The 144179-nt window shown below is 46.0% G+C and overlaps 1 protein-coding gene and 2 pseudogenes across 1 annotated transcript; 2 read left to right on the plus strand and 1 right to left on the minus strand.

The window, feature by feature from the left end:
- The first annotated feature begins 36280 nt into the window (after window positions 1-36280).
- HTRA1 (HtrA serine peptidase 1) lies at window positions 36281-101909 on the plus strand. Its single transcript, XM_063961861.1, has 10 exons — window positions 36281-36506; window positions 36936-37389; window positions 39921-40020; window positions 50894-51101; window positions 74079-74273; window positions 82566-82598; window positions 85691-85805; window positions 87694-87751; window positions 94830-94925; window positions 100742-101909. Exons 2-10 carry the CDS (start codon window positions 36978-36980, stop codon window positions 100908-100910), a joined length of 1386 nt encoding a protein of 461 aa, XP_063817931.1. The 5' UTR covers window positions 36281-36506; window positions 36936-36977; the 3' UTR covers window positions 100911-101909.
- Window positions 101910-104177: 2268 nt separating this feature from the next.
- On the minus strand, window positions 104178-104296 carry LOC134896051 (5S ribosomal RNA; annotated as a pseudogene).
- A 1125-nt stretch (window positions 104297-105421) lies between these two features.
- Window positions 105422-105540, plus strand: LOC134896052 (5S ribosomal RNA; annotated as a pseudogene).
- The last annotated feature ends 38639 nt before the right edge of the window (window positions 105541-144179 follow it).

The following is a 144179-nucleotide window of genomic DNA, read 5'->3' on the forward strand; positions in this document are numbered from 1 at the left end:
ATCTATATTTGTTTTTCCTTTTTTGGAAGAAAAAAAAAGCTAGTTCCAACTGCGTGGAGTCACAGGGCTTTGTTAAAATGGCACTATGGTAAAGTGCACCAAACAGTACAAACAATAGATCTATCTATCTATCTATCTTTTTTTTAATACTTGCAGCTCGGTTCAAACTGCATGGAGTCACAGGCTTATAGATGCACATGAACAAAGCGCACCAAACAGTACAAACAATTGCAGCTCAGTTCAAACTGTGTGGCTCACAGAGCTTATAGATGCATGTGAACAAAGTGTACTAGGTTAAAGTGCACCAAACAGTTCAAACAATATATATATATATATATATATATATATATTTTTTTTTTATTATTTTTCTGTTTTTATTTTTACTTGATCGGTTCAAAATGTGTGGATCACAGGGCTTATTAGATGCACATGAACAAAGCACACCAAACAGTACACACAATAGAAATATATATATTTTTATTTTTCTATATTTTAACTTGCAGCTCGGTTCAAACATGGCTTACAGATGCACGTGAACAAAGCACACTAGTGTAAAGCTCACCTAACATTTTGATTTGTTTAACACTTTTTTGTTTACAACATAATTTCATATGTGTTCTTTCATAGTTGTGATGTGTTCAGTATTAATCTACAATGTAGAAAATAATTAAAATAAATAAAAACCATTGAATGAGAAGGTGTGTCCAAACTTTTGACTGGTACTGTATATACTGGTGCTGGTGATAATGGAGGGCTCTGGATACGTGGTGGATGATGTCAGCCAGGGGAGGTAAGCACTCTCTCAGCAGGCCCTCCCCCAGCCCAGAGCCAGATTCCACAGCTGGGTTTCTTGTTTCTGGGCTGTCCCTCCCCCACATGCTTCTCTTGTAAGAGCCTCTGAGCCACATTTCAAATGGAAACAGGTGTACTGCAGGGCTCTGGGAATGCTGGGTTCTGTCTTCTTGTATACCTTTCCCCAATGTGGCCAGGTTGTACATGCACTAGTCCTACCTACCACTGCAGTGGGAGCAGTAGACTTCAGTGTCCATTGCAATTATCTTGCATTGTATGTGACTTGTGCTAACTGTCAGTTATATCTATCCCTATAAATTTTATTTACAAAAAGCCCTGAGTACAGGTGTTTAGGGCTGTGGTACTTCACAATTACTTTGTGTTTTGTGAAGGTGATCACATTTGCAATAGCTAAAACTATACATTGTGTGTACTTAAGCTTCTAGTTATCCAGTTACAATGTCTTCCAAAGGCAAAGGTAACACAGTGGATAATGCACCTGCACTGATTTCATGTAAGGCCTGTTCAGCAGCATTTTCTCCCCAGGACCTTGTGCAGGAAGATTTGTGTGTTAAATGCTATGTGCCAAACCCACAACAGCTGCTTCAACTAGCCCCTGTGCAGGAACCACCTTGGGTGGCTTCTTTTGCACAGGTTTTAATGAACATAGTGGACTGCTTGGCGCCTCCTGCCTTGCCGCCTAATATGGGGGTTGCAGGCCCTGGGTTATCCTCCGTGGATAAACCTATTTACATACTCAGACTACATTGCGGCTGCCTCTTAGCAAGTTGTTGCAGGCAGACCGTCCTCAGACGAGTACGGCGCATAAGTGCTCTGTGCTAGCCTCACAGTCTACACAGCGGTCATACTCTGTGGAGTCCTCAGAGGAAGAGTGGGACACCACTCTCCCTGGGTCTCCCTCAGGTGAGCAGGATCATAATTTCTCGGTGGATGTGACAGCCCTTGTAAGTCCGTTTTGCTTTTTGAGGAGAAAGAACCAGGGCCTGCACCTAAAACTTCTTTGTTGAACTCATGCAGGAAGCTTGGAATGCTCATAGTAAGAAGTTCCCGGTGCCTAAGAGACTGGCATCTCGTTACCCTTTACCACATTATCTATATCGTCGGCTTCCTCCCTTAAGGATGTGACCGATAGGAAGATTGAGGCAGGTCTTAAGTCTATTATTTCGCTTATAGGGGATATCACTAGACCAGAGTTACTGTAGCTTCAGCCTGGGTGGCTAAAGCTGTGGAGCATCGGGCTGATGCATTAGAGGACAGTCTGAAGTTGGATGGTTCCAGAGACTAGCTGTCTCTTATTGCTAACAGGCAAACTGCCCAATATTTAGAAGAGTCTGTTGGCTTCCAGAGACTCGGCTACTTCAGTGGTAGCTCGCAGTGTGCTCTGGCTACGCTCCTGGAAGGCGGATTCAGAGTCTAAAAGGGCATTGGAAGCTCTGCCTTTTACTGGAAACATTGTTTGGTGAAGAATTGGATAAGATTGTGGCTACAAAAAGTAACTATAGAGTGGAGTAACTTGCGCCCTTCTAGCTGCAGCTCAGTGCCTGCTCACAAGAGCGCCAAATCTTGATCAGCATACACAAACAAAACAACAGAGAGCGGTCCTCAAGTGCTGCTAGATTTTCCCAAACAAGTCCCAATGGCGGCGACCTGCACTGTTGGTATATATGGAAGGAGATTAAGGGGACACAATTTATCCAGTAGCAAATATCAATCGTGGCTACTGTAGAAAGGAACCTTCAGACATTTAATGTATATTAAATTTTCTTTTTATATATATTGTGACAAGAACACTGGGATAGTGTTTGAGGGCAGGTATATTTGTCCCAGGTTCTTGTCTTACATGTTTTAGAAAATGTTAACTTCTAGGAAAAATGCTTTTTGTTTTGTCTGAACCTTTTCAGTTTGCTGTAAAAGCTGGGAAAAGGCTCTGAGAGAGAGATAAGGCGAGTTCTAGACATTGGGCCCAGTTCGGGTCTTTGGCCTCACAGAGGGCTAATCAGGGTTTCAGCTGTGTAAGTGTGTTATAGTGCTTCTAACCTGATTAGTATGGGCAGACTGCCTGGGAAGGCTGCAGGATCTGTGTGTGAGAGACACGCTTTCTGATGCAAGTAAGCTATACAGTATGTACTGAAGAACTCTGTGTTTTGTTTAGTGACAGTTAGGAACATCTTATGTTTAGTTAGTGCCGGACAGGCAAGGTATTTTTATTTTGGGGTTTGTTTTATTTTCTGTTTCAATAAAACTGGCCGGGGTCAGTTGTACCAGAAACTGGACTTGTGTTGTTCCTCAGCTGCTGCGGGCTGCCATATTCCCCAGGAAAAGGCACCTTGCACCCCTACAGTGTTACAACTTGGTGGAGAATGCGAGCAGGCCGTTCTGCGCATAAGTGAAAGCAGCAGCTTTGTGAGGCCTGCAGAAAACGGTGGTTTATGCAGATACAGCCCAGTGTGAAGTTACTGAGACTCACCCCTGAGGGTTTGATATATGTCCTGGGTGAAAGCAGCTGCAAAGCCGCCTGAAAAATCTGTTGACATGGAGGATCTGCTTAAAGCCTTGCTGCAAGCTACAGCGGCTCAGCAGGAGGCCAACCGACAGCAGCAGGTGGCAATGGAGGAAAATTGGAGACTACAGCAGGTGGCAATGGAGGAAAATAAGAGACAACAGCAGGCAGTTGTTGATGAACTTTACAGGCAACAGCGTCAGGATAGAGAGGCCTTAACAGAAGTGGTGCAGAGACTTGCAGCTCGGGTTGGAGATGTGGCCGTCAGTGCTCCAACCAGCTCTAGTTCTATACGAGCCAGTCACTTCCTGCAGAAAATGACAGAGGCTGATGATGTGGAGGCCTATCTGACCACGTTTGAAAGGACTGCCGAGCGTGAGAACTGGCCGAAAGCACAGTGGGCCAGTCTGCTGGCACCTTTCCTGTCAGGTGAGCCCCAAAAAGCTTACTTTGATTTAAGCCCTGCTGAGGCTCGGGACTATGATAAACTAAAGACTGAGATCCTGACCCGCCTGGGAGTCACGCTGTCAGTACGAGCACAACGGGTGCACCGTTGGCTGTACGCCATGGAGAAGCCTCCGCGCTCCCAGATGCACGACCTTATTCAGCTAACAAAAAAATGGCTGCAGCCAGAGACATTAACTGGTCCCCAGATGGTGGAAAGAGTCGTCATGGACCGCTACTTGAGATCTTTGCCCATGGTCCTGCGCAAGTGGGTGAGCCATGGAAACCCGGGTACTGCTGACCAATTAGTGGACATGGTAGAGAGGTATTTGGCAGCAGAGGAACTACTGATGACCACCCAGCAACCCATAGGTCCTCGACAGCGCCCTTCAGTAAAGACTGGTAAGACTGTTCCGTGGGAAAACGTTGCTGGGCGGTTAAGAGAACGCAAGGCTGGAGAGACTGTAAACACTGGCCCTGGAAACAGGCCAATGGGGCTAGAACGGTCTATGCTGCCCAAATGGGTTGATAATCGTGTGGTTAAATGTTTTAGGTGTGGTATGCCAGGTCATGTTATTGCCAATTGCCCAGTCACGCAAGAACCCATGCAATGTGATGCTGCCTTTGAATGTCGCAGAATGTCTTTCTTTGCTAGGTTAGCCTGTACTGTGGTACCTTCACCTGAGCTGGAAAAACAAATGTGTGATGTGTTCTTAGAAGGTAACCGGGTAGAGGCCTTGCTAGATTCAGGAAGTTTAGTTACCCTCGTGAAAGCTGGGTTAGTGAACCCCTTAAAGGTCCAGCAAATACCTATTGGGGTAACTTGCATACACGGGGATACCCAATATTATGCCACTGCTGAGGTGAATATAGAAACTTGTTGTGGGTCAGCAAGGGTTAAAGTGGGACTGGTCCCTACCTTGGTGCATGAGGCCATAATAGGGAGGGATTTTCCTCATTTTTGGAAACTGTGGGAATCACGGTTATCAACAGATGTGAGAAGTAAAAAACCAGTTGATAATACCGGTGATTTTATGGATGTACGTGGGTCTTCGGAACTTTCTGTCCCTTTGCCTTTTGCTAGTTTGGCTGGGGAAGTGACAGATGGGGAGTCCAGTGAGGACCCTCTTGCCGGGAACAGAGACATAGTAGTTAGAACTGAAAGCGTGCCTGACCTGGAGGTAAAGAAGGATCTGTTTGCGTCTGAACAGTTAAAGGATCCTACCTTAATAAAGGCTAGAGAGAATGTTAAGATTGTTAATGGGGAACCTGTGGTACCAGGTGACAGGGTTACGTATCCCCACATGGCCATCTGTAATGAGCTCTTGTACCACATTGTCAAAAGGGGTGAGGATGTGGTGGAACAGCTGGTAGTTCCCCAGCCTTATCGGAGAACGGTACTAGATTTAGCTCATAGTCACGTTACCGCAGGACATTTAGGGGCAGAAAAAACCACTGAAAGAGTTTTACAAAGGTTCTTTTGGCCAGGGGTTTATAAAGAAGTGTCTGAATATTGTTCTTCCTGTCCTGAATGCCAGTATCATGCCCCTAGACCCCATTTCAGGAGCCCACTAGTTCCCATGCCTATTATAGAGGTCCCGTTTGACAGAATAGCCATGGATCTCGTGGGGCCCTTGTTAAAGTCTGCTCGGGGCCATCAGTATATCCTGGTAATTATGGACTATGCCACTCGATATCCTGAGGCTGTCCCTTTACGCACTATCACAACCAAGGCGATAGCTAGGGAGCTGGTGCAGGTATTTAGTAGAGTGGGAATACCAAAAGAAATTTTGACTGACCAAGGTACTCCATTTATGTCAAGGATCATGAAAGAATTGTGCAAGTTATTTAAGGTCACTCACCTCAGGACGTCCATCTACCATCCCCAAACTGACGGGTTGGTGGAAAGGTTTAATAAAACATTAAAAAGTATGTTAAAAAAGGTTGTTGAGAGAGATGGGAAAAACTGGGATTGTTTGTTGCCCTACTTGTTAATGGCCATCAGAGAAGTCCCTCAGTCCTCTACGGGGTTTTCTCCATTTGATTTGTTGTATGGTAGACACCCCAGAGGGCTGTTGGATATTGCCAAAGAGACGTGGGAAGGACAGCCCACTCCTTATAGAAGCGTTATTGAGCATGTAACACAAATGCAGGATAGGATTGCAGCCGTGGTACCTGTTGTCAGAGAGCACATGGAACAGGCCCAAAGTGCTCAACAGAGGGTCTATAACCGGAGTGCCAAGATACGGGAATTTGCTCCTGGAGATAGAGTTCTTGTTTTGGTACCCACTGTGGAAAGCAAATTCCTAGCTAAATGGCAGGGTCCATTTGAGATTTGGGAAAAAGTGAATGAGGTTAATTACAAAGTATACCAGCCGGGAAAGAGAAAACCCGAACAGATCTACCATGTTAACTTAATCAAACCCTGGAAAGATAGGTTGTCTCTGTCAGCGGAGCCTTGCCCTTCGGTGTCTTCACCCCGGTTGCTTCCCGCAGTGAAGGTGTCAGAGACATTATCAGCTGATCAGAACAATCAGGTTAAAGAATTTCTCATCCAAAATAGGGAGGTATTTTCAGAGCTGCCTGGCCGAACGACCATAATAAAACATGACATTGTCACAGAACCAGGGGTCAGGGTTCATTTAAAGCCATATAGGATTCCTGAAGCTCAGCGAGAAGCTATTTCTAAGGAAGTTAAAACCATGTTAGAACTTGGAGTCATAGAGGAGTCTAACAGTGAGTGGTCCAGTCCCATAGTGCTCATCCCGAAGCCCGACGGTAGCATACGCTTCTGTAATGACTTTCGTAAGTTAAATGAGGTGTCCAAGTTTGACGCATACCCCATGCCCCGTGTGCATGAGCTTGTAGAAAGGCTGGGAACAGCCAGGTTTCTCACCACATTGGACCTGACCAAAGGTTACTGGCAAATACCTTTATCTGATAGCGCCAAAGAAAAAACAGCCTTTTCGGTTCCGGAGGGGCTGTACCAGTATAAGATGTTACCCTTTGGGTTGCATGGGGCTCCAGCAACCTTTCAACGGGCGATGGATAAAATTTTGAGGCCCCATAGAAAATATGCAGCTGCCTATTTGGATGATGTGGTAATTCACAGTACAGACTGGGGGTCCCATTTGGTTAAAGTACAAGCAGTACTGGACTCAATCAGAGAGGCAGGGTTAACTGCTAACCCAAAGAAGTGCTGCCTCGCAATGGAGGAGGTCAAATACTTGGGCTTCACCATAGGCAGAGGTCTGATTAGGCCCCAATTGAATAAAGTTGATGCTATTCAAAACTGGCCTCGTCCAGTGAATAAAAAACAGGTAAGGGCTTTTTTGGGAATTACTGGGTACTATAGACGGTTTATTCCTAATTTTGCGACCACAGCGGTGCCGTTGTCAGACCTTACCAAAGGGAAGCAGTCAAATGTGGTGAAATGGAACCCTGATGCAGAAAAGGCGTTCCAAGCATTAAAAGTGGCTTTGTGTTCACAACCGGTGTTGATAACACCAGATTTTTCAAAAGAATTTGTGGTACAGACAGATGCCTCAGAGGTAGGGATAGGTGCTGTGCTGTCCCAAACCAGAGATGGGGACGAACACCCTATCATTTATTTGAGTAGGAAACTCAATGAGCATGAAAAAAGGTATGCCATTGTGGAAAAGGAGGCTTTGGCCATTAAGTGGGCACTAGATACCTTGAGATATTACCTCTTGGGTAGACAATTCAGACTAGTGACAGACCATGCCCCTTTAAAATGGATGTATGTAAATAGAGGCAAGAATGCTCGTGTAACTAGATGGTTTCTAGCGTTGCAGGACTTTAAGTTTACTGTCGAACATAGACCGGGAACACAATTGGCCAACGCAGATGCATTGTCTCGCATCTTCTGTTTGGGGGCTACAAGTGTTCCGGCCCCTAGGTCGAAACAGGGGAGGGGGATATGTGACAAGAACACTGGGATAGTGTTTGAGGGCAGGTATATTTGTCCCAGGTTCTTGTCTTACATGTTTTAGAAAATGTTAACTTCTAGGAAAAATGCTTTTTGTTTTGTCTGAACCTTTTCAGTTTGCTGTAAAAGCTGGGAAAAGGCTCTGAGAGAGAGATAAGGCGAGTTCTAGACATTGGGCCCAGTTCGGGTCTTTGGCCTCACAGAGGGCTAATCAGGGTTTCAGCTGTGTAAGAGTGATATAGTGCTTCTAACCTGATTAGTATGGGCAGACTGCCTGGGAAGGCTGCAGGATCTGTGTGTGAGAGACACGCTTTCTGATGCAAGTAAGCTATACAGTATGTACTGAAGAACTCTGTGTTTTGTTTAGTGACAGTTAGGAACATCTTATGTTTAGTTAGTGCCGGACAGGCAAGGTATTTTTATTTTGGGGTTTGTTTTATTTTCTGTTTCAATAAAACTGGCCGGGGTCAGTTGTACCAGAAACTGGACTTGTGTTGTTCCTCAGCTGCTGCGGGCTGCCATATTCCCCAGGAAAAGGCACCTTGCACCCCTACAGTGTTACAACTTATATATATATTATTATCATTTTTTTTATTTGGTGCACATTAAACCAAGTAGGCATATTTGCAGTTATATTATGTGTGATACAGTTGCCAGGTTTTAATTTTTAAGACTGTAATAGTGTAGGACCTGCATGAAGGTGGGGTACCTTGGCGATCGGTTTGCAGGCTTCCGTACATTGGCCAATTCACTAACCCCCATAATTTATTTATTGATGTTGTGAGGATAAGTGAGCTTGCTATGGTGACTGCTGAATTTTCTGTTTGTGTGTGTGTGTGTGTGTGTATATATATATATAGCTTGCAAGTCTGTTTTTTTTTCCATCAGAATCTACCCCAAAGGCTGGGACATATTTATTTCGGAATTTTTGGCTTCAAGGCAAAGCGAAAGGGTGGGCTTTTTCATGGCAGGTTGTCTTCAGCAAGGCGACTAAGTCGTGGACTAAGCAAGCCCAGGTGGCTAGACGCTCGACCCCCATGTAGGGGGATAAGCCCTCCACCTGATGAGGTGGGCCCCCTCCTGGGGGCCAACTTTTGCGATTTGCAGCCTCATGGCGCCAGTCAACTACAGACACCTAGGTGCGAGAAGTGGTCTCTCACAGGTATGCGCTCTCAATCTGAAATCTCACAAGTTTTTGCTGGTGCCCAGATTCCGTATGAAAACACTGATGTCTATTGCTCTGGCGTCAGAGCCAGGGGACTTTATGGTATCCCTGGATATTCTGAATGCCTACTTACATGTCCCTTTAGCACCTGCTCATCAGAGATTTCTCTGCTTGCTATTCTGCAACAGCATTACCACTTTCAAGCACTACTCTTTGGGCTGGCTATGGCTCCACGGGTATTTACCATGTTGATGGCGGTTATGGCAGCTCAGCTGCATTGTCAAGGGATCAGGGTGCTCCCATATTTGGACGACTTGTTGCTCTTGGCACAATCTCAGGAGGTATTACACCACCATCTTTGAATAACCATGGTCTTTCTACAAACTCACGGGTGGCTGATCAATTGGGAAAAGTCCTCCCTTGTCTCTTCACAAAGGATGTTGCATCTAGGGGCTCTCCTGGATTCGCAGGAACAGAGGCTCATCCTGCCAGAGGACAATGTTGCCAGACTGCAGTCAAGGGTCCACAACTTACTGCACAATCCTCGGTGTCAATACATTTGGCAATGCACGTTCTGGGGTCCATGGTCTCCACCTTCGATATGGTAGAGTATACCCAGTTTTATTCCAGGCCCCTACAACATCTTATCCTTTTAAGGTAGAATGGGCAGTATAATCAGATCAGGGCCCAGACGATAGTACTGTCGCTGGAGGAGCCTGACTCTCACCTGGTAGCTACAGACGTCAAAATTGGACAAAGGATGGACATTTTGGATTCTGGATTGGGTGATCCTCACCACGGATGCCAGTCGCCGTGGATGGGGCACAGTAACCGGTCCACATGTCTTTCAAGGTCGGTGGACTCCAGCCGACAGTTGCTTGCCAATAAATGTCCTTGAACTTCAGGTGGTCTACAGAGCTCTCGTTCAGGCTCAATATCTCCTTCAGGACAGGCCTGTCCAGATTCAGGAATATAAACCAGGTAGCTTGATAACAGAAACAATTAATTAAAAAATGTATTACACATTAAAAAACACTTATACAATACACAATAAAAATAACGATAATAACAATAGTCAGATGCGACCTTAAATTTTGGAAATAATAGAACCGAAATACAACTATCATATGTAAAAGTGAGAGTCCTTGGAGTTAAAAATAAAAAAATAAAAAATCTGTTCAGATTTGACAACGCCACCGCAGTTGCCTATCTAAACCATCAAGGGGGCTCTCACAGCCATCTAACCTATGGAAGAAGTGGAGTGTACGCTCTAGTGGGCCGAGGCTCACCTTATAGCAATTTTAGCGGGATTTCTGCCAGGAATCCTTAACTGAGAAGCCGACTTTCTCAGTCGGCAGGACGTCCACGTCGGCGAATGGGCTCTGCACCCCGAAGTGTTCCAGAACATGGTAAACAGGTGGGGTCTGCCGGATGTAGACCTGATGGCCTCTCGTCATAATCACAAGGTCCCAATCTACAGATCCAGGACTGGGTTAGACCTTGGTCTTCAGCTAGCATCCCTGAAATTAAAGTTTCTGCGCTATCAGTGTGGTTTCAATGAAAGATCGCTCCACTACTAGATGTTTGTACCTTTTTTCAAGGAATATTCCATATCCAGCCTTCCTTTGTTTGTCCAGTGGCCTCTGGAATTTATCACTGGTCCTGTAAGCTCTTAAGACTTCCCTATTTGAGCCTTTAGAGTCAGTGGACCTTAAGTGGCATGTCTGCAAAGGTGTTATTGCCTGGCTTTTATTTATGCGACATCTTATTGATCTTATTTATGCGACATTTTATTGATGCGACATCGCGGGGCATCGCACCGGCCGTTTAGGTGCGATGAGTGGCAGCAGCCTCCGTCCACTCCCGGCAGGTGCCCATCGCAGTGCGTTATATAGCATGTATTCTTAAAAACACATGCGATCACACTGCGATTCGATAAATATTAAGTGCAGCACATAATATCTTGAGACGCGAGATTCGACCGGCGTGCCCGCGCATCGCATCTAAAGGTACCTAAAATGTGCATACAATCCTTCGATTTATCTCACAGATGCAGTCGAAATCGAAGGTTAGCACCGATTATCTCACAAGTGTATGGGCACCATAAGAGTGGTCTCTAAACACTGTTTATTTATCTGGATGGACTACTTAAGGAGTGATTATATACATTTACATGTTTTATAACCTATTGCGCTTAAATCTTGATTTCATTTTCTTCTGTAATTATACTTCATACAAGTATATACAAAAAAGTACAAACAATAAGAGAACATTGTGATCTAAAAGGCGTAAACATGAGAGTGCCAAATAATGCCGCCCACTCTCTCACACAGACCATGTAGTAACATTTGTGATAAACAAAATTTTATATATAAAAGATAGTAAGGCAATTTATTAAAAGCAATAAATTGTTTGATAATGTGTGAAAAAAATGAACAGAAAAGTATATATCTTCTCTTGCAAAATGAATAAAAAAGTAAAATGAAAAACAAACTAAACCATGTCCTTAGAGACACTTTCCAGAAAGACTTATGCTATTTCTGGCTGGGACAGGCGACTTCCAAAGATCCCAAACTTACGGAAAGTTCATTTATCCTCCCACTTACTCCTCGGCCTCTCTGCTGACAAAGAGGTAAATTTGCTATGGAACAGTTTTGCCGTCTATTGCAATCCGACATTGACGTATTGGTGTGTAAAAATCCTATATTTACGTACCATGGGATTTTAGCATCAATAGAAGTCCAACTGCAATGTTTTTTTTTGTCTAAAAGCCTTTTGTTTTACCCCATTTTCGATGGAATACATCATCAATTAGGTGTATTACAATGGAAACCAACATGAACTGACAAACACTTCCTATCGTTTTTCTATTGGTTTAGCCTAGCACATATATTTTTAACATCACAACCTCCTTAAAAACACTCCCAAAACTGCACTAACACATTGAGAGTGTATTGAGGTGGCTGGTGGTTATAGGACAGAGTTTGGAGTACTTTCTTCTATTACTGTAATTATTAAATTATTACTGTAAATTGTCTTGATTTTTATCTGTTTTCTTGTCTATTTTAAAAACTTGTCCTATTTAATAATAATAATAATAATAATAATAATAAATAATAATATAGTACTTTTGTCCTAATAAGCCTCAAAGTGCTTTCCAATTGTTTTTACAGCTCAAAATACAAAACAAGCTTAACAGTAGATATTCGTGAAATATTGAGTAAATAAGTAAGTCTTTAGTCTATTTTTGAAGGATTCTAGAGTGGAGGCTTCTCGCACTGCACGGGGAATACAGTTCCATAGAGTCGGAGCGACAAAGTTGAAAGCTCGACCCCCAGATGAATTCAGGGAGATTCTAGGTACTGTTAGTAGTCCTTCATTTACAGATCGTAGTGATCGAGTGGGACAGTAAGGAATCAGAAGCTGCTTCAACTACCTTGGGCCCTGGTCATGTAGGGCTTTGAAAGTGTGTAAGCCAATCTTGAAAACAATTCACCATTTTACAGGCAGCCAGTGAAGGGAGTAGAGGATGGGTGTTATGTGGCTTGAATGGGGCTGGTTGGTTAATAGCCTGACAGTTTGTACCATCTACAAGCGGTGCAATTCTTTTGCTGGGAGACCAAGGTAGAGTGCATTGCAGTAGTCTAGGCGTCATGATACAAATGCATGGATGACTTTAGGCAGGTCTTCTGAGGGAATTAGTGCTTGATTCTGGCTATGATCCTCAGATGAAAGAATTTGAGGATTTGAGCGTGGCTGACACCTGATATTTAAGTGTCAAGCCACCATCCAGGACAAAACCAAGATACCACACATGTTCAGTGTTTTGTAGTTCTGAATGCCCAAGCCTAAGTCCTGTCAGTTGGCTATTCTGCAGTCTGTCCTGTGACCTATCATCAGGAATTCTGCTTTACCAGTGTTCAGTCTCAGCCAACTGTCACTCATCCACATTTTTATAACATTAGTCCTCATTTCTAGCTGGTCATTGGGCCTAATTCAGACCTGATCGCTGTTGTGCGAAATTGCACAGTGGCCATTTATTGAATGACTGCACATGTGTATGCACAAGCCCAAACAGTGACAGAATGGTGTGCAAATTTTCATTGCTAGGCGTACGCAAGGTGATTGACAGGAAGCGGACATTTGTGGGTGGTAATTGGCCATTTTCTGGGAGTGTCAGGAAAAATGCAGGTGTTACCAAGCGGTTTCAGGGTGGGTGTGTGACGTTGGCTTCGGACCTGATCAGCCTGTTTCTTTCGTACTGTAGGAATAAGTCCTGGGCTACGCACACACTGCACAGACTAGAAAAATCATTCAACGGTGAGTGAGTTACGAACGGATTTGCAGATGTCCGCTGTCTGGCGTAGTTTTCGCACGGCGCACGCATGCATTCGCACACTTGCACAGGGTGAGTTTTCACTCTCTATGGGCAGCGGCTATATCTGATTGCAGACCTCAGGAGCGATCAGGTCTGAATTAGGCCCTTTGATTGGGTTGGGTATGTGTTACGCTCACCACAGTTTCTATTCCCCCTCTATGGGTGTCGTGGACACCCACGAGTGGGAATAGTCCCCTTTAGTTGGCAGGCTGACTGTCGAGATTATCAGTGTTCGGGATGCAGGGGGAGGTAACTACATCTCCTTTGTTTCTGTCTGTGGTGTGCTTGTGTAAAGTGTAGTGTTAGTGTAAGTTTTAGTTTTCTTTGTTAGTCTTGTGCGTCTTATTTGTTTTGTGTTAGTGTGTGTGTGTGTGTGTGTGTGTGTGGGGGGGGGACAACCAGAGATAGGGGAGGAGAATGAGAGACAATGCAAGATCAAAGCAGGGCAGAAGATCAGGTTTAGCTTTGATGAGATTGTGGCCCTGGTCAATGCCATGATGTGCTATATGGCAGACAGGCAGCGAGAACAACAGTGTGGAGGAAAAAGCAAATATGGCTAACAGTGGTGTAGGTAGATAATGCCGTAGGGAAGACCAGTAGTTGGTTCCCTGTACAAATAGCCTACTTGGACTATGAGGTCCCAAAAGTCTCAATGTGCATGACTCCGATGCCCTTCCATGGTCTGCTGAGTGAAAATAATGTTACCCATGCTCACTTTGTAATTATTTGTATACATGTGTAACATATACATGTGTTGAAGTAATTCTCTGCACACACACAAGGTAAAAGGTGCATGTCCCCCATCTGAATATTCACAGTATTACAACAGAATAAAGCCAAGGCCAAGCCAACCATTATTGAGGATGATGAGCTACTAGGTCTTTTTATGGCCATTTATTTGGGTGAAAAATCAAGACTAAAGTTCATTATTTTAACTGACTGTACAAGTTTTTGGTCAGCTGTGAACTTTGCTACGAATGACTAATTACCCGTGCATTATCCCAAAATGTCTAAAACACGCTATGACCATGATACCATGACAAAGATCTGCCATCTTTTTAAAAGTGTTGGTAGGGATGGTTTGCATTGGTAAGCTGTCTGCCATATGATTGGGGCATATGAAGGGATGGAACATTTCCTTGGTAAAAGTATATCATCTTTACGGCTCCATATGTTCTCTCATTTTGCCCTGGTTCCTTTTGGTAAGAGTCCACCTTTTTATTTTATATTCTGGAATTCATGTAAGTTTTTAATTTGTCTATTTGGGGATGCGGTCAAGATGCTGCCGGCCGGAATCCCGGCGGTCGAAATACCGACGCCGGAATCCCAAACGCCACAATCCCGACATATTCTCCCTCCGTGGATGTCCACGACACCCATAGAGGGAGAATAAAATAGTGTGCCGAGCGTAGCGAGGCACCGTGCCCACAGTGTGGCGAGCGAAGCGAGCCCGCAAGGGGCTGCGTTCCGCTCGCCACCCCTGTCGGGATTGTGTGGTCGGGATTCCGACCGGCGGCATTTAGTACTGATCCCTCCACTTGCATATGTGTAATTAAAAAAAAGGGTTGTACACTATCAAGTTCATTTTCATATATTTTGGGTAGTCCAGGGATAAGATTTGAGAAAAGTAGAGATACTGATTCCCTTCCAATATTACCCCAGAATTGTCTACACTGTGAGCATATACTTGACCACAGAAAATGTCTTTTAAAAGCAACTTTCCTGTGGACAATACAACTGAGAGGACTTTAGGCAGTGCGGAAATATGTCTCACAAGGAACATGGGTGGTCATTCCGAGTTGATCGCTAGCTGCTTTTCATTCGCAGCGCATTGATCAGGCAAAGAAACGGCACTTCTGCGCATACGTATGGGGCGCAATGCGCACGCGCGACGTACTTTCACAAAAGCCGATGCAGTTTCACACAAGGTCTAGCGACGGTTTTCAATCACACTGCTGGCCGCAGAGTGATTGACAGGTAGTGGGTGTTTCTGGGAGGTAACTGGCCGTTTTCGGGGAGTGTGTGAAAAAACGCAGGCGTGCCTGGGGAAATGCAGGCGTGGCTGGCCGAACGCAGGGCGTGTTCATGACGTCAAAACAGGAACTAAACAGTCACTTTGCGATAACCCAAGTGATCGCAAGCTAGGAGTAGGTCTCGAGCTGCTCAGAAACTGCACAATCTTTTTTTGTAGCAGCGCTGCGAACCTTTCGTTCGCATTTCTGCTAAGCTAAGATACACTTCCAGAGGGTGACGGCTTAGCGTTTGCACGGCTGCTAAAAGCAGCTTGCGAGCGAACAACTCGGAATGAGGTCCATGGTGTAGCATTGTCTACCACCACTTTTTTTTTAAATTGTTTATTTGATGTTTTAGTGATGCATCTGTGATATTCGTCTTTTATACTAGTTCATATTTACCTCTCGTTTCCCAACTGATCAAGTAAGTGTATTTCAGAACACCTGCAACAGCAGCAGATCCTGCTGAAGGTCCTGGTGATAGTGATGAGGAAGACATATTAGATTTATACTTCTTAGATATCTCACCACAAAGTCTTGAACCACCATGTCTTCAAACACAAGCAACCACTGCCACACCTGCTGCAGATCATGTGGCTCAATTGATGAGTGCTGTATCTGCATTTGAGGAAAGCCAGATAGAGCTGATGGGAACTCAAATATGCCAAATAGGACACCTGTCTAGGCAAATTAGGAGGAGAAACTATACATGGTCATGAATGTGAACATTAGTAGGTTGTGTTCATGCGCTAAAAATCAAAATATGACTCTCAGCAGAATGCATGATTCTAACCTTAGGTAGTAACCTAAGTAAGTATATCTTAGCATGCAAGAGTCCCTAAATAATGCATTTAGGGATGTAAACAGTACTAATATGCTGTCATTAGGGGCTATATCGATAAACAAGCAGAACTCCACAAACTGGTTCTGCTCCTTCATCATCACCCAGAAATGGAATCTGCACTAGAGCTTGGGTAGGGTGTGGTAAGAGTTGCTGTCGGCCGGGTCCCCGGCGGACAGCATCCCGGCGCTGGGATCCTGACCATTGGCTTGCCGACAGCGGGGCAATTTGCAAATGAGACCCTACGCGCGCCACGCTATCTATTCTCCCTCCAGGGGGGTCATGGACCCCCAAGAGGGAGAAAAGGTGTCGGTATGCCGGTTGTTGGGAACCGGCACCGGTATACTGTGCGCCGGGATCCCAACAACCGGTATACTGAATACCACCCCTTGGGTATGCATGGAGAAGCCCTAAAGGACCTCTTCCAAAATAACATTCTAAAAGGAGAAAACAAATGATGCATTAAACATTTCTTATTGGCACAAACATTGATAGTTTTGAATATTGTAAATTATAAACTTGTTATTTTTCTTATGTTTGAATAATGCTTGCATTCTATTTTTGATAATAGTATGTTGTACACCGTACAGAACTACATTTCATAAAGGTTTGAAAATTCATCTGCTTCTTTACACATATATAAATGGTTTATTTGTGCATGTGATTACAAAATCATCTGTTTATATTTATATTTAGCAGATGGAAAGGGAAATTATGGAAATTATTGTCCAATCACTTGAATTACACTGTAAAAGACAGTTACTACTGTTACTGTATGTATAAAGGGAGGTATGATTACTAACACATAAGGGAGGTACACACGGAGAGATCCGTGCTTAAATTCTAAGCAATCTGATTTTATGTATGCCCCATAGCGATGCGCGTAAAAAGCCCATTTAAAAAAGCACTGTAGGCGGCACTAGTGTGAGTGCCTCAGTCACAGGGACATGCTTTCAGCCGATATGAAAGCCCGTCCCTGTCACTGAGGCAGATATGATTGGGCACCAGAATCGTAGCTCTCCCGGGGGTCCAACCCACCTTCACTGGGAGTGCCTCCCCGAGAGAGGCCCTTCCAGGTAAGGTGTCACACTTAGGGGGGCTCCGCAAACCGACACCCCCTTCCGCAGTACTCGGTCCCCCAACTGTGTCAGACACTGTCTCCTGTGACAGTGCGCACAGCCCAGTGTGTTACCCTACCTTCCCTCCACCATCCTCGGCTCATGAACTAAGCTCACCGCTCCTCCACAAGTCAGTGTCCCTTCCGCTTTAGTGAAGGGTTACCTCTTCTGTCTTTGTACATATTACTTTTTATATGATCAGTTTCCTTGTGGTGGTTACAGTGTAAAAGTGAATATTTCTATTTCCCTAGTGAAGGGTTAAAACATGCTATATGAACTCTTATGTGTTTGCATGGATGCGTGCTGCCCTGTGCTAGGTGCCTTTGTCTCTCATACAGATACCAGGCTTGTGTGGGTCTGGCATCCAAGGTCAGTTCTATACCAGATGAAACCTGCTTTTTCTACTTCTGTGTGTTACTAAAAGATCTTGTGTTAAGTTCCGTTTGATGCAACGTATATAACATCTGCCTAGCAACTGCTATATCCAATTATGTTATGTCAAGTATTAACCACCCCTACGTACCCCACTAGGGCACCACCCCTAAGCCAATGAGCCCTTTTACACTTATCAGTTACACCCTTATGTGTTCTCTTTTTATACCAATGTTAAAACATTCAATAAAGCAGAGTGATTCTTAACTACATGGTGTCGTGTATTATCTGTAACGTTAAGGATTGCTCTCACTGACGTCAGTAGGCCATCACATCGAGGGGTAAAACAAGAGGCTGAATTCCTTTCAAAGTGGGGGCTCGTCCGGGATTCAGTTGATCGCCCCCGGACCGGTAAGATAGAGAATTTATTGTCTGTCTTTGCCGTAAGGGATTGCGTTCAAACACTGAATTTGAACTCACTCCGTGTTCCGGGAACACGTGACAAGGTAATATTTAAGTCCGGGACTTAATATTACGTAGTTTTATGTAAAGGCATAAAACAGGTATCAGGGATACCATAGAATCTTTAATGTCTGGGACTTAAAGATACGTCTGAGAAAGGACCAGGAGTCCAAGCGCAATTCTCCAAAGACGTTAGTATCTGGGATACTTAAAAAAAAAAAAAAAGAAAAAAAATAGACCTGGGGTCTATACGTAACGTAGAGAGTACCCCGATTTGATCGCCAATATATTCTTGTATGTTTGTAGTGAGATAAGTTCTTATATTTGGTTCAGACGGCTGGTAAGTTTTCGTCTGCCAGATATCTTTACTCACACTTTTCTTGCTTCCTGTTTAAAACGCTGTATTTTTCTGACATCTTGTACGAATGGTAAGCGTACCCGTCAAAAGATTTCATGTTCTCATTATACAGATAATATTGTGATATTGTCAATGACTAATTAACTGGTGTTAGCTAATGCATGCATAGAATGTTTTTGTAAATTGCATTTTTTTGTTGTGAAATTGCATAGAAAGTCTTTTTGTTGTGAAATTGCATAGAAGGTTTTTTTTTGTGTAAACTGCATTTTTGTTGTGATATTGCATAGACAGTTGTTGTAAGTTGTTGTGGAAATTGCGTAGAAAGCTGGTGTAGATTGTATTCTTTACTATGGGAGGGGGTCAGAGTAAGACAGTCATTTATCCTTCACCTTTACCAGGGGAGACATGTAAGGAGTATGTTGCTCGTAACTCCACCACAGATTATTATTTAGTTAACCCTTGGGTGGATAACTTAGCAGGGTGGACAGAGAAAGTTGGCAGCCCCAGCCCATTCCCCCGTGATGGTATTAATTATCCATTTTATATGGACATGGTCAAAGGTCTTTGTCTGGAAGACAAGGAAGCCTGGCCGTGGTATGATCATGACCCACAATGGGACATGACATATATGCGTGCTGGAGGAGAGCAATGGCTCACGATAGCACCTCATTGGTATGACAAGAATATCAAGCAGAAACAGCGTAGAATAAAAACTGTAACTTCCAGACTACATAAAGCTGAGGAATTTAGAAGCAACAAGTTTCTAAAAAACTCTTCTCCCCCGCCCTACACTCCCCTATATCCCTCCTTAAAAGACACAGATCTTTTAGCTGCAGTTGCTTTGTCACGAATGCCGATGCAAGGGGGAGGGGGAGGAGGAGGAGGGGAAGGAGGCTCAGGAGGCTCTGCAGGAGGAACAGTCCCCCCTGACAGTACCCTCCACACAGGCATAACCACCCCCGCCCCTAGTGCCCCTGACGCAGCTATTGTGGGTGGCGACTCTGACATTCCTATTGAAGGTGGTGGCCGCTCGGGCCATGATCAAATATATGTAACCCAGCTTGAAACTACAGTCCAGACTCCTAGCAAACAAATCACCTCCCGCCGTAACGCTGACTCAACTGTTGTCATTAACCACCCTCTTACCCCCTCCATAACGCGATCCGGCACTGGTTTCCTTGAAAACAGTGCTGGTGCCAGCGGTGTCGCTACACACCTGCCCTTCATGACAGTAGGGGATCAATTGTTAAAGAAACCCATTGAAATAGAGGATTTAGACAGAATTGTTAAGAACTGTCCCAAACCCACTGTTGCACCTGACGGCTGCATAGCTTACTTGAAAAAGGCTTGCACAGGACGCAGCTATACTCAAGAAGATATGAAGCTGATCATAGATGGGGTTATAGACCATTACAACGGGTGGGATTGGAAAATGATTCCCTCTATCAACACTCCTGCAGTCCTAAACAATGCCACTAATTACCCCCTCAATACCGAGGAAGGTGTAAAGCAAATGTGGAAGGAAATTGGAGAACACATGAAAGAAATCTTTAAGACCCGTGCCTCCCTTCCCATTGCTGTAGCATGCAAGCAAAAACCTACTGAAACTGTCACTGAGTTTTGGAAGAGGTTTAAAAAGTGTTGGTCTGAAGATGCAGGTCTCACTCTTGTAGATACAGACCATTTACTAATTTCTACCTTTGTAAATAACTTGTTGCCATCTGTTATGGTCCCTGTTAAGCAAGGTGTTTCTTCCTGGACCTCTGATAATATTAAGGAATTTGAAAAGCACTTATATGAAAAGGAAGCTGCAGGATGCTTTGATGTTAAAAAACCCTTGCAGAATGCCCCAACTCATAATTACCAAAATCAGAGAAACCGGGGAGATAGACGCCAGCAGCACTTTACTGGCCCACCCCGCAATCCAGCCCGATATCAAAACCCACAAGCCCGATATCAAAACCCACAAGCCAGGCCACCCCACCCCCCTGACTCTGCCAGCAGGAAACAAACCTCCTGCTTCAACTGTGGAAGGGACGATCACTGGGCAAGGGATTGCCCTTGTCCCTCACAAAACCAGCGACAGCCCCAAGCTCCGGCTCCCTCCCGGGATCATCCCCGACAGTCACACAACAACCCCTTTCAGGATCATGTCCGATTCCGAGTTGACTGGCAGGATCCCTCCCACTGACGGGGCCCGGAGGAGGGTATCCCAGCCTTTGCCCAACTCACCAGACACTGGAAGGACCCACCGCTACTAACCTTGATTATAGGAAAGAGAGCAATCCCTTTCCTGGTGGATAGCGGGGCAACTACTAGTGTTTTGTGTGTCGACCTGTACGACGGTCACTTGGAAAAGACTGCTCCTTCAATGGGAATCAATGGGATACCCACAGATGCTTACCTGACAGATGCCCTTAGTGTCAGAACCACGGGAGGCACATATATGGGTAAACACAATTTCACTGTAATACCTGAATGTCCAATTAATCTTCTGGGAAGGGATCTTCTTAGCAAACTCGAAATCTCCATTCTCCCTTCACCCACTAGCAGCGGCCTGGAGGTCGAGTCCCCACACCTACCGGTGTGGGAAGCAACAGACATTACACCTGATTTTGACAAAGTAAACCCTGCTCTATGGTCGGAGGGTCCCTATGACACTGGCCTCATTCCTTGCACACCATATAGAGCAACCCTGAAACCTGACACACAACCTGTCTATCAAAAGCAATACCCCTTGTCACAAGAGAAGATTGAAGGTCTTAGACCAATGATACAACAGTTTCTCCAACAAGGCATTCTCAGACACGTAATTTCACCTTACTGCACACCAGTCAACCCAGTTGCTAAGTCAGATGGCAGTGTAAGGTTTGTACAAGACCTTAGGGCAATTAACCAACTCATTGTGCCTATAGCACCCATTGTACCTGACATTAACTCACTCATTTCAGCTATCCCTGCAGATGCTGCATTTTTTTCTGTGATTGATTTAAAAAATGCATTTTTTAGCATTCCAGTGGATGCACAGACACAGTTACTTTTTGCATTTTCTTTTGAGGGCAAGCAACTCACCTGGTGTCGTTTACCCCAGGGCTACATTGACGCACCTGTTGTGTATAGCATTGTACTCCAGGCCACATTGGGGCCCTGGCAACCTCACCATGGTTCAGTCCTGCTACAGTATGCAGATGATCTGCTGCTCTGTAGTCAAACTGAGGAGGCCTGCCGGGAGGATGGTATATCACTGTTAAACTGGCTCTGTGAATGTGGACACAAGGTGTCCAAAACAAAAATGCAATGGTGTAAGAAGCATGTGGATTACTTAGGTTTTGTGCTCACTCAGGGGGAAAGGAAAGTCAGTCCACAGCGCATTCAGTCTGTATTGGGCCTGGTCACCCCAACTACCCAGAGAGAACTGCTGTCTTTTCTGGGTATGGTAAATTACTGCAGACAGTGGATATCTGATTGTTCCTATTATGATAACATTTTGAGACAAGCCACACTGAAAGACAAACCTAATATTGTACAATGGTCACAAGAAATGTTAACTGCATATGAAAGCTTAAAGTGTATGTTAATGAAAAGTCCGGCACTTGGCCTCCCCAACTATGTACTACCTTTTCATTTGTTTGCAAGGGACAATTGTAAAACCATGGCGGGGGTGCTCACACAGTTTCATGGAGGAAAGTTGCGCCCAGTGGCATTTTTTTCCAAAGTAATGCCTGTCTCAGTGCAAGGTATGCCTGCTTGCCTCAGGGCACTTGCAGCCTGTGCAATGGTAACTGAAATGGCCACCACACTCACCCTAGGCCACACAACAATACTTCACACCACTCATGATGTTCTAACCATTTTAAAAGGGTTACACACACAACACATGTCAGCTCAGCGCCTTAGTGGATATGAGGTTCTCCTTTTGAACAACCCCTCACTCACCATTAAGTATGCCACCAACTCTTCAGGTCCTGCACCCATTCTCAACGCTCTACTGGGGCTCAAAGGTCCTGAAGACCACCCTCCTGAACCCCATGACTGCTCAGCTTCCATTGAGTCAGAAACATCCCCCAGACTGGACATGTCCCCTGTCCCTGTCCCCGACGCGGATGTCATTTTTGTAGATGGTTCCTGTAGCAGACCCAATGACACCACGTACCAAGCGGGTTATGCTATTGTCACTCTCCCTGACATTATTCTGGAAGCACAGCCCATTCCTTACCAGTCAGCACAGGCTGCAGAGCTCATTGCTCTCACAAGGGCTTGTCACCTTTACCAGAATAAACCAGTCACCATCTACACTGACTCCAAATACGCGCACGGCGTCGTGCATGACCATGGGGTCATTTGGCGACGCCGTGGTTTCCTTGGAGCTGATGGAAAAGGCATATCACATGCCCAACTCATCTCTGACCTTCTGCATGCCATAACCCTGCCCTCTGACATTGCAATCCTCCATTGCAGGGCACACACGGGGGGGAAGGATGCAGTCTCCCTTGGAAATGCTCTTGCTGACTCTGCTGCCAAACATGCGGCCTCACAGCCCATCACTCAGGCCCACATGTCCATCATGACCCCCCCAGCTCTCGACAACCATTACCTGATCACCCAGTTACAGGCCTCAGCCTCCAATGCCGACCTAGCTGACTGGATTTACCCAGTTTTGCAGAAGAATCCTAAAACAGGATTAATCTGCAAAGAGGGGAAACCTTGTATACCCCAGTCCAGTGCACCCTTGTTTATTGCCCACTACCATGGCATAGGACACCACAGTAAGGCAACAACTACCTTACTCTTACGTAATGATTTCTATGTCACGGATGCCAAGTCATTAGTAGATCAGTATGTCAGTAGATGCATCACTTGCCTGCGAAACAACCCCAACAACCCTGACAAGGCAAAACATCAGCATCTTGAATACCCCACCACACCCTTTACACACCTGCAAATTGACTTCACCCATATCCCAGGTACTGGTAAACAGGAGTATGCCCTGGTCATTGTAGACATGTTCTCTCGATGGCCAGAGGTATTCCCCACTAAATCTGAGGATGCAAAGACAGTTGCTAGGATCCTAACTCAGGAAATCATCCCCAGATGGGGGTGCCCATTGCAAATCAATAGTGATAAAGGCTCCGCCTTTACAGCAAAAATTACACAGGCCTTGGTAAAGGCCCTGCAGGTGGAATGGAAGTTCCACATCCCGTATCACCCGCAGAGTTCAGGGGTCGTAGAACGCATGAATAGGACCCTCAAAGACAAGCTTAGGAAGGCCACAGGAGGCACCTTCCACAAATGGAAGCAAGTCCTTCCCATTATCTTGGCAGAAATTAGAATGACACCACAAAAGACTTTGGGTTACTCCCCCTTTGAAATATTAATGGGTAGGCCCTTCCCTACACCTTGGGCTAAGAAACCATTAGTAATACAGGAGGGAGATCTAGAACTTATCAGAGAAGAGTATGTCAGGTCCCTGATAATAAAACTGAATGAAATTGAACATGAGGTTGTTTGTAAAAACCCTTTGAATCCACAGGAACCTACACACCCCTTTAAAGTCGGAGACAGAGTCGTGGTGAAGGTGCTCCCCAGGAACAAGAGCCCAGGAGACTTTACCTACGGTCCAGAGACAGAGGTCGTAGCAGTAACCAGAACAGCAGTCCTGACAGAGGAAAGCCCCACCTGGATCCATGCATCCCGAGTGAAAAAGGTTCCTAGACCAGACCTAGAGAGGGAAGCAAGTGATTCCCCCAACCTCTTGAAACCTCATATAACCACCTTCAAGGATATGATGGCCGTTAACAATCCCACCTTTAAAGACACCCTAGCTATTGAAACTGGTTTCTCTGACATCAATTTCTGGTTGGAATGGATGAAGTATAGTGCTAACAAACACAATAAAAGCAACTGTTATGTCTGTGGCAAATCTAGGCCCCACCTCGGTACAGTGCCCCTTAATATACCCCTAGAACAGGAAAATTGTTTTTTCAGCCTTTTTAATGACACCAAAACAAATGATAGTCAGTGCGAAATGTGGAAAAGGGAATATCCCATATTGTCAAAAAATCCCAACCCAGGAAGCACCATAACCATATATCCTGGAAACTATACCTGTTATACATCTAACACCACCACAGGGAGAAATCTAAAAACCTTCCCACCAGGGTATTGTGCAAATAAAAGAACAACTGTTTTAGTCAACCAAACTAGATCATTAGGCGACATTTATTACATATGTGGGGATATGAAACTTAGAATTAAATTAGACACACCATGGTATGGTGAGTGTGCCCTGGCCAAAGTCATAATGCCACTCCTAATGATCACCGATGACCCCACTCCTCCCTCTAATACTCCTGCTAATCGAAAGAAAAGAGCACTCCCAGGAGGTAGCTTTGACCCCCACGTATACATTGATGCTATAGGGGTCCCAAGAGGTGTTCCAAATGAGTTCAAAGCTAGAGATGAAGTGGCTGCGGGTTTTGAATCATTGTTTCCTATAGTAACTGTAAATAAAAACGTAGCCTGGATTAATTATATATATTATAATCAACAAAGATTTGTTAATGATACCAAAGATGCTCTTAAAGGTATAGCTGAACAGCTAGAAGCCACTTCCCAAATGACATTTCAAAATAGAATGGCCCTTGACATGATTCTAGCAGAAAAAGGCGGTACATGTGTTTACATTAGTAAGGTGGAAGGCTGTTGTACATATATTCCTGACAACACTGGTCCCAATGGTAAGGTTACTTTAGCCATAAACAAGTTAGAAACCTTATCCATAGAACTTAAGAAAAATTCAGGTATTGATAACCCATGGAGCCAATATTTTGGGTGGTTTGAAAATTGGAAACAGGCTCTTGTGCAAATAAGCATATTTATACTCATAACTTTAATTCTTTTAGGCATTATAGTTTATTGTGTAATTCCCTGTGGAAAGAAACTTACCTCCAAAGGCATTGATAAGGCCCTGATGTATTATGATATAACTACCAGTCCTGTCACCTCCTCTGATAGTGAGGGACCCGACGATTATGTCCAATATCTCAAGAACTGGAGAAACAAGAAAGGAGCCTCACTCCAGAATCATGTCATATAATAATCATGATTCTAAGAGGGGATTGAAGGGTTACCTCTTCTGTCTTTGTACATATTACTTTTTATATGATCAGTTTCCTTGTGGTGGTTACAGTGTAAAAGTGAATATTTCTATTTCCCTAGTGAAGGGTTAAAACATGCTATATGAACTCTTATGTGTTTGCATGGATGCGTGCTGCCCTGTGCTAGGTGCCTTTGTCTCTCATACAGATACCAGGCTTGTGTGGGTCTGGCATCCAAGGTCAGTTCTATACCAGATGAAACCTGCTTTTTCTACTTCTGTGTGTTACTAAAAGATCTTGTGTTAAGTTCCGTTTGATGCAACGTATATAACATCTGCCTAGCAACTGCTATATCCAATTATGTTATGTCAAGTATTAACCACCCCTACGTACCCCACTAGGGCACCACCCCTAAGCCAATGAGCCCTTTTACACTTATCAGTTACACCCTTATGTGTTCTCTTTTTATACCAATGTTAAAACATTCAATAAAGCAGAGTGATTCTTAACTACATGGTGTCGTGTATTATCTGTAACGTTAAGGATTGCTCTCACTGACGTCAGTAGGCCATCACATCGAGGGGTAAAACAAGAGGCTGAATTCCTTTCATTTAGTCAGCAGCGCAGCCAGAGAGGTGGCCGGTGTGTGTACGCTGTGTGTATATCCCACCATCTCCCGCTGTCTGTGCTGAGTGCTGCTGTGTACTGACCATTGCTGTCCTGCTCTCTGTGTTTCAGAGAGCAGGGCAGCCGATGGTCAGTATACAGCAGCACTCAATGCGAGATATGCATACTGTTCCGGGGTATAAGGGGAGGGGGGCAATTATTGCATGTGTGCCGGGTAAAAGGGGAGGGGGGCAATTACTATGTGTGTTCTGGTGTATAAGGGGAGGGGGGCAATTACTGCATGTGTGGCGGGATATAAGCGGAGGGGGGCAGATTACTGCGTGTTGCCGGGGTATAAGGAAAGGGGGGGGGGTGATTACTGCGTGTGTGTCGGTATATAAGGGGGGGGGGGCAATTACTGTGTGTGTGTGTGCCGGGGTATAAGGGGGGGGGGGGGTGATTACTGTATGTGTGTCAGGGTATAAGGGGAGGGGCAATTACTGCGTGTGTTCCAGGGTATAAGGGGAGGGGGGCAATTACTGCATGTGTGGCGGGATATAAGAGGAGTGGGGCAGATTACTGCGTGTTGCCAGGATATAAGGAACTGGGCCGGTGATTACTGCGTGTGTGTCAGGGTATAAGGGGAGGGGGGCAATTACTGCGTGTGTGCCGGGGTATAAGGGGGGGGGGGTGATTACTGTGTGTGTGCCAGAGTATAAGGGGGGGGGGGGTGATTAGGGCATGCTTGCCGGGGTATAAGCAGAGGGGGCGATTACCGCTGCTGTCTCGATCAACCAGCCTGCAGCTCTAATCCCGTTTCTATGCCTCCAGGCAAACCCTCCGCTGCTCTCCTTAACCCCGGGCACCACTGCTGCCCAGACCCTGGCTGACGCTGCTCCCCAGACTTTGCGGGCATTGGTGGTGGCATCGGACTGGGAATTAGCGGCGGGGGCAGAAGCTGGTGGCGACTTTAGCAGGCGTGGGTGGCACTACAGTAGTGGGCACTGGCAGTGGCCACAGCGGGCATTTCTCAGCAGCCAATGACCTTACTGCACGCCACTGATGCAGAGTCTACTACTCTGTGAGTTGGGTATGAAATGCCAGCGGTCCCGCAGCATCCCGACAGTGAGAATCCTGACACTGGACGAGTGTTAGTATTTTAGCCCTCTCCACTACCCTTCCGTGGGTGTTGGCTTGGCTAATTCCCCTAGTGCCTAACCCTAACCTCCTCTTGATACTCACCTCCGGGATGTCGGCTGCTGGTGTTCCGGCGCCAGTCTCCAGAAGAGTGTTGGGATTCCGGCACCTATCACATGACCGCCAGCATCCCCTCTTAGTGATAGTGATACTACCCTCTGTAGCATGAGCTTAGCTGTGATCTGGCCAGCACACTGACGGCCTAATTCATATTTATACGCCAGTGCAATTGCAATATCCTAGGCTATGGAGCTGTTAATGTTAGCAAGTGAAGCTGCCCAGAAGTGAGAAGAGACGCCCACTGGAGCCGTTGCAAACTCACTCGCAGCTGTGTACACATTTGCAGCCTATACACAAACACGAGGAACATCAAGCTTATGGGTAGGCCTATGGCTACGCAGACTGGTCGCAGAAGTAGCGATGCAGGCACCATGTTTTTGCATGTACGAGCTTGCAGCTGATGGCAGATACACGCCCTGAAAACGGGCATTACATGCCTACGTTTCTCCGACCACTCCCCAATAACACTTCCAAACGGTCACGTCTTGTCAATCAGTTCCCTGTGAAATCCTCATTGTGTGTGAGATCGTAGCTGCAGCTTGACACATGTGCATTGAGATTGCAGAACATGTGCATGAACATCGGCCATCTCATACGAACATGAATTAGGCCCTAGGCCCTAAGGGGGACATGTACTAAGCAGTGATAAAAGTGGAGAAGTGTGCCAGTGGGGAAGTTGCGCATGGCAACCAATCAACTGCTCTGTATACTTTTATAGTATGCAAGTTAGAAATGTTATGTCACTGCTGATTGGTTGCCATGGGCACTTTTATCACTGCATAGTACATGTCCCCCAAGTTCTCAGTTGTACTGCATATTCCGTCACATCTTTTGTTCTTGCTAGTGCTGCTCTGCAAGCAATGCTTTTTGCAACTGTAATGAATGTCGTTTTGTGTTCTATCCTAACGTGCTGCATAATGATTGGTGTGATCTACGCATCCTGTACTGTGTACTTGTAGTAGCTATGTGCTCTGTAATGACTGCGCTGTCTATTTGTCATTGGTGGCAGACTGGCATTGGGTTCAGGGTTACTATTCTGTATCAGATTTATGGCTGATCGCAGGAAAATGATTAGACAGCTGTGTGTTGTACTTGGCGCACTACTGTTTTGTGCTCTCTGTATTAATCATGCAATGTCTGTGTGCTGTGCTTAGCGCTTGGTAAAGGGCAAGACAGCAAATCCTGTTATATACTAGAGATGAGCGCCTGAAATTTTTCGGGTTTTGGTTTTGGGTTCGGTTCCGCGGCCGTGTTTTGGGTTCGAACGCGTTTTGGCAAAACCTCACCGAATTTTTTTTGTCGGATTCGGGTGTGTTTTGGATTCGGGTGTTTTTTTCCAAAAACACTAAAAAACAGCTTAAATCATAGAATTTGGGGGTCATTTTGATCCCAAAGTATTATTAACCTCAAAAACCATAATTTACACTCATTTACAGTCTATTCTGAATACCTCACACCTCACAATATTATTTTTAGTCCTAAAATTTGCACCGAGGTCGCTGTGTGAGTAAGATAAGCGACCCTAGTGGCCGACACAAACACCGGGCCCATCTAGGAGTGGCACTGCAGTGTCACGCAGGATGTCCCTTCCAAAAAACCCTCCCCAAACAGCACATGACGCAAAGAAAAAAAGAGGCGCAATGAGGTAGCTGTGTGAGTAAGATTAGCGACCCTAGTGGCCGACACAAACACCGGGCCCATCTAGGAGTGGCACTGCAGTGTCACGCAGGATGGCCCTTCCAAAAAACCCTCCCCAAACAGCACATGACGCAAAGAAAAAAAGAGGCGCAATGAGGTAGCTGTGTGAGTAAGATTAGCGACCCTAGTGGCCGACACAAACACCGGGCCCATCTAGGAGTGGCACTGCAGTGTTACGCAGGATGTCCCTTCCAAAAAACCCTCCCCAAACAGCACATGACGCAAAGAAAAAAAGAGGCGCAATGAGGTAGCTGACTGTGTGAGTAAGATTAGCGACCCTAGTGGCCGACACAAACACCGGGCCCATCTAGGAGTGGCACTGCAGTGTCACGCAGGATGTCCCTTCCAAAAAACCCTCCCCAAACAGCACATGACGCAAAGAAAAAAAGAGGCGCAATGAGGTAGCTGTGTGAGTAAGATTAGCGACCCTAGTGGCCGACACAAACACCGGGCCCATCTAGGAGTGTCACTGCAGTGTCACGCAGGATGTCCCTTCCAAAAAACCCTCCCCAAACAGCACATGACGCAAAGAAAAAAAGAGGCGCAATGAGGTAGCTGACTGTGTGAGTAAGATTAGCGACCCTAGTGGCCGACACAAACACCGGGCCCATCTAGGAGTGGCACTGCAGTGTCACGCAGGATGTCCCTTCCAAAAAACCCTCCCCAAACAGCACATGACGCAAAGAAAAAAAGAGGCGCAATGAGGTAGCTGTGTGAGTAAGATTAGCGACCCTAGTGGCCGACACAAACACCGGGCCCATCTAGGAGTGGCACTGCAGTGTCACGCAGGATGTCCCTTCCAAAAAACCCTCCCCAAACAGCACATGACGCAAAGAAAAAAAGAGGCGCAATGAGGTAGCTGACTGTGTGAGTAAGATTAGCGACCCTAGTGGCCGACACAAACACCGGGCCCATCTAGGAGTGGCCCTGCAGTGTCACGCAGGATGTCCCTTCCAAAAAACCCTCCCCAAACAGCACATGACGCAAAGAAAAAAAGAGGCGCAATGAGGTAGCTGACTGTGTGAGTAAGATTAGCGACCCTAGTGGCCGACACAAACACCGGGCCCATCTAGGAGTGGCACTGCAGTGTCACGCAGGATGTCCCTTCCAAAAAACCCTCCCCAATCAGCACATGATGCAAAGAAAAAGAAAAGAAAAAAGAGGTGCAAGATGGAATTGTCCTTGGGCCCTCCCACCCACCCTTATGTTGTATAAACAAAACAGGACATGCACACTTTAACCAACCCATCATTTCAGTGACAGGGTCTGCCACACGACTGTGACTGATATGACGGGTTGGTTTGGACCCCCCCCAAAAAAGAAGCAATTAATCTCTCCTTGCACAAACTGGCTCTACAGAGGCAAGATGTCCACCTCATCTTCACCCTCCGATATATCACCGTGTACATCCCCCTCCTCACAGATTATCAATTCGTCCCCACTGGAATCCACCATCTCAGCTCCCTGTGTACTTTGTGGAGGCAATTGCTGCTGGTCAATGTCTCCGCGGAGGAATTGATTATAATTCATTTTAATGAACATCATCTTCTCCACATTTTCTGGATGTAACCTCGTACGCCGATTGCTGACAAGGTGAGCGGCGGCACTAAACACTCTTTCGGAGTACACACTTGTGGGAGGGCAACTTAGGTAGAATAAAGCCAGTTTGTGCAAGTGCCTCCAAATTGCCTCTTTTTCCTGCCAGTATAAGTACGGACTGTGTGACGTGCCTACTTGGATGCGGTCACTCATATAATCCTCCACCATTCTATCAATGTTGAGAGAATCATATGCAGTGACAGTAGACGACATGTCCGTAATCGTTGTCAGGTCCTTCAGTCCGGACCAGATGTCAGCATCAGCAGTCGCTCCAGACTGCCCTGCATCACCGCCAGCGGGTGGGCTCGGAATTCTGAGCCTTTTCCTCGCACCCCCAGTTGCGGGAGAATGTGAAGGAGGAGATGTTGACAGGTCGCGTTCCGCTTGACTTGACAATTTTGTCACCAGCAGGTCTTTCAACCCCAGCAGACCTGTGTCTGCCGGAAAGAGAGATCCAAGGTAGGCTTTAAATCTAGGATCGAGCACGGTGGCCAAAATGTAGTGCTCTGATTTCAACAGATTGACCACCCGTGAATCCTTGTTAAGCGAATTAAGGGCTGCATCCACAAGTCCCACATGCCTAGCGGAATCGCTCCCTTTTAGCTCCTTCTTCAATGCCTCCAGCTTCTTCTGCAAAAGCCTGATGAGGGGAATGACCTGACTCAGGCTGGCAGTGTCTGAACTGACTTCACGTGTGGCAAGTTCAAAGGGCATCAGAACCTTGCACAACGTTGAAATCATTCTCCACTGCACTTGAGACAGGTGCATTCCACCTACTATATCGTGCTCAATTGTATAGGCTTGAATGGCCTTTTGCTGCTCCTCCAACCTCTGAAGCATATAGAGGGTTGAATTCCACCTCGTTACCACTTCTTGCTTCAGATGATGGCAGGGCAGGTTCAGTAGTTTTTGGTGGTGCTCCAGTTTTCTGTACGTGGTGCCTGTACGCCGAAAGTGTCCCGCAATTCTTCTGGCCACCGACAGCATCTCTTGCACGCCCCTGTCGTTTTTTAAAAAATTCTGCACCACCAAATTCAAGGTATGTGCAAAACATGGGACGTGCTGGAATTGGCCCAGATTTAATGCACACACAATATTGCTGGCGTTGTCCGATGCCACAAATCCACAGGAGAGTCCAATTGGGGTAAGCCATTCCGCGATGATCTTCCTCAGTTGCCGTAAGAGGTTTTCAGCTGTGTGCGTATTCTGGAAAGCGGTGATACAAAGCGTAGCCTGCCTAGGAAAGAGTTGGCGTTTGCGAGATGCTGCTACTGGTGCCGCCGCTGCTGTTCTTGCGGCGGGAGTCCATACATCTACCCAGTGGGCTGTCACAGTCATATAGTCCTGACCCTGCCCTGCTCCACTTGTCCACATGTCCGTGGTTAAGTGGACATTGGGTACAGCTGCATTTTTTAGGACACTGGTGACTTTTTCTGAGGTCTGTGTACATTTTCGGTATCGCCTGCCTAGAGAAATGGAACCTAGATGGTATTTGGTACCGGGGACACAGTACCTCCAACAAGTCTCTAGTTGGCTCTGCAGTAATGATGGATACCGGAACCACGTTTCTCACCACCCAGGATGCCAAGGCCTCAGTTATCCGCTTTGCAGTAGGATGACTGCTGTGATATTTCATCTTCCTCGCAAAGGACTGTTGAACAGTCAATTGCTTACTGGAAGTAGTACAAGTGGGCTTACGACTTCCCCTCTAGGATGACCATCAACTCCCAGCGGCAACAACAGCAGCGCCAGCAGCAGTAGGCGTTACACGCAAGGATGCATCGGAGGAATCCCAGGCAGGAGAGGACTCGTCAGAATTGCCAGTGACATGGCCTGCAGGACTATTGGCATTCCTGGGGAAGGAGGAAATTGACACTGAGGGAGTTGGTGGGGTGGTTTGCGTGAGCTTGGTTACAAGAGGAAGGGATTTACTGGTCAGTGGACTGCTTCCGCTGTCACCCAAAGTTTTTGAACTTGTCACTGACTTATTATGAATGCGCTGCAGGTGACGTATAAGGGAGGATGTTCCGAGGTGGTTAACGTCCTTACCCCTACTTATTACAGCTTGACAAAGGGAACACACGGCTTGACACCTGTTGTCCGCATTTCTGGTGAAATACCTCCACACCGAAGAGCTGATTTTTTTGGTATTTTCACCTGGCATGTCAACGGCCATATTCCTCCCACGGACAACAGGTGTCTCCCCGGGTGCCTGACTTAAACAAACCACCTCACCATCAGAATCCTCCTGGTCAATTTCCTCCCCAGCGCCAGCAACACCCATATCCTCCTCATCCTGGTGTACTTCAACACTGACATCTTCAATCTGACTATCAGGAACTGGACTGCGGGTGCTCCTTCCAGCACTTGCAGGGGGCGTGCAAATGGTGGAAGGCGCATGCTCTTCACGTCCAGTGTTGGGAAGGTCAGGCATCGCAACCGACACAATTGGACTCTCCTTGTGGATTTGGGATTTCAAAGAACGCACAGTTCTTTGCGGTGCTTTGCCTTTTGCCAGCTTGAGTCTTTTCAGTTTTCTAGCGAGAGGCTGAGTGCTTCCATCCTCATGTGAAGCTGAACCACTAGCCATGAACATAGGCCAGGGCCTCAGCCGTTCCTTGCCACTCCGTGTGGTAAATGGCATATTGGCAAGTTTACGCTTCTCCTCCGACAATTTTATTTTAGGTTTTGGAGTCCTTTTTTTACTGATATTTGGTGTTTTGGTTTTGACATGCTCTGTACTATGCCATTGGGCATCGGCCTTGGCAGACGACGTTGCTGGCATTTCATCGTCTCGGCCATGACTAGTGGCAGCAGCTTCAGCATGAGGTGGAAGTGGATCTTGATCTTTCCCTAATTTTGGAACCTCAACATTTTTGTTCTCCATATTTTAATAGGCACAACTAAAAGGCACCTCAGGTAAACAATGGAGATGGATGGATTGGATACTAGTATACAATTATGGACGGGCTGCCGAGTGCCGACACAGAGGTAGCCACAGCCGTGAACTACCGCACTGTACTGTGTCTGCTGCTAATATAGACTGGTTGATAAAGAGATAGTATACTCGTAACTAGTATGTATGTATAAAGAAAGAAAAAAAAACCACGGTTAGGTGGTATATACAATTATGGACGGGCTGCCGAGTGCCGACACAGAGGTAGCCACAGCCGTGAACTACCGCACTGTACTGTGTCTGCTGCTAATATAGACTGGTTGATAAAGAGATAGTATACTCGTAACTAGTATGTATGTATAAAGAATGAAAAAAAAACCACGGTTAGGTGGTATATACAATTATGGACGGGCTGCCGAGTGCCGACACAGAGGTAGCCACAGCCGTGAACTACCGCACTGTACTGTGTCTGCTGCTAATATATAGACTGGTTGATAAAGAGATAGTATACTCGTAACTAGTATGTATGTATAAAGAAAGAAAAAAAAACCACGGTTAGGTGGTATATACAATTATGGACGGGCTGCCGAGTGCCGACACAGAGGTAGCCACAGCCGTGAACTACCGCACTGTACTGTGTCTGCTGCTAATATATAGACTGGTTGATAAAGAGATAGTATACTCGTAACTAGTATGTATGTATAAAGAAAGAAAAAAAAACCACGGTTAGGTGGTATATACAATTATGGACGGGCTGCCGAGTGCCGACACAGAGGTAGCCACAGCCGTGAACTACCGCACTGTACTGTGTCTGCTGCTAATATAGACTGGTTGATAAAGAGATAGTATACTACTAATATTATATACTGGTGGTCAGGTCACTGGTCACTAGTCACACTGGCAGTGGCACTCCTGCAGCAAAAGTGTGCACTGTTTAATTTTAATATAATATTATGTACTCCTGGCTCCTGCTATAACCTATAACTGGCACTGCAGTAGTGCTCCCCAGTCTCCCCCACAATTATAAGCTGTGTGAGCTGAGCAGTCAGACAGATATATAATATATATAGATGATGCAGCACACTGGCCTGAGCCTGAGCAGTGCACACAGATATGGTATGTGACTGACTGAGTCACTGTGTGTATCGCTTTTTTCAGGCAGAGAACGGATATATTAAATAAACTGTACTGTGTGTCTGGTGGTCACTCACTATATAATATATTATGTACTCCTGGCTCCTGCTATAACCTATAACTGGCACTGCAGTAGTGCTCCCCAGTCTCCCCCACAATTATAAGCTGTGTGAGCTGAGCAGTCAGACAGATATATATAATATTATATATAGATAATAGATGATGCAGCACACTGGCCTGAGCCTGAGCAGTGCACACAGATATGGTATGTGACTGAGTCACTGTGTGCTGTGTATCGCTTTTTTCAGGCAGAGAACGGATTATATTATGTACTCCTGGCTCCTGCTATAACCTATAACTGGCACTGCAGTAGTGCTCCCCAGTCTCCCCCACAATTATAAGCTGTGTGAGCTGAGCAGTCAGACAGATATATATAATATTATATATAGATAATAGATGATGCAGCACACTGGCCTGAGCCTGAGCAGTGCACACAGATATGGTATGTGACTGAGTCACTGTGTGCTGTGTATCGCTTTTTTCAGGCAGAGAACGGATTATATTATGTACTCCTGGCTCCTGCTATAACCTATAACTGGCACTGCAGTAGTGCTCCCCAGTCTCCCCCACAATTATAAGCTGTGTGAGCTGAGCAGTCAGACAGATATATAATATATATAGATGATGCAGCACACTGGCCTGAGCCTGAGCAGTGCACACAGATATGGTATGTATGTGACTGAGTCACTGTGTGCTGTGTATCGCTTTTTTCAGGCAGAGAACGGATTATAAATAAAAGTGGTGGTCACTGGTCACTATCAGCAAAACTCTGCACTGTACACTACTGAGTACTCCTAATGCTCCCCAAAATTAGTAAATCAAGTGTCTCTCTAATCTATTCTAATTCTAAACGGAGAGGACGCCAGCCACGTCCTCTCCCTATCAATCTCAATGCACGTGTGAAAATGGCGGCGACGCGCGGCTCCTTATATAGAATCCGAGTCTCGCGATAGAATCCGAGCCTCGCGAGAATCCGACAGCGTCATGATGACGTTCGGGCGCGCTCGGGTTAACCGAGCAAGGCGGGAAGATCCGAGTCGCTCGGACCCGTGAAAAAAAACATGAAGTTCTGGCGGGTTCGGATTAACCCTGTCAACCTAATGCATGTCGACCTATTCATTGTCAGTCTTTTAATACACACTCTGCTCTGTGCAGTGCTGAATGTCAACCTAATGCATGTCGACCTATTCATTGTCAGTCTTTTAATACACACTCTGCTCTGTGCAGTGCTGAATGTAACTATCTTGTGCTCTGTGCTGTACTGACTGTAACTACAGTACATTGTGCTGTATGCTGTTCTGAATGTGGTGTGCTCTGTTCTGTAGCCACTGATTGTATGCTGTGCTCTGTGCAGTATTCATTTCCTATTATGTGCTCTGTGCTGTACTACTGACTGGGGTGCTCTGTGCTGAATTTCCTGCGTGCTGTACCCAGCTCTGCAGTCCGTGCTCTCAGCGCTGTGCTTTGGCTCGGTGCCCTTGTCTCTCACATGAGGAGATGCGGGGGTGGAGTAATACTCTGTTTTGGGGCTTTTCCAAATAAAAGACGCTGAATCAGTGCAGGGCTCTGAGGACAGAGATCTGAGGCGCAGCATCACCATCTCCCTGCGGACAGTGCAGAGCTGGGTTCCTGGGCTGGGAGATAACGCACTGCACGGAGAGCTGTACTTACTGTATCGCCTGGGATAAAGCCTCTACCTGCAATACAGCCGGCCTGTACCTGCCTAGTGCCAAGGGGATTCTACCAGGTAAATGTGCTGCAGTCTTATAACGTACCCCAGATAGGTGAGTCATATCCATGATAGACTTATTATATATCCTATTATATATCCTATTAAACACCACTGTGCAGGTTAGGGCACTTATGCATTAGTCATTTTATATGGGGCTGACTCAATGTAGACTGTACAGTATGTATTAGATGGGGAGAAATGTTATTGATGGGGCTAATAATACAGTAACCAATATCCAGCCCTATATACTGTATGTTATGACCATTTAGCCTTTTTATGACTTTATGACTATTTTCCATCTCTATGTTACAATGGAGAAAAGTTATGTCAGGCTTGCATGTGTGCACGTGCTCTTCTGTGCCATGGGGTATCTAGGCATCATCAGTCTGGGGCAAAGTGTGGTCAGCACATGGCTATGTGATGCTTTGTGTGTGTCTCTTCTAGGTATATTTGTTGCGCCCTCTTGTGGTTGTGCACGGTATTGTCATGCTGTGGATCGTGGTACTTCTCTCCTTTGGCGCCCCCGCTGCTCTCCTCCCGTCCTCCGGCTCCCGGTGCCCGTTGCGCTGTGACCTATCCTCCTGCCCGCCAGCGCCCACTAACTGCCCATCTGGAGAGACCGCTGTGCGGTGCGGCTGCTGCACGGTGTGCGCGGCTGATGAAGGGGAGCGGTGCGGGGATGGACCCGCGGAGCAGATGTGTGCCTCCGCGCTGCGCTGTGTGAAGAGTGCGGTCGTGGGTGCACCCCGGACGTGTCAGTGTCCATCTCCCCAGCCTGTGTGTGGGAGCGACGGCAACACCTACAGCAGCCTGTGCAAGCTGCAGGCAGCCAACAAAGCTGTGCAGGGCCAGGGATATACAACTATCATCCCCATCCAGAGGGGGGACTGCCTGCTAGGTAAGGAACACACACTCACACATTTTATATATATATATATATATATATATATATATATATATATACACATACAATAGCGGTATGGCGCTCAAATCAGGGTCACAATAATAGTAGCCCTCTCCTTGGTCCGTGTATGATAATACAAATGCACAATTAAAAGTCCAACGTAATTTCTTAAAATGTTCTTCTTAAAATATCGAAGGTACAGTAATTGTTCTTCCCTTTTGAGTTCACTGCGGACATCACAGACAAATACCCAACGCATTTCGTCTCCTGGTAGACTTCATCAGGGGTGTGTGTCTTAATAGACCGTATATGGGTATATAACAGGTGTAGGTAAAGTCTTGGCAGAGATATTAAATCACGCAACTTCGTTCAAATTCGTCAACTCAATTGGGAATTAAAAAGGAATACCAGCGAATCCAAGTAAAAAATGAAGGGCATATATTATACCTCCTCAATGTTGTTCACCTGGATGTCAAAATGATTTGAGCGCCATACTGCTATTGTTTCTATATTCTACCTTGTGATTCCCACCAACAGGGGCTTGAAGTGGTATTAAGCTGCCTATTATAATATCTTTGAAATAGCGCGAGAAGGGGTATTGTATTGATATATAGATGGATATATAATTTTAAATTATATAATAGGTGGAATGGCCGGCACTCTTTGCAGACAACAATCTGGCCCAGGTGCACACCCCAATGTAACAACACCAAGGTATAGAGCAGGGAGGACGGGCAGTACTCATAGGACTTCACTCCAGCAGATCTTAGATCGACGTTTTCGATTTTAATAAATCGTCATTAGAATAAAAAATAAAAAAATGGTCCTGATGACGATTTATTAAAATCGAAACGTCGATCTAAGATCTGCTGAAGTGAAGTCCTACGAGTGCCGCCCATCCTCCCTGCTCTATACCTTGGTGTTGTTACATTGGGGTGTGCACCTGGGCCAGATTGTTGTTTGCAAAGAGTGTCGGCCATTCCACCTATTATATAATTTTATATATATATATATATATATATATATATATATATACAAAACAAAAATTACCCCCTTTTTTGCGCTATACCACTAGTCTCAAACCACTAAGAAATACCCTCTGTCAGATGAGGTATTAAGAGTAGATTTGAAATGCAAAAAGATTCTCGTGGGAGCCAATACGCCTTTAGTATGACAATGATTAAAAGTTTTTATTCATACATAAACAAACGATATTTATATCCTAAACAGTCGTCATTAGTACAAATTTCTAAAAATTCAATAAAACAGTATTACAATCTTATACATAAACATATTTCGGTTGATGTGAGGAATTTACAATCAGGTGATCACACTCAGAACTTGAAAGAGATGTCTCCAACCAGGTGCTTGTGGTAAAGGCTTTATTAACCCGATGTCGCGACATCGGGTTAATAAAGCCTTTACCACAAGCACCTGGTTGGAGACATCTCTTTCAAGTTCTGACTGTGATCACCTGATTGTAAATTCCTCACATCAACCGAAATATGTTTATGTATAAGATTGTAATACTGTTATATTGAATTTTTAGAAATTTGTACTAATGACGACTGTTTAGGATATAAATATCGTTTGTTTATGTATGAATAAAAACTTTTAATCATTGTCATACTAAAGGCGTATTGGCTCCCACGAGAATCTTTTTGCATTTTATATATATATATATATATATATAATAGTCATAGAAGAAAATGGCGTCACTGCAGGTCTTGTACCAACAACAAAAGTGTATTTTGTAATAAATAAATCACATCAGTGCTCCAACGTTTCGGGGCCCGTAGCCCCTTTGTCAAGGCCCCGAAACGTTGGAGCACTGATGTGATTTATTACAAAATACACTTTTGTTGTTGGTACAAGACCTGGAGTGACGCCATTTTCTTCTATGACTATTACAAATCTACCACGGAGGGCACCCAGGCAATTGTGAAAGGGAGGACCAGTAGTGCCGGGCATCACAACTAGTATATATATATATAGATAGATAGATAGATATATAGATAGCTATATATATAGATATATGTAAATATGTATAGATATATGTAAACACACACACACACACACACACACACACACACACACACACACACACATTTTATATATATATATATATATATATATATATATATATATATATATATATAAATAAGCATAAACTAGTACCATCTAGGACCACTTATACAAACCCTTCAGTAATATTGCTTTTTGTACTGTACAGCAGAATGTTCCCTTGTTCAATGTCCAAAAATGCTTCTAATTCGACTGCTCAATGCAGCTGCAGTTTTAAAGGAAGTCTGTTCCTGGATATATTTACTCAGAGGAACTTTACTCTCCCTTTTTATGTATCGGTGAATATACTGTACCATTCAGAGTTTATTTTTCCTACTCAAAATACAGCATTGTTTTCTGAGTACTAGACATGGATTCCTCTTGCACTGTAATAAACCAACTCAGACTCAACTATACTAGACCAAGGCAGAGTGCACTGATAATCCCTTTCTCTCTTATAGGCCAGACGGACCCAGATAGCCCCCGCTACAAGTACAACTTTATTGCCGATGTGGTGGAGAAGATTGCCCCCGCTGTTGTGCATATCGAGATGTTTCGCATGTAAATCAAAGCTGTGTTATGTATTGTGTAATACATGGTTCAGAAAGGGATCTGCTAACCTCCAGTGGCTTTCAGGATGTTTTCCTTTTAGTTACCATAAGGAAAACGTTAGCGTAGGGCTTTACATTTTTATTGATAAAAGATGGTTGGCGTATACAGTGTACACATTCATGTAATGCTCACGATTTATAGATGTAGGCGTCAGTCTGTATGTGTTACATTATATTTACTAACTGACTTATTCTTAGTGGATTTGCCACTTTTACTATTCTTCCATGATAATCAAATAATTTATATTGAGAGATAATCTATCTCCAGAAATACAAACATTTATATGGTATATGTTCAAGATCCCGGATGTTGGGATTCCAGCAGTTGAAATATCAACGCCGGAATACCGACAGCCGGGGTTCTGAAGGTAAGTATAGCCAGGAGCGTTAGGATTTGGCAGTGGGGTGGGGTAGGTTTCTGTGGTAAGGGGGGTGTAGGGAGGGGGGAGGTAGAATACTTACCTCACTGCTGTCGGGATCGTGACCATCGAGATGCCTGCGTCTATATTGTGACCACCTGCATCCCGTTTGCTGGGAACGCTTGCCAATTATTATATTGCTTGATGACCATTATTTGCTGTGTGGTCCAGGGCACAAATGCTGCATTTCATTTACCATTACTCTTCAGGTCATAGGCAGTTACAGTGACAAAATTGAATAGCTACTATGTTATGTATATACATATATATTATAGTAGCTTTGTAGAAACTTATACTCATATCTCTTTTCCCTCTGCTCACTTTCTTTCTCCACTACCTCTACCCGTATCCTTCCAGCTTCCTGCCTCAATCTCTCTCTCTCCACCTCATTCTCTCCATCTACTCCTCCTCCTTTCCTTCTAACGTACTCCCTCAGCTATTCTTCACTCCTTCCTTCTCCTGCACCTCTCTCCTTTCTTCTCTCCCCCTCAGCTCCCTTTCTTCTTTTCTCTCTCCACTTCAATTTTTCTCCCTCTACCCCTCTCCCTTTCTTAAGGTGGGCACACACTAGACGATGTGCTCGCCTAGCGTGTTTACCTCCCGGTCCGGGCCGCCTGATGGCGCACATACACGGTGTGCGATATCACTAGTGATATTGCACAGTGACATCATGTCGCGGCCGGTCGGAGCATGCAGCTTTGGGCGATGAGTCCAAATTGAGCTGCATGCACGGCTGAGACGAGGGTCGTTAATGACCTGCGGGGCCGCACATAGCTCGTCATTTACAGTGTACACACAACGTCGCTCAAGAAGAGTCAAAATGAGCGACGTCATTTACTTTATAGACTATCGTGTGTACGGGCCTGTACTTTCTCCCTGAACCCCTTTTTAGTCTCTCCACTGCTCTCTCTCCTCTCACTCTCATTTTCCCTTTCACTGACACACTCATTTTCCATTTCTCTCTGCTTCTTCCTCTCCCTCCCCCTACTTCTCCTTTCAGTCTCACCCTCTCCCCTTCTTTCTCTTCAGTTTCTCCCCTCACTCTATTCTCTCTTTCTTTCTCCTTTCTCTCTCTCCCTCACCCCTTCAGTCTAGTTCCCTTTCGCCCTGACTTTTTGAGCCTCCTTTCACCTTCACTTTCTCCCCCATCGCCTCACTCTCCTTCATATTACATAAATGTATTTGTTTTGTGTAAAAGTGCATTTTTGATAGCAATTAAAACCTTGTATCAGATAAGACAATGGCCCTCATTCCGAGTTGATCGGTCGCAAGGCGAATTTAGCAGAGTTACACACGCTAAGCCGCCGCCTACTGGGAGTGAATCTTAGCTTCTTAAAATTGCGACCGATGTATTCGCAATATTGCGATTACTAACTACTTAGCAGTTTTAGAGTAGCTCCACACTTACTCTGCCTGTGCGATCAGTTCAGTGCTTGTCGTTCCTGGTTGACGTCACAAACACACCCAGCGTTCGCCCAGGCACTCCCACCGTTTCTCCGGCCACTCCTGCGTTTTTTTCCGGAAAGGGTAGCGTTTTCAGCCACACGCCCCTGAAACGCCGTGTTTCCGCCCAGTAACACCCATTTCCTGTCAATCACATTACGATCGCCGGAGCGATGAAAAAGCCGTGAGTAAAATTACTTTCTACATAGCAAAGTTACTTGGCGCAGTCGCAGTGCGAACATTGCGCATGCGTACTAAGCGGATTTTCATTGCGATGCGATGAAAAATACCGAGCGAACAACTCGGAATGAGGGCCAATGATAAAGCTAGCCTTTGCTGATTATAGGATGAATCACCGCTCTGTGCTGTATGTGATCCAGCGTCAGGCCACTTTCTCCAAGCCACACCTATGATGAGTGATGAATCAGGGAAAATGCTGTCTACTTTTTTCTTTTCTTTCTGGCACAAGGATGTAATTGTTACCAGAAAACCACTTTGTGAATAAAATAGTCTATAATTTGTCCCCTCTTTCTCTGACGTCCTAGTGGATGCTGGGAACTCCGTAAGGACCATGGGGAATAGCGGCTCCGCAGGAGACTGGGCACAAATAGAAAGCTTTAGTACTACCTGGTGTGCACTGGCTCCTCCCCCTATGACCCTCCTCCAAGCCTCAGTTAGATTTTTGTGCCCGAACGAGAAGGGTGCACACTAGGGGCTCTCCTGAGCTTCTTAGTGAAAGTTTTAGTTTAGGTTTTTTATTTTCAGTGAGACCTGCTGGCAACAGGCTCACTGCATCGAGGGACTAAGGGGAGAAGAAGCGAACTCACCTGCGTGCAGAGTGGATTGGGCTTCTTGGCTACTGGACACCATTAGCTCCAGAGGGACCGCTCACAGGCCCAGCCTTGGAGCTCGGTCCCAGAGCCGCGCCGCCGGCCCCCTTACAGAGCCAGAAGCAAGAAGAGTCCGGCAAATCGGCGGCAGAAGACATCCTGTCTTCCACAAGGTAGCGCACAGCACTGCAGCTGTGCGCCATTGCTTCTCAGCACACTTCACACTCCGGTCACTGAGGGTGCAGGGCGCTAGGGGGGGGCGCCCTGAGCAGCAATAGAAACACCTTGGCTGGCTAAAAATACATCACATATAGCTCCTGGGCTATATGGATGAATTTTAACCCCTGCCAGATTTTCACAAAAAGCGGGAGAAAGGCCGCCGAGAAGGGGGCGGAGCCTATCTCCTCAGCACACAGGCGCCATTTTCCCTCACAGCTCCGCTGGAAGGATGTCTCCCTGACTCTCCCCTGCAGTCCTGCACTACAGAAACAGGGTAAAAAAGAGAGGGGGGCACTAATTGGCGGGTTATTAACAATACAGCAGCTATAAGGGAGAAACACTTATATAAGGTTGTCCCTATATCTATATATAGCGCTCTGGTGTGTGCTGGCATACTCTCCCTCTGTCTCCCCAAAGGGCTAGTGGGGTCCTGTCCTCTATCAGAGCATTCCCTGTGCGTGTGCTGTGTGTCGGTACGTTTGTGTCGACATGTATGAGGAGGAAAATGATGTGGAGGCGGGGCAATTGCCTATAATAGAGATGTCACCCCCTAAGGAGTCGACACCTGAGTGGATGGCTTTATGGAAGGATTTACGTGACAGTGTCAGCTCCTTACAAAAGACGGTTGATGACATGAGACAGCCGACTAATCAGCTAGTCCCTGTTCAGGCGTCTCAAAAACCATCAGGGTCTCTAAAAAGGCCGTTACCTCAGGTGGTGGATACTGACGTCGACACGGATACTGACTCCAGTGTCGACGGTGAGGAGACTAACGTGACTTCCAGTAGGGCCACACGTTACATGATCACGGCAATGAGAGAGGTGTTAAACATTTCTGATACTGCAAGTACCACTAAAAAGGGTATTATGTGGGGTGTGAAAAAACTACCTGTAGTTTTTCCTGAATCAGACGAATTAAATGAGGTGTGTGATGAAGCGTGGGTTTCCCCCCGATAAAAAACTGATAATTTCTAAAAAGTTATTGGCATTATACCCTTTCCCGCCAGAGGTTAGGGCGCGTTGGGAAACACCCCCTAGAGTGGATAAAGCGCTCACACGCTTATCAAAACAAGTGGCGTTACAGTCTCCTGATACGGCCGCCCTCAAGGAACCAGGTGACAGAAAACTGGAGAATATCCTTAAAAGTATATACACACATACTGGTGTTATACTGCGACCAGCAATCGCCTCAGCCTGGATGTGCAGCTTGGTCGGATTCCCTGACTGAAAATATTGATACCCTGGAGAGATGCACAGAGGGATATTTCCACTCTGGCTTCAAGAGTGAGTGCGCTGTCCATTTCTGCCAGAAGAGGTTTATGGACGCGACAGTGGTCAGGTGATGCGGACTCTAAACGGCATATGGAAATATTGCCTTATAAAGGGGAGGAGTTATTTGGGGTCGGTCTATCGGACCTGGTGGCCACGGCAACGGCTGGGAAATCCACATTTTTACCCCAGGTAGCCTCTCAACATAAAAAGACGCCGTCTTATCCGGCTCAGTCCTTTCGTCCCCATAAGGGCAAGCGGGCAAAAGGTTCCTTTTTTCTGCCCCGGGGCAGAGGAAGGGGAAAAAGACTGCAACAGACAGCCACTTCCCAGGAACAAAAGCCCTCCCCCGCTTCTGCCAAGTCCTCAGCATGACGCTGGGGCCTTACAAGCGGACTCAGGCACGGTGGGGGCCCGTCTCAAGAATTTCAGCGCGCAGTGGGCTCACTCGCAAGTGGACCCCTGGATCCTGCAAGTAGTATCTCAGGGGTACAAATTGGAGTTCGAGACGTCTCCCCCTCGCCGGTTCCTGAAGTCTGCTTTACCAACGTCTCCCTCCGACAGGGAGGCAGTATTGGAGGCAGTTCACAAGCTGTATTCCCAGCAGGTGATAATCAAGGTGCCCCTCCTGCAACAAGGGAAGGGGTATTATTCCACGCTGTTTGTGGTACCGAAGCCGGACGGCTCGGTGAGACCAATTTTAAATCTGAAGTCTTTGAACACTTACATACAGAGGTTCAAATTCAAGATGGAGTCACTCAGGGCAGTGATCGCGAACCTGGAAGAGGGGGACTATATGGTGTCTCTGGACATCAAAGATGCCTACCTCCATGTCCCCATTTACCCTTCTCATCAAGGGTACCTCAGGTTTGTGGTACAAAACTGTCACTATCAGTTTCAGACGCTGCCGTTTGGATTATCCACGGCACCTCGGGTCTTTACCAAGGTAATGGCCGAAATGATGATTCTTCTTCGAAGAAAAGGCGTTTTAATTATCCCTTACTTGGACGATCTCCTGATAAGAGCAAGATCCAGAGAACAGTTAGTAGTCGGAGTAGCCCTATCTCAAGTAGTGCTACGGCAGCACGGCTGGATTCTAAATATCCCAAAATCGCAGCTGATTCCGACAACACGTCTTCTGTTCCTAGGGATGATTCTGGACACAGTCCAGAAAAAGGTGTTCCTTCCGGAGGAGAAAGCCAGGGAGTTATCCGAACTGGTCAGAAACCTCCTGAAACCAGGGCAAGTCTCAGTGCATCAATGCACAAGAGTCTTGGGAAAGATGGTAGCTTCCTACGAAGCGATTCCATTCGGCAGATTCCACGCAAGAACGTTCCAGTGGGATCTGCTGGACAAATGGTCCGGATCGCATCTTCAGATGCATCAACGGATAACCCTGTCCCCATGGACAAGGGTGTCTCTTCTGTGGTGGTTGCAGAGTGCTCATCTTCTAGAGGGCCGCAGATTCGGCATTCAGGACTGGGTCCTGGTGACCACGGATGCCAGCCTGAGAGGCTGGGGAGCAGTCACACAAGGAAGAAATTTCCAGGGCTTGTGGTCAAGCCTGGAGACATCACTTCACATAAATATCACGGAGCTAAGGGCCATCTACAATGCTCTAAGCCTAGTACGACCTCTGCTTCAAAGTCAGCCGGTGCTGATTCAGTCAGACAACATCACGGCAGTCGCCCACGTAAACAGACAGGGCGGCACAAGAAGCAGGAGGGCAATGGCAGAAGTTGCAAGGATTCTTCGCTGGGCGGAAAATCATGTGATAGCACTGTCAGCAGTGTTCATTCCGGGAGTGGACAACTGGGAAGCAGATTTCCTCAGCAGGCACGACCTCCACCCGGGAGAGTGGGGACTTCACCCAGAAGTCTTCCACATGATTGTGAACCGTTGGGAAAAACCAAAGGTGGACATGATGGCGTCACGCCTCAACAAAAAACTAGACAGGTATTGCGCCATGTCACGGGACCCTCAGGCAATAGCTGTGGACGCTCTGGTAACACCGTGGGTGTACCAGTCAGTGTATGTGTTCCCTCCTCTGCCTCTCATACCCAAGGTACTGAGAATCATAAGAAGGAGAGGAGTAAGGACTATACTCGTGGCTCCGGATTGGCCAAGAAGGACTTGGTACCCGGAACTTCAAGAGATGCTCACGGAGGACCCGTGTCCTCTACCTCTACGAAGGGACCTGCTCCAGCAGGGACCCTGTCTGTTCCAAGACTTACCGCGGCTGCGTTTGACGACATGGCGGTTGAACGCCGGATCCTGAAGGAAAAAGGCATTCCGGATGAAGTCATCCCTACCCTGATCAAAGCCAGGAAGGATGTAACCGTGCAGCATTATCACCGTATTTGGCGTAAATATGTTGCGTGGTGCGAGGCCAGGAAGGCCCCTACAGAGGAATTTCAACTGGGTCGTTTCCAGCATTTCCTGCAAACAGGACTGTCTATGGGCCTAAAATTAGGGTCCATTAAGGTTCAAATTTCGGCCCTGTCGATCTTCTTCCAAAAAGAACTGGCTTCAGTTCCTGAAGTTCAGACGTTTGTCAAAGGGGTGCTGTATATACAGCCTCCTTTTGTGCCTCCAGTGGCACCTTGGGATCTCAATGTGGTTTTGGGGTTCCTAAAATCACATTGGTTTGAACCACTCACCACTGTGGACTTAAAATATCTCACATGGAAAGTGGTAATGCTATTGGCCCTGGCTTCAGCCAGGCGCGTGTCAGAATTGGCGGCTTTATCCTATAAAAGCCCTTACCTAATTTTTCATACGGATAGGGCAGAATTGAGGACTCGTCCTCAGTTTCTCCCTAAGGTGGTTTCAGCGTTTCACCTGAATCAGCCTATTGTGGTACCTGCGGCTACTAGGGACTTGGAGGATTCCAAGTTGCTGGACGTAGTCAGGGCCCTGAAAATATACGTTTCCAGGACGGCTGGAGTCAGAAAATCTGACTCGCTGTTTATCCTGTATGCACCCAACAAGCTGGGTGCTCCTGCTTCTAAGCAGACTATTGCTCGTTGGATTTGTAGTACAATTCAGCTTGCACATTCTGTGGCAGGCTTGCCACAGCCAAAATCTGTAAAAGCCCATTCCACACGGAAAGTGGGCTTATCTTGGGCGGCCGCCCGAGGGGTCTCGGCTTTACAACTTTGCCGAGCAGCTACTTGGTCAGGGGCAAACACGTTTGCTAAATTCTACAAATTTGATACCCTGGCTGAGGAGGACCTGGAGTTCTCTCATTCGGTGCTGCAGAGTCATCCGCACTCTCCCGCCCGTTTGGGAGCTTTGGTATAATCCCCATGGTCCTTACGGAGTTCCCAGCATCCACTAGGACGTCAGAGAAAATAAGAATTTACTTACCGATAATTCTATTTCTCATAGTCCGTAGTGGATGCTGGGCGCCCATCCCAAGTGCGGATTGTCTGCAATACTTGTACATAGTTATTGTTAACTAAATCGGGTTATTGTTGTAGTGAGCCATCTTTTCTAAAGGCTCCTCTGTTTATCATACTGTAAACTGGGTTCAGATCACAAGTTATACGGTGGGATTGGTGTGGCTGGTATGAGTCTTACCCGGGATTCAAAATCCTTCCTTATTGTGTACGCTCGTCCGGGCACAGTATCCTAACTGAGGCTTGGAGGAGGGTCATAGGGGGAGGAGCCAGTGCACACCAGATAGTACTAAAGCTTTCTATTTGTGCCCAGTCTCCTGCGGAGCCGCTATTCCCCATGGTCCTTACGGAGTTCCCAGCATCCACTACGGACTATGAGAAATAGAATTATCGGTAAGTAAATTCTTATTTTATTCTTCATGTACAGTAGATAACTGGCCCATGACAACAGGGATAAAATAGCGGATTTGATGTTAGTGCCTGATAGTGAGGCACTTCCTCTGGGAATGTCACCTGGATTGTTTAAATAACTTTTTGTGTTGTATGTGAACTCAGATGAACTATTTTCTTATATTTCTTGTAATGGGAGTACACATTTTATTTATCATGCATATGCAGTTATTTATTATGCATATTATATAGACTACTTCAAAACATCATTAATGAATTAATTGGTACATTGAGCCTGAGATGCATGAGGCTGGAATCCCTGATTAGACAGGTTTAGTGCTCCTGGAATGATGATAAAATATCTATAGTTTCCTAAAACTCTGCCATTACAGTCCAGGTTTTAAGGATATCCATGCGTGAGCACAGGTGACTAAGGCCTAATTCAGATGTGATTGCATCAGCAAATTTGTTAGCTAATGGGCAAAACCATGTGCACTGCAGGTGTGGCAGATATAACGTGCAGAGAGAGTTAGATTTGGGTGGGTTATTTTGTTTCTATGCAGGGTAAATACTGGCTGCTTTATTTTTACACTGCAATTTAGATTACAGATTGAACACACCACACCCAAATCTAACTCTCTCTGCACATGTTCTATCTGCCCCTCCTGCAGTGCACATGGTTTTGCCCAAATTTGCTGCTGCGATCAGATCTGAATTACAGTAGGCCCTTAATACCTCAGTTGGTTTGATTTAACCATCTACTGTATAATGGTGGAGTTTAATAAACTCCCGGTAACAACCTATCAAAACTTTATTAGTACTAACATATGAAAAACATGACAATTGCAGTTTGCTGTCATGCAAATGTGATCCAGACAAATAAATGCATCCATTTACTATTGGTATACATGGGATGAAAACATTCCAATATCTGTAACTTATATAAAATGGCCATAGCAGTAGGAATGTAAATATCAATGCACAAGCATAGTACATTTGTACAGTTGTGCTCATAATTTTACATACACTAGCAGAATTTGTGATATTCTGGCCATTTGTCAGAGAATATGAATGATAACTCACAAACTTTTCTTTCACTTATGGTTAGTGGTTGGGTGAAGCCACTTATTGTCAAACAACTGTGTTTACTCTTTTTAAATCATAATGACAACAGAAACTACCCAAATGACCTTGATCAAAAGTTTACATACCCCAGTTCTTAATACCGTGTATTGCCCCCTTTAACATCAATGACAGCTTGAAGTCTTTTGTGGTAGTTGTGGATGAGGCTCTTAATTTTCTCAGATGGTAAAGCTGCCCATTCTTCTTGGCAAAAAGCCTCCAGTCCCTGTAAATTCTTGGTCTGTCTTGCATGAACTGCATGTTTGAGATCTCCCCAGACTGGCTCAATGATATTGAGGTCAGGAGACTGAGATGGCCACTCCAGAACCTTCACTTTATTCTGCTGTAGCCAATGACGGGTCGACTTGGCCTTGTGTTTTGGATCATTGTTATGTTGGAACGTCCAAGTACGTCCCATGCGCAGCTTCTGGGCTGATGAGTGCAAATTTTCCTCCAGTATTTTCTGATCACATGCTGCATTCATCTTGCCATCAATTTTGACCAAGTTTCCAGTGTCGTCGTAGCTCACACATCCCCAAAACATCAGCGACCCACCTCCATGTTTCACAGTAGGAATGGTGTACCTTTCATCATAGGCCTTGTTGACTTCTCTCCAAATGTAACGTTTATGGTTGTGGCCAAAAAGTTCAATTTTGGTCTCATCACTCCAAATGACTTTGTTCCAGAAGTTTTGAGGCTTGTCTCTGTGCTGTTTGGAGTATTGTAAGTGGGATGCTTTGTGGCATTTGCGTAGTAATGGCTTTCTTCTGGCGACTCGACCATGCAGCCCATTTTTCTTCAAATGCCTCCTTATTGTGCATCTTGAAACAACCACACCACTTTTTTTCAGAGTCATGTATTTCAGCTGAAGTTATTTGTGGATTTTTCTTTGTATCCCGAACACTTTTCCTGGCAGTTGTGGCTGAAATTTTTGTTGGTCTACCTGACCGTGATTTGGTTTCCACAGAATCCCTCATTTTCCACTTCTTAATTAGAGTTTGAACACTGCTGATTGGCATTCTCAATTGCTTGGATATCTTTTTATATCCCTTTCCTGTTTTATACAGTTCAATTACCTTTTCCCGCAGATCCTTTGACAATTCTTTTGCTTTCCCCATGACTCAGAATCCAGACACGTCAGTGCAGCACTGGATGAAAGATGCAAGGGTCTTTCAGGAGTCCAGAAACTCACTGACCTTTTATACACACACACTGATTACAAGCAAACAGATCACAGGTGAGGATGGTTACCTTTAGTAGCCATTTTTAAAACCCGTTTGTGTCAACTTGTGTGCATGTTATCAGGCCAAAATCTCCAGGGTATGTAAACTTTTGATCAAGGTCATTTGGGTAGTTTCTGTTGTCATTATGATTTAAAAAGAGTAAACACAGTTGTTTGACAATAAATGACATCACCCAACCACTAACCATGAGTGAAAGAAAAGTTTGTTAGTTATCATTCATATTCTCTGACAAATGGCCAGAAAATCACAAATTCTGCTAGAGTATGTAAACTTATGAGCACAACTGTAAGTAACAAAACACCTTTAATGGTGATTTCCACTTCTAGATGATACTTTATGGCTTTTACACTTTTTTTTTTTTTTTTTTTGCAACTTTTACTGACTACTTTGTTTTACCAAGTGATGTACCGTAACCAAGATTTATGTAGATGACTTTCTTGTCTCAGTGCTGAAACCCATCATCTGACCAACATTTATTGTCTCCAGGCTGAATTTCTTTGGGAAACGAGAAGTGCCGTCAGCCAGCGGCTCTGGCTTCATTGTGTCAGAAGACGGGCTGATACTTACAAGTGCCCATGTGGTGACCAACAAGCACAGATTAAAAGTGGAGCGCAGTGATGGGACCACCTATGATGCCAAAATTATAGATGTGGATGAGAAAGCAGATATTGCCTTAATTAAAATCAAGCCAAAGGTATTGAGATATTTTCCCCAAACTATATTACACTGCAGTACTGCTAATTGCAATATTTGATACCAATAAATATTGAAGATTGTGGGGGAAATGCATCAAAGCTTCTAAAGTGTTGACAAGAATTTGCCTATAGAAAGCAATCAGTTTCTACCTATAATTTCTCTAACGTCCTAGTGGATGCTGGGGACTCCGTAAGGACCATGGGGAATAGCGGCTCCGCAGGAGACTGGGCACAGCTAAGAAAGAATTAGGACTACCTGGTGTGCACTGGCTCCTCCCACTATGACCCTCCTCCAGACTTCAGTTAAAATCCTGTGCCCGGCCGAGCTGGATGCACACTAGGGGCTCTCCTGAGCTCCTAGAAAGAAAGTATATGTTAGGTTTTTTATTTTACAGTGAGATCTGCTGGCAACAGACTCACTGCAGCGAGGGACTAAGGGGAGAAGAAGCGAACCTACCTAACTGGTGGTAGCTTGGGCTTCTTAGGCTACTGGACACCATTAGCTCCAGAGGGATCGACCGCATGGAACCGTCCATTGGTGTTCGGTCCCGGAGCCGCGCCGCCGTCCCCCTTACAGAGCCAGAAGCAAGAAGAAATCCGGAAAATCGGCGGCAGAAGACATCAGTCTTCACCAAGGTAGCGCACAGCACTGCAGCTGTGCGCCATTGCTCCTCATACACACTTCACACTCCGGTCACTGAGGGTGCAGGGCGCTGGGGGGGGGGGCGCCCTAAGAAGCAATAAATACACCTTGGCTGGCAAATATATCACAATATATAGCCCCAGAGGCTATATATGTGATAAATACCCCTGCCAGAATCCATAAAAAAGCGGGAGAAAAGTCCGCGAAAAAGGGGCGGAGCTATCTCCCTCAGCACACTGGCACCATTTTCTCTTCACAGTGCACCTGGAAGACAGCTTCCCAGGCTCTTCTCTGTAGTTTTCAGGCTCAAAGGGTTAAAAAGAGAGGGGGGGCACAAAATTTAGGTGCAATATTGTTATACAAGCAGCTATTGGGGGAAAAATCACTCAGTTATAGTGTTAATCCCTGCATTATATAGCGCTCTGGTGTGTGCTGGCATACTCTCTCTCTGTCTCCCCAAAGGACTTTGTGGGGTCCTGTCCTCAGTCAGAGCATTCCCTGTGTGTGTGCTGTGTGTCGGTACGGCTGTGTCGACATGTGGGATGAGGAAGGTTACGTGGAGGTGGAGCAGAGGCCGATAAATGGGATGTCGTCCCCTGTGGGGCCGACACCAGAGTGGATGGATGGGTGGAAGGTACTAAACGACAATGTCAACTCCTTACAAGGCTGGATGACGTAAAACAGCTGTGGGACAGCCGGCTTCTCAGCCCGCGCCTGCCCAGGCGTCTCAAAGGCCATCAGGGGCTCAAAAAAGCGCCCGTTACCTCAGATGGCAGACACAGATGTCGACACGGAGTCTGACTCCAGTGTCGACGAGATTGAGACATATACACAATCCACTAGGAACATCCGTTACATGATCTCGGCAATAAAAAATGTGTTACGCATTTCTGACATGAACCCAAGTACCACATAAAAGGGGTTTTATTTTTGGGTAGAAAAAGCAGCCAGTGTTTTGTTCCCCCATCAGATGAATGAATGAAGTGTGTAAAGTAGCGTGGGTTCCCCCAATAAGAAACTGGTAATTTCTAAAAAGTTACTGATGGCGTGCGCTTTCCCGCCAGAGGATAGGTCACGTTGGGAGATATCCCTTAGGGTGGATAAGGCGCTCACACGTTTGTCAAAAAAGGTGGCACTGCCGTCTTAGGATACGGCCACCTTGAAGGAGCCTGCTGATAAAAAGCAGGAGACTATCCTGAAGTCTGTATATACACACTCAGGTTATATACTGAGACCTGCAATCGCCTCAGCTTAAATAGTGCTGCTGCAGCGTGGTCTGATACCCTGTCAGATAATATTAATACTCTAGGACAGGGAAAATAGTTTGCTAACATAGAGCATATTAAAGACGTTGTCTTATATATAAAGGATGCACAGAGGGATATTTGCCGGCTGGCATCCAGAATTAATGCAATGTCCATTCTGCCAGGAGGGTATTAGAAACCCGGCAGTGGACAGGTGATGCTGCCTATAAAAGGCACATGGAGATTCTGCCTTATAAGGGTGAGGAATTGTTGGGGATGGTCTCTGGGACCTCGTATCCACAGCAACAGCTGGGAAGAAAATTACCTCAGGTTTCCTCACAGCCTAAGAAAGCACCGTATTTTCAGGTACAGTCCTTTCGGCTTCAGAAAAGCAAGCGGGTCAAAGGCGCTTCCTTTCTGCACAGAGACAAGGGAAGAAGGAAAAAGCTGCACCAGCAGCCAGTTCCCAGGATCAAAAATCTTCCCCCGCTTCCTCGGAGTCCACCGCTTGACGTTGGGGCTCCACAGGTGGAGACAGGTGCGGTAGGGGCGCGTCTCGGGAACTTCAGGGACCAGTGGGTTTGCCCACAGGTGGATCCCTAGGTTCTGCAAATAGTATCACAGGGATACAGGCTGGAGTTCGAGGCGACTCCCCCTCGCCGTTACCTCACCTCAGCCTTGCCTGCTGCCCTCGGAGAAAGGTAGTACTGGCGGCAATTCACAAGCTGCACTTCCAGCAGGTGAAATCTAGGTACCCCTCCTTCAACAAGGCCGGGGTTACTATTCCAAAATGTTGTGGTACCGAAACCAGACGGTTCGCTGAGACCCATTCTAAAATTGAAAGCCTTGAACACTTATATACGAAGGTTCAAGTTCGAAATGGAATCGCTCAGGGCGATTATTGCAAGCCTGGATGGTATCACTGGACATCAAGGATGCTTACCTGCATGTCCCTATTTACCCTTTTCACCAGGAGTAGCTCAAAATTGTGGTACAGGATTGTCATTACCAATTCCAGACGTTGCCGTTGGTCTGTCCCCGGCACCGAGGTATTTACCAAGGTAATGGCCGAAATAATTATCCCGTACTTGGACGATCTCCTTATAAAGGCGAGGTCCAGGGAGCAGTTGTTCGGCGGAGTAGCACTATCTCGGGAAGTGCTACAACAGCACGGCTGAATTCTGAATATTCCAAAGTCGCAGCTGGTTCCTACGACGCGTCTACTGTTCCTGAATATGGTTCTGGACACAGAACAGGATAAAAAGGGTTTCTCCCGGAGGAGAAGTCCAAGGAGTTGTCGTCTCTAAACAGAGACCTCCTAATACGTATACAGGTGTCGGTGCATCAATGCACGCGAGCCCTGGGAAGGATGGTAGCTTCTTACGAAGAAATTCCATTCGCCAGGTCCCATACAAGGATTTTCCAGTGGGATCTGTTGGACATGTGGTCCGGGTCGCATCTTCAGATGCATCGGCAGATAACCCTGTCTCCAAGGGCCAGGGTGTCGTTGTTGTGGTGGCTGCAGAGTGCTCATCTTCTAGGGGGCCGCAGATTCGGCATACAGGACTGGGTCCTGGTGACCACGGATGCCAGCCTTCGAGGCTGGGGGGCAGTCACACAGGGAAGAAACTTCCAAGGCTATGGAAAAGTCAGGAGACTTCCCTACACATAAATATTCTGGAACTAAGGGCCATTTACAATGCCCTAAGTCAGGCTAGACCCCTGCTTCAACACCGGCCGGTGCTGATCCAGTCAGACAACATCACGGCGGTCGCTCATGTACACAACAGGGCGGCACAAGAAGCAGGATGGCAATGGCAGAAGCCACAAGGATTCTCCGATGGGCGGAAAATCATGTGTTAGCACTGTCAGCAGTGTTCATTCCCGGAGTGGACAACTGAGAAGCAGACTTTCTCAGAAGACACGACCTCCACCCGGGAGAGTGGGGACTTCATCCAGAAGTCTTCCAAATGATTGTACACCGTTGGGAAAGGCCACAGGTGGACATGATGGCGTCCCGCCTCAACTAAAAGTTACAAAGATATTGCGCCAGGTCAAGGACCCTCAGGCGATAGCTGTGGACGCTCTGGTAACACCGTGGGTGTACCAGTCGGTGTATGTGTTCCCTTCTCTGCCTCTCTTACCCAGGGTAATGAGAATAATAAGAAGGAGAGGAGTAAGAACTATACTCATTGTTCCGGGTTGGCCAAGAAGAGCTTGGTAACCAGAACTCCAAGAAATGATCACAGAGGACCTATGGCCTCTGCCGCTCAGACAGGACCTGCTGCAGCAGGGGGCCTGTCTGTTTCAAGACGTACCGGGGCTGCGTTGACGGCATGGCGGTTGAACGCCGGATCCTGAAGGAAAAGGGAATTCCGGAGGAAGTTATCCCTACGCTATTTAAAGCTAGGAAAGAAGTGAACGCTAACCATTATCACCGCATAGGGCGGAAATATGTTGCGTACTGTGAGGCCAGGAAGGCCCCAAAGGAGAAATTTCAGCCAGGGGTGACTATGGGCCTACAATTGGGTTCCATTAAGGTCCAGATTTCGGCTCAATCGATTTTCTTCCAAAATGGAACTGGCTTCACTGCCTGAAATTCAGACATTTGTCAAGTGAGTGCTGCATATTCAGCCTCCTTTTGTGCCTCCAGTGGCACCGTGGGACCTCAACGTGGTGTTGGGTTTCCTAAAGTCACATTGGTTTGAGCCACTCAAAACCGTGGATTTAAAATATCTCACGTGGAAAGTGGTCATGCTTTTGGCCTTGGCTTCGGCAAGGCGAGTGGCAGAATTGGCGGCTTTGTCATGCAAAAGCCCCTATTTGATTTTCCATATGGATAGGGCAGAATTGAGGACTAGTCCCCAGTTTCTTCCTAAGGTGGTATCAGCTTTTCACTTGAACCAACCTATCGTGGTGCCTGCGGCTACTAGGGACTTGGAGGACTCCAAGTTACTGGACGTAGTAAGGGCCTTGAAAATTTATGTTTCCAGGACGGCTGGAGTCAGGAAGACTGACTCGCTATTTATCCTGTATGCACCAAACAAGATGGGTGCTCCTGCTTCAAAGCAGACTATTGCTCGCTGGATTTGTAGCACAATTCAGCTTGCGCATTCTGTGGCTGGCCTGCCGCAGCCTAAATCTGTAAAAGCCCATTCCACGAGGAAAGTGGGCTCTTCTTGGGCGGCTGCCCGAGGGGTCTCGGCTTTACAACTTTGCCGAGCTGCTACTTGGTCAGGGGCAAACACGTTTGCAAAATTCTACAAATTTGATACCCTGGCTGAGGAGGACCTTGAGTTCTCTCATTCGGTGCTGCAGAGTCATCCGCACTCTCCCGCCCGTTTGGGAGCTTTGGTATAATCCCCATGGTCCTTACGGAGTCCCCAGCATCCACTAGGACGTTAGAGAAAATAAGATTTTACTCACCGGTAAATCTATTTCTCGTAGTCCGTAGTGGATGCTGGGCGCCCGTCCCAAGTGCGGACTGTCTGCAATACTTGTATATAGTTATTGTTAACTAAAAGGGTTATTGTTGAGCCATCTGTTGAGAGGCTCTGTTATGTTCATACTGTTAACTGGGTATAATATCACGAGTTATACGGTGTGATTGGTGTGGCTGGTATGAGTCTTACCCGGGATTCAAAATCCTTTCCTTATTGTGTCAGCTCTTCCGGGCACAGTATCCTTACTGAAGTCTGGAGGAGGGTCATAGTGGGAGGAGCCAGTGCACACCAGGTAGTCCTAATTCTTTCTTAGCTGTGCCCAGTCTCCTGCGGAGCCGCTATTCCCCATGGTCCTTACGGAGTCCCCAGCATCCACTACGGACTACGAGAAATAGATTTACCGGTGAGTAAAATCTTATTTTTATAGAATATGCTTGATAAATGCTAGCTTGAAGCTAATGGGTTGCTATGGGCAACGTGTCCACTTCTCCGCTCCTTAGAAGGTCTTATACATTTCCTCTTGCGTAATATTGAGCTGGATACTATGCATGAAACGGTCTGCAGTCAATAGATCTAGAGTCTCTAGTTAGAGAGTCACTAGTCCAAAAGGTCGACGTGGTCATTAGGTCGACCTATGAAAGGTCGACAGTGCTTATGGTTGACGGGTACAAAAGGTTGACAGGTTCAAATGTACGACATGCCAATGGTCTACACACATGTGATCGAAGTGAGTTTTTTTTTTTCCCTTCACTTTTTTCAACTTGTTCATACTTTTATACATGGACTATGATTGGGAATAGTAACCTTGCCGGAAGCATAGTGAGCGAATTGAGCCATGCGAGGGAACGTGGCGCACTAATTGGGGGTCCACATGCTGAGACGGCGAAAACGACACCCCAAAAAAATGCAAACATGGTATGTCAACCATGTTCCATGTCGACCTTTTCACTGTCGACCATTTGGTGTAGAACGTCAGATCTATTGTAGCCCATGAAACACGCTGGAGTGGTGTCATGCTAAGCTGGAAGTTCTTATCTGACGCAGCAGAGAACAGAGTGACTGACAGCTAGGCAGACTTGTTTCACAGGCGTGCACAGTGTGGATTGGTGGTGGAATCGTACACCGGCAGATTCAGGGATCTGAGAAACTTCAGCCTCCACTCCACTGTATCAGTTGACATTATAATACTGGAAATTTGGGATTGTGTCATGATTGGCACTGCCCAGTGAGAACCATCTAATAAATAAATTGGAAGCAAAATGAGAATAATGGATACTAATATGTGGACCTCCTGGGCGTATATAAAGCCAAAACACATCTTATGGATAATGGAAAAGGACTTGGTCCCAACAATATAAGCACTAATTACAAATTACTTGAAAAGGCCGTGGTATATGTTAATGAATACCAATACGGCGTATACCTATATATAGCCTTAAATGGCTGTGGTGGGGTAAGCCCCAAAACAAGGTTACACAGAAACTGATCAGTGGTGCAGAGCTGGTAAACATACAAAATGACACCCCAAAAACTTAAAGAAACCTATGTCAGCATTTTTCCATGTCGACCTTTTGACCCTGTCTACCTTTTCGACCTCTTGTCCCTGTAGACCATTTGCATGTTGACCATATGGAGTCGACCTATTGACTGTCTATTACTGTAAATCCGTTGAACCACACCTGACTACTACGGAACTCTGAACAGCTACCATACCCTGGTGCAATTCCCACAAATCTTCTCTTAATAACATATGTATATCACTGGTCTTTTCCTCTGCTAAGATGTAGTTACATCTACAATATACTAGAATAGGTGGGGTGGAGTGCAGGCAATTTTCCACAGGTTCTCCTAACATTTCTCTCCTTGGCTTTCTGCTCTTTGTGTCTGTGGATTATTAGTTGTTATTTTTGAGCAATGTTGTGAGGTTACCCTCACTCGTTCCTTTTGTTCACATTAGGACAGTGGAGCAGAGGGGTTGATTAGTGGCGAGGCGAGGGAGGGTTTTTGTAGAGGCTGTATAGAGGGAGTGGGACTAACTCTTTCTCTGTCTCTGTCCCTGGAGACCTGATACAAAGGACAGCAAGGGAACTCCACTATGGATGTAGTCTGAATGTCAACATATTCAGAATATCGACGGATAACAGGCTGACAATGTCAAAATGTCGACAGGAATGTTGACACATGAAATTACGGTTAGGGTTAAGCTGAAATAGGATTGTCCACATTCTGGCTGTTGACAATCACAATATCAACATTTTGAAGATATGAATATCCTTACAAAGAATTAAGGTTCAAACGGTTGAGATTGCCTAAAGGATAAAAAAAGGGGGCAGACTAGATGGGCCAAGTGGTTCTTATCTGCCGTCAAATTCTATGTTTCTATATTGACATATCAGTGGATGGATCCACATTGTGGTCGACATGTTAAATGATGACATTCTGAATGTCGACATTAAGACCATGTTGACATAATGTTATATAATATCCTGAATGTCGTAATTTCATCCACACCCCTCCAACATGCCCTTTTAGTTCCGTTCCTGGAGTTCAGATCACACGCATAGATAGATAGATAGATAGATAGATAGATAGATAGATAGATAGAGATTGAGAGCTTCACAACATTAATATTGGGCTATCAAGCAGGGGCATAACTAGACACGTGTGGGGGACCCATAGTAATATTTTATAAAGACCCCATAGGGCACACTTATAAAGCATGCTGCTGCTTCTCAGAGGGTTTGAGCTCAACATTTAAAGTTCATCTAATATTATGTACAAAAATCTAGAGATGAGCGCCTGAAATTTTTCGGGTTTTGGTTTTGGGTTCGGTTCCGCGGCCGTGTTTTGGGTTCGAACGCGTTTTGGCAAAACCTCACCGAATTTTTTTTGTCGGATTCGGGTGTGTTTTGGATTCGGGTGTTTTTTTCAAAAAACACTAAAAAACAGCTTAAATCATAGAATTTGGGGGTCATTTTGATCCCAAAGTATTATTAACCTCAAAAACCATAATTTACACTCATTTTCAGTCTATTCTGAATACCTCACACCTCACAATATTATTTTTAGTCCTAAAATTTGCACCGAGGTCGCTGTGTGAGTAAGATAAGCGACCCTAGTGGCCGACACAAACACCGGGCCCATCTAGGAGTGGCACTGCAGTGTCACGCAGGATGGCCCTTCCTAAAAACCCTCCCCAAACAGCACATGACGCAAAGAAAAAAAGAGGCGCAATGAGGTAGCTGTGTGAGTAAGATTAGCGACCCTAGTGGCCGACACAAACACCGGGCCCATCTAGGAGTGGCACTGCAGTGTCACGCAGGATGTCCCTTCCAAAAAACCCTCCCCAAACAGCACATGACACAAAGAAAAAAAGAGGCGCAATGAGGTAGCTGACTGTGTGAGTAAGATTAGCGACCCTAGTGGCCGACACAAACACCGGGCCCATTTAGGAGTGGCACTGCAGTGTCACGCAGGATGTCCCTTCCAAAAAACCCTCCCCAATCAGCACATGATGCAAAGAAAAAGAAAAGAAAAAAGAGGTGCAAGATGGAATTGTCCTTGGGCCCTCCCACCCACCCTTATGTTGTATAAACAGGACATGCACACTTTAACCAACCCATCATTTCAGTGACAGGGTCTGCCACACGACTGTGACTGATATGACGGGTTGGTTTGGACCCCCCCCAAAAAAGAAGCAATTAATCTCTCCTTGCACAAACTGGCTCTACAGAGGCAAGATGTCCACCTCATCTTCACCCTCCGATATATCACCGTGTACATCCCCCTCCTCACAGATTATCAATTCGTCCCCACTGGAATCCACCATCTCAGCTCCCTGTGTACTTTGTGGAGGCAATTGCTGCTGGTCAATGTCTCCGCGGAGGAATTGATTATAATTCATTTTAATGAACATCATCTTCTCCACATTTTCTGGATGTAACCTCGTACGCCGATTGCTGACAAGGTGAGCGGCGGCACTAAACACTCTTTCGGAGTACACACTTGTGGGAGGGCAACTTAGGTAGAATAAAGCCAGTTTGTGCAAGGGCCTCCAAATTGCCTCTTTTTCCTGCCAGTATAAGTACGGACTGTGTGACGTGCCTACTTGGATGCGGTCACTCATATAATCCTCCACCATTCTATCAATGTTGAGAGAATCATATGCAGTGACAGTAGACGACATGTCCGTAATCGTTGTCAGGTCCTTCAGTCCGGACCAGATGTCAGCATCAGCAGTCGCTCCAGACTGCCCTGCATCACCGCCAGCGGGTGGGCTCGGAATTCTGAGCCTTTTCCTCGCACCCCCAGTTGCGGGAGAATGTGAAGGAGGAGATGTTGACAGGTCGCGTTCCGCTTGACTTGACAATTTTGTCACCAGCAGGTCTTTCAACCCCAGCAGACTTGTGTCTGCCGGAAAGAGAGATCCAAGGTAGGCTTTAAATCTAGGATCGAGCACGGTGGCCAAAATGTAGTGCTCTGATTTCAACAGATTGACCACCCGTGAATCCTTGTTAAGCGAATTAAGGGCTCCATCCACAAGTCCCACATGCCTAGCGGAATCGCTCCGTGTTAGCTCCTCCTTCAATGTCTCCAGCTTCTTCTGCAAAAGCCTGATGAGGGGAATGACCTGACTCAGGCTGGCAGTGTCTGAACTGACTTCACGTGTGGCAAGTTCAAAGGGCATCAGAACCTTGCACAACGTTGAAATCATTCTCCACTGCGCTTGAGACAGGTGCATTCCACCTACTATATCGTGCTCAATTGTATAGGCTTGAATGGCCTTTTGCTGCTCCTCCAACCTCTGAAGCATATAGAGGGTTGAATTCCACCTCGTTACCACTTCTTGCTTCAGATGATGGCAGGGCAGGTTCAGTAGTTTTTGGTGGTGCTCCAGTCTTCTGTACGTGGTGCCTGTACGCCGAAAGTGTCCCGCAATTCTTCTGGCCACCGACAGCATCTCTTGCACGCCCCTGTCGTTTTTTAAAAAATTCTGCACCACCAAATTCAAGGTATGTGCAAAACATGGGACGTGCTGGAATTTGCCCATATTTAATGCACACACAATATTGCTGGCGTTGTCCGATGCCACAAATCCACAGGAGAGTCCAATTGGGGTAAGCCATTCCGCGATGATCTTCCTCAGTTGCCGTAAGAGGTTTTCAGCTGTGTGCGTATTCTGGAAACCGGTGATACAAAGCGTAGCCTGCCTAGGAAAGAGTTGGCGTTTGCGAGATGCTGCTACTGGTGCCGCCGCTGCTGTTCTTGCGGCGGGAGTCCATACATCTACCCAGTGGGCTGTCACAGTCATATAGTCCTGACCCTGCCCTGCTCCACTTGTCCACATGTCCGTGGTTAAGTGGACATTGGGTACAGCTGCATTTTTTAGGACACTGGTGACTCTTTTTCTGAGGTCTGTGTACATTTTCGGTATCGCCTGCCTAGAGAAATGGAACCTAGATGGTATTTGGTACCGGGGACACAGTACCTCCAACAAGTCTCTAGTTGGCTCTGCAGTAATGATGGATACCGGAACCACGTTTCTCACCACCCAGGATGCCAAGGCCTCAGTTATCCGCTTTGCAGTAGGATGACTGCTGTGATATTTCATCTTCCTCGCAAAGGACTGTTGAACAGTCAATTGCTTACTGGAAGTAGTACAAGTGGGCTTACGACTTCCCCTCTGGGATGACCATCGACTCCCAGCGGCAACAACAGCAGCGCCAGCAGCAGTAGGCGTTACACGCAAGGATGCATCGGAGGAATCCCAGGCAGGAGAGGACTCGTCAGAATTGCCAGTGACATGGCCTGCAGGACTATTGGCATTCCTGGGGAAGGAGGAAATTGACACTGAGGGAGTTGGTGGGGTGGTTTGCGTGAGCTTGGTTACAAGAGGAAGGGATTTACTGGTCAGTGGACTGCTTCCGCTGTCACCCAAAGTTTTTGAACTTGTCACTGACTTATTATGAATGCGCTGCAGGTGACGTATAAGGGAGGATGTTCCGAGGTGGTTAACGTCCTTACCCCTACTTATTACAGCTTGACAAAGGGAACACACGGCTTGACACCTGTTGTCCGCATTTCTGGTGAAATACCTCCACACCGAAGAGCTGATTTTTTTGGTATTTTCACCTGGCATGTCAACGGCCATATTCCTCCCACGGACAACAGGTGTCTCCCCGGGTGCCTGACTTAAACAAACCACCTCACCATCAGAATCCTCCTGGTCAATTTCCTCCCCAGCGCCAGCAACACCCATATCCTCCTCATCCTGGTGTACTTCAACACTGACATCTTCAATCTGACTATCAGGAACTGGACTGCGGGTGCTCCTTCCAGCACTTGCAGGGGGCGTGCAAATGGTGGAAGGCGCATGCTCTTCACGTCCAGTGTTGGGAAGGTCAGGCATCGCAACCGACACAATTGGACTCTCCTTGTGGATTTGGGATTTCGAAGAATGCACAGTTCTTTGCTGTGCTGCTTTTGCCAGCTTGAGTCTTTTCATTTTTCTAGCGAGAGGCTGAGTGCTTCCATCCTCATGTGAAGCTGAACCACTAGCCATGAACATAGGCCAGGGCCTCAGCCGTTCCTTGCCACTCCGTGTCGTAAATGGCATATTGGCAAGTTTACGCTTCTCCTCCGACAATTTTATTTTAGGTTTTGGAGTCCTTTTTTTTCTGATATTTGGTGTTTTGGATTTGACATGCTCTGTACTATGACATTGGGCATCGGCCTTGGCAGACGACGTTGCTGGCATTTCATCGTCTCGGCCATGACTAGTGGCAGCAGCTTCAGCACGAGGTGGAAGTGGATCTTGATCTTTCCCTAATTTTGGAACCTCAACATTTTTGTTCTCCATATTTTAATAGGCACAACTAAAAGGCACCTCAGGTAAACAATGGAGATGGATACTAGTATACAATTATGGACTGCCTGCCGAGTGCAGACACAGAGGTAGCCACAGCCGTGAACTACCGTACTGTACTGTGTCTGCTGCTAATATAGACTGGTTGATAAAGAGATGTCTATGTAACTATGTATGTATAAAGAAGAAAGAAAAAAACACCACGGTTAGGTGGTATACAATTATGGACGGACTGCCTGCCGAGTGCAGACACAGAGGTAGCCACAGCCGTGAACTACCGTACTGTACTGTGTCTGCTGCTAATATAGACTGGTTGATAAAGAGATGTCTATGTAACTATGTATGTATAAAGAAGAAAGAAAAAAAAACCACGGTTAGGTGGTATACAATTATGGACGGACTGCCTGCCGAGTGCAGATACAGAGGTAGCCACAGCCGTGAACTACCGTACTGTACTGTGTCTGCTGCTAATATAGACTGGTTGATAAAGAGATGTCTATGTAACTATGTATGTATAAAGAAGAAAGAAAAAAAAACCACGGTTAGGTGGTATATACAATTATGGACGGGCTGCCGAGTGCCGACACAGAGGTAGCCACAGCCGTGAACTACCGCACTGTACTGTGTCTGCTGCTAATATATAGACTGGTTGATAAAGAGATAGTATACTCGTAACTAGTATGTATGTATAAAGAAAGAAAAAAAAACCACGGTTAGGTGGTATATACAATTATGGACGGGCTGCCGAGTGCCGACACAGAGGTAGCCACAGCCGTGAACTACCGCACTGTACTGTGTCTGCTGCTAATATATAGACTGGTTGATAAAGAGATAGTATACTCGTAACTAGTATGTATGTATAAAGAAAGAAAAAAAAACCACGGTTAGGTGGTATATACAATTATGGACGGGCTGCCGAGTGCCGACACAGAGGTAGCCACAGCCGTGAACTACCGCACTGTACTGTGTCTGCTGCTAATATAGACTGGTTGATAAAGAGATAGTATACTCGTAACTAGTATGACTATAAAGAAAGAAAAAAAAAACCACGGTTAGGTGGTATATACAATTATGGACGGGCTGCCGAGTGCCGACACAGAGGTAGCCACAGCCGTGAACTACCGCACTGTACTGTGTCTGCTGCTAATATATAGACTGGTTGATAAAGAGATAGTATACTCGTAACTAGTATGTATGTATAAAGAAAGAAAAAAAAACCACGGTTAGGTGGTATATACAATTATGGACGGGCTGCCGAGTGCCGACACAGAGGTAGCCACAGCCGTGAACTACCGCACTGTACTGTGTCTGCTGCTAATATATAGACTGGTTGATAAAGAGATAGTATACTCGTAACTAGTATGTATGTATAAAGAAAGAAAAAAAAACCACGGTTAGGTGGTATATACAATTATGGACGGGCTGCCGAGTGCCGACACAGAGGTAGCCACAGCCGTGAACTACCGCACTGTACTGTGTCTGCTGCTAATATAGACTGGTTGATAAAGAGATAGTATACTCGTAACTAGTATGACTATAAAGAAAGAAAAAAAAACCACGGTTAGGTGGTATATACAATTATGGACGGGCTGCCGAGTGCCGACACAGAGGTAGCCACAGCCGTGAACTACCGCACTGTACTGTGTCTGCTGCTAATATAGACTGGTTGATAAAGAGATAGTATACTCGTAACTAGTATGACTATAAAGAAAGAAAAAAAAAACACGGTTAGGTGGTATATACAATTATGGACGGGCTGCCGAGTGCCGACACAGAGGTAGCCACAGCCGTGAACTACCGCACTGTACTGTGTCTGCTGCTAATATAGACTGGTTGATAAAGAGATAGTATACTACTAATATTATATATACTGGTGGTCAGGTCACTGGTCACTAGTCACACTGGCAGTGGCACTCCTGCAGCAAAAGTGTGCACTGTTTAATTTTAATATAATATTATGTACTCCTGGCTCCTGCTATAACCTATAACTGGCACTGCAGTGCTCCCCAGTCTCCCCCACAATTATAAGCTGTGTGAGCTGAGCACAGTCAGATATATATATACATTGATGCAGCACACTGGGCTGAGCAGTGCACACAGATATGGTATGTGACTGAGTCACTGTGTGTATCGTTTTTTTCAGGCAGAGAACGGATATATTAAATAAAACAAACAACTGCACTGTCTGGTGGTCACTGTGGTCGTCAGTCACTAAACTCTGCACTCTCTTCTACAGTATCACAGCCTCAGGTCAATCTCTCTCTCTCTCTCAACCCTAATCTAAATGGAGAGGACGCCAGCCACGTCCTCTCCCTATCAATCTCAATGCACGTGTGAAAATGGCGGCGACGCGCGGCTCCTTATATAGAATCCGAGTCTCGCGATAGAATCCGAGCCTCGCGAGAATCCGACAGCGTCATGATGACGTTCGGGCGCGCTCGGGTTAACCGAGCAAGGCGGGAAGATCCGAGTCGCTCGGACCCGTGAAAAAAAACATGAAGTTCGGGCGGGTTCGGATTCAGAGAAACCGAACCCGCTCATCTCTACAAAAATCACAGGGCTACTTTAAATTTGGAGCTCAAACACTCACCGAAATGGTGCTTGGCAAAAGTTGACGCTTCATAAATATAACCCTATGTTTATTCCAAGGTGAAAGAAACATATACAGTATACATTGAACATTGACTGGGAAGTTGGGCTCTGCCCTGTGGCATCAGCACCATGTGCGACTGTGGTAGTTTTGCCTTTGCTGCTAGGTGGTGGTTTTTAGTTTGGTATATTTGCACATATCCCACCCTTGCACTACCACTTTAGCTTATAGTGATACTCTTACGTAGGTAATTATTTATTATGGCTTTAATAGTTATTGTAGCATATATACAGTGTTCTTTTTTTAACCCCTTAATTATTATTGTCACCAGACAATTACACCCAACACCATGGAAAACATTACGTTTTCCAGAGATGTAGTGGGGTTTTCTAATGGCCATATCTCCCCCATATTGTATTATATAAAAACAGGAGACCCCTCAGTAATTGTGGTAGGTTTTCAAAAAAGTATGCCTTATTGGCCTACCATTAGGGTGGCCAATCCCGGGATCGGGATTGGTGGGATCCCGGGATTTAGGCCAAAAATAGGCCAGGATCCAATCCCGGAGATTGCGGGATCAGGCGGCCCTTTAATGCTGGGCAGCGTTGAGCGTCCTCAGGACGCTCAACGCTGCCCGGCTACCTCTTCCCGGCTCCTCCGGCGTAGCGTGACCTTTGACTGTGAGGTCACTCTGCGCAGTCACCCGCCGCTGAGGCCACTGGTAAGGCGGTCGTCACCCGCCGCCTCCTCCGGGCTCCCCCTGCAGTCGCTGCAGCTGAAGGAAGTTTCCCTAGCAGTTTGGTGAGTTGATTTATGTGCGGGGCGGACGGATGGACACACAAGCAGAAAGCCAATCCTGGGTATCCTGGGCATTCTGGGATTGACCATTTTTCAATGCCGATACCCGGGATTGGCCTCCCTACCTACCATATTATTCCTGCACATAGTAAGTGTTTAGCTCTATACACAGAATATTGATTTATAAAAGGCTAATTAATGCTGAACAGAGCCACAAAGTATTTCATGGTGGTCATCATAAATAATATATATTTTCATAAAAAAATATTTTCCTGGCCATTTTGTATAGGCTTTATTTACCGTGTTAGAAAGCGTAAACAGACTGGTTTTTTTTTCTGAAAACCCAAAGTCTCCTTAAAAAAGCAAGGTATAATTTGTGTGGCTAGTGGCTACTGCACAAGCAGAAATGACTGATATTGATGTTGGAATGTGACTAGCTCAAAAAGTGCCAAAATAGGCTCCGCAGAGGGTTGAGAAACCCACACAGGCGAAGGGAATCATTTTATATGACTAAACACAGTAAGATCAACCTGTGGTATTTATTGCATGATGGATGTAAAATAACTAGTAATGTGTCAGCATGTCTGGTAAAGGACCACTGCTAAACCTGCAGTTGGCATGGTTATTCAGTGTTACAGACATACAAAAATAAAATGACTGTCATTTCTAGTACCATTAAAGCCACAGTGCAGTGGTTTCCAAACTTTTTTGAATCACGGTGCCCTAAAATATCAGAATTTTTTTCACAGCACCCCTAGGCCAAACATTTCTTATTGAGAAATTTAGAAATAAATATTATATTAAGTAAATTGCATTTATATGTCATCCTTAGGGTCAGTTGTGTGGTGAGGGACAAGATTTGCTTCTGTTTGGCCACATATTTTACGACTGGCAGCCACCAGCACTGGTTTTGCCTATTATATTGGCCATGAATAATTTGAATTGGTCCTGGACCACCAACCCAGGGCACCCCTGCAAGTGTCCTGACTCCGAGGCACCCCAGGGAGCCACGGCACACAGTTTGGGAACCTCTGCCACAGTGTATGATTGTTCAATGTGGGCTGGGCATGCGTACTTGCTTTGCACCCACATGCAGAGCCAGATTAAGGCTTTGGGGGGCCCGGGGCACTTCAGACTATGGGGCCCCTAATAAAGAGGCAGGCAGATGAATTAGATATGGATAGATGATATCCCCTAGAAAGGAAGAGGCAGCACCCAGTGGACTTTTAAATTAGTGTAAATCTGTATTAATAGTTACTGACGTGGGTTTTTCCTTTAGGGTACAGATTTACACTCATTTAAAAGCCTGTGGAGTGCCATCAAGTGCCTTTCAAATCAAGGGTAGATATACAGAACAAACAGCGGCACTCATGGACCTCACGTGGATCAAGAAGACCACAAGAAGCTGTTCAACAGTTTCGGTTTATACAACTGTCAGAAATGAGGTCTGCGAGTGCTGCTGTTTGCTCTGTAGATGTGTGTGTGTATACAGGTTGAGTATCTCTTATCCAAAATGCTTGGGACCAGAAGTATTTTGGATATGGGATTTTTCCGTATTTTGGAATAATTGCATACCATAATGAGATATCATGGTGATGGGACCTAAATCTAAGCACATAATGCATTTATGTTACATATACACCTTATACACACAGCCTGAAGGTCATTTTAGCCAATATTTTTAATAACTTTGTGTATTAAACAAAGTTTGTGTACATTGAGCCATTAGAAAACAAAGGTTTCACTATCTCACTCTCACTCAAAAAAATCCGTATTTCGGAATATTCCGTATTTCGGAATATTTTGGATATGGGATACTCAACCTGTGTATGTATATATATATATATATATATATATATACAGTATATATCTACACACGCACATGTATTATATATATATATATATATATATATTCCGTCAGCAGCAGCCGACACTCACACTCACATGAAAAAGATAACTTGCTTCGGTGCACAAATCTAATCTAAGTGCAATATTCCTCCAGAGATAAATGGCACTCGGAGACAACAAATATAGCCAAGATATTATTGATCCTCATTGATTTATAGATCAATAATATTTTGGCTATATTTGTTGTTTCTGAGTGCCATTTATTTCTGGAGGAATATATATATATATATATATATATATATATATATATATTAATATATAATATATGTGTATAGATATATACTACATGTCTCTATATCTATATAATATATATATAATATATATGTGTGCGTAGATATATACTATTTGTATGTGTATATATATATATATATATATATATATATATCTAATATGCACACACACACATATATGTATGTGTGACCCAGAGCCTATAGTGTAAATTTCTACCAGCAGGAACGGGTAAAACTATAAAACAATACAGGCAGCCTTACTTGTTTAGGCTGCTGTGACGTGGGCACAGGAGAGCGAGAGCCTCTGCCTCCACGCTGCCAGGGACGTCTTCTTTCTTCCCTGCACTGTGCAGCCTGCACCCTCAGCCAATACCTGAGCCGCAGGCTGCTGCTTTGCACACTATTGGACAGCTGAGCCATCGCTCAGCTGCCCTGTACTAGTGTCTGATATGTGGCGCTGGAGCTGGCGGCTGCTAGTTTGCCTGCTAGTGCTGCGGGGAGCCGGGAACGCTGCATATCACATCAGTAAGAAAGATCCAATCTGTGGCGGATGGCGGTGGCCCTTCTTTTAGAAAGGGGGGGCCTGTGGTACGTACCCCCAGAGACCCCCCCTTAATCTGGCTCTGCCCACATTTTCGTTTGTGGTATAAAATAATTTAAATACGATTCAATGAGCTCAAAAGCAGCTATATAAGGATGTACCATGTTTAGCGGGAGCTATATTATCCTCCCAGCAGAAGTATTTAATTGAGTGGAGGAAATCAGTCCTCCCTGCAGAGGAACTCACAGCGCATCTTCCAAGAGTGCCTTATATAGGGCACCTCAACCAGTGTAACAATAACATTTAAATATACTATAGTGACACATGTAACACATAAAGTCCCAATGCCACCTAATACCCCTTTCACACCGCACAAATAACCCGGTTTCGACCCGGTATATTCCACGGGTTGCTGTGCGGTGTGAAAGGGGCCATGGACGAATTCCCAGGGTCGTCTGGCATGGTAATTCAACCCGGGTTATTAGAAGGGTTATTCCCGCATCACTACTGGGTCAGGCGCAGTGTGAATGGGTTACTCGGGTCGATGCAACCCGATACCCGTTCTCTGCAAAGGGAGAGGCGGCGCGGAGATGAAGTCATCTCGCAGCACCTCCTCTGTGCCCGTCCCCGATGCCGTCCCTGTCCCCGTCCTCAGATGGCAACCCAACCCAGCATATTGCCGGGTCGGGATTGCGGTTTCTAGGGTCCAGTGCCCGTTCCCACCTGGGAAGGACCCATTTCCAATTCCCGGGTGGGTCCTGGCATTGCGATCTGAAAGCGGTATATGTGTCTTGATTTTTTTAAGACACACATTGCCCGAGCTGTATTGTCAGAGCGAGACTGTAGGTATAGAAATGAAAATGTAAACCTGTGGTGATGGTCCCAATGTGTACGTAGGCAGGACTTTTCAACATACTCCTATCTCTTAAGCATTTTTAAGAGAGCAGTTTCAAAAAGCAGAATGTGAGAGCTCACAAATAGATGCATTTGCCCAAATGAAATCTTCTGTGCACCTGCAAATGTCCTGGATTGTAAATTGCCCTTAAAGTTAACATTGTTTTTTATGTAATACAAAAGGTTTAGCTTTCAGCAGATAAACAATTATAACATAACTGACCATGCTAGTCTTCAAGTCACATTCGCACTCTGACCCGGGTAGCGGCTCAGTGGAAAAGGGTCCTTGAAAAATAAACCGGATCCAATGACCTGGGAATCTGAACCGGGTAACTTCCAGGATCGGACTTGGGTAATAGTACAGTGTAGCCTGCTGTAAAATGGAAAAGAGTCCCCCTGTTAATTCAAATAGGGGAACCACACAAACTGCCACCCCAAACACTGCCAAACATTTCCGTGCGGGACTCACTGGCAGTTGGTGTGACTCCCCTATTAGATTTTTGGACTGTGCTCGGCCCCCACCTGTGGAGCCGCTACTGCTGCTGTCTATTATTCAGCTCAGTAATAAGCAGCTTTTGATACAATATATTCTATTTGCAAGAAGTGACTTGTCTTGTTTAAATAAGGTGACATAATGATTTTCCCCATTTTAATTTCAAATCAACTGTAAACTTATTCTAGGGGAGATGTATTAAACTTTGGGGAGAGGTAAAATGGAGAGAGATAAAGTACCAACCAATTAGCTCCTAACTGTCGTTTCAAACACAGCCTATAAATTGGTAGTAAGACTCTGCTTGGCTGGCACTATCTCTCTCCTTTTTCCCTCTCTACAAGCTGTGATATAAGTCCCCAAAGGACATGAATGAATCTTCCAAATAAAACTGATTGGTTTTCATAACTTGTTTTAAAGTGTGATTGATTCATCGTCTACAGATAGAGCAGAATTGTTTGCTTCACCTTCAGGGCCGGACAGCCAGAACAGCCAGTCCAGCCATGTTCACCATTGTCTTTTAGTGGGGAGAGTATTTTTAACCTAATTGGTGAGGCAATGGGGGACATGTATTATCCTTGTCTGCAAAGATCGTTAAATGCATGGCCCTGCTTCACCCATTATAGACAAAGCAGGACCAATTAACGACGGGATGTATGAAAAATGCTTTTTCTGAAGTAGAGTATTATCTCACCTCTCCGGCAAATGATACTGTACCTTTTTCAGTGCCACTGACCCTTCATATCTATTAAATCCAGAATGGCATCCTATGTAAGCATAGCAGTGCCAATAACGACAGGGGCACATAACACCTACAGTATGTCATTCTGATTATTGCCCAGCTGATGCGGTTATGTGACAGGCGGTCACAATACCGACACCGGGATCCCGAATGCTGAATAGCCCGCCAGTCGGCATGCCGACCAACAGGGACTATTCCCACTCGTGGGTGTCTGTCCACGACACCCATAGAGTGTGAATAGAACCTTTGGCGAGCGCAGCGCGCCACCAAGCCTGCTGCATGGCGAGCGCAGCGAGCCCGCAAGGGGCATTCGATGCACTCGTCCCCCCGCCGGCCACCTAACAGCCGGGATCCCGGCATCGGTATGGTGACCGGAGGCCTCCCAACCGCCAGTCACCTAAACCCAACCCAACCCTTGCCAGGCATTAATACATGCAGGAAAGTTGTAACTGCGGTACATAACGTGCGCATTTGCTGCTAATACGTTTGATATATGTTCTTACATCTGCCCCAGTGTGAGGTATGTGAACTATGTTCTGCAATACATGCTGCTCCTCCTGTGGGTAGTCAAAAGGTGTGAGTTATCAAATGCGCTTGAAGGAGATGCGAGGAGACATTATACAAATGGTGGATGATATAGCCCTTCGCTGGCATGGCCCTGCAATAAATCAGCTGTGACATTACAAAGCTCACCGCATATTGCTAGCTATATGAAGTAACTGCCATTTATTCCTAACCAGGTGTCTGATTAGATTTTCTGTAAATCTTCCCTGTATTTAGATATTTGATAGCTCTGTGACTCATCTGCAGCTGTCTTGGGCTGAAGACAATGGGAGCACTTAGAGAATGGAGAGTGATTGCGTGTCCCAAGTATTGGCCTAGCTCTGCTCTCTTATTGTGGTGCATCCTCTGTTATGAGAACAATATGTGTATGTTTCAAGAGATTGTATGTTGCCCAGCAACAGTAATATAATAAAACAGCACATTTTACTTATTATTCAAAATCTCGGGATAACACTTTCAAATTGCAGGCTCACATTTTCCCTGATCACGTATTCATATGACTGAATGTGTCTTCATGTGACAAAATGGCTACCTGCATTGTGTGTATACAATGGGGGTAATTCCAAGTTGATCGCAGCAGGATTTTTGATAGCAATTGGGCAAAACCATGTGCACTGCAGGGGAGGCAGATATAACATGTGCAGAAAGAGTTAGATTTGGGTGGGTTATTTTATTTCTGTGCAGGGTAAATACTGGCTGCTTTATTTTTACACTGCAAATTAGATTGCAGATTGAACACACCACACCCAAATCTCACTCTCTCTGCACATGTTATATCTGCCTCCCCTGCAGTGCACATGGTTTTGCCCAATTGCTAACAAAAATCCTGCTGCGATCAACTAGGAATTACCCCCAATATGTGAAGTTTAAGGTCAGCTATAACAACTGTCCTCATATTATAAATACTCATTATTCATACTCATTTGTATACGTTTCTACCATTTAGGTGACTAACATTACGCTGGCATGTCAAAAAGCTGATGAAAGCAGAAACCATAAATAAATGCAACATCCGTTTAGCTGTATATAACTAATCATTTTTGCAGGCTAAGTAGAATCTTGATATTTTCAAGTTTTTTATGGTTTAATGTTTTTTTCATGCTGCTATTAATGATATATAGTTCTACAGTCCTGACTGTCTAGTCAGGACCAGAGTGACCAGAGATACCTTGAATGCTCTACTTAGTTCTATCTGCACTGTGGGGCTAATTCAGACCTGATCACTGCTGTGCGTTTTCGCACAGCGGGCGATCAGGTCTGAACTGCGCATGCACAGGCACCGGCGCATGCCAGAGATGCGATCGGCATCTCAGCCCAGCAATCGCCTCTGCCTGATTGACTGGCAGAGTCGTTAGCTGGGCGGGAGGGGGCGGCATTGGGCCGCCATTTAGGGGGCGTGGTCCGGGCAACGCAAGTGTGCCCGGACCGTGTGGGGGGCGGTGTACGGCGGCTGTGTGACATCACAAGCAGCCGCTGTGATCCGGAGAGCGGCGGGTAGCTCACTGCCAGCGCGCTGGAGCTGCGCTGGTAGGGAGCTACTCTACAGGTACAAAAGCATCGCCGCCGTGCAATGCTTTTGTACTTGTGCGGGGGGCAGAACCAGACATGCGGGTGGACTAGCCTTGTGCTGGGCGTATCCCCGATGTCTGTGAAAGTGATCGTAGATGTGATAAATTTAGCACATCTACGATCAGGTTTGAATTACCCCCTGTGTCCTCCTCCACCTCTTTCTGCCACTTCTGCAATCACATGACATGCTGGGAACTGTGTAAACTTGTTTCTGGCACCCATATTTGTTTTCCCTCCAGAGAAATAAATGAGTGCAGATTATAATACGTAGGCGGATAAGAGAAACATTGCATTCTTAATAGCTTCTTAATTTGCTATTTACAGAAAAGAAGAACGCTCCTATGTGGGGTTGCTACTTCATCATAAAGAATCTTATGATAAAGATCTTGTTAGAAAATGGCAAGTTTATCTTAATTCGACTTTTTTTTAGTAATGTGACATATCTCTCTCCATAGGGAAAGTTGCCTGTGCTTCTCTTGGGCCGATCTGAAGACCTTCGTCCTGGAGAGTTTGTCATTGCTATAGGAAGTCCCTTCTCCCTTCAGAATACAGTTACGACCGGTATTGTGAGCACTGCACAGCGTGGTGGCAAGGAACTGGGGCTGAAAAATTCTGATATGGACTACATCCAGACAGATGCCATCATTAATGTGAGTAGTCCATCAGTTATCATCTCCTGCCACCAGCTAGATCTTCTGCTATGGTAGTAGTTTATCTGCGATAGGTGAACAAATTAGGCTATTATATTGTGAATCTCCATCAGTAGGGGCACAGGTCTATCTATCTATCTATCTATCTATCTATCTATCTATCTATCTATCTATCTATCTATCTATCTAATTCCAAGGGTAAAGCAGGCGGCACTCAGCAGTCTGGATTCCATTAAACTTTTATTGAACAACCGACATGTTTCGGAGCTTCCTCCGTCCTCAGGGCAGTAATAACCAATGTGCACAAACATACTTTCTTAAATCCCCAACCAAATCAAAATCACAATGAGCTCTAATGTCACTCACCTGCTCCACAGCACGCCGACGATGCCGCTCTCCCGGTCCACTACCGCGTCTCACGGGTGACGTCATCATGGCGCGCCGTGTCGCAGGGAGCTTCCATGGTAACCAGGACGCTATTACACTGCGTCCATAGAGCCGCCTGTTAGTGCAAGCTAAAGGAGATAAAATAAAAAAATAAAAAACGTGAAAACATAAACACCATTTAAAAAACAGGCACTGTCATAAATAGCTCGTAAGTCCCATATTATTAATAACAATTTACACAAAGATACGTGTTAATGATACCTAAAAGGCTCATAATAAACACTATATGCAAGATAGAGTTTACTAAACTAATAAGCAAAAAATGAGAACCAAAGAACCATTCACTTAGTTACAAAAAGCATTGCAGACCCAAATTCTCATTAAGGCCCTTAGGGGAAATAGTCCCCAATGAAAAGATCCATCTGGACTCCTTCGGCATCAGGATCCTATTCCTATCGCCCCCCCTATGTGATTTAGGTACGTGGTCAATTAGAATAGCCCTAATAGATGCAACATTGTGTTTGGCCTCTAGACAATGTCGGGCAAAAGGCTGCTCACTATGTCCCTTCTCGTAAGCCTTCTTGATGGCACTACGATGAAGGGCCATACGTTCCCTAAATTGGCGAATTGTTTTACCTATATAGGCCAAACCACAAGGGCAAGTTAGAAGGTAAACTACATGTGTAGTGGTGCACGTGAGTCTGTGTTGTATTTTTATTTTACGACCAGTATGTGGATGGTTAAATGTAGCCCCTGACATCAGGGTGTTACACGTTGCGCATCCCAGGCAGCGATAGCAGCCTAACTTTTGTCTCAAAAAGTGTGACTCCCTGAGCTTGGTGAGATTGGTAACATCAAGCTTCATAACCATGTCACCCAAATTCTTGCCACGGGTATAACAAGGCATGATACGTGTCTCCGCTAGAGATGACATGGTCTGGTCTGTCTGAATGATAGGCCACATTTGTTTGGCCTTTTGTCTCACTCTTTTACTAGCGGTAGTGTGGGTATTAACCCAAGCTAGTCTTTTAAGGTCATTAGAGACCTTCATCGGTTGTAAGGTATGTTCGCGTGGTATGTTTAAGACCTTAGTTTTAGCCGCCTGTAACTCTCGCAGTGGATAACCTCGATGCGCAAATTTAGTCAACATGTTATCTAATGCTACCACGGTTTCTAGTGGGTCAGAGGTAATCCGTCTCACTCGTAAAAACTGTGAGTACGGTAACCCATGTTTAAGCGCTAATGGGTGGAAGCTTTGATGACTAAGGAGCATATTGCGATCCGTGGGTTTGATGTAAATGGCAGTTGATATCCTGTGGTTAGAACAAGTGATAGAAACATCTAGGTAATTAATGTTAACCTCATCTATGACATATGTAAATTTGACTACTTGTGATGTCAAATTGTGCCTATCCCACAGGTCCGCAAGCTCCTCCCTAGTACCCCCCCAAAAGACTAATAAGTCGTCTATATACCGCTTATAGTATATAACATGCTGCATGACTGCAGTGTTCAAATAGAACATCTGTTGTTCCACCTGGTACATGAAGGCATTGGCGTACGATGGGGCCACCGCCGACCCCATCGCACAACCTGCCTGCTGCAAGAAAAATACACCGTTAAAAATAAAATAATTACGGCTCAATACCATGTACAATAGTTTCAAAAACACTCCTAATTCAGGACCTTTATACAATTCATTGTCCTGCAGTAGCAGACGCACTGCCTCAACACCCGCATCATGCGGAATGCAGGTGTAGAGGCTAGTAACGTCTACACTGCAGAGCAAGGTATGTGATGGCAAGTTATCCAAGTCCTGCATAACTTGCCATCACATACCTTGCTCTGCGGTGTATTTTTCTTGCAGCAGGCAGGTTGTGCGATGGGGTCGGCGGTGGCCCCATCGTACGCCAATGCCTTCATGTACCAGGTGGAACAACAGATGTTCTATTTGAACACTGCAGTCATGCAGCATGTTATATACTATAAGCGGTATATAGACGACTTATTAGTCTTTTGGGGGGGTACTAGGGAGGAGCTTGCGGACCTGTGGGATAGGCACAATTTGACATCACAAGTAGTCAAATTTACATATGTCATAGATGAGGTTAACATTAATTACCTAGATGTTTCTATCACTTGTTCTAACCACAGGATATCAACTGCCATTTACATCAAACCCACGGATCGCAATATGCTCCTTAGTCATCAAAGCTTCCACCCATTAGCGCTTAAACATGGGTTACCGTACTCACAGTTTTTACGAGTGAGACGGATTACCTCTGACCCACTAGAAACCGTGGTAGCATTAGATAACATGTTGACTAAATTTGCGCATCGAGGTTATCCACTGCGAGAGTTACAGGCGGCTAAAACTAAGGTCTTAAACATACCACGCGAACATACCTTACAACCGATGAAGGTCTCTAATGACCTTAAAAGACTAGCTTGGGTTAATACCCACACTACCGCTAGTAAAAGAGTGAGACAAAAGGCCAAACAAATGTGGCCTATCATTCAGACAGACCAGACCATGTCATCTCTAGCGGAGACACGTATCATGCCTTGTTATACCCGTGGCAAGAATTTGGGTGACATGGTTATGAAGCTTGATGTTACCAATCTCACCAAGCTCAGGGAGTCACACTTTTTGAGACAAAAGTTAGGCTGCTATCGCTGCCTGGGATGCGCAACGTGTAACACCCTGATGTCAGGGGCTACATTTAACCATCCACATACTGGTCGTAAAATAAAAATACAACACAGACTCACGTGCACCACTACACATGTAGTTTACCTTCTAACTTGCCCTTGTGGTTTGGCCTATATAGGTAAAACAATTCGCCAATTTAGGGAACGTATGGCCCTTCATCGTAGTGCCATCAAGAAGGCTTACGAGAAGGGACATAGTGAGCAGCCTTTTGCCCGACATTGTCTAGCGGCCAAACACAATGTTGCATCTATTAGGGCTATTCTAATTGACCACGTACCTAAATCACATAGGGGGGGCGATAGGAATAGGATCCTGATGCAGAAGGAGTCCAGATGGATCTTTTCATTGGGGACTATTTCCCCTAAGGGCCTTAATGAGAATTTGGGTCTGCAATGCTTTTTGTAACTAAGTGAATGGTTCTTTGGTTCTCATTTTTTGCTTATTAGTTTAGTAAACTCTATCTTGCATATAGTGTTTATTATGAGCCTTTTAGGTATCATTAACACGTATCTTTGTGTAAATTGTTATTAATAATATGGGACTTACGAGCTATTTATGACAGTGCCTGTTTTTTAAATGGTGTTTGTTTTCACGTTTTTTATTTTTTGATTTTATCTCCTTTAGCTTGCACTAACAGGCGGCTCTATGGACGCAGTGTAATAGCGTCCTGGTTACCATGGAAGCTCCCTGCGACACGGCGCGCCATGATGACGTCACCCGTGAGACGCGGTAGTGGACCGGGAGAGCGGCATCGTCGGCGTGCTGTGGAGCAGGTGAGTGACATTAGAGCTCATTGTGATTTTGATTTGGTTGGGGATTTAAGAAAGTATGTTTGTGCACATTGGTTATTACTGCCCTGAGGACGGAGGAAGCTCCGAAACATGTCGGTTGTTCAATAAAAGTTTAATGGAATCCAGACTGCTGAGTGCCGCCTGCTTTACCCTTGGAATTATACAGTGGGACACCATTCCCTCAAGGAGGGCACCGCAGCACATTACCACTTACTTGCTCTGAGTGCCGGACACCACTACGACATCTATCTATCTATCTATCTATCTATCTATCTATCTATCTATCTATCTATCTATCTATCTATCTATCTATCTATCTATCTTAGGATGATAAGTAAAGTAGAGAAATATATAGTACCAACCAATTAGCTTCTGTCATTTTTTAACACAGCCTCCACTTTATCTCTCTCCATGGTTTGATACATCTTCCCCAAAGTCAAAAATGTAAAGTTCCATTGTGCTAAATAATGGAAGCATTGGGACATCAAACCAGTAAGAAACTCATACAGCTTAGATATAGAGGATGGAGAAATGTAGCTCAGCTCACTTCACTTTTTTTTTTTTAGGGGGGATGTGATTGTGCGATTGCTCATATATCAAGTTAATGTGGAGGAAAATCTTGTTGTATTTAGCTAGCCTTTCTATGAGATGTAGGCAGAAATAAGCATGGATTTCCTGACTGGATCACCCGTGTAGTATAAGCCCGCAAGGTCCTGAATAGCACTTGTGGCTAGTTAGTCTTCTCAGTCAATATTTACCAAAATTGGGCTGGCTAGACTATTTAGCAGATATGTGCAATTCGATGCTTTAGAGATCTGAACCTACACGAATTTTGGGGTTCCGGACTGATTCGAGTCCTTGATTGGATCTCATGAGGAGATCCGAACCGAGTCCTGGTCCGGATCTTCCCACAGTTCGGAAATTCATATTTTAAATTCAAATTTCTAGTTTTGGATTGCAAGAATTACGTGATTGTAACTGTTGTTATCCATTTTCAAGAAATCCAAAACTCAAGATTTGGATTTGAAATCCGAATTCTGAACCAAAACATTCAAGGGTGATTTTGCAAAACGAAACCAAAACACAACAATTAAATTAGGGCCAGAACCAAAGCACGAGACTCTGCACACATCTCTATTATTTAGGTTTCTGGCGTGCTGGAGTGTGACCATCTCCTGGATAAATTTGTGGTGGGTGGGACATTTTTCTTGGCACGCCACTTAGTTTACTCTTAATTTCAACTTACCTGAGGGTCTGACATTCCCCCGATTTGGTAATTTCTCAGATATATATAATGTACTATGGAGGTCTATTTACTAAGCCTTGGATGGAGATCAGAAATGAAGTACCAGTAACTGCCATGTCACAGGCTGTGGTTGAAACATGACAGGAGCTGAGTGGCAGGTACTTTATCTCCATCCAAGACTTAGTAAATAGACCCCTAAGTCTGCCCCATTTTCACAAACGTGTTGTTGATGCTTCTCCATTATCAGTCCATTAACTTGAGCGTATATTTAGAAATAATTAAGTCTATTTGTGAAGATCTGAAATATGAAACTATATGCACTATTGAAAGATTCAAATTAATTTGTAAGCTATAATAATAGAGATTTGCAGCCAAATCTAAGGGCCACTACTCTCTGCTTATTCTTCTTGACCTCTCTGCTGCTTTTGACACTGTGGACCACCCTCTCCTTCTGCAAATTCTTCACTCTCTTGGTCTACGCGATACTGCCCTCTCCTGGCTGTCCTCCTACCTCTCTGATCGTTCCTTCTCTGTCTCCTCTCATGATGCTACCTCGCCCCCACTTCCACTAACTGTTGGTGTCCCCTAAGGTTCTGTTCTTGGTCCTCTCCTTTTCTCTCTCTATACGTCCTCTTTAGGTGAACTCATTAGTTCTTTTAACTTCCAGTATCACCTCTATGCTGATGACACTCAAATCTACCTCTCCTCCCCTGATCTCTCCACGGCTCTCCTCACTCGTACCTCTAACTGTCTTTCTGTTATCTCTTCCTGGATGTCCCAGCGCTTTCTTAAACTCAACATGTCTAAGACTGAGCTGATCATCTTCCCACCCTCCCGCACAACCTCACCTCCCACAATCTCATTATCCATTGATGGCACGACTATCTCCTCTAGCCCCAAGTACGCTGTCTTGCTGTAATCCTTGACTCCTCCCTCTCCTTCAAACCACACATTCAGCACCTCTCACAAACCTGTAATTTTCATCTCAAAAACATTTCCAGGATCAGACCTTTTCTCACCCAGGATGCCACTAAGATCATTATTCACTCACTGATTATTTCCAGACTGGACTACTGTAATCTCCTCCTAACTGGCTTCCCTGACAATTACCTCTCTCCACTCCAATCTATCCTCAATGCTGCTGCCCGGCTCATCTTCCTCACCAAACGCACTACATCCACCTCCCCTCTCCTACAAGCCTTTCACTGGCTTCCCTTCCCTTTCAGAATCCAATTCAAACTTCTCACACTCACTTACAAAGCCCTCACCCACTCCTCTCCCAGTTACATCTCTGATCTTATCGCCCTTTACTCTCCCACCCATCCTCTTCGCTCTGCTAATGCACGCCGACTCTCCTGTCTTCTGATTATTTCCTCCCACTCCCATCTCCAAGATTTTTCATGTGCTGCTCCCTTCCTCTGGAATTCTTTACCTCTCCCCCTCAGACTCTCCACCTCTCTACAAAACTTCAAACGGGCTCTTAGACCCATTTCTTTACCAAACCCAGCCAAATCTCATCCTAACCCTCTGTTCCACGCTCTCTATGTACCCCATCTGTGTCACCCCTGTCTGTCCACCCCTCCCCTTAGAATGTAAGCTCTCACTAGTAGGGCCCTCTTCCCTCATGTGCTTATCCTTTTCTTACTTTAATAATCCTCAACTGCCCAAATCACGCAGTTTTTTGGCCACCTGGAACTTATTTCTGTCATTTACTGGTGTAGTTATGCTTAGTTACCCTGTACTTGTCCTATATTGTCTTCAACTGTAAGTCACTGTTTTCCTGTTTTGATTATGTGCATATGTACTCTGTAATTGGGCGCTGCGGAACCCTTGTGGCGCCATATAAATAAAGGATAATATTAATAATAATAATAATAATAATAATAATAAAGAGGACAAGCTTAGTAAATGACTACACTGAAGTTAACAACAAAACTTAGGAGCTTGATTTAGCAAACAAAAAGTTGAGGTGCTGTCCGTAGTAACCAGTCACATTCTAGATATCATTTAGCCTGTACAAAATCTGATTCGTTGGTTGCTATTGGCCACACCTCAACTTACTGTTTGATAAATCAAGTGCCTAAGTTTTGTTGTTTACTTCAGTGTAGTCACTTATTAAGTATTAACTAGCAATAGTGTTTTCCACATGTGAATAGTGTCAATTTATTGCTTCTGCAGACCATTTTCTCCCCATTTTTGATAAATACACTGATCAAGGACAACTTTAATATAATTGTTAAATACAAGGTATGTCATGGCAGTTTTTGGGTAGGCTGGATGACGTCGCCTGCGTTTCCTGCAATAGGATACATGGCCGTGGTGCGCCTGTGATATAGTGATAGACTAGTCATTGTTTCTAAAATCAAACTATCTTGATAAAAGATTTGGAAGTAAAGCAAAAAAAAGCAAGTAACTTTGTATCTGGAATAACCCATGTTGCAATGCAAGGGGAGAAAATACTTTATATTGTTTCTTTGCAGGGTAAATACTAGCTGCTTTTGAATGTAGCCCACAAACGTTAGACAGCTTTATTTTTACACTGCAATTTAGATTTGAGTTTGGACACACCCCATTCAAAGCTAAATCTCTCTGCACATGTTACATCTGCCCCCTTGCAGTGCAATATGGTTTTGCCCAGGCGGACAATTACTTGCTTTTTTTTTGCTTTACTTCCAAATCAGAATCAGGCCCTGGTTTACAAGTTTGATTCCTGCCCAGCTCATTATCTGTGTGTAGTTTGTATGTTTAAGCATGTTTCCCTTTTGGTGCTCCAGTTTCCTGTCACACTCCATATTGGAAGGTTAACTGGATGCTTGCATAATGTACCCTAATGTGTGCATGTGTTTAGTGTTCGTGTTAGGCCTATTTACTAAGCCTTGGATGGACAGAGATAAAGTACCAGCCAATCAGCTCCTATGTCACAGGCTGGGTTTGAAAAAAGACAGAAGCTGATTGGCTGGTACTTTATCTCTGTTCACTTTATCTCCATCCAAGGTTTAGTAAATAAACCCCTAGACTGTAAGATCCAATGGTTAAGGGACTGATATGAATGACAAATATTTTCTGTACAGTGCTGCGTTGTTAGTGGTGCTATATAATAATAAAATAATAATAATATTCCAAAGGTATCTAATGACACATTTTGTTTCTTACAGTACGGGAACTCAGGAGGCCCACTTGTGAATTTGGTAAGAGATTCTGCCCTCAGGTACTGGGAGTGAGTGAGCTTATGCTGTGCTGTCAGAACGCATTGACTGATATAGCCTGGCATGAGGTTTTTATGGTTGGCATCTCATCACTACATGAGACAACTATGCATGGTTGGCAAGACTAACAGAGGGTGGTGGTGTTAGTGACTGGCTGACTAACCGCCTACAGTTTTTTAAACTTGAAAGTTCAATAAATCTAAACTCATTTGTGGATGTTAAGTCACTGAGCGAAAGGAAAGTTTTCATGTTCCAGGAAGATGCGGTAAAAAGCAGCAGAACGTAGAATTAGAACTGCACCAGGCCAGTTACTTAGCGGGTGCGGGGAGTTGTAGAGACTTAAGCAAGGCAGGTAAAGACAAGTAGAAAAACAGGACAAAGAATAGTGCTAGGATTTCCACAGATGTGCTGACTAGATCCATCCTTCCCAAATACACCTGCTTCGTATCCCAGTCTCCCATCTCTTCCTCATTGACTGCGTCTCCTCTGTGTCTCCTCCCGACATCTCTTTCTCTATTAAATTCCTGTTATGTATACAACATCACTCTCTCCATTGTCTTTTCCCAATTGTTGCAATTTGGTTATTCCATGTGATTGTAAAATAGTAGCTCATTTCACTGGTTCCCATTTATGGCCTGATTCAGTAGCACACCTGCTGCTTCTGTGTATTCAGCCACTGTGCTATAATATGCTAATGCCACATGGGGGTGTCTTGTGTTAATAGACGCCGTCTGACAGCTTCTGCGATCCACTGCTGTGTCCGCAGACTCAGCATCGGTCATCTGTGTAACCCTCACCCCTTACCCAGGATGGCCGGTATTTTCATGCAGCAGGGGCCCAGTTAGCTGCGTCCTATGACGCAGCCACTGACCTCGCCCTGAAAATGGGCCTGACACGCCCCCATTTATGAAACACTGGCTGTTGCTACTCCTTCCCTGCCCCCAAATGGCGCAGCATGTCAGTCATGCTGCAGTGCATGTACAGGTCTGAGAACATTGGAGATGTATACAAAACATTGTGTTCGCGTACATCCCTAAATCTGCCCATAGTTATGCAGGGCATTCATTACAGAATTATCTGGGTGGTCCGCCTTATATTGGCGGATTGGCCACATAAATGTACTGTGTATGTACGCGACCATCAGAAATTATCGATCGGTCGGACCTGTCAGTCATCCTGCATGTCCATTTGATGGAATATTTTGCCACGGCTGACTGACAGATATTTTCCCTGTTCCTTCACAGAGGAGGAACGGAGAAATGTCTCCTCTCCAGTGGCAGGATGCATCCCACCAGTCATCGCAAGCATAACAGTGTTTATTAACACTGTATGCCTGAAGAGATTCGCAAAGGCAGCTTGCCTGGTAAGATCTGCCATTTTGAATAGAGGGTTTAGGACCCGGAGTCCTTCTTTGTACGTGTCGAGTGACGCATGTGCTGTGGGGTGTTGCTGGGAGGGATCTGATTAGATCCCTCTCAAGGGGAAACATGAAAAGAAGCCCATAGGCCTCTATAACACTATCTACAGCTGGCATTGCCCACTGCATCCTAGCTCCTGAATGTATTGCATTCCGGAGCTTGATGCATATGAGTAAAGCGGCCAAACCTCCGAAAACTTGTTTTCCGTAGGCTTGGCTGTAGTTTTAGCTTTGATGTATCCCGCCCCAGTGGAGGACCCCAGATATGGCGTGGTCTCGAGATATTGTACAGTGTATGCCCATGATATCTGAGGGGTGTCAGGCAAATTGTCGATATGACAAGCATTTTATTTGACCGTATATATTAGAGGCTTTTAGCATTGTGAGGTGTTTGTGGGTTTGTGCATTTTTATGTGCTTTTGTCTGTATTAGCTGTATTAGAACTACAAAGAATATACTGCATTTACAGTATGGTGCATTACAGTTGTGGACGAATAGGCTGGATAAGATCCTAAGTTATGTACATGTATCTCCCCTTATGGGATATGTCATCCTTTCAAAGGTTTTCCTGCATTTTTGAAATACTGTATGTACTGTACAGTGTTTTACATGTCATTGTGATCGATAGGGTGCAATTAAACATTTGCAATCACAAGTAGCTACAGATATGTCCTCATACATCTTGCCTCAATACGCCATGCAGCAGGAGACCGCGTGAGTGGGCCAACAGTTCCCGGGCAGCTCTGCTAATGTCTGGCGTCCTTTTTTTGATTAAAATGTGTCTTATTGGCATAGTGTTGCGAATAGAAAGCACAAGCAGCTTATGCTGATTAAAATGATATGTGACAAACCTATGCGGGTTATTCAGCTTTTTTAGCAAACCAAAAAAGCACACTAAAGGGCTATAGATTTGGGCGGGTTATTTTGTTTCTGTGCAGAGTAAATACTGGCTGCTTTATTTTTATACTGCAATTTAGATTTCAGTTTGATCACACCCCACCCAAATCTACTCTCTGCACATGTTACATCTGCCCCCCCCCCCCCCCCCCCGCGTTGTACTTGGTTTTGCCCATTAGTGTCCTTTTTTGGTTTGATAACCTGAATAAGGCCCTATATTCTCTGTGCATTTGTATCTGCATACGTAATGCTTTGTTAGTGTTTTCTATGAAAAAAGCCAATGACACTGTACCGTAGCATTTCATATGCAGCTACAGCCGCAGTCGCACACAGAATCTAGGCATGCCGCATATCATTTTAGTCAGCATAAGCTGCTTGTGCGTCCTAGTCTCATAGTGATGCAACGTATTTAGACGCATTTAAATAAAAAAGTTGTACATAAAGACGCTCTGAGCTACCGAGTCACGCCACGTCATGGCGCGACTAGAAGGGCTGTTTAACGTGATGCAACAAGGATGTAGGGGGACACATTTGTATTAGAGGCAAAGTAAAAATAAATAAAAATAGTAATACATGCAAACGCACAAAAGGAAACATAAACTGAGCAAGTATGATATGGAAGGCACGATTTTATGTACCCAAAAAACTATTTTGTTTTTGGGTTGGACACTGTAGCATTCATGTTAAGGCTTGCTTTCTGGAAAAATAAGACTTAAAAAAATCAGCCATGCAGGATAGTATTTCTGTTTGTTTATCACAGGACGGTGAGGTGATTGGAATAAACACACTGAAAGTTACCGCTGGCATCTCCTTTGCTATTCCATCAGATAAAGTCCGCAAGTTCCTTGCAGAGTCACACAGCAGGCAGTCCGCAGGTAACTTTGTAGTTTCTGTTCTGTCATTTGCAGGCTTGTAGTGAATAAACGCCATCACTGATAAAAAACACTTGTAGGTAATGCCAGCACACAACTTACAGAGTGACGTTTGAAGGAAAATGAATGTAACAGCACAGAGCCATGAAGTAGCACACCCAGGTTGTGACCTAGTCATTTGACTGCTGCCAAACCGCTGGATAAAGCTCTGCGCTGCACAAACACCCAATCCTGCATAAATGATGACCCCACACACAGCTTTGGGATTACTAATTGACCTGTTTTTCCACTGATATGTAGGATTTTGATCAGTTATACTGTAGTATATACACAGAACATTGGCTGGTCAACTTTGTAGAATTAACTAGTTTCATAATAAATTCACCCTGTGTTGTGCTAACCTAACCACTTAACTGGCACATTCATATGAGATACTGAAAAGGTGTGCTGCACTTGCCCACAGGGTGGCGCTAGACCATGCCTGTTGTCTGTTAAATAAGATTTTAAATAGACATTATAAACATAATTAAATCATAAAGAATTACAATGTATAATAAAGTTTTGTAACAAAAATATTCACCAATTAATTGGGTAAAGAAGACAGTGCATCACATGGCCACTTGGGGACCAGGTGCAAGATCCCCACCCAAAAAATCCAGAATGTAGTTAAAATGCCGACTGTCGGGATCCAGGCAGCCGACAATGCCGCCAGCCAGAATCCCGGCACACCAGGGCTGTTCCCACTCGTGGTTGTCCACGATACCCATAGAGTGGGAATAGATCCTGTGACGAGCACAGCAAGCCACCGACCCTGCAGTGCGGCAAGCGCAGCGAGCCCACAAGGGGACATGGGCTCACCCCGCTGCCGGCATTCTAGCGGGCGGGATGCTGCTATCGGGATATTGACAGCCGGCATCCCAACCGCTGGAATAACGTTTCATACCCCAAAAAATCCCACATGCTAACCTCTTGCACCTATTTATTTTCTCATAGGGGGTCATTCAGATTTGATCACTGGGCAGCGACTTTTGCAGCCATGTGATCAGATAGTCGCCGCCTACGGAGGGAGTGTATTTTAGCTGTGCAGGTGTGCGATCACATGTGTAGCAGAGCTGTGGAAACTGATTTTGTGCAGTCTCTGCGCAGCCCAGGACTTACTCTTCCTGTGCGATAGAATCCTGATGATCGGGGCCGGAGCTGACGTCAGACACCCTCCCTGAGCCCGCCTGCGTTTTCCCGGACACTCCCTGAAAACGGTCAGTTGCCACCCACAAACGGCCTCTTCCTGTCAATCTCCTTGCGAAAGCCCGTGCGAATAGATTCTTCGCACCATCCCGTTGCAGGGCGCCGATGCATGTTGCAGCCATGCGATGCGCCAGCGCAGTGCAGTGCATACGCATGCGCAGCTTGGATCTGATCGCCCACTGTGCGATAATGCACAACAGTGATCAGATCTGAATGACCCCCATAGAGCACACAGATATTTCACCCAGATTGGAACTTTGTGCAGATGCAATGTATAAGCACCTGGCTACAACAGTTGCCGGTGACAGGGCACAGTCATGGACCAGGCTCCCCCTGGAATTTCTTTACATTTAGCAGAAGGGCGATTGCTGTGACCTCTATAGTAACATCAGGGTTGTTTTGATGTTCATGTGCACAGACATTGAGCTATAGATCTGTTTAGTTTTATAGATCTGGTATCTCACAGTGACAGGCATTGGTTAACCCTCTACATGGATATTTCCAGAAACAGTGACACACTGAGGACTGATTCTAAACATTTTTTTTTACATTTCAAACCATATTATTCTTTCCCCTCTTCAGTATTCAGTGCTCTGTTTATGTGTATGTTGCTTGTCTGACTGTACTTTGCCAACTATGTTTGCAGGTCAGGCAATTAAGAAGAAGAGGTACTTGGGAATTAGGATGCTGTCACTTACTCCAGGGTGAGAACTATAATTTGTCATTATGATTAAAGGAGATTGTTCGCATACAGTATAGATTATTTTCTCATACGTCCTAGAGGATGCTGGGGTCACATCAAGAACCATGGGGTATCGACGGGATCCGCAGGAGACATGGGCACTTTAAGACTTTCAAAGGGGTTTGAACTGGCTCCTCCCTCTATGCCCCTCCTCCAGACTCCAGTTTAGAATCTGTGCCCTGGCAGACTGGATGCACTCTGAGGAGCTCTACTGAGTTTCTCTGAAAAGACTTTGTTAGGTTTTTTATTTTCAGGGAGACCTGCTGGCAACAGTCTCCCTGCTTCGTGGGACTTAGGGGAGAGAAGTCAGACCTACTTCTGTGAGTTTCAAGGCTCTGCTTCTTTGGCTATATGACACCATTAGCTCCTGAGGGTTTGATCACTAGGTACACCTAGGTGCTCATTCCCAAAGCCGGCCGTCACCCCCCCTTGCAGAGCCAGAAGTCAGAAGACAGGTAAGTAGAAGAAGAAAAGAAGACTTCAGTGACGGCTTTGAGGTACCGCACAGCGATCGCACGCTGCGCGTCATGCTCCCACTACACAGCGGCACTACAGGGTGAAGGGCACGGGGGGGGGGGGGGGGCAGCATATCTAACCTCTGTAACTAACTGGCAAGAGCGGACATAGTGCCAGTGCACTGTTCAGGCCCCCGCCAGTATAAAAATGTATTTAAAAACAGCGGGTTTGAAGCGCGCCATTATGGGGGCGGAGCTTAGCCCTCGCAGTACACAGCCCGGCGCCATTTCTCTACACAGGGCTGCATAGACGCTGGTCCTTCCTCACACTGGTGCATAAGAATCAGGGTGAAAAACGGGGGGGGGGGGGGGGGGGGCACAGTTATTTTGGTGCATTGTTTGTAAATTATAAAAGCGCTGCAGGTCTGGGGCATTTTCTGTGGTGTTTCAGACTGGATTGGGCGCTGGGATGTGAGCTGGCAATAACTCCCTCTGTGTCTCCCTGACAAGCTTTACTGTGGGTCTGTCCCCTATAGGCCCAGTGTGTCTGCGTGTGTTGGGTGCACGTGTGTCGGCATGTCTGAGGCGGAGGGCTCTTCCCAGGAGGAGACTATGTTAGGGACACAAACGGCTGTGGGAGTGACCCTGTCGGCACCGCCGTCACCTGATTGGGTGAATGTTTTGAGTGCTCTGAATGCTATTGTCGCTTTGATAAATAAGAGATTGGATAATTCTGAGTCTCAGAACCAGGCTTGGGACACTGCCTTGAGAAAGACCCAAATTAAGAGGTTTGAAACGCGTTCGTTTATTGTGTTGGAGATCCTAGGTACCCAGAGCTGTCCTGGAGGTGCTGAGCGGGAGCCAGATTGACTATCTTTCCGGAGTTTGCCTACCCGGGTGGACCTCCTTCGGATAAGTAATAAGAACTGTCATTGAGAACTGTTTACCATCAGTTCTCCACCGTATCTGGTAATTGTTCAGTCCTCCAGGGACACCACTGTGGAACACCAGAGCTATTTATGTTGTCATATTTGTGTGTATTGTTATTAAACATATTGTACTGCACATGAAAGTTTTATGTTTTTTCCCACATGTGGAGAGGATGATATGAAATATCCGATGTGGATGGAAAAGATTTATGGAGCATCTATAAGGAATGTATATTTCCATTTGATTTTCTTGTGTGATGGTAGCACAATACTAGGTGGCGCCCAATTTAGCAGGATCATACTTTCTCGTTTTACTGACTCAAGTGTTGACTATAGTGATGCCAGATTAGATCCAAACTATCAAAGAGCATATCACTGAGGACCCTACTGTTCCTGTTACTAGGGTCTGTATGTATAAAGGAAAGAAACCTGAGGTAACGATTCCTCCCTCTCATGAACTGAACTCGCTTTGTGAAAAGGTTTGGGAAAATCCTGACAAAAAGTTTCAGATTCCCAAAAGGATTCCAGTGGCGTATCCGTTTCCCTCTGGGGATAGGGAAAAATGGGAGGCACCCCACATTGTGGACAAAGCTCTATCACGGCTGTCCAAAAAGGTGGCTCTTCCGTCCCCTGACACGGCAGCCCTAAAGGATCCTGCGGATCGTAGGCAGGAAAATACATTGAAATCCATTTATGTCACAACGGGTACGCTACTCAGACCAGCCATTGCATCTGCGTGGGTGAGTAGTGCTATCGAAAAATGGGCAGATAACTTGTCATCTGAAATAGATACCCTGGATAGGGATAGCATTCTTTTGACACTAGGTTATATCAAGGACGCTGCAGTCTACCTAAAGGAAGCTGCGAGGGATATTGGCCTCTTGGGATCAAGGGCCAATGCCATGGCGGTCTCAGCTAGGAGAGCATTGTGGATTCATCAATGGAATGCAGATGCTGACTCTAAGAAAGCTATGGAGTCTCTACCGTATAAAGGTGGTGTATTGTTTGGTGACGGCCTCGCTGATTTGGTATCTACGGCTACCGCGGGTAAGTCATCATTTTTACCTTATGTGCCTGCACCACAAAAGAAAGCACACCACTATCAGATGCAGTCCTTTCGGCCCAATAAATACAGAAAAGGCCGAGGATCTTCCTTCCTTGCTACTAGAGGAAAGGGTAAAGGTAAACGATCACCGGCTGTGGCCGATTCCCACGAGCAGAAGTCCTCCCCGGCTTCTGTCAAATCCACCGCATGACGCTGGGGCTCCTCTGCGGGAGTCCGCACCGGTGGGGGCACGTCTCAAGCTCTTCAGTCAGTTCTGGGCTCGTTCGGCCCTGGACCCATGGGTTTTAGAAATAGTGTCTCAGGGGTACAAACTGGAGTTTCAAGACGTTCCCCCCTCACCGATTTTTCAAATCGGTCTTACACCGATTTTTCAAATCGGTCTTACCAGCTTCTCTTCCGGACAGGGAGGTCGTATGCGCCGCAATACAAAAAACTTCAAATTCAAGATGGAATCTCTCTGGGCAGTGATCTCCAGTCTGGAGGAGGGGGATTTTATGGTGTCGGTAGACATAAAGGATGCCTACTTACATGTTCCCATTTATCCTCCACTTCAGGCTTACCTGAGGTTTGCAGTTCAGGATTGTCATTACCAATTTCAGACGTTGCCGTTTGGTCTGTCCACGGCTCCGAGGGTTTTCACCAAAGTAATGGCCGAAATGATGGTTCTCCTGCGCAAGAAAGGAGTCACAATTATCCAGTACTTGGACGATCTCCTGATAAAGGTGAGATCCAGGGAACAATTACTGCAGAACATTACGCTCTCCCTGACAATTCTGCAGCAACATGGTTGGCTCCTAAACTTGCCAAAATCACAGTTGGTTCCGACGAGACGGCTGTCGTTTTTGGGAATGATTCTGGACACAGAATTACAGAGAGTTTTTCTTCCAGTGGAAAAGGCTCTGGAAATCAGAACCTGGTCAAACAAATTCTGAAACCAGCAAGAGTATTGATCCATCAATGCACTCGGTTGCTGGGGAAGATGGTGGCATCCTACGAGGCCATTCAGTTTGGCAGATTCCATGCCAGAGTGTTTCAGTGGGACCTGTTGGACAAGTGGTCCGGGTCCCATCTACACATGCACCGAAGGATAACCCTGTCTTCCAAGACCAGAATCTCACTCCTGTGGTGGCTGCACAGCTCTCACCTCCTAGAGGGACGCAGGTTCGGGATCCAGGACTGGATCTTAGTGACCACGGATGTGAGTCTCCGAGGCTGGGGAGCAGTCACACAGGGGGAAAGCTTCCATGGAAGATGGTCAAGCCAGGAAATGTGTCTACACATAAACCTTCTGGAGTTAAGGGCCATTCACAATGGCCTTCTGCAAGCGGAACATCTTCTTCGCAATCGGTCCGTCTTGATTCAGTCGGACAACATAGCAGTAGCGTACATAAACCGCCAGGGCGGAACAAAGAGCAGAGCGGCCACAAAGGTTCTCCGTTGGGCGGAAAGGCATACAAGCGCTCTGTCAGCGATCTTCATTCCAGGAGTGGACAACTGGGAAGCAGACTTCCTAAGCAGACACGATCTCCATCCAGGAGAGTGGGGTCTTCATCAAGAGGTCTTTACAGAAGTGACAAGTCTTTGGGGAATTCCTCAAATAGACATGATGGCGTCTCGCCTCAACAAGAAACTTCAGAGATATTGTTCCAGGTCGAGAGACCCTCAAGTAATAGCAGTGGACGCCCTAGTGACACCGTGGGTGTTTCAGTCGGTGTACGTGTTTCCTCCGCTTCCACTCGTTCCAAAAGTGATAAAGATCATAAGAAGAACAAAGGTTCAAGCGATCCTCATTGTTCCAGACTGGCCAAGGAGGGCTTGGTATCCAGATCTTCAGGAATTACTCATAGGAGATCCCTGGCCTCTTCCTCTGAGGGAGGATCTGTTACAGCAGGGGCCGTGCGTGTTCCAAGACTTACCGCGACTTTGTTTGACGGCTTGGAGGTTGAACGCCAGATCCTAGCCCGAAAGGGTATTCCCAAGGAAGTCATCCCCACTCTTATTCAGGCCAGGAAAGGAGTAACGTCTAAACATTACCACCGTATTTGGAGGAAATACGTGTCTTAGTGTGAATCCAAGAAGGCTTCTACGGAAGAATTTCAGTTAGGACGTTTTCTCCATTTTCTACAAGCCGGTGTGGACGCGGGCCTAAAGTTGGGCTCAATTAAAGTAAAAATTTCAGCTTAAATCGGTTTTCTTCCAAAGACAATTGGCCTCCCTTCCAGAAGTTCAGACTTTCGTGAAAGGCGTGTTGCACATCCAACCTCCCTTTGTGCCCCCTGTGGCACCGTGGGATCTTAACATGGTGTTGCAATTCCTTCAATCTCACTGGTTTGAACCTTTACAGAAGGTAGAGTTGAAATTCCTCACTTGGAAAGTGGTCATGCTGTTGGCCTTGGCATCCGCAAGGCGTGTGTCTGAATTAGCGGCCTTGTCTCACAAGAGCCCTTATTTGATCTTCCATGAAGATAGGGCAGAGTTGAGGACTCGTCAGCAGTTTCTGCCGAAAGTGGTTTCGTCGTTCCACTTGAACCAACCTATTGTGGTGCCTTGCTGGAATCCAAATTTCTCGATGTAGTAAGAGCTTTGAAAATTTATGTCGCCAGAACGGCTCAGTTTAGGGAAACGGAGGCTCTGTTTGTCCTGTACGCTCACAACAAAATTGGGGCTCCTGCTTCCAAGCAGACTATTGCGCGCTGGATCTGTCATACGATTCAGCATGCTCATTTTATGGCTGGATTGCCGTTACCGAAATCGGTGAAGGCCCATTCTAGCAGAAAGGTGGGCTCGTCCTGGGCGGCTGCCCGGGGGGTCTCGGCATTACAACTTTGACGAGCGGCTACTTGGTCGGTTTCAAACACCTTTGCGAAGTTCTACAAGTTTGATACCCTGGCTGATGAGGACCTCATGTTTGGTCAGTCGGTGCTGCAGAGTCATCCGCACTCTCCCGCCCGTTCTAGAGCTTTGGTATAACCCCATGGTTCTTGATGTGACCCCAGCATCCTCTAGGACGCATGAGACAATAGGATTTTAATACCTACCGGTAAATCCTTTTCTCTTAGTCCGTAGAGGATGCTGGGCGCCCGTCCCAGTGCGTACTGTATCTGCAGTTTGTTGCGTTTTTAACACAGGTTGTGTTACGTTTAGTCAGCCTGTTGCTGACGTTGTTCATGCCGTTGATTTGCGTTATGTTAAATGCCATGTTGTACGGCGTGCTTGAGGTGTGAGCTGGTATGTATCTCACCCTAGTTTAACAATAAATCCTTTTCCTTGAAATGTCCGCCTCCCTGGGCACAGTTCCTATAACTGGAGTCTGGAGGAGGGGCATAGAGGGAGGAGCCAGTTCACACCCCTTTGAAAGTCTTAAAGTGCCCATGTCTTCTGCGGATCCCGTCTATACCCCATGGTTCTTGATGTGACCCCAGCATCCTCTACGGACTAAGAGAAAAGGATTTACCAGTAGGTATTAAAATCCTATTTAAATTTACTGGCTTGTACATACCCTCCTGTAACTATAAAGCAACTGGTGGTGTAGCCAAGTTTTAAAGCAAGGGTAAAAAAGGATAAAAATAGGTGCCGTCATGGGGTATTGTTAGTTCAGAGTGGGCAAATACACCAGCTACCCTGCACATCAGGTCAAACATTGGATGGACTCTGGTACATAAACTACTCCTCCCCGGACTTTACCATACTCCATACTTTCCTACCCTTTTAGTCTCCTGTCCGGGAGAAGCCAGGAGAGGAGACGCAGAAGGCTACTTTGGGGGACTGGGGCCAAATTGTGATGTCATTCACAGATGAGAAAAATATCCGTGATTCGCTGGTGTGGGGGGGGGGGGGGGGGGGTGAGGCTAAATGGTGCGGTTAGCCCCGTCCCTTCACAAGCTGCCGAAACGGTATTCACGTCTGATCAGCAGTAACCATAGGGTATAGATGGGGTGATCAGGCGACTAAAAGTTGACATAAAAACTGTATCATGGACTGGTCTGGGCTATTCCTTCGATATTTCTTTAGCAAATAAGCAGTCAAAAGGTCCGGGATTGATTTCAAGTCTGGCATTTGAATTTGGAACTGTTGATGTGAACCCACAACATGCGGTTAAAGTAGCTTAGTGAAAGAGTTTATCATTAGGCTGCAAAAACAAAAATGTCCATCAGAGAGGTAGCGGGAATCTTAGGAGTCAAGGCCAAATCAACAGTTTGCACATTCTAATTAAAAAAGTACTGGTGAGCTCAGAAACACTAAAAGGCCAGAACGTTCACAGAAGACAATGTTGGTGGTTGATCGCAGAATTCTTTCCACGGTAAAGATAAATCCCTTCACGACATCCAGCCAAATGAAGAACACACTGAAGGGGGTATGCATATCATTATCCAAGTCATTAGGAGAAGATTTCACGAGAGCAAATACAGAGGGTTCACCACACGTTGCAAACCTTTCATAAGCCTCAAAAATAGAAAGTCCAGATTAGACTTTGCAATAAAATGTTTAAAAAAGCAAGCCCAGTTCCGGGACAGCATTCTTTGGACAGATTAAATTGTTATTCTTTTCACTACCCAAGACTGTACAACTATAATTGTCTTTTCATTACAGCAAAGTGAAGGAACTCAGAGAGCAGCTGAAGGATTTCCCTGATGTGAACTCCGGAGCTTACATAGTAGAAGTTATTCCAGATACACCGGCAGAAGAGTAAGTGGAGGTTAAAGTTCACCTGATTCGTACAAACTCCGGAGACAACCATTTAATCAGCTGATCAATTAGTTTTGGCCAGTGCTGACTAGAGATGAGCGGGTTCGGTTTCTCTGAATCCGAACCCGCACGAACTTCATGTTTTTTTTCACGGGTCCGAGCGACTCGGATCTTCCCGCCTTGCTCGGTTAACCCGAGCGCGCCCGAACGTCATCATGACGCTGTCGGATTCTCGCGAGGCTCGGATTCTATCGCGAGACTCGGATTCTATATAAGGAGCCGCGCGTCGCCGCCATTTTCACACGTGCATTGAGATTGATAGGGAGAGGACGTGGCTGGCGTCCTCTCCGTTATAGTAGAAAAGAGTAAAGACTGAGTGACTTAGTTATAATTGTGGGGAGGATTGGGGACGGGGAGCAGCTGTTAGGGAGTACAGTGATTTAGATTAGGAGAGAGAGAGAGAGAGAGAGATTGACCTGATTTACTGGAGTTTAGGAGTACTGTAGAAGAGAGTGCAGAGTTTACTAGTGACTGACCACAGTGACCACCAGACAGTGCAGTTTTATTTAATATATCCGTTCTCTGCCTGAAAAAAACGATACACACAGTGACTCAGTCACATACCATATCTGTGTGCACTGCTCAGCCCAGTGTGCTGCATCATCTATGTATATATTATATATCTGACTGTGCTCAGCTCACACAGCTTATAATTGTGGGGGAGACTGGGGAGCACTGCAGTGCCAGTTATAGGTTATAGCAGGAGCCAGGAGTACAAGACAGTCACATACCATATCTGTGTGCACTGCTCAGCCCAGTGTGCTGCATCATCTATGTATATATTATATATCTGACTGTGCTCAGCTCACACAGCTTATAATTGTGGGGGAGACTGGGGAGCACTGCAGTGCCAGTTATAGGTTATAGCAGGAGCCAGGAGTACATATTATATTAAAATTAAACAGTGCACACTTTTGCTGCAGGAGTGCCACTGCCAGTGTGACTGACCAGTGACCTGACCACACTGACCACCAGTATAGTTAGTAGTATACTATATTGTGATTGCCTGAAAAAGTTAAACACTCGTCGTGTGACTTCACTTGTGTGGTGTTTTTTTTTTTTTATTCTATAAAAAACTCATTCTGCTGACAGACAGTGTCCAGCAGGTCCGTCATTATATAATATATATACCTGTCCGGCTGCAGTAGTGATATATATATATTTTTTATATCATTATTTATCATCCAGTCGCAGCAGACACAGTACGGTAGTTCACGGCTGTAGCTACCTCTGTGTCGGCACTCGGCAGTCCGTCCATAATTGTATACCACCTAACCGTGGTTTTTTTTTCTTTCTTCTTTATACATACATACTACGACATCTCTTTATCAACCAGTCTATATTAGCAGCAGACACAGTACAGTACGGTAGTTCACGGCTGTGGCTACCTCTGTGTCGGCACTCGGCAGTCCGTCCATAATTGTATACCACCTAACCGTGGTTTTTTTTTCTTTCTTCTTTATACATACATACTACGACATCTCTTTATCAACCAGTCTATATTAGCAGCAGACACAGTACAGTACGGTAGTTCACGGCTGTGGCTACCTCTGTGTCGGCACTCGGCAGTCCGTCCATAATTGTATACCACCTAACCGTGGTTTTTTTTTCTTTCTTCTTTATACGTACATACTACGACATCTCTTTATCAACCAGTCTATATTAGCAGCAGACACAGTACAGTACGGTAGTTCACGGCTGTGGCTACCTCTGTGTCGGCACTCGGCAGTCCGTCCATAATTGTATACCACCTAACCGTGGTTTTTTTTTCTTTCTTCTTTATACATACATACTACGACATCTCTTTATCAACCAGTCTATATTAGCAGCAGACACAGTACAGTACGGTAGTTCACGGCTGTGGCTACCTCTGTGTCGGCACTCGGCAGTCCGTCCATAATTGTATACCACCTAACCGTGTTTTTTTTTTCTTTCTTCTTTATACGTACATACTACGACATCTCTTTATCAACCAGTCTATATTAGCAGCAGACACAGTACAGTACGGTAGTTCACGGCTGTGGATACCTCTGTGTCGGCACTCGGCAGTCCGTCCATAATTGTATACCACCTAACCGTGGTTTTTTTTTCTTTCTTCTTTATACGTACATACTACGACATCTCTTTATCAACCAGTCTATATTAGCAGCAGACACAGTACAGTACGGTAGTTCACGGCTGTGGCTACCTCTGTGTCGGCACTCGGCAGTCCGTCCATAATTGTATACCACCTAACCGTGGTTTTTTTTTCTTTCTTCTTTATACATACATACTACGACATCTCTTTATCAACCAGTCTATATTAGCAGCAGACACAGTACAGTACGGTAGTTCACGGCTGTGGCTACCTCTGTGTCGGCACTCGGCAGTCCGTCCATAATTGTATACCACCTAACCGTGGTTTTTTTTTCTTTCTTCTTTATACGTACATACTACGACATCTCTTTATCAACCAGTCTATATTAGCAGCAGACACAGTACAGTACGGTAGTTCACGGCTGTGGCTACCTCTGTGTCGGCACTCGGCAGTCCGTCCATAATTGTATACTAGTATCCATCCATCTCCATTGTTTACCTGAGGTGCCTTTTAGTTGTGCCTATTAAAATATGGAGAACAAAAATGTTGAGGTTCCAAAATTAGGGAAAGATCAAGATCCACTTCCACCTCGTGCTGAAGCTGCTGCCACTAGTCATGGCCGAGACGATGAAATGCCAGCAACGTCGTCTGCCAAGGCCGATGCCCAATGTCATAGTACAGAGCATGTCAAATCCAAAACACCAAATATCAGTAAAAAAAGGACTCCAAAACCTAAAATAAAATTGTCGGAGGAGAAGCGTAAACTTGCCAATATGCCATTTACCACACGGAGTGGCAAGGAACGGCTGAGGCCCTGGCCTATGTTCATGGCTAGTGGTTCAGCTTCACATGAGGGTGGAAGCACTCATCCTCTCGCTAGAAAAAAGACAAGACTTGCGGCAAAAGCACAGCAAAGAACTGTGCGTTCTTCGAAATCACAAATCCCAAAGGAGAGTCCAATTGTGTCGGTTGCGATGCCTGACCTTCCCAACACTGGACGGGAAGAGCTTGCGCCTCTTTTTTTCTTTGCGTCATGTGCTGTTTGGGGAGTATTTTTTGGAAGGGCCATCCTGCGTGACACTGCAGTGCCACTCCTAGATGGGCCAGGTGTTTGTGTCGGCCACTAGGGTCGCTTAGCTTAGTCATCCAGCGACCTCGGTGCAAATTTTAGGACTAAAAATAATATTGTGAGGTATTCAGAATAGACTGAAAATGAGTGGAAATTATGGTATTTGAGGTTAATAATAATATGGGATCAAAATGACCCCCAAATTCTATGATTTAAGCTGTTTTTTAGGGTTTTTTGAAAAAAACACCCGAATCCAAAACACACCCGAATCCGACAAAAAAAATTCGGTGAGGTTTTGCCAAAACGCGGTCGAACCCAAAACACGGCCGCGGAACCGAACCCAAAACCAAAACACAAAACCCGAAAAATTTCAGGCGCTCATCTCTAGTGCTGACTCTCTAAAAAATGTCATGGCGTTCCATGCTTCTGTTTGATGGAAGCATAACTAATGTTCTTCTCAGAAATGTCTGCTAGTTACAGAAAAAGTATGATTGGCCCTAATACAATGATCTTTTAACCAAAAATACAAGGTGAACTACTACTGTTCTCTCTGGCCAGGTTCTGGCTGAGACACTGTGCCAGTGACGCCACTGTCATTGCTTCACCAGCCGCCCTCTACAACTCCCTGCGTGACCCGCCTCCTCCTCTGTAGTTACTTATTGTGGGCTTAGGCTGCAGGTAGAATCCTCCCAGCTGTGTGTGAGGCTGCTGGGGCAGGCGATGGAGAAGTGTCTGTGGCTATGGGGGCAGGCTATGAAGCAGTGTCTGTGGCTATGGGGGCAGGCTATGAAGCAGTGTCTGTGGCTAAGGGGGGCAGGCTATGAAGCAGTGTCTGTGCTAAGGGGGGCAGGCTATGAAGCAGTGTCTGTGGCTATGGGGGCAGGCTATGAAGCAGTGTCTGTGGCTATGGGGGCAGGCTATGAGGTAGTGTCTGTGGCTATGGGGGCAGGCTATGAAGCAGTGTCTGTGGCTATGGGGGCAGGCTATGAATAAGTGTCTGTGGCTATGGGAGCAGGCTATGTTAGTGTGTGTGTGTGTCTATGTGATCAGATTATAGTGCAGTGTGTGTAGCTGTGGGGTCAGTGTGTGGCTATTAGGCACTGTGTATGACTATGGGGCCAGTGTGTGTGGCATATGGGGCCAGTGTGTGTGGCTATGGGGCCAGTGTGCGTGGCTATGGGGCCAGTGTGCGTGGCTATGGGGCCAGTGTGCGTGGCTATGGGGCAGTGTGTGAGACTATGGTGGCAAGCTATGGGACCAGTATATGTGGCTATGGGCTGCACTTGATCTCTACCAGTCCTGCCCCTGATGTCAACTGACTTTACTCTGCAGACCCTCAAAACCCTGATGGCTTTACAGTGCAGACCCCAACAGTTTGATTCACTCTTCTGTAACACGTCTTTCTTGCAGGGCTCATCTACTGGGTACCCTGACACACTTATTAGTGAATGGCTTGTGTTAACCACCACTCACAGCACCATAAGTCATCTAATTGGTGAATGGCTAGTGATATCCACCAATCAGAGTATCAGAAACTGAACTTTGACACCTGTCTTTCTTTGGGACATGTGGCACCACTGAGTCTTTCTCTAATTATTGGGTAAACCAAAAACTTGGCTGAAATAGTGAAAGTTGCTAAACCAGATTAGTCATAAGTAACAGTGAGAATGAAGCCAGGCCACCAAAGCTTTTTAAATTGATTTAAAATAGTAGATACAGTATACCCTGCAATGTCCATGGCCGTTAAGAACACTATTGAGCCCCGATGCTGTGGAAGTGTGTTTTGTAGCTTGCAGCAGTGCGCACTGAGGGGGAGTGGCCACATCAGGTTAGGTGTGTGGTTATACTGTTAATAGTACCCGACCCACCAATTCTTTTAGTACTGTACCTAACATATGCGTTGCACCAGTTTTCATAAATGCCACTCAACATACATACATACTAACATACATACATACATGCAGTGGCGCTGAGAGGCAGGGAAAGCAGGTACAAATTACCCGGGCCCGGGCACCTAGAGGGGCATGTCCCGCTAACCGTCCCATTAGGATACCTGTACTTTAGCTGGCTGGTGAAGGTGCCATCCACCTGGCGCCGCACATAGAAAGCATAGAAAGTTTTTGCTCTCTAGTGGCCAGCGGAGTTGGCTGTGAAGAAGGGACCTGCTTCCAGATCAAGTAAGGTAGGAAGCGGGTGCCTCCCCCCCCCATGTTAAATTGGTGCCCACTTGTTTTAAAATGGTGCCCTCCCCCCTCCCTTGAGGAACATGCGGGGCCACCAAGCGACCCCGCAATTATTTTATTATTCACATATTTTTATACTAAAGGGCATAGTCACGCCCACTTATTAAGCCACTGCCCAGGTCTTTACCGAGGCCCGGCGTGGCTCTCAACGGCCCTGCATACATGCAATTATGTCTTTATATAGACAAAAAGTTGTTATAGACAGATAAGATAATACAGCCATCAAGTTCACAGTTTTTGAGAGAGTGTTCAGCTGCCCGATGGTGTGTCCGTGATATTTATGATAACCTATAGTGTTTTCTAGCTATATTTTCCTGAACTGTGAACTCTTTGCTTAATATAATTTCATCTTTGGTTTGTGTCTCAGGGCCGGACTGAAGGAAAGTGATGTGATCATCAGTATTGGGAGTCAGACGGTAACATCTAGCAATGATGTCAGTGAAGCTATTAAACAGGAAGGATCTTTGCGTATGGTGGTACGTCGTGGGAATGAGGATATCGCCATCACAGTGACGCCAAAAGAAATAGATTTTTAAACGGGAGAAATGAGCTGGTTTCATAGGTCTTCCAATATACAGATCCACAAGATGACACTGTCAGTGAGAGGACATTGTGTTTAAGCACTGTGTATTAGTGACCCCCACCCATGAGACCCCCTTTAGCTTTTGAATACTGAACCTTCTGTTTCTGCACCTGCAACACCAGTATGTGCCCTTCCCCCAAATATCGTGTTGGTTCCTGTGTCTTTACTGGTGGAGCAGTAGAAGGAATGCTAAAATAAAGATCTGACGTTCCAACGTGGTGATCTAGGCGATATATTTACATTTATTGTCAGATGTTTTGCATTGTTTTGTAATCTGTATGTCATTTGTATTTAATTTACTTTTCAACTCGTTTTGTTTAGAAAAAGAGTCAAGTTCAAAATCACTCGCATACACTTTCAGATTCAGATTTTACCACATGACAAAAACCCACATCAAGTGACCAATTAATGGACCAGTAATCAGTTATAATTAACTATTGCTGCCGGTATTGTACACTGGTCCATTGGGCTAACTAAAAGATTATTATTGCCAGCTTGCAAAATGCCCTAGGCAGGTGTATCTGTGCATACCACATACCTCCCAACATTCAGATATGCAAAAATGGGACAAAAGAAGCCCCACCCTGATCCACACAAACTCCAACATGATTCTCCCGTTCCTGCCTATATGTCCATAAAGGAGGGCCCACTTAGGTTCCAAACCCACTGCTTTTAAGGTTTATCAGATTGTCCTATCAAAGTTGAACAAACGGTAGATTTGGGCTTGACGCATTTTGTGGCCTGTACTAGTATCTGTGAAAGTTCAGCCTATACATTTGCTAAGAATTTTTGAGTGAATTAATAGGTTTCATTCCCATTCATGCTGGTTCAGCCCATAAAATATCTGCTTACACTGTATGTTGAATTTGTGTTTTTGGATCCCTAGATCTGAAAGGTCACCCGGAGTGGCTATTGTTTCTTTCTTGTACTAAAGGTGAATTTACATACTAAACTGATTGTAATCTCTTCTTTAATATTGGTTCTGTCTTCTAGAGGTCTGTAAACTTATAAATCCATCTGTTTATTGGGCCTAATTCAGAGATGGATGATGAACGCAGGGTGCTGCATGTTTGAATACAGCAGCAATGTGTAATAATGCTAATACAGCAGGAGGCATCTGTAGTAAAAAGAAGCCTCCAGCAAGCATCTGCGATCTGTGTGCTGTGTCGCATGATGCAACATCGGATTAACATTGAGAAGATTACTCAGAATAACCACCAGAGCTGCTCAGCCAAGGCCAGGACATCTGCAACTAAAGACACAGACCCTGCCCCCAAAATCCAGGAACTTGTCAATCAGGCTGCAATTTAGGGGACACCGCATGTAATCACGCAGGACCCGTTCTACAAAAGTGTAGAATGAGTCCTGTGCACACACAGTTCACCCTCATTCGTAGATATACACAGGGCCGCCATCAAGGGGGGGGGGGGACTGCTGGGACACGAGTACCGTGCCTGAACTGTGAGGGGGCCCAGATGGCAGCGGTGTGGATTGGCGCCACTGCAGGCAGCTATAGAGGGACAGTGCCATTGGCATTTCGTATTTAAAACTGGCCGGTAGCCAATCGGGAGCCAATTAGGATCAATCATTCCGGTTGTGCCTAGCGGCATCACCCGATGTCCTGCGGCCTCCCAGGATCAGCGCAGTGAAGGGAGCCCTGCCTATTCTGGCAGTCTCAGGCCCCACAATTTCTGATGTGGGCCCTGGATGTATGCAGATCATTGGATTTGTGTATAAACAGGCCCACTGAATTTAGTGATCATTGCTTTAACAAAATTCCACCATTTTAATGCATAAGAAGGGGTGAAATGCTTGTCCAGCAGCAATCTGCCCATTATCCGACTCTGGGGGTCATTCTGACCTGAACGCACGCTGTCGTTCATTGCAGCGATCAGGTCAGAAGTGCGCCGGTGCCGCAGTGCGCCAGCGCATGGCTGACAGCCGACGGCAGTCATTGCCTAGTGATCGCCTCTGTCTGACTGACAGGCAGAGGCGGGAGGGGGCGGCACGACGGTGTTTGGCCGCCGTTTTGTGGGCGCAGTCCGGCCAATGCAGGCGTGGCCGGACCATGCGGGGGGTGGGCCGCAGCGGCTGCGTGAAGTAACACGCAGCTGCTGCGACCCGGGCAGCGACGAGTAGCTCCCGGCCAGCACGCAAAAGCTACGCTGGCCGGGAGCTACTCCTGAAGTGCATAAGCATCGCCGCTGTGCAATGCTTTTGTACTTCTGCGGGGTGGGGGGGGGGGGGGGGGGCACTGACATATATGGGGCGGACTAGCCCTGTGCTGGGCGTCCCACCGCATGTCAGTGTGCCTGTTTGTAGCCCTGCGAACAGGTCTGAATTAGGCCCTCTGATCACTACTAAACATTTGTGTGTACGGCAGTACATGTGGACAAGGAGCACTATATCCAGCAGACTTGCCAATTCCCTGGTAAATGTCCATATAAACTGTGGTTTTCACATGGGAAATTGGCCTGAGCTGTATTTGTCTTACTGTTGGAAGAAAGCAGTTACTGATATGCAGCTGGCACAAGGTTCCTGTTGTTGATAGAGGCCCATATATTGTGTTTTGGAGGAAGCTTTGGATTCTTTACACTGCAAAGTCTGATAAACTCAGAAATAACATACAAATCTAGTGTAATCCAGAATGGTGCCTTTTCTGGTCAGTTCAACATAGCACTTAACTTTTAATTTGGAATATGATAAAATATAGTACCTTGACAAACACACACATATATATCTATACACCTATAGTCCTAAAAGAGAAGGACAAAAATTAAGGGAGATTCTGAATCTCTCTCTACTATTCTCATGAAAATCTAAAATTTGATTTTAATAAAGTAATGGATGAGATGATAGTGACACCTAAGATGAAAATATCGAAATTGATTTCAACATAAGAAGAAAAAAACAACAAAGTTTCTGATAGGAATCACAATGGCATAGGATGTGACCACAGTTTGTAGTAAATTTTTAGATATAGGTATATTAACCAATGCCAAATGTGATAAATTTATCCTGGTATCCTAATAGAGGTAAATTGCCAATTCTAGCTTTCACGTCAGTAATAAGCGTATAAGGTAATATATGTAAATTCAGATAATGATATATTTAACAAGTCTGTAATCAGACACTTAAGAGAGGGAAAAAAAAGGGGTGAAATTCAGTAGGGTCAAAGGTTGCTCCAACACTTCTGCTTTTCACACTTGGATACAGGTATCAATTACTGCACCCGATATTCCCTAGTAGTCTCCCACCTAGGTACTATTCAGGCTCCTCACTGCTTAGCTTCCAAGATCAGGCGAGATTGGGCGTAGCCAGAGAGATATGGCAGTAATATTACCTAGATTGTGAATGAGAGAGTGTATGGTTATTGGCACATACCAAGAGAGCACTTCTATTTTAATGAGTGCTGAATGAGTGAGGTATAGGAAACATTTAAGCACAAGGCCCGCCTCCTGTTGTTCGCCGCACTATATATGAATAGTGGACGAAGGGGCGGGTTGCCTGTGCTTATAGGAAAAAAAGTGAGAGGGATGAAATTACACAGGTATCTTAAAGTTTTCTTTGATATTCAAAGATTCAAAGTAGGGATCATAAGATCATATGTTATCCTAGGTGATAATTTGTATCTCTTGGAGTACCTGAGGTAAGTTTTGAAAATATATGAGGAGAACTGAATTACCAATATTGTAATATATTACTTGTTTATCACACTGATCGTCATTTAGTAAAAGAGAATGAAAAAGTTGACAAGAAAGAATAATTAAGCAATTTTACCTGTTGGTAGATCAAAGATTAAATATCAAATCTCAAATTTTCAAAATTTAACATAAATGATACGATACCAGGTAAGGTGGTGGGCTGAACCGTGCACTGTTCAGCACCACTTAACACAGACGGCCGTTTCACCTGAGGTGGCTTGTTCACTGCACACAGCCCACCACCTTACCTGGTATCGTATCATTTATGTTAAATTTTGAAAATTTGAGATTTGATATTTAATCTTTGATCTACCAACAGGTAAAATTGCTTAATTATTCTTTCTTGTCAACTTTTTCATTCTCTTTTACTAAATGACGATCAGTGTGATAAACAAGTAATATATTACAATATTGGTAATTCAGTTCTCCTCATATATTTTCAAAACTTACCTCAGGTACTCCAAGAGATACAAATTATCACCTAGGATAACATATGATCTTATGATCCCTACTTTGAATCTTTGAATATCAAAGAAAACTTTAAGATACCTGTGTAATTTCATCCCTCTCACTTTTTTTCCTATAAGCACAGGCAACCCGCCCCTTCGTCCACTATTCATATATAGTGCGGCGAACAACAGGAGGCGGGCCTTGTGCTTAAATGTTTCCTATACCTCACTCATTCAGCACTCATTAAAATAGAAGTGCTCTCTTGGTATGTGCCAATAACCATACACTCTCTCATTCACAATCTAGGTAATATTACTGCCATATCTCTCTGGCTACGCCCAATCTCGCCTGATCTTGGAAGCTAAGCAGTGAGGAGCCTGAATAGTACCTAGGTGGGAGACTACTAGGGAATATCGGGTGCAGTAATTGATACCTGTATCCAAGTGTGAAAAGCAGAAGTGTTGGAGCAACCTTTGACCCTACTGAATTTCACCCCTTTTTTTTCCCTCTCTTAAGTGTCTGATTACAGACTTGTTAAATATATCATTATCTGAATTTACATATATTACCTTATACGCTTATTACTGACGTGAAAGCTAGAATTGGCAATTTACCTCTATTAGGATACCAGGATAAATTTATCACATTTGGCATTGGTTAATATACCTATATCTAAAAATTTACTACAAACTGTGGTCACATCCTATGCCATTGTGATTCCTATCAGAAACTTTGTTGTTTTTTTCTTCTTATGTTGAAATCAATTTCGATATTTTCATCTTAGGTGTCACTATCATCTCATCCATTACTTTATTAAAATCAAATTTTAGATTTTCATGAGAATAGTAGAGAGAGATTCAGAATCTCCCTTAATTTTTGTCCTTCTCTTTTAGGACTATAGGTGTATAGATATATATGTGTGTGTTTGTCAAGGTACTATATTTTATCATATTCCAAATTAAAAGTTAAGTTTTATTAAGCGTGCCCCAACACAGAGTCTCTCTTTTTCTCTATAAACAATACAGTATCATTGACTCTGGGTGCACCACCAACCACAACAAATTCCTTGAATACCATTCACAGGCATCTTTGATGTAAATGTACTGTTGGTCACAAGGGACAAATTTCATTAAGAGCCCCTGTCAAAAGAATATTTTAGTCCTGTGCGGCACCCAACCAACTTTTTCTCAGTTCAACATAGCAAAATGACTAGGTACTGTATATTATAAGTAGAATTACAAATTTAGAGCAGACATGAACATCCTGTGGAGTTGGACTACAAGTCCCATCATATTATGGCAGTCGGTTAAAATTTTTATTTTCACAGCAGCTGGTTGCAACAGGTTGCCTACACTAGATATGCAGACAAACAGCTCCACCTAGTGGCCAAATACAGGAACCTTCATATTGCTGAACAAAACAGTCTGAATACAGGGGGTTATTCAGAGATGAGCGCAGATGGCTGAATACGCAGCCAGATCTGCGTTCATCTCTGCAAATGCTGAGGGCCGCCCAGTACAGGGCAAGGCCGCCCAGCATGTGTGGGGCCGCCTCCCAATGCATCCACAATCTAATTGCGAATGCATCGGATCTAGGGTTGACCACTGGCAGTGCAGCCTGGCTGTGCTTTTAGACGGTCAGCTGGCATTTTTTTTCGGAGCGACTGCACGTGACGTGATGCAGCCGCACCGAAAAGGGTCCTAACACTCCCCTGTTCGGTACGTCCCGCCCCCCCTCAACGATGCGACAACACCCCTCCGACGGCTGCCGCTGTCAATCACACTGCGGCAGCAATCCTTCCTGGATGCGGCCACAATGTGCAAGGTTGCACACTGCAGTCAGTGTGCGTGCTCAGATCAAATGGACGCGCCCGCTGTGAGCGCCTGCGTGCCTGCGTCCATCTCTGAATTACCCCCATTGCGTGGGAAAGATAAGCTGATTTATGGGTTTATTCAGAGTTGTTAGCAAACCAAAAAAGTACACTAATGGGCAAAATTATGCTGTACTGCAGGAGGAGCAGATGTAACATGTGCAGAGAGAGTTAGATTTGGGTGGGGGGTGTTCAAACTGAAATCTCAATTGCAGTGTAAAAATAAAGCAGCCAGTATTTACCCTGCACAGAAACAGTATAACCCACCCCAAATCTAACTCTCTCTGCACATGTTACATCTACTCTACCTGCAGTGTAACATGGTTTTGCCCAATTGCTAACTTTTTTGGCTTGCTAACAACTCTGAATAACCTTCTTAGTTCTTTATAAAAATGAAGGCAGTTGACAACATCCTCCTTCACTGGGGGAGATGTATCAATCATGGAAGATAGATAAACTGGAGAAGTTGCCCAAAGCAGTTAGTCAGCTTCTTACTGTTGTTTATCTACCACATTTTTTAATACAGCTCACTGTGTTTCTGTGGAAGGAACAAATATAAAAGTGAGTGTACCAATATAACTTCTCTATTAACTTCAGTTAATTGAGATCCTAGCTGAAGTGCGTCTGAACGCTGGTAACACCGGCACATTGCAGGAACAACGTAGCACATTTTGGGCTAGATGCATCATCACTTGGAGAGTAATAAAATGGAGAAAGAAAAAGTGCCAGTCAATCAGCTCCTAACTGTCATGTCACAGGCTGTGTTTGAAAAATGGCAGTAGCTGATTGGCTGGTACTTTTTTACTCTCCATTTTATCACTTGACAATGCTAAATTCCTTTGTCATATAAACAACCCTTTATGAAGCTAAGAACACTGTACGCTGTTTACTTAAGAAGTACCGTAATGGTACGCTATCTGCGTAGCGATCGCTCAGCCGTAGGCGAGACGCTCAAGCGTCACGTTCGCTCACGGCCCAGCGATCACAGGACACGTTATTGGTTATGTCTAGGGTAATGATTCGCTATGGCGTAGCTTACGCTCGAGACCACGAGGAGGTCACCAGCGATGCAGACGCTCACAACACTATACCTTTATGATAAAACCTTATACCAATGAAATACACTGAATACCTTAATGTGAGTACAGGGTGTAAGTGCAACCTTGTGTAACCTGACTAACTACAAAGCTGCTTGAGCGTCACCGACGCTCAAGTGAACACTTAACACTATAGGAAATACACAGATACTGGTTTAGGTTCCAAGGCCTATTAACTGTATTATATCTAATATACTTGTAAAAGGGGATAACAGTACAAATGATACACTACAATATAACAGAGACTTCCTAACCACAGAACTAAACAATAAATACAAAAGGACAATACTACTCTGACCTAAAAGAAATACAATACAATACTATCTAATACAATACAATACTAGCCTAGTCTAGGGGAGATATGAGAGAACAGAACAGAGAGAGAGAGAGAGAGAGAGAGATGAGATGAGAGAAATTAGATGAGAGAAATTGGCTCACAGAAAGACAATGATTACGGAGAGAAACTTACGCACAAAGGGTATGATCGCCTGCGCCTCGATATCCAGCTCCCGGCTATCAGCAGATAACCGTTGATGAGAGAGTGAGTGCTGGATGTGGTCGGCCTGCCTATTTATGCCCCACACACAATGCAATCTCCTGGTCCTACAATCCCATTGTCCATTGGCCGAAGGAATTCGGCCCTGTATCATAACAAAAGGTCATAGGGTGATTCATACAGGTGGGCTGTGACGATTTCCAACAGCTCAGGTGGGTGGGAAACTGGGTTTCCCGCCGCATACCCGAGTATGTGTAATTAATAGAAATGGACATAAACTTCTTATGTCCATAACTATTCGCACGAGCGATTAATACGCTCCAAACCAACACCGGAATATTGCTAATTAAATACTCTTCCGATGGGTACCAAACACTGCTGTATGATTCCTGTTAGACCCTTCGTACGATATAAAGAGGGATTCCTCAGCTCTGGGACATTGTATTTTAACCAAACTTTCAGAATCTATCAAAGGGACCATGATCTATAAACTACATTAATTGTGAACATTTGTAACGAATGAGTCGCACGCTACGACTACATAAACTCTACCGTAAATACGCATACCGCGCCTGCGAGTGCACGTTATTGCGGGTATGCGAATCCACGGGAGAGCGCATGCACGCGCAGCGCGGACCAGTGTGCGGTGCAAATATGGCAACGTGCATTGAGACATTTTTCTGACTTTGACAGTCCACCCTTTGGCAGTCAATAATAACTGCCACAAAACATTTAAGGAGAAAAATGTAAGTCAGGGGTTAATTGATTTCCATGGTTGGGTAGGGGAGGAGAGAGGAGAAGGTGTGAAGAGGGTATGACCTAGTGAGATAGCAGAAGCATGTGTGTATGAGTCCATGTTTGGGGGGTCATGTATCATCGTGCCGTACGTGTTGTAAATCAAGCTTCGAGGTATTGCGAAGTATACATTTGAATTCCTTCTTATCCTGTGGCACAGGTCTGTGGATGGGCTGTCAAACTTTACCGAGCTCATTTCGGATTTTGAACAAAATGGGGAGCACATTTTAGTTGATGATACATGAATGGGGGAGGTATGTGGTTGCTGATATCTGTGCCTGTATTCCCTATCGTCTATGTGTGTCGTTACCTGAGGGTTGTAGAGATGAAGATAAAGAACACTTACGAAAAATGCAATGATATTCTATGTCAGGGAAATGTACATCTGTCGTCGAAGTTGTTTTCGGTATCTGTTGAGAGTCGTCTTCTTTGCGCTGTTTTGCTCCTTAGGCATGAGCAACAAGCTTTGTCAGTGCCATCAGATTTACAAAAATGGTGGGCTAGCGTGAGTTTAAAAATACTAGGGAAACTGGGGATCCATGGCAAAGTTCATCAAGTGTCCATATTTAAAGTTGTCAAATCTTCTTCTTTGGTCAATCCGTTGTCTGTATACATCTCGTCTCGTCAGCTTCCTCGTCCAAGGGGGTCTTTGTATCTGGGAGAAAAGCAGAAAAACAGGTGAAAGAAACGGACCGTATAATCGCATTTTCATCACATTCTGGTTTCTATCATTGGGTCATAAATCAAATCCAGGTTAATTACAGTTTCCTCACTCCTCAAGCTCATCACTTTTGTACTTTGTTTGCACCTCATTAAAGCCTGCCCGCATCTAAATATCAATCCAATCGATATAACGACACCCAAGATACATAGTAGAAACTTTCCAACATCCATTATGACTCCTTGAGCCCAATCTCCTAAACCGGAGAACCAATTTCGCGGGTTCAACCATGACACCCAACCAGTCAGCTCATTACCTACAGCAGCAAGGGTGAGATTGTGTTTTCGACGAAATTCCCACTTTAGTTGGAGAATATCGTCCATCTTTTGGTCTATGACCTCTACCGGATCCTCAGTGCTAGTCAATAAGACCTGGTATGGTCCTTCCCATCTATCAATAAGACAACCTGAGCGTAGAAAATTTCGTATCATTACATAATCCCCAGGTTCAATGTCATGACAATTACTATCTGGTAAATCAGGAATCACCAACTTCAGATTATCATTTTGATTCCTCAACTGTTTACTCATGTTAATCAAGTACTTTACAGTTACTTCATTGTTACATTTCAAATCATCCTGAGGGTTAATCATGACATGCGGTTGTCGACCAAACAAGATTTCAAAAGGAGACAGATTAAGAGGGGACCTGGGAGTGGTTCTGATGCTATACAAAACAATGGGTAAAGCTTCTGGCCACGTCAATCCTGTCTCTGCCATTACTTTACTCAATTTATTTTTAATAGTGCTGTTCACTCTTTCGACCTTCGCACTCGCCTGTGGACGGTACGGAGTGTGCAGCTTGCTATCAATACCCATCAATTTACACATTCCTTGAAAGACATCACCTGTAAAATGGGTACCCCTATCACTTTCAATGATTCTAGGGATACCATATCTACATACAAATTCCTGCACAATTTTCTTAGCTGTAAACATAGCGGTATTTGTAGCTGCTGGAAAAGCCTCGACCCAATTCGAGAAAACATCTATACAAACAAGTACATATTTCAAATTTCGACATGGGGGTAATTGAATGAAGTCAATTTGTATTACCTGGAAAGGGCCGCCGGCAGGTGGGATATGGGATGGTTCTGTAGGTATTGCTTTTCCAATATTCTTTCTCAGACAGGTAAGGCATGACATTGCTCTTTTACTCGCATGAGAGGAGAATCCTGGGGCGCACCAGTATGCTCTTACCAATTTGCACATCCCCTCCTTACCTAGATGAGTCAGCCCGTGAGCTGCTTCAGCCAGACATGGAAGGTATGCCCTGGGGGCCACTGGTTTACCATGTCCATCCGTCCAGAGCCCTGAGGACTCCTGGCCATATCCCTTTGCCTTCCAGACTGCTCTTTCCTGTGTGGAACACAGATTCTGCATCTCACACAACTTCTGTGTGTTGATGGTATTAAATACCATCAACTGTGTGGTGTCTGTCCGTGTGGGGGTAGCAGCTGCAAGCTTTGCGGCTTCGTCTGCTCGGCTGTTACCAAGGGATACTGGGTCTTGGCTATATGTGTGTGCTTTACATTTGATAACAGCCACTCTGTCGGGTTCCTGTATCGCTGTTAGAAGCCTTTTTATGTGAGCTGCATGCGCTATCGGTGTACCAGCTGCCGTCATGAAATTTCTGAGACGCCATAGCGCTCCGAAATCATGGACTACCCCGAACGCGTATCTGGAATCGGTGTAGATATTGGCTGACTTACCCTTAGCCAATTCACATGCTCTGGTTAGGGCGACCAGTTCAGCAACCTGGGCTGAGTGAGGTGGGCCTAGCGGTTCCGCTTCTATGGTGTCTTGGTCATCTACGACTGCGTATCCAGTACACAAGTCTCCCGAGTCTGACTGTCTGTGACAACTACCATCCGTGTAGAACGTGAGTTCTGCATCTTCCAGTGGATTGTCACTGATGTCAGGCCTTGCGGTAAAATTTTGGGTCAAATATTCCATACAATCATGTGCATCTTCCTTTGCATTAAATCCTCCTTCCCCATCACTCTCACCTCCCACCCTTTGTGTCTGACCAGGCACACCTGGGAGAAATGTTGCAGGGTTTAATGCACTGCATCTCCTTATGGTGATGTTTACGGGGGCCATTAATGCCAATTCCCATCTTGTAAACCTTGCTGATGAGACGTGTCTGGTTTGGGCAGAATTCAATAAGGCAGATACCGCATGCGGTGTATGGATTGTGAGGTTGTGGCCTAGCACGACATCTTCGCTTTTTGTCACTAGCAATGCTATCGCCGCAACGCTACGCAAGCATGTGGGGAGGGATCGCGCTACCGTGTCTAGCTGAGCGCTGTAGTATGCAATTGGCCTGCTGGCATCACCGTGTTTTTGTGTTAGTACACCTGCTGCGCACCCAGCACTTTCTGTTCCATATAGTTCAAAGGGTTTCCCATAGTCTGGCATACCTAGTGCTGGTGCCTGCGTTAGGCACTGTTTGAGTCTCTCAAATGCTGTTTCAGATTCGTCTGTATGCGAAATCCGATCAGGTTTGTTTGAAGAGACCATTTCCTGCAAAGGTAGCGCCAATATGGAAAACCCTGGGATCCAATTACGGCAATACCCACACATTCCTAAAAACGTCCTGATCTGTTGCTGGGTTTGTGGCAGTGTCATGTCTCTAATGGCTTGGATTCTATCAGCGGTCAGGTGTCTCAGTCCTTGTGTTAGACAGTGTCCCAAATATTTTACCTTAGCTTGGCATAATTGCAACTTGTCTTTGGAGACCTTGTGACCTGTGTCTGAAAGATGAAACAGGAGCTGTTTCGTATCCTTCAGAGATGTTTCCAGTGAATCTGAACACAGCAGTAGATCATCCACGTACTGTATCAATACTGATCCACTGTCTGGTTGGAAAGACTGTAAACAATCATGCAAAGCCTGAGAAAATATACTTGGACTATCTATGAAACCTTGGGGTAACCGAGTCCACGTGTATTGGACTCCTCTGTATGTGAATGCAAACAAATATTGGCTGTCAGGGTGCAGAGGTACCGAAAAGAAAGCGGAGCAGAGGTCAATAACAGTGAAAAATTTGGCAGTGGGAGGAATTTGCATTAGGATGACAGCTGGATTAGGCACTACGGGGAACTGACTCTCAACTATTTTGTTAATCCCCCTTAGATCCTGCACTAGCCTGTAACCCCTCCCCCCACTCTTTTTAACAGGGAAGATGGGACTATTTGCGGTGCTGGACGTTCTTACTAGAATGCCCTGTTGTAGCAAGCGCTCTATTACGGGAAAAACTCCTAACTCCACCTCTGGCTTCAGAGGATACTGTGGGATTTTTGGAGCTATCCTACCATCTTTTACTTGCACAACTACTGGAGCTACGTTTGCCATTAATCCAGTGTCCTGTCCATCTTTTGTCCAAAGCGACTCTGGTATCTGAGATGTCATCTCTTCTACTTGGGATGGATTCCTATTTGTCATAATGGAATGTGACATTAATTTTGATGGGGAGTCTAACATGTCTCGTACTTCCTGAGCGTGATTCTCAGGAATGTCCAAGAATACACCTTCAGGAGTACAATAAATGACGCAACCCATTTTACATAGTAAGTCTCTCCCCAGGAGATTAGTTGGTGCAGATGCAGCCAGCAAAAAGGAATGCTTGGTATGCAAAGGCCCTATTGTAATCTCGGCTGGTTTGCTAACAGGGTAGTGCTGGACTACTCCTGTTACTCCCATGGCTGGAATTGTCCTACCAGTGGTTCTCATGCCCACTGTCGAATTTATCACTGACTTGGCCGCCCCTGTGTCTACAAGAAAGTTTAAAGTTTTACCAGCTACATTGATTGCAATTTCTGGTTCGCTTCCAAGACTGGCAATCAACTTAACTGGCTGCAGATTACAGGTATGGCCACACCCCTATTGGGTATGCTGACCTCCCTGAATCCCATTGGCAGCAACTACTTGTGGGGGAGTTAGCTGGGAACTACCAGAGGCATGCCAATCTCTGTTCGGGGGATATCTTTTTGTTTCCCCTGTATGTGGCTCAAAACTCCGCCTCTGTGGACCCTGCTCCCAATGTCGTGTGTTGTGTTGTTGTCTAGGGGGTTGAAAAGATCTTTGTACATTCTTTGTTCTACATTCTCGTGCAAAGTGTCCCGGTCTGTTACAAGAAAAACATGTTATTACACTTGCCTTACCCACAGGATTCGGTGGTACATACGCAGGCTGCCTTGTGGTCAGCGCCTGTATACTTACGGACATCAACTTATCACTTTGCGATTCCCTGTGCCTAGTGATGTTTCTGTCGTGATCAATAGCAGCCTCTCTCAAGCCGGACACTGACAGACCTCGCCAGCACGGTTGCGTGGTCTGAACCCTAGTCTTTAATGTTTCCTTTAAACCATCCATCAGTACAGATACTGCTACTTCCCGATGGTTTGGGTTGGTCTTAATGTCTTCTATACCAGTGTACTTTGCCATTTCTAATAGTGCCCGGTGAAAATATTCTGTTGCCGTTTCGGACTCCTTTTGCTTAATGGAAAATATTTTATTCCATTTAACAACGGCTGGGAAATACTCTTTTAGCTGTAAATTTATCCTTTTTACATTATCCTTGTTGTACACGTCTGTAAGCGGTACATCTTTATCCAATGCACAATCAGCTAAAAACTGAGTTGCATCAACATTGGAAGGTAAACAAGCTCTTAGCAGTATCTGCCAATCCTTGTTGTTGGGTTCTACAGTGTTACCTAGATCCCTGATGTATTTTTGGCTAGCAACTAAATCCTTCCTGGGGTCAGGAAATTCGGACACTATTGTTCTTAATTCCATTCTGGAAAATGGAGTGTACATGGCTATGTTCCTTATGGGAGTGGCTCCAGACACATCTGTTTTTCCATTGGGGACTGCTATTACCCTTACAGGAGCAATTCTAACAGCCTCTTCCTGTGTAGATTCTACAGCTTGTTGTGGTACAATTGTTTCAGTGTAGTGCATGGTGCCGTACTTACCCGTTGACACGACCTCACCTATCCCTCCGCTAGGGGCTTTTACTAATCTCGTGGGTGTCGCTGTGCCTACTGTGGTCTCTGCTATGGTGGCTGCAAGAGAGAGAGCTGAAATTGTTGCTGAATCGTCTTCTTGATCACACTCCTGAGGAAGGTTCAAAACAGGGTACATCTTGCACGGGTTAATACTTGCATGAGTTATTTGGTTAACATTATTAACATTTACAGGGTTACTAAGAGTTTGTGTTTTACAACCCAGTGCGTTTCTCTCCGCAATCAACTTCTCTCCTGCAATGTATGGTGGAGGAGGAGCTGTGGCAATCAACTTCCTGACTGCCCCAGATCCTGCCGCCAGAGCCAAACCTCTCTGTATCTCACCTTCCTGGTGCCATAACTGTAAACAATCATGATGTTGAATTCGTCTCTTTGTTGATTTTACGAGACATATCCTCCTCCTTAAATTTTGTAACACTTCTGGACTAAAGCTACCTATTCTTGGGAACTTGTCCCTGTCTTGTACAGTCATTCTCTCCCATTTATCACATAAAGATTCGGTGTGAATTCCATATTTTTCACACATTACATATCGTGCCGACCCAACTGGTCGGTTCACAGAATCAACCTGAACCAGGGTTGATCGCCCCCTACCTGAGCAACTGGCCCCCATAGTCTGCAGGTGTTGCTTAGTCCTCCTTGGATCTCTGTATCAAGGTTTTCAGCAAGCCTTTACAGACAACCAAATTACTCCACAGTAGGCCGGCGGTGGCGGTTTACCGAGTACCCCACTCACTCGCCCACCTCGACCAATACGACCTGATCACACCGACGTGGTGCTGGCGTACTCGATACAGGGCCCCTATGGAACCTTCAGTTTACTGGAACATATGAGGGTTACCCGCAGGACACTTACTCTTTCCAGTAAAGTTGGGGTTGTTAGATAGTTCCTGAGTGACCAGCGAACTTCCCTTCCAAAAATAAAAAATTACACAAATCACGTCAGAATGTACAGATAGCGTTTGTGACCACTTTACTCTAATGGTATTAGGTCAGATTACTAACTACTGCACACAATAACGTGTGGTCCAATCGTTCAGTACACGAGCACTACTTGTCATGTACTGAAAGATCAATGGAATCTATGTTTCCGGCTGCGATTCCTTCAGCCAGAGCTTGTATGGCCTATATGGGTTCTGCACCAACACCCCAGGCGTTGTGCCACTGGACTTTTATAGCGGACCTTTTACCTTACGACCTCCTGGTCTTGTTCCTTATGACCTCCTGGTCTTGTTACCTTATGGTCCGCTATACTCTAATGCTCAAATATTATTTAACCAGGGATGCCTCCCTAGCCACCGTATATGTCACTTACACGTATGTCCCTTGACGAGTACCCGGCTTTCCTTTTGGTTCCACCTTAAAGTTATATAAACTTTTGTATACAAAACACACTCACTCAACACATGTACACTTTTGTTTCTATATCTATTTCTGCGCAGAAATTGTCTTCAGGCCAAGAGTGTTACCAATTAGGAGCAGGATCTGTTAAACTAAATTTCAGATTTTCTAAAAATAGATTTGCGTTATTTACCGCTTCGCGTTATCTACCGCTGTGCGTTAATTATCGCTTTGCGCTAATTCAACTTTTTCGTGACTTGAGCTACGTGAGCGTAACCGGACGCTACGTTGCGTAATGAACGCTGCGTGCGTCTGCCTTTTGGATTGCGTACGCTAGTCTTTGTTAGCGACACGTGTATGCAATGCAAAGGATCCACCGTAACACAATATATTTTTATCAATGTAAATGATCCCTGATCATCTACCGCAATCCACACTGACTGCCTTGTATCTCAGACAAACCGTGTGTTGTTCTATACTTTAATTATTACCTCTACTATTAAATAACAGCAAATCTCTTTTTAGCACTTTCTATCAACTATAAAATTTGGCAAACAGGAATAGTGATATACGAAAAAATGAAATACACAAGTGAAAAGAAATGCAGGTATGTATGCGTACGCAAGACAAAAGAAAAATAAACAGTTTTAAAAAGACACAAGCGTTTTGTTCTTACTTCCGGTTCCCGGATTCCTTCAGCATTCTTTATCTAAGCGAAGCAGACGCTTATCCCGTCAGCACTGTGAGACAACCTCCCACCCTTTGCTGGAGGGATAGTGTCTGCTGATCTACCTAGTGCAGATATGAGAAGGATAGGACGAGCCCGCAATTGACAATGCTAAATTCCTTTGTCATATAAACAACCCTTTATGAAGCTAAGAACACTGTACGCTGTTTACTTAAGAAGTACCGTAATGGTACGCTATCTGCGTAGCGATCGCTCAGCCGTAGGCGAGACGCTCAAGCGTCACGTTCGCTCACGGCCCAGCGATCACAGGACACGTTATTGGTTATGTCTAGGGTAATGATTCGCTATGGCGTAGCTTACGCTCGAGACCACGAGGAGGTCACCAGCGATGCAGACGCTCACAACACTATACCTTTATGATAAAACCTTATACCAATGAAATACACTGAATACCTTAATGTGAGTACAGGGTGTAAGTGCAACCTTGTGTAACCTGACTAACTACAAAGCTGCTTGAGCGTCACCGACGCTCAAGTGAACACTTAACACTATAGGAAATACACAGATACTGGTTTAGGTTCCAAGGCCTATTAACTGTATTATATCTAATATACTTGTAAAAGGGGATAACAGTACAAATGATACACTACAATATAACAGAGACTTCCTAACCACAGAACTAAACAATAAATACAAAAGGACAATACTACTCTGACCTAAAAGAAATACAATACAATACTATCTAATACAATACAATACTAGCCTAGTCTAGGGGAGATATGAGAGAACAGAACAGAGAGAGAGAGAGAGAGAGAGAGAGAGAGATGAGATGAGAGAAATTAGATGAGAGAAATTGGCTCACAGAAAGACAATGATTACGGAGAGAAACTTACGCACAAAGGGTATGATCGCCTGCGCCTCGATATCCAGCTCCCGGCTATCAGCAGATAACCGTTGATGAGAGAGTGAGTGCTGGATGTGGTCGGCCTGCCTATTTATGCCCCACACACAATGCAATCTCCTGGTCCTACAATCCCATTGTCCATTGGCCGAAGGAATTCGGCCCTGTATCATAACAAAAGGTCATAGGGTGATTCATACAGGTGGGCTGTGACGATTTCCAACAGCTCAGGTGGGTGGGAAACTGGGTTTCCCGCCGCATACCTGAGTATGTGTAATTAATAGAAATGGACATAAACTTCTTATGTCCATAACTATTCGCACGAGCGATTAATACGCTCCAAACCAACACCGGAATATTGCTAATTAAATACTCTTCCGATGGGTACCAAACACTGCTGTATGATTCCTGTTAGACCCTTCGTACGATATAAAGAGGGATTCCTCAGCTCTGGGACATTGTATTTTAACCAAACTTTCAGAATCTATCAAAGGGACCATGATCTATAAACTACATTAATTGTGAACATTTGTAACGAATGAGTCGCACGCTACGACTACATAAACTCTACCATAAATACGCATACCGCGCCTGCGAGTGCACGTTATTGCGGGTATGCGAATCCACGGGAGAGCGCATGCACGCGCAGCGCGGACCAGTGTGCGGTGCAAATATGGCAACGTGCATTGAGACATTTTTCTGACTTTGACACACTTTTCAAGCGATGGTGCATGTGACCCTTCTTGTAACCCCTACAGAGAAACTCAGTAAAACTGGTGATGCTGCTTTCTTGTAATCATCTGTGAAGTCCTAAATACATCCTCGGATAATAAAAAATATAATGTGTTGAGAATTACCCTGTGAGACAAGAATTCCCGACCTCAGTCCTAAAGGCACACTAAGGTTATGTACACACTAGGACGATGTGCGAACGATGTGAAATCGCTAGTGACAAGACCCGGCGTCGGCATGTGCATACACACTTGCGATGTCGGAAGTGACGGAGCGCATTTAGTTCCAACGGGGGATGCCGCATATGACTCACGAGAGCGTGCATCGTGCATGATATAGTGCGTACACACTAGATGATGTGAATGACACCGTGTACGACCAGGTTAATATTAGTTGGATCATACGTGATATCGCCTAGTGTGTACACACCCATACAGTGCAGGTTTTAGTGAAATCCAGGCTTCAGCACAGATGGTTAAATCAAAATAACCGAGGTACTTATTAAGTCACCTGTGCGTAAGCATGGATATCACTAAAACCCGGACTGTTAGTGTGCTTTAAGAACCGAGGTTGGGAATTCCTGATGTAAGAGTATATATGGAGTACAAGGGTATATAAACTATAAATCAACATACCATCTGAGTTGGAAGGAATCTTTACAATAAAGATGGTTAAGCTGTGGAATCGGGATGTCAGGATCCCTGCAGTCGAAATACAGGCGCCAGAATCCCGACACTGCTCGGAATGCTGCACCGGCATTGTCACAATTCAGTTGTTGTTTGGGCACACATGCATATTGCACATGTCGCACCAAAACAACAATTGAATTGTTTGGGCGTCTAAGAGGTCCTGTTTAGACTGGAAATTTAGATGCCCAAAACTATTGAATTCCCCCCTTAATGTCCAGGCATGCTGGTAATAGTTATTCTGTTGGAGTATAGTGCACTCAGTACCTTGTCTCCTGTGTATACATTACACTGGGTGTGCATCCTCTAGTGTTTACCCTCTAGTGCTGGAGCATCAGGGTGGCGGAGACTGATGAGACAGTTCCTCCTGCAGTGGAGAGAAAGATGAGACAGTGCCTTCTGCAGTTAAGAGGGAGAGAAGGTTCCTCCTGCAGTGGAGAGAGACGGTTCCTCCTGCAGCATGTGTCGCACTGCCTGAGCGGGACGGAGAGCAGTGGGCGGTGTGTGTTCCTTCCAACGGGAGTCAGTCTGCATGGATGTGCAGTCTTCCATCTCATATTATCAGAGTCACTACTTTAACCACAGCATGATGTATAGCGATAAGTACCGCACTTTCACTGTACCAGCCTGTTATATATATATGAGTGAGTTACTGCTGCTGCAGAACATCTTCCGCATTAACAAGTGTTGTCTTTGTATGTTAACAAACCAGCGTTCTGGTTAACTATCAATTGTGTGGATTAAGATCACTATCAAACACTGCAACCATCTGCCAACATGTTCCACAAGTGCCAGCATGATGGGGCCTGCCTGCTGAGACATATAGTCTGTCTGTAAAGAACAATAGTATTTTCTATTTTGTACACCATTAACCCAGCACCAACTGCCACAAATGTTGCAGAGACTATCCCCAGGCTTTCAGGACAGGCCTGGGGGAGCCTTGAGTGGAGGAATCCATTTTTTGAGATGTATTAATGCAGTAGGTGAAACGCGTTGAATGAATGAGGAAGCATTGCATATAAAGTACGCTCTTGGATTCAGCATCTTACCCCAAATTTTTACCAGCAAAAACTTTTTTGCCCCCTTTACACCTGTGGATTAAAGGTCACTTAATTGGAGGCCATCCAGGATATTGATGTGCAGCACTCAAACCTAGCAATTATCGCAAGTGTTCTCAGATCTGGTGAAGCTGTTGATACTTGTCCTAGGTGGGGAAACGCATCAACGTTCTGGACACTGTGGGTGAAAAGCCAGCTCCCTCCGATTTACTTTGGGTGGCAACACAGTGTGCATCTCCCCACTACTCTATAGGCCAGTCATTCCCAACCACGGTCCTCAAGGCACACCAACAGTGCAGGTTTTAGTGATATCCAGGCTGCAGCACAGATGGTTAAATCAAAATAACTGAGCTACTAATTCAGTCACCTGTGTTCAAGCCTGGAGATCACTAAAACCAGGACTGTTAGTGTGCCTTGAGGACCGTGGTTGGGAATGCCCGCTATAGGCTGACAAAGCACCATTGATTCCATACCTTAAACAGCACATGTGAACTAACAGCGGAGACTATAGATGAGACAGTTACACGGCATGTTATGGTATAAGAGACCACAGGAGTGGTAGTGAGGAGTCCTAATTAGATGCCCCTCTGGATAAGGCTACTATTCAGGTTAATGGCACCAGTGGCCGGGAGGCTGGATTTTGAGATGGACTCTGCAAAGTGGTAATATAACCTAGCCCTCTCTGCATGCTTGTGAAAACTGCTTCTAATTAAACCTAACAATCTGCAGCTATACTATTGCTGAACTTTCTATGGTTCTTTAACTGCTTACAACTAACTGCCTAAATATCACTGTCATTCCAATACTGGATCAAATTATTAGAAAGTTTTAACATTTGCCTCTTTGGGCTGATGGAATTTACACTAATCAACTATTGCTAATATTACATTGCCACGTGTTTTCGTTACTATGAAAAGTTGTCTGTGGATAACAATAGAATATGTGATATACATCTTACTCGCCTGTGATTTTTTTTCATGTAATTGTTATATGTGTATACTGCTTTTAAATTGTTTAAAACAATTAGTTTTTATGCAATAAAAATCTTTGCTTTATACCAGCACTTTTCACATTCTTTGTGAATTCTACTGTCACAGTAATGACCTGACACCATATTATGCCCCCATCATAATATTATGCCCCACACAGTAATGCCCCCAACACGATATTGCGCTCCGACATAATGCCCTTGTCAATGTATTATGCCCACCCAGTAATTAATGCAGTACCTGATTATTTCAGGGGTTCTGCTTGTTGTCAAGAGGTTCTGCTCATTGTCAAGTGGTTCTGCTCATTGTCAAGGGGTACTGCTCATTGTCAAGGGGTACTGCTCATTGTCAGGCCCCCTACACCTGGCCACTGCTGCCGCAGCAGGTCTGCTGTTTGCGCCTGCCTGCTATTGAAAACATCCCTCCCAAAATGGGCACTGCCTTAGAGGAGACAGTTATTAAAGATACTAAAGCCTCCTCTACTATCTTTAGTAACTGTCTCCTCTGAGGCGGCAGCCATTTTGTGAGGGACATTTCAATAATGCATGGTGGTGGAAGGATGGGGACGGACGGACGGTGGGTGGTTGGCAACATGTGCATTCTGGACCCTCTCCTCTCTGTCAGAGAGGCCGGGACAGCTGTGCCCCAGTACCTCTCTGATGGTGGCCCTGAGTTGAGAGAGGTATCACAGGTGTTGGGTGGCTTTCTCTTGAAATGTTTCTCCCTGTACCTTGTTCTGTAGTACCTTGCTCAGAGAGGTAGTATAGATTGATACGAAACAGGAGTGAGTCAGCAATTCCAGCAGGATGTCTTTTTATTGAGCCGCAATAAACTCAGGATTGAGGATGATGATTGGTTAATTGGCATAAAATTTTAAATAAGCACAAGAAGAATTTGGCATCAAAGGAAGATAAAGACAAGACAATTGGCTACAGTTTACATCACAATGGATCATTAAAAATGCAAAAGACAATCAATAGGATCACAGATATAGGAATATTATAATCACAATCTATAATGTGGTAATGAGAAGAGTAATGAGAGACACACTATTCAGCAACAATTACTACATTTCTAGCTATCCCTATCCAAGGTGTAATGATCTTCACTGGCAAATAACATTGGAGCTCTTGTAGAATTCTGGGGTGCCACAACATTGCAATGGGGGAATTAGCACACAGATATATAGAGATCCCTGGGATGTAATAGTGTCAATGACAGTTTTTTTTAAAAAGAGGATGTAGCTAGCGAAAGTATGATAGTGTCTCCTGACAAATATAATTCAATTGGCATTGAGGGTCTCTTTGTTAAATAAACTAAGTCTCTTCCAGTTAAAGGAACTGACTTTCACTTGTACAAATAATTCAGCCTTTTCCAGTTTAAGCAACTCATTTGCACTTGCACAAATAACTCAGTCTTTGGTATACCAACAGTGTTAAAGCAGGGGGTGGTTGCCTTTACTGACCCCTCAACAGGGACTAACTTGTGGCTATGACGCTATGCTGTCCACACCCTTTACACTGCACAGCATGTGACAACTTGGATACTTGGGCTGGGGTCTGGTCTGCCCATGGTTTGGGTCACAAACAGTCCCAATGCACTCAGAACTCTATGACAGAGTTATTCACTATACTGGACCAGTTTCAGTGGCTCCTCACTGTTACAACAAGATTGCCGAAATGGACTGAAATGATCGGGAGATGAGGGGCATGAAGGGGAAAGAGATGATTGAGGCATTGTAGGGAGAGAGAGATGGAGGTAGGGGATCATTTTTCTCACAATCACAAGCTTTATTTCCAGTGTTCTACCTATGTATTGGAGCCAGTGGGGGAGACAGGCAGCCCATGTGGTTGGCTCCTGTATGTACTGTACATTGTACAGGGCTTTACCTTCAGGTACATTCCCTTGTATTTAAAAAAAAAAAAAAAACATCTCTCTGCGTGCCAAGTAAGGGACTGAAACTCCTAACTTTATACACCACTGCCAGACACCTAACTGTTTTAGGTTTCTGACTAAAGTGCATGAGGTTCTGAGTTCAATTCTGGATATAGCATGGTGAGCAATGGGTGTTTTATGTACAGTGGGATTTAACTGAATGACAAGTCCCACAATGACTGCAACAGTAGCTTACAAGTTAAGTGTATAAATATAAGAGGTTTTGTATTTACGGCTTGATTCTGATGTGGATGCTCTTTCATTTGCAACCACGTCTTTGCACAAAGCGGTACTGTGAATATATGTATATGCTACTTTGTATACTGACACCCACTGGCTACATTTCTAATCCACCACTTGTGTAGAAAGACGCACCATCTGTCACACATCTGTTGCACCATCAAACATTTGAGCATCCATACAATTGCATCCGAATGTCAGTCGGAACAAAGTCACCGGGGCCACTGCAACTGCGTACAAAGTTTAGGACTAACCAATGTTTAGGACTAATGTTTATGATCAATGTTAAATCATTAGTACTGCCAATGTTTCCCTTCACTGTCCCATTCCTAATAAAAATAATTTCCTATTTTATAAGTTGGAAAGAAGGGTGGTGATCTTGTTTTCAAAGTAGTGTATTGCTTAACCTTTGTGTAAAGAGCTGACAATATCTTCTTGTGTCCACCAGAGGGTAGTAGCGGAATAGTAAAAAAAAAAAGGAAAAACAATCCGTGTTCTCTCTGTCAGACTGTAAGTTAAGTATACTAATACAGCAATGAACAGGTTTTGCATGATTTATGGTGTGTAGACGTGTCTTAGTTATCATCATATTTATATATAATGGGAAATTTCACTGCAACATTACATAAGATTCATTGCATTTCCATACCTCCCAACTGTCCCGATTTTCGCGGGACAGTGCCGTTTTTTGGGGACTGTCCCGCTGTCCCACCCGTGGGCCGCAATGTCCCGCGGTGGGGGGTGGGGGGCAGTTGGGAGACTCTGTCTCTCGCTGCCCTGCTTAGCAGAGCAGTGGTGAATAGACGCTGTGCGCATGTGCACAGCGTCTATTCAGGGGAGACAGGAGGAGAGGGGGCATGCCAGCAGCTCACAGGGCGCTGGGCATGCCCCCTCAGTGATGAAAAAAGGGGCGTGGCTAGCGATCGCTGGTCCTCCCACGAAGCCACGCCACCTTTACAAAGGCCACGCCACCTTTTCGGGAGCGCTAAGAAAGTTGGGAGGTATGCATTTCACCACAAAAGGAGCATCTTGACATAATAAATCTGTATAGAACTTTTACAAACACCTGCTTTGTATGTAATTCACTTAAATATTATAGGACAGAGGGCCTAAGACATGTTAGTATGCAATGCCGATGTCCATGCGACTGAGCGATTATCGGTAGATTGCACATGTGCTGTGATCGCACTGAGCAGGTGCCCGGCAGTGACGTGCGGTGGGGTGAGGCAGAGCCTTTCTTGTAATACTAACATTTGTGCCAGAGTTTTGACTGTATAAAGTATGAGAAAAATATAAAGAATATGTTTAAAATTTCTTCTTTGCATTATTCTATTCATTTTTATAGCCAAAACTCTGGAGTAAAAAGTCTATGGCAGGGGAGGCAGTGCCTCACCTCGCTAACTTCTCCGCACATCTCTGATCAAAACTCACCAAAGTTTCAGGAGTTTATACTGCTGCACCTGTGTATAATGCCCAGATGTACGTTTTGGCTCATATATTGCATATAAATCTGGCTCTGGTGCTAGCTCACCGCACGTCCCTGGTGCCCGGGGGCGGATTGGTATCGAACACCAGCCCGGGAAATTTATGGAAGCAGCCCTAATGGGGGTGGAGTCTGTTTAGGGGGAGGGGTCTGTCAAGAGGGCGTGGTCACTCCTCAGAGGTCCTGATTCTGAGATAGGCACAGTTGGGGCCTCCTTTGCTTTATGTTATGCTAATGTTTACCTGCGACTTTATGCATATGCTGCTACAATGCCCTTCCCTGATTTACATCCATACGTCTGAATATAGAAGGACTGATATGCCCACTTTCAGTGTTTACCGACACTGCAGTCATGCCTTTACTCTACTTCTGGTTTTGCTGATTTTTCATTCTACAAACCCCTTTTCTTTTCCTTATATGTTTCAAAGTACAGGGAGGGGGAGCACACACTACATACAGCACAGCACAGTACAGGGAGGGGGCACACACTACATACAGCACAGTACAGAGAGGAAGCACACACTACACACAGCACAGTACAGGGAGGGAGCACACACTACATACAGCACAGTACAGTACAGGGAGGAAGCACACAATACATACAGCACAGTACAGGGAGGGAGCACATACTACATACAGCACAGTACAGGGAGGGAGCACACACTACATACAGCACAGTACAGGGAGGGAGCACACACTACATACAGCACAGTACAGGGAGGGAGCACACACTACATACAGCACAGTACAGAGAGGGAGCACATACTACATACAGCACAGTACAGGGAGGGGGAGCACACACTACATACAGCACAGTACAGGGAGGGAGCACACACTACATACAGCACAGTACAGGGAGGGGGAGCATACACTACATACAGCACAGTACAGGGAGGGAGCACACACTACATACAGCACAGGGAGGGAGCACACACTACATACAGCACAGTACAGGGAGGGGTAGCACACACTACATACAGCACAGTACAGGGATGAAGCACACACTACATACAGCACAGTACAGGAAGGGAACACACACTACATACAGCACAGTACAGGGAGGTGGAGCACACACTACATACAGCACAGTACAGGGAGGGAGCACACACTACATACAGCACAGTACAGGGAGGGGGAGCACACACACTACATACAGCACAGTACAGGGAGGGGAAGCACACACTACATACAGAACAGTACAGGAAGGGAGCACACACTACATACAGTACAGGGAGGGAGCACACACTACATACAGCACAGTACAGGGAGGGAGCACATACTACACACAGCACAGGGAGGGAGCACACACTACATACAGCACAGTACAGGGAGGGAGCACATACTACACACAGCACAGTACAGGGAGGGAGCACACACTACATACAGCACAGGGAGGGAGCACACACTACATACAGCACAGTACAGGGAGGGGGAGCACACACTACATACAGCACAGTACAGGGAGGGAGCACACACTACATACAGCACAGTACAGGGAGGGGGAGCATACACTACATACAGCACAGTACAGGGAGGGAGCACACACTACATACAGCACAGTACAGGGAGGGAGCACACACTACATACAGCACAGTACAGGGAGGGGTAGCACACACTACATACAGCACAGTAAAGGGATGGAGCACACATTACATACAGCACAGTACAGGAAGGGAACACACACTACATACAGCACAGTACAGGGAGGTGGAGCACACACTACATACAGCACAGTACAGGGAGGGGGAGCACACACTACATACAGCACAGTACAGGGAGGGGGAGCACACACTACATACAGCACAGTACAGGGAGGGGAAGCACACACTACATACAGCACAGTACAGGAAGGGAGCACACACTACATACAGTACAGGGAGGGAGCACACACTACATACAGCACAGTACAGGGAGGGAGCACATACTACACACAGCACAGTACAGGGAGGGAGCACACACTACATACAGCACAGTACAGGGAGGGAGCACATACTACACACAGCACAGTACAGGGAGGGAGCACACACTACATACAGCACAGTACAGGGAGGGAGCACATACTACACACAGCACAGTACAGGGAGGGAACACACACTACATAACGCACAGTACAGGGTGGGAGCACATACTACACACAGCACAGTACAGGGAGGGAGCACACACTACATACAGCACAGTACAGGGAAGGAGCACACACTACATACAGTACAGGGAGGGAGCACACACTACATACAGCACAGTACAGGGAGGGAGCACACACTACATACAGCACATTACAGGGAGGGAGCACATACTACATACAGCACAGTACAGGAAGGGAGCACACACTACATACAGCACAGTACAGGGAGGGAGCACACACTACATACAGCACAGTACAGGAAGGGAGCACACACTACATACAGCACAGTACAGGGAGGGAGCACACACTACATACAGCACAGTACAGGGAGGGAGCACACACTACATACAGCACAGTACAGGGAGGGAACACACACTACACACAGCACAGTACAGGGAGGGGGAGCACACACTACATACAGCACAGTACAGGGAGGGAGCACACACTACATACAGCACAGTACAGGGAGGGAGCACACATTATAAACAGTACAGTACAGGAAGGGGGAGCACACACTACATACAGCACAGTACAGGGAGGGAGCACACACTACATACAGCACAGTACAAGGAGGGGGAGCACACACTACATACAGTACAGTACAGGGAGGGAACACACTACATACAGCACAGTACATGGAGGGAGCACACACTACATACAGCACAGTACAGGGAGGGGGAGCACACACTACATACAGTACAGGGATGGAGCACACACTACATACAGCACAGTACAGGAAGGGAACACACACTACATACATCACAGTACAGGGAGGTGGAGCACACACTACATACAGCACAGTACAGGGAGGGGGAGCACACACCACATACAGCACAGTACAGGGAGGGAACACACACTACATACAGCACAGTACAGGGAGGAGGAGCACACACTACATACAGCACAGTACAGAGAGGGAGCACATACTACATACAGCACAGTACAGGGAGGGGGAGCACACACTACATACAGCACAGTACAGGGAGGGAGCACACGCTACATACAGCACAGTACAGGGAGGGGGAGCACACACTACATACAGCACAGTACAGGGAGGGAGCACACGCTACATACAGCACAGTACAGGGAGGGGGAGCATACACTACATACAGCACAGTACAGGGAGGGAGCACACACTACATACAGCACAGTACAGGGAGGGAGCACACACTACATACAGCACAGTACAGGGAGGGGTAGCACACACTACATACAGCACAGTACAGGGATGGAGCACACACTACATACAGCACAGTACAGGAAGGGAACACACACTACATACAGCACAGTACAGGGAGGTGGAGCACACACTACATACAGCACAGTACAGTACAGGGAGGGAGCACACACTACATACAGCACAGTACAGGGAGGGGGAGCACACACTACATACAGCACAGTACAGGGAGGGGAAGCACACACTACATACAGCACAGTACAGGAAGGGAGCACACACTACATACAGTACAGGGAGGGAGCACACACTACATACAGCACAGTACAGGGAGGGAGCACATACTACACACAGCACAGTACAGGGGGGGAGCACACACTACATACAGCACAGTACAGGGAGGGAGCACATACTACACACAGCACAGTACAGGGAGGGAGCACACACTACATACAGCACAGTACAGGGAGGGAGCACACACTACATACAGCACAGTACAGGGAGGGGGAGCACACACTACATACAGCACAGTACAGGGAGGGAGCACACACTACATACAGCACAGTACAGGGAGGGGGAGCATACACTACATACAGCACAGTACAGGGAGGGAGAACACACTACATACAGCACAGTACAGGGAGGGAGCACACACTACATACAGCACAGTACAGGGAGGGGTAGCACACACTACATACAGCACAGTACAGGGATGGAGCACACACTACATACAGCACAGTACAGGAAGGGAACACACACTACATACAGCACAGTACAGGGAGGTGGAGCACACACTACATACAGCACAGTACAGGGAGGGGGAGCACACACTACATACAGCACAGTACAGGGAGGGGGAGCACACACTACATACAGCACAGTACAGGAAGGGAGCACACACTACATACAGTACAGGGAGGGAGCACACACTACATACAGCACAGTACAGGGAGGGAGCACATACTACACACAGCACAGTACAGGGAGGGAGCACACACTACATACAGCACAGTACAGGGAGGGAGCACATACTACACACAGCACAGTACAGGGAGGGAGCACACACTACATACAGCACAGTACAGGGAGGGAGCACACACTACATACAGTACAGGGAGGGAGCACACACTACATACAGCACAGTACAGGGAGGGAGCACACACTACATACAGCACAGTACAGGGAGGGAGCACATACTACATACAGCACAGTACAGGAAGGGAGCACACACTACATACAGCACAGTACAGGGAGGGAGCACACACTACATACAGCACAGTACAGGGAGGGAGCACACACTACATACAGCACAGTACAGGGAGGGAGCACACACTACATACAGCACAGTACAGGGAGGGAGCACACACTACATACAGCACAGTACAGGGAGGGAGCACACACACACTACATACAGCACAGTACAGTACAGGGAGGGAGCATACACTACATACAGCACATTACAGGGAGGGAACACACACTACACACAGCACAGTACTGTACAGGGAGGGGGAGCACACACTACATACAGCACAGTACAGGGAGGGAGCACACACTATATACAGCACAGTACAGGGATGGAGCACACACTATAAACAGTACAGTACAGGGAGGGGGAGCACACACTACATACAGCACAGTAAAGGGAGGCAGCACACACTACATACAGCACAGTACAAGGAGGGGGAGCACACACTACATACAGTACAGTACAGGGAGGGAACACACACTACATACAGCACAGTACAGGGAGGGAGCACACACTACATACAGCACAGTACAGGGAGGGGGAGCACACACTACATACAGCACAGTACAGGGATGGAGCACACACTACATACAGCACAGTACAGGAAGGGAACACACACTACATACAGCACAGTACAGGGAGGTGGAGCACACACTATATACAGCACAGTACAGGGAGGGGGAGCACACACTACATACAGCACAGTACAGGAAGGGAGCACACACTACATACAGTACAGGGAGGGAGCACACACTACATACAGCACAGTACAGGGAGGGAGCACATACTACACACAGCACAGTACAGGGAGGGAGCACACACTACATACAGTACAGGGAGGGAGCACATACTACACACAGCACAGTACAGGGAGGGAGCACACACTACAAACAGCACAGTACAGGGAGGGAGCACACACTACATACAGTACAGGGAGGGAGCACACACTACATACAGCACAGTACAGGGAGGTAGCACACACTACATACAGCACAGTACAGGGAGGGAGCACATACTACATACAGCACAGTACAGGAAGGGAGCACACACTACATACAGCACAGTACAGGAAGGGAGCACACACTACATACAGCACAGTACAGGGAGGGAGCACACACTACATACAGCACAGTACAGGGAGGGAGCACACACTACATACAGCACAGTACAGGGAGGGAGCACACACACTACATACAGCACAGTACAGTACAGGGAGGGAGCACACACTACATACAGCACAGTACAGGGAGGGAACACACACTGCACACAGCACAGTACAGGGAGGGGTAGCACACACTACATACAGCACAGTACAGGGAGGGAGCGCACACTACATACAGCACAGTACAGGGAGGGAGCACACACTATATACAGTACAGTACAGGGAGGGGGAGCACACACTACATACAGCACAGTACAGGGAGGGGAAGCACACACTACATACAGCACAGTACAGGAAGGGAGCACACACTACATACAGTACAGGGAGGGAGCACACACTACATACAGCACAGTACAGGGAGGGAGCACATACTACACACAGCACAGTACAGGGAGGGAGCACACACTACATACAGCACAGTACAGGGAGGGAGCACATACTACACACAGCACAGTACAGGGAGGGAGCACACACTACATATAGCACAGTACAGGGAGGGAGCACATACTACACACAGCACAGTACAGGGAGGGAGCACACACTACATACAGCACAGTACAGGGAGGGAGCACATACTACACACAGCACCGTACAGGGAGGGAGCACACACTACATACAGCACAGTACAGGGAGGGAGCACACACTACATACATTACAGGGAGGGAGTACACACTACATACAGCACAGTACAGGGAGGGAGCACACACTACATACAGCACAGTACAGGGAGGGAGCACACACTACATACAGCACAGTACAGGGAGGGAGCACATACTACATACAGCACAGTACAGGAAGGGAGCACACACTACATACAGCACAGTACAGGGAGGGAGCACACACTACATACAGCACAGTACAGGAAGGGAGCACACACTACATACAGCACAGTACAGGGAGGGAGCACACACTACATACAGCACAGTACAGGGAGGGAGCACACACTACATACAGCACAGTACAGGGAGGGAGCACACACACACTACATACAGCACAGTACAGTACAGGGAGGGAGCATACACTACATACAGCACATTACAGGGAGGGAACACACACTACACACAGCACAGTACTGTACAGGGAGGGGGAGCACACACTACATACAGCACAGTACAGGGAGGGAGCACACACTACATACAGCACAGTACAGGGAGGGAGCACACACTATAAACAGTACAGTACAGGGAGGGGGAGCACACACTACATACAGCACAGTACAGGGAGGCAGCACACACTACATACAGCACAGTACAAGGAGGGGGAGCACACACTACATACAGTACAGTACAGGGAGGGAACACACACTACATACAGCACAGTACATGGAGGGAGCACACACTACATACAGCACAGTACAGGGAGGGGGAGCACACACTACATACAGCACAGTACAGGGATGGAGCACACACTACATACAGCACAGTACAGGGAGGTGGAGCACACACTACATACAGCACAGTACAGGGAGGGGGAGCACACACTACATACAGCACAGTACAGGAAGGGAGCACACACTACATACAGTACAGGGAGGGAGCACACACTACATACAGCACAGTACAGGGAGGGAGCACATACTACACATAGCACAGTACAGGGAGTGAGCACACACTACATACAGCACAGTACAGGGAGGGAGCACATACTACACACAGCACAGTACAGGGAGGGAGCACACACTACACACAGCACAGTACAGGGAGGGAGCACACACTACATACAGTACAGGGAGGGAGCACACACTACATACAGCACAGTACAGGGACGTAGCACACACTACATACAGCACAGTACAGGGAGGGAGCACATACTACATACAGCACAGTACAGGAAGGGAGCACACACTACATACAGCACAGTACAGGGAGGGAGCACACACTACATACAGCACAGTACAGGGAGGGAGCACACACTACATACAGCACAGTACAGGGAGGGAGCACACACTACATACAGCACAGTACAGGGAGGGAGCACACACACTACATACAGCACAGTACAGTACAGGGAGGGAGCACACACTACATACAGCACAGTACAGGGAGGGAACACACACTGCACACAGCACAGTACAGGGAGGGGTAGCACACACTACATACAGCACAGTACAGGGAGGGAGCACACACTACATACAGCACAGTACAGGGAGGGAGCACACACTATATACAGTACAGTACAGGGAGGGGGAGCACACACTACATACAGCACAGTACAGGGAGGGGAAGCACACACTACATACAGCACAGTACAGGAAGGGAGCACACACTACATACAGTACAGGGAGGGAGCACACACTACATACAGCACAGTACAGGGAGGGAACACACACACTACATACAGCACAGTACAGGGAGGGGGAGCACACACTACATACAGCACAGTACAGGGAGGGAGCACACACTACATACAGCACAGTACAGGGAGGGAACACACACTACATACAGCACAGTACAGTACAGGGAGGGAGCACACACTACATACAGCACAGTACAGGGAGGGAGCACACACTACATACAGCACAGTACAGGGATGGAGCACACACTACATACAGCACAGTACAGGGAGGGAGCACACACTACATACAGTACAGTACAGGAAGGGAGCACACATTACATACAGCACAGTACAGGGAGGGGGAGCACACACTACATACAGTACAGTACAGGGAGGGAGGGAACACACACTACATACAGCACAGTACATGGAGGGAGCACACACTACATACAGCACAGTACAGGGAGGGGGAGCACACTACATACAGCACAGTACAGGGAGGGAACACACACTACATACAGCACAGTACAGGGAGGGGGAGCACACACTACATACAGCACAGTACAGGGAGGGAACACACACTACATACAGCACAGTACATGGAGGGAGCACACACTACATACAGCACAGTACAGGGAGGGAACACACACTACATACAGCACAGTACAGGGAGGGGGAGCACACACTACATACAGCACAGTGCAGGGAGGGAGCACACACTACATACAGTACAGGGAGGGAGCACACACTACATACAGCACAGTACAGGGAGGGAACACACACTACATACAGCACAGTACAGGGAGGGGGAGCACATACTACATACAGCACAGTACAGGGAGGGAGCACACACCACATACAGCACAGTACAGGGATGGAGCACACACTACATACAGCACAGTACAGGGAGGGAGCACACACTACAAACAGTACAGTACAGGAAGGGAGCACACACTACATACAGCACAGTACAGGGAGGTAGCACACACTACATACAGCACAGTACAGGGAGGGGGAGCACACACTACATACAGCACAGTACAGGGAGGGAGCACACTCTACATACAGCACAGTACAGGAAGGGAGCACACACTACATACAGCACAGTACAGGGAGGGAGCACACAATACATACAGCACAGTACAGGAAGGGAGCACACACTACATACAGCACAGTACAGGGAGGGAGCACACACTACACACAGCACAGTACAGGGAGGGAGCACACACTACATACAGCACAGTACAGGGAGGGAGCACATACTACACACTGCACAGTACAGGGAGGGAGCACACACTACATACAGCACAGGGAGGGAGCACACACTACATACAGCACAGTACAGGGAGGGGGAGCACACACTACATACAGCACAGTACAGGGAGGGAGCACACACTACATACAGCACAGTACAGGGAGGGGGAGCATACACTACATACAGCACAGTACAGGGAGGGAGCACACACTACATACAGCACAGTACAGGGAGGGAGCACACACTACATACAGCACAGTACAGGGAGGGGTAGCACACACTACATACAGCACAGTACAGGGATAGAGCACACACTACATACAGCACAGTACAGGAAGGGAACACACAATACATACAGCACAGTACAGGGAGGTGGAGCACACACTACATACAGCACAGTACAGGGAGGGGGAGCACACACTACATACAGCACAGTACAGGGAGGGGGAGCACACACTACATACAGCACAGTACAGGGAGGGGAAGCACACACTACATACAGCACAGTACAGGAAGGGAGCAAACACTACATACAGTACAGGGAGGGAGCACACACTACATACAGCACAGTACAGGGAGGGAGCACATACTACACACAGCACAGTACAGGGAGGGAGCACACACTACATACAGCACAGTACAGGGAGGGAGCACATACTACACACAGCACAGTACAGGGAGGGAGCACACACTACATACAGCACAGTACAGGGAGGGAGCACATACTACACACAGCACAGTACAGGGAGGGAGCACACACTACATACAGCACAGTACAGGGAGGGAGCACATACTACACACAGCACAGTACAGGGAGGGAACACACACACTACATACAGCACAGTACAGGGAGGGAGCACATACTACACACAGCACAGTACAGGGAGGGAGCACACACTACATACAGCACAGTACAGGGAGGGAGCACACACTACATACAGTACAGGGAGGGAGCACACACTACATACAGCACAGTACAGGGAGGGAGCACACACTACATACAGCACATTACAGGGAGGGAGCACATACTACATACAGCACAGTACAGGAAGGGAGCACACACTACATACAGCACAGTACAGGGAGGGAGCACACACTACATACAGCACAGTACAGGAAGGGAGCACACACTACATACAGCACAGTACAGGGAGGGAGCACACACTACATACAGCACAGTACAGGGAGGGAGCACACACTACATACAGCACAGTACAGGGAGGGAGCACACAAACTACATACAGCACAGTACAGTACAGGGAGGGAGCACACACTACATACAGCACAGTACAGGGAGGGAACACACACTACACACAGCACAGTACAGGGAGGGGGAGCACACACTACATACAGCACAGTACAGGGAGGGAGCACACACTACATAGAGCACAGTACAGTGAGGGAGCACACATTATAAACAGTACAGTACAGGAAGGGGGAGCACACACTACATACAGCACAGTACAGGGAGGGAGCACACACTACATACAGCACAGTACAAGGAGGGGGAGCACACACTACATACAGTACAGTACAGGGAGGGAATACACACTACATACAGCACAGTACATGGAGGGAGCACACACTACATACAGCACAGTACAGGGAGGGGGAGCACACACTACATACAGTACAGGGATGGAGCACACACTACATACAGCACAGTACAGGAAGGGAACACACACTACATACAGCACAGTACAGGGAGGTGGAGCACACACTACATACAGCACAGTACAGGGAGGGGGAGCACACACTACATACAGCACAGTACAGGGAGGGAACACATACTACATACAGCACAGTACAGGGAGGGGGAGCACACACTACATACAGCACAGTACAGGGAGGGAGCACACGCTACATACAGCACAGTACAGGGAGGGGGAGCATACACTACATACAGCACAGTACAGGGAGGGAGCACACACTACATACAGCACAGTACAGGGAGGGAGCACACACTACATACAGCACAGTACAGGGAGGGAGCACACACTACATACAGCACAGTACAGGAAGGGAACACACACTACATACAGCACAGTACAGGGAGGTGGAGCACACACTACATACAGCACAGTACAGGGAGGGAGCACACACATACAGCACAGTACAGGGAGGGGGAGCACACACTACATACAGCACAGTACAGGGAGGGGAAGCACACACTACATACAGCACAGTACAGGAAGGGAGCACACACTACATACAGTACAGGGAGGGAGCACACACTACATACAGCACAGTACAGGGAGGGAGCACATACTACACACAGCACAGTACAGGGAGGGAGCACACACTACATACAGCACAGTACAGGGAGGGAGCACATACTACACACAGCACAGTACAGGGAGGGAGCACACACTACATACAGCGCAGTACAGGGAGGGAGCACACACTACATACAGCACAGTACAGGGAGGGGGAGCACACACTACATACAGCACAGTACAGGGAGGGAGCACACACTACATACAGCACAGTACAGGGAGGGGGAGCATACACTACATACAGCACAGTACAGGGAGGGAGAACACACTACATACAGCACAGTACAGGGAGGGAGCACACACTACATACAGCACAGTACAGGGAGGGGTAGCACACACTACATACAGCACAGTACAGGGATGGAGCACACACTACATACAGCACAGTACAGGAAGGGAACACACACTACATACAGCACAGTACAGGGAGGTGGAGCACACACTACATACAGCACAGTACAGAGAGGGGGAGCACACACTACATACAGCACAGTACAGGGAGGGGAAGCACACACTACATACAGCACAGTACAGGAAGGGAGCACACACTACATACAGTACAGGGAGGGAGCACACACTACATACAGCACAGTACAGGGAGGGAGCACATACTACACACAGCACAGTACAGGGAGGGAGCACACACTACATATAGCACAGTACAGGGAGGGAGCACATACTACACACAGCACAGTACAGGGAGGGAGCACACACTACATACAGCACAGTACAGGGAGGGAGCACATACTACACACAGCACAGTACAGGGAGGGAGCACACACTACATACAGCACAGTACAGGGAGGGAGCACACACTACATACAGTACAGGGAGGGAGCACACACTACATACAGCACAGTTCAGGGAGGGAGCACACACTACATACAGCACAGTACAGTGAGGGAGCACATACTACATACAGCACAGTACAGGAAGGGAGCACACACTACATACAGCACAGTACAGGGAGGGAGCACACACTACATACAGCACAGTACAGGAAGGGAGCACACACTACATACAGCACAGTACAGGGAGGGAGCACACTACATACAGCACAGTACAGGGAGGGAGCACACACTACATACAGCACAGTACATGGAGGGAGCACGCACACACTACATACAGCACAGTACAGTACAGGGAGGGAGCACACACTACATACAGCACATTACAGGGAGGGAACACACACTACACACAGCACAGTACTGTACAGGGAGGGGGAGCACACACTACATACAGCACAGTACAGGGAGGGAGCACACACTACATACAGCACAGTACAGGGAGGGAGCACACACTATAAACAGTACAGTACAGGGAGGGGGAGCACACACTACATACAGCACAGTACAGGGAGGCAGCACACACTACATACAGCACAGTACAAGGAGGGGGAGCACACACTACATACAGTACAGTACAGGGAGGGAACACACACTACATACAGCACAGTACATGGAGGGAGCACACACTACATACAGCACAGTACAGGGAGGGGGAGCACACACTACATACAGCACAGTACAGGGATGGAGCACACACTACATACAGCACAGTACAGGAAGGGAACACACATTACATACAGCACAGTACAGGGAGGTAGAGCACACACTACATACAGCACAGTACAGGGAGGGGGAGCACACACTACATACAGCACAGTACAGGAAGGGAGCACACACTACATACAGTACAGGGAGGGAGCACACACTACATACAGCACAGTACAGGGAGGGAGCACACACTACATACAGCACAGTACAGGGAGGGAGCACACACTACATACAGTACAGGGAGGGAGCACACACTACATACAGCACAGTACAGGGAGGTAGCACACACTACATACAGCACAGTACAGGGAGGGAGCACATACTACATACAGCACAGTACAGGAAGGGAGCACACACTACATACAGCACAGTACAGGGAGGGAGCACACACTACATACAGCACAGTACAGGAAGGGAGCACACACTACATACAGCACAGTACAGGGAGGGAGCACACACTACATACAGCACAGTATAGGGAGGGAGCACACACACTACATACAGCACAGTACAGTACAGGGAGGGAGCACACACTACATACAGCACAGTACAGGGAGGGAACACACACTGCACACAGTACAGGGAGGGGTAGCACACACTACATACAGCACAGTACAGGGAGGGAGCGCACACTACATACAGCACAGTACAGGGAGGGAGCACACACGATATACAGTACAGTACAGGGAGGGGGAGCACACACTACATACAGCACAGTACAGGGAGGGAACACACACTACATACAGCACAGTACATGGAGGGAGCACACACTACATACAGCACAGTACAGGGAGGGGGAGCACACACTACATACAGCACAGTACAGGGAGGGAACACACACTACATACAGCACAGTACAGGGAGGGAACACACACTACATACAGCACAGTACAGGGAGGGAGCACACATTACATACAGCACAGTACAGAGAGGGAGCATACACTACATACAGCACAGTACAGGGAGGGAGCACACACTACATACAGCACAGTACAGGGAGGGAACACACACTACATACAGCACAGTACAGGGAGGGGGAGCACACACTACATACAGCACAGTACAGGGAGGGAGCACACACTACATATAGCACAGTACAGGGAGGGAGCACACACTACATACAGCACAGTACAGGGAGGGAACACACACTACATACAGCACAGTACAGTACAGGGAGGGAGCACACACTACATACAGCACAGTACAGGGAGGGAGCACACACTACATACAGCACAGTACAGGGATGGAGCACACACTACATACAGCACAGTACAGGGTGGGAGCACACACTACATACAGTACAGTACAGGAAGGGAGCACACACTACATACAGCACAGTACAGGGAGGGGGAGGACACACTACATACAGTACAGTACAGGGAGGGGGAGCACACACTACATACAGTACAGTACAGGGAGGGAACACACACTACATACAGCACAGTACATGGAGGGAGCACACACTACATACAGCACAGTACAGGGAGGGGGAGCACACACTACATACAGCACAGTACAGGGAGGGAACACACACTACATACAGCACAGTACAGGGAGGGGGAGCACACACTACATACAGCACAGTACAGGGAGGGAACACACACTACATACAGCACAGTACAGGGAGGGAGCACACACTACATACAGCACAGTACAGGGAGGGAACAAACACTACATACAGCACAGTACAGGGAGGGGGAGCACACACTACATACAGCACAGTGCAGGGAGGGAGCACACACTACATACAGCACAGTACAGGGAGGGAGCACACACTACATACAGCACAGCACAGTACAGGGAGGGAACACACACTACATATAGCACAGTACAGTACAGGGAGGGGGAGCACATACTACATACAGCACAGTACAGGGAGGGAGCACACACTACATACAGCACAGTACAGGGATGGAGCACACACTACATACAGCACAGTACAGGGAGGGAGCACACACTACAAACAGTACAGTACAGGAAGGGAGCACACACTACATACAGCACAGTACAGGGAGGTAGCACACACTACATACAGCACAGTACAGGGAGGGGGAGCACACACTACATACAGCACAGTACAGGGAGGGAGCACACACTACATACAGCACAGTACAGGAAGGGAACACACACTACATACAGCACAGTACAGGGAGGTGGAGCACACACTACATACAGCACAGTACAGGGAGGGGGAGCACACACTACATACAGCACAGTACAGGGATGGAGCACACACTACATACAGCACAGTACAGGAAGGGAACACACACTACATACAGCACAGTACAGGGAGGTGGAGCACACACTACATACAGCACAGTACAGAGAGGGGGAGCACACACTACATACAGCACAGTACAGGGAGGGGAAGCACACACTACATACAGCACAGTACAGGAAGGGAGCACACACTACATACAGTACAGGGAGGGAGCACACACTACATACAGCACAGTACAGGGAGGGAGCACATACTACACACAGCACAGTACAGGGAGGGAGCACACACTACATATAGCACAGTACAGGGAGGGAGCACATACTACACACAGCACAGTACAGGGAGGGAGCACACACTACATACAGCACAGTACAGGGAGGGAGCACATACTACACACAGCACAGTACAGGGAGGGAGCACACACTACATACAGCACAGTACAGGGAGGGAGCACACACTACATACAGTACAGGGAGGGAGCACACACTACATACAGCACAGTTCAGGGAGGGAGCACACACTACATACAGCACAGTACAGGGAGGGAGCACATACTACATACAGCACAGTACAGGAAGGGAGCACACACTACATACAGCACAGTACAGGGAGGGAGCACACACTACATACAGCACAGTACAGGAAGGGAGCACACACTACATACAGCACAGTACAGGGAGGGAGCACACTACATACAGCACAGTACAGGGAGGGAGCACACACTACATACAGCACAGTACATGGAGGGAGCACGCACACACTACATACAGCACAGTACAGTACAGGGAGGGAGCACACACTACATACAGCACATTACAGGGAGGGAACACACACTACACACAGCACAGTACTGTACAGGGAGGGGGAGCACACACTACATACAGCACAGTACAGGGAGGGAGCACACACTACATACAGCACAGTACAGGGAGGGAGCACACACTATAAACAGTACAGTACAGGGAGGGGGAGCACACACTACATACAGCACAGTACAGGGAGGCAGCACACACTACATACAGCACAGTACAAGGAGGGGGAGCACACACTACATACAGTACAGTACAGGGAGGGAACACACACTACATACAGCACAGTACATGGAGGGAGCACACACTACATACAGCACAGTACAGGGAGGGGGAGCACACACTACATACAGCACAGTACAGGGATGGAGCACACACTACATACAGCACAGTACAGGAAGGGAACACACATTACATACAGCACAGTACAGGGAGGTAGAGCACACACTACATACAGCACAGTACAGGGAGGGGGAGCACACACTACATACAGCACAGTACAGGAAGGGAGCACACACTACATACAGTACAGGGAGGGAGCACACACTACATACAGCACAGTACAGGGAGGGAGCACACACTACATACAGCACAGTACAGGGAGGGAGCACACACTACATACAGTACAGGGAGGGAGCACACACTACATACAGCACAGTACAGGGAGGTAGCACACACTACATACAGCACAGTACAGGGAGGGAGCACATACTACATACAGCACAGTACAGGAAGGGAGCACACACTACATACAGCACAGTACAGGGAGGGAGCACACACTACATACAGCACAGTACAGGAAGGGAGCACACACTACATACAGCACAGTACAGGGAGGGAGCACACACTACATACAGCACAGTATAGGGAGGGAGCACACACACTACATACAGCACAGTACAGTACAGGGAGGGAGCACACACTACATACAGCACAGTACAGGGAGGGAACACACACTGCACACAGTACAGGGAGGGGTAGCACACACTACATACAGCACAGTACAGGGAGGGAGCGCACACTACATACAGCACAGTACAGGGAGGGAGCACACACGATATACAGTACAGTACAGGGAGGGGGAGCACACACTACATACAGCACAGTACAGGGAGGGAACACACACTACATACAGCACAGTACATGGAGGGAGCACACACTACATACAGCACAGTACAGGGAGGGGGAGCACACACTACATACAGCACAGTACAGGGAGGGAACACACACTACATACAGCACAGTACAGGGAGGGAACACACACTACATACAGCACAGTACAGGGAGGGAGCACACATTACATACAGCACAGTACAGAGAGGGAGCATACACTACATACAGCACAGTACAGGGAGGGAGCACACACTACATACAGCACAGTACAGGGAGGGAACACACACTACATACAGCACAGTACAGGGAGGGGGAGCACACACTACATACAGCACAGTACAGGGAGGGAGCACACACTACATATAGCACAGTACAGGGAGGGAGCACACACTACATACAGCACAGTACAGGGAGGGAACACACACTACATACAGCACAGTACAGTACAGGGAGGGAGCACACACTACATACAGCACAGTACAGGGAGGGAGCACACACTACATACAGCACAGTACAGGGATGGAGCACACACTACATACAGCACAGTACAGGGTGGGAGCACACACTACATACAGTACAGTACAGGAAGGGAGCACACACTACATACAGCACAGTACAGGGAGGGGGAGGACACACTACATACAGTACAGTACAGGGAGGGGGAGCACACACTACATACAGTACAGTACAGGGAGGGAACACACACTACATACAGCACAGTACATGGAGGGAGCACACACTACATACAGCACAGTACAGGGAGGGGGAGCACACACTACATACAGCACAGTACAGGGAGGGAACACACACTACATACAGCACAGTACAGGGAGGGGGAGCACACACTACATACAGCACAGTACAGGGAGGGAACACACACTACATACAGCACAGTACAGGGAGGGAGCACACACTACATACAGCACAGTACAGGGAGGGAACAAACACTACATACAGCACAGTACAGGGAGGGGGAGCACACACTACATACAGCACAGTGCAGGGAGGGAGCACACACTACATACAGCACAGTACAGGGAGGGAGCACACACTACATACAGCACAGCACAGTACAGGGAGGGAACACACACTACATATAGCACAGTACAGTACAGGGAGGGGGAGCACATACTACATACAGCACAGTACAGGGAGGGAGCACACACTACATACAGCACAGTACAGGGATGGAGCACACACTACATACAGCACAGTACAGGGAGGGAGCACACACTACAAACAGTACAGTACAGGAAGGGAGCACACACTACATACAGCACAGTACAGGGAGGTAGCACACACTACATACAGCACAGTACAGGGAGGGGGAGCACACACTACATACAGCACAGTACAGGGAGGGGGAGCACACTCTACATACAGCACAGTACAGGAAGGGAGCACACACTACATACAGCACAGTACAGGGAGGGAGCACACAATACATACAGCACAGTACAGGAAGGGAGCACACACTACATACAGCACAGTACAGGGAGGGAGCACACACTACATACAGCACAGTACAGGGAGGGAGCACACACTACATACAGCACAGTACAGGGAGGAGGAGCACACACTACATACAGCACAGTACAGGGAGGGAGCACACACTACATACAGCACAGTACAGGGAGGGAGCACACACTACATACAGCACAGTACAGGGAGGGAGCACACACTACATACAGCACAGTACAGGGAGGGAGCACACACTACATACAGCACAGTACAGGGAGGAGGAGCACACACTACATACAGCACAGTACAGGGAGGGAGCACACACTACATACAGTACA

Source organism: Pseudophryne corroboree, chromosome 3, assembly GCF_028390025.1.
Source record: "Pseudophryne corroboree isolate aPseCor3 chromosome 3, aPseCor3.hap2, whole genome shotgun sequence".
Taxonomy (NCBI): domain Eukaryota; kingdom Metazoa; phylum Chordata; class Amphibia; order Anura; family Myobatrachidae; genus Pseudophryne; species Pseudophryne corroboree.

What these genes read in the sequence shown, in the direction of transcription:
- HTRA1 (XM_063961861.1), top strand. Translation starts at nt 36,978, where the DNA reads ATGCTGTGGATCGTGGTACTTCTCTCCTTTGGCGCCCCCGCTGCTCTC. An exon ending in TAATTAAAATCAAGCCAAAG is followed by an intron (nt 51,102 to 74,078) that starts GTATTGAGATAT and finishes CTCTCTCCATAG; the next exon opens with GGAAAGTTGCCTGTGCTTCT. An exon ending in GAGGCCCACTTGTGAATTTG is followed by an intron (nt 82,599 to 85,690) that starts GTAAGAGATTCT and finishes TGTTTATCACAG; the next exon opens with GACGGTGAGGTGATTGGAAT.